The sequence below is a fragment of the Engystomops pustulosus genome, unplaced genomic scaffold (genome assembly GCF_040894005.1).
Source record: "Engystomops pustulosus unplaced genomic scaffold, aEngPut4.maternal MAT_SCAFFOLD_278, whole genome shotgun sequence".
NCBI classification, from domain to species: domain Eukaryota; kingdom Metazoa; phylum Chordata; class Amphibia; order Anura; family Leptodactylidae; genus Engystomops; species Engystomops pustulosus.
In genome coordinates this window covers 1-119,228 of record NW_027285157.1, presented here as the reverse complement: position 1 = coordinate 119,228, position 119,228 = coordinate 1, and the positions used below count along the sequence as shown (strand labels likewise).

The 119,228-nt window shown below is 50.9% G+C and overlaps 1 protein-coding gene across 1 annotated transcript; it reads left to right on the top strand.

Annotated features, from left to right (window-relative positions):
• The first annotated feature begins 9,857 nt into the window (after window positions 1–9,857).
• Window positions 9,858–68,719, top strand: LOC140110433 (major facilitator superfamily domain-containing protein 3-like). The gene is made up of 5 exons (XM_072132229.1): window positions 9,858–11,700; window positions 13,172–13,319; window positions 25,007–25,113; window positions 68,178–68,287; window positions 68,373–68,719. The coding sequence occupies exons 1-5, from the start codon at window positions 11,022–11,024 to the stop codon at window positions 68,544–68,546; spliced, it is 1,218 nt and encodes a 405-aa protein (XP_071988330.1). The 5' UTR covers window positions 9,858–11,021; the 3' UTR covers window positions 68,547–68,719.
• The last annotated feature ends 50,509 nt before the right edge of the window (window positions 68,720–119,228 follow it).

Genomic DNA, 119,228 nt, shown 5'->3' with positions numbered 1-119,228 from the left:
CTGTACATTATACACTAGTATATATATATATATTCCTGTACATTATACACTGTATATATATATAATATCCTGTACATTATACACTGTATATATATATAATATCCTGTACATTATACACTGTGTATATATATATAATATCCTGTACATTATACACTGTATATATATATAATATCCTGTACATTATACACTGTGTATATATATATAATATCCTGTAGATTATACACTGTGTTATATATATAATATCCTGTACATTATACACTGTATATATATATAATATCCTGTACATTATACACTGTATATATATATAATATCCTGTACATTATACACTGTGTATATATATATAATATCCTGTACATTATACACTGTATATATATATAATATCCTGTACATTATACACTGTATATATATATATAATATCCTGTACATTATACACTGTATATATATATATAATATCCTGTACATTATACACTGTATATATATATAATATCCTGTACATTATACACTGTATATATATATATAATATCCTGTACATTATACACTGTATATATATATATATAATATCCTGTACATTATACACTGTATATATATATATAATATCCTGTACATTATACACTGTGTATATATATAATATCCTGTAGATTATACACTGTGTATATATATATAATATCCTGTACATTATACACTGTATATATATATATAATATCCTGTACATTATACACTGTATATATATATTATAATATCCTGTACATTATACACTGTATATATATATAATATCCTGTACATTATACACTGTATATATATATATATCCTGTACATTATACACTGTGTATATATATATATAATATCCTGTAGATTATACACTGTATATATATATAATATCCTGTACATTATACACTGTATATATATATATAATATCCTGTACATTATACACTGTATATATATATATATATATATCCTGTACATTATACACTGTATATATATAATATCCTGTACATTATACACTGTGTATATATATATAATATCCTGTACATTATACACTGTATATATATATATAATATCCTGTACATTATACACTGTATATATATATATAATATCCTGTACATTATACACTGTATATATATATATAATATCCTGTACATTATACACTGTGTATATATATATAATATCCTGTACATTATACACTGTGTATATATATATAATATCCTGTACATTATACACTGTATATATATATATAATATCCTGTACATTATACACTGTATATATATATATAATATCCTGTACATTATACACTGTATATATATATATATATATTTAATATCCTGTACATTATACACTGTATATATAATATCCTGTACATTATACACTGTGTATATATATAATATCCTGTACATTATACACTGTATATATATATAATATCCTGTACATTATACACTGTATATATATATATATATAATATCCTGTACATTATACACTGTATATATATATATAATATCCTGTACATTATACACTGTATATATATATAATATCCTGTACATTATACACCTGTATATATATATAATATCCTGTACATTATACACTGTATATATATATATATCCTGTACATTATACACTGTATATATATATATATATATAATATCCTGTACATTATACACTGTATATATTTATAATATCCTGTACATTATACACTGTATATATATATATATATCCTGTACATTATACACTGTATATATATATATATATATATATAATATCCTGTACATTATACACTGTGTATATATATATAATATCCTGTACATTATACACTGTATATATATATATAATATCCTGTACATTATACACTGTATATATATATATAATATCCTGTACATTATACACTGTATATATATATATAATATCCTGTACATTATACACTGTATATATATATATATATATATATATATATATTATATATATATAATATCCTGTACATTATACACTGTGTATATATATATAATATCCTGTACATTATACACTGTATATATATATATATAATATAATATCCTGTACATTATACACTGTATATATATATATAATATCCTGTACATTATACACTGTGTATATATATAATATCCTGTACATTATACACTGTATATATAATAATATCCTGTACATTATACACTGTATATATATATATATATATATAATATCCTGTACATTATACACTGTATATATATAATATCCTGTACATTATACACTGTATATATATATATAATATCCTGTACATTATACACTGTATATATATATAATATCCTGTACATTATACACTGTATATATATATATATATATTATATATATATATATATATATATATATATAATATCCTGTACATTATACACTGTATATATAAATAATATCCTGTACATTATACACTGTATATATATATATATATATATATAATATCCTGTACATTATACACTGTATATATATATATAAATATCCTGTACATTATACACTGTATATATATATAATATCCTGTACATTATACACTGTATATATATATAATATCCTGTACATTATACACTGTATATATATATATATAATATCCTGTACATTATACACTGTATATATATATATAATATCCTGTACATTATACACTGTATATATATATAATATCCTGTACATTATACACTGTATATATATATATATAATATCCTGTACATTATACACTGTATATATATATAATATCATGTACATTATACACTGTATATATATATATAATATCCTGTACATATACACTGTATATATATATATATAATATCCTGTACATTATACACTGTATATATATATAATATCATGTACATTATACACTGTATATATATATATAATATCATGTACATTATACACTGTATATATATATATAATATCCTGTACATTATACACTGATATATATATATATATAACATGTACATTATACACTGTATATATATATAATATCCTGTACATTATACACTGTGTATATATATATATATATAATATCCTGTACATTATACACTGTATATATATATATATATATAATATCCTGTACATTATACACTGTATATATATATATATATATATATATATATATATATATATATAATATCCTGTACATTATACACTGTGTATATATATATAATATCCTGTACATTATACACTGTATATATATATATATATAAATATCCTGTACATTATACACTGTATATATATATATAATATCCTGTACATTATACACTGTGTATATATATAATATCCTGTACATTATACACTGTATATATATATAATATCCTGTACATTATACACTGTATATATATATATATATATAATATCCTGTACATTATACACTGTATATATATATAATATCCTGTACATTATACACTGTATATATATATATAATATCCTGTACATTATACACTGTATATATATATATATCCTGTACATTATACACTGTATATATATATATATATATATATATAATTTATATATATAATATCCTGTACATTATACACTGTATATATAAATAATATCCTGTACATTATACACTGTATATATATATATATATATATAATATCCTGTACATTATACACTGTATATATATATAATATCCTGTACATTATACACTGTATATATATATAATATCCTGTACATTATACACTGTATATATATATATATAATATCCTGTACATTATACACTGTATATATATATATAATATCCTGTACATTATACACTGTATATATATATAATATCCTGTACATTATACACTGTATATAATATATATAATATCCTGTACATTATACACTGTATATATATATATATATCCTGTACATTATACACTGTATATATATATATAATATCCTGTACATTATACACTGTATATATATATATAATATCCTGTACATTATACACTGTGTATATATATATATATAATATCCTGTACATTATACACTGTATATATATATAATATCCTGTACATTATACACTGTATATATATATATAATATCCTGTACATTATACACTGTATATATATATATAATATCCTGTACATTATACACTGTATATATATATATAATATCCTGTACATTATACACTGCATATATATATATAATATCCTGTACATTATACACTGTGTATATATATATATAATATCCTGTACATTATACACTGTATATATATATATAATATCCTGTACATTATACACTGTATATATATATATAATATCCTGTACATTATACACTGTATATATATATATATAATATCCTGTACATTATACACTGTATATATATATATAATATCCTGTACATTATACACTGTATATATATATATAATATCCTGTACATTATACACTGTATATATATATATAATATCCTGTACATTATACACTGTATATATATATATAATATCCTGTACATTATACACTGTATATATATATATAATATCCTGTACATTATGCACTGTATATATATATATATAATATCCTGTACATTATACACTGTATATATATAATATCCTGTACATTATACACTGTGTATATATATATAATATCCTGTACATTATACACTGTATATATATATATAATATCCTGTACATTATACACTGTGTATATATATATAATATCCTGTACATTATACACTGTATATATATATATATAATATCCTGTACATTATACACTGTATATATATAATATCCTGTACATTATACACTGTATATATATATATATAATATCCTGTACATTATACACTGTATATATATATATATATCCTGTACATTATACACTGTATATATATATATAATATCCGGTACATTATACACTGTATATATATATATAATATCCTGCACATTATACACTGTATATATATATAATATCCTGTACATTATACACTGTATATATATATAATATCCTGTACATTATACACTGTATATATATATATATAATATCCTGTACATTATACACTGTGTATATATATATAATATCCTGTACATTATACACTGTATATATATATATATAATATCCTGTACATTATACACTGTATATATATATATATAATATCCTGTACATTATACACTGTATATATATATAATATCCTGTACATTATACACTGTATATATATATATAATATCCTGCACATTATACACTGTATATATATATAATATCCTGTACATTATACACTGTATATATATATAATATCCTGTACATTATACACTGTATATATATATATATATATAATATCCTGTACATTATACACTGTGTATATATATATAATATCCTGTACATTATACACTGTATATATATATATAATATCCTGTACATTATACACTGTATATATTTATAATATCCTGTACATTATACACTGTATATATATATATATATATATACTATCCTGTACATTATACACTGTATATACATATATATATATCCTGTACATTATACACTGTATATATATATATAATATCCTGTACATTATACACTGTGTATATATATATAATGTCCTGTACATTATACACTGTGTATATATATATAATATCCTGTACATTATACACTGTATATATATATAATATCCTGTACATTATACACTGTATATATATATAATATCCTGTACATTATACACTGTATATATATATATATATATATATATATATATATATATATAATATCCTGTACATTATACACTGTATATATATAATATCCTGTACATTATACACTGTATATATATATATAATATCCTGTACATTATACACTGTATATATATATAATATCATGTACATTATACACTGTATATATATATATAATATCCTGTACATTATACACTGTATATATATATATAATATCCTGTACATTATACACTGTATATATATATATATAATATCCTGTACATTATACACTGTATATATATATATAATATCCTGTACATTATACACTGTATATATATAATATCCTGTACATTATACACTGTATATATATATATATATAATATCCTGTACATTATACACTGTATATATATATAATATCCTGTACATTATACACTGTATATATATATATAATATCCTGTACATTATACACTGTGTATATATATATATATAATATCCTGTACATTATACACTGTATATATATAATATCCTGTACATTATACACTGTGTATATATATATAATATCCTGTACATTATACACTGTATATATATATATATAATATCCTGTACATTATACACTGTGTATATATATATAATATCCTGTACATTATACACTGTATATATATATATATATATAATATCCTGTACATTATACACTGTATATATATATATATATATATATATAATATCCTGTACATTATACACTGTATATATATATATATAATATCCTGTACATTATACACTGTATATATATATATAATATCCTGTACATTATACACTGTATATATATATAATATCCTGTACATTATACACTGTATATATATATATATACTATCCTGTACATTATACACTGTATATATATATATATAATATCCTGTACATTATACACTGTATATATATATATATATAATATCCTGTACATTATACACTGTATATATATATATATATAATATCCTGTACATTATACACTGTATATATATATATATAATATCCTGTACATTATACACTGTATATATATAATATCCTGTACATTATACACTGTATATATATAATATCCTGTACATTATACACTGTATATATATAATATCCTGTACATTATACACTGTATATATATATAATATCCTGTACATTATACACTGTATATATATATAATATCCGGTACATTATACACTGTATATATATATATATATAATATCCTGTACATTATACACTGTATATATATAATATCCTGTACATTATACACTGTGTATATATATATAATATCCTGTACATTATACACTGTGTATATATATATATATAATATCCTGTACATTATACACTGTATATATATATATAATATCCTGTACATTATACACTGTATATATATATATATATATATAATATCCTGTACATTATACACTGTATATATATAATATCCTGTACATTATACACTGTGTATATATATATAATATCCTGTACATTATACACTGTATATATATATATAATATCCTGTACATTATACACTGTATATATATATAATATCCTGTACATTATACACTGTGTATATATATATAATATCCTGTACATTATACACTGTATATATATATATATATAATATCCTGTACATTATACACTGTATATATATATATAATATCCTGTACATTATACACTGTATATATATATAATATCCTGTACATTATACACTGTATATATATATATATATATATAATATCCTGTACATTATACACTGTATATATATATAATATCCTGTACATTATACACTGTATATATATATAATATCCTGTACATTATATACTGTATATATATATATATAATATCCTGTACATTATACACTGTATATATATATATAATATCCTGTACATTATACACTGTATATACATATATATAATATCCTGTACATTATACACTGTATATATATATAATATCCTGGACATTATACACTGTATATATATATATATATATATATATATATATATATATATATAATATCCTGTACATTATACACTGTATATATATATAATATCCTGTACATTATACACTGTATATATATAATATCCTGTACATTATACACTGTATATATATATAATATCCTGTACATTATACACTGTATATATATATAATATCCTGTACATTATACACTGTATATATATATATAATATCCTGTACATTATACACTGTATATATATATATATATAATATCCTGTACATTATACACTGTATATATATATAATATCCTGTACATTATACACTGTATATATATATATAATATCCTGCACATTATACACTGTATATATATATATATAATATCCTGTACATTATACACTGTATATATATATAATATCCTGTACATTATACACTGTATATATATATAATATCCTGTACATTATACACTGTATATATATATAATATCCTGTACATTATACACTGTATATATATATAATATCCTGTACATTATACACTGTATATATATATATATAATATCCTGCACATTATACACTGTATATATATATAATATCCTGTACATTATACACTGTATATATATATAATATCCTGTACATTATACACTGTGTATATATATATAATATCCTGTACATTATACACTGTATATATATATATATATATATAATATCCTGTACATTATACACTGTATATATATATATAATATCCTGTACATTATACACTGTATATATATATATATATATAATATCCTGTACATTATACACTGTATATATTTATAATATCCTGTACATTATACACTGTATATATATATATAATATCCTGTACATTATACACTGTATATATATATATAATATCCTGCACATTATACACTGTATATATATATATAATATCCTGTACATTATACACTGTATATATATATATATAATATCCTGTACATTATACACTGTGTATATATATATAATATCCTGTACATTATACACTGTATATATATATATAATATCCTGTACATTATACACTGTATATATATATATAATATCCTGTACATTATACACTGTATATATATATATAATATCCTGTACATTATACACTGTATATATATATATATATAATATCCTGTACATTATACACTGTATATATATATATAATATCCTGCACATTATACACTGTATATATATATATAATATCCTGTACATTATACACTGTATATATATATAATATCCTGTACATTATACACTGTATATATATATAATATCCTGTACATTATACACTGTATATATATATAATATCCTGTACATTATACACTGTATATATATATATATAATATCCTGTACATTATACACTGTATATATATATATATATAATATCCTGTACATTATACACTGTATATATATATATATAATATCCTGTACATTATACACTGTATATATATATATATATATAATATCCTGTACATTATACACTGTATATATATATATATAATATCCTGTACATTATACACTGTATATATATATATAATATCCTGTACATTATACACTGTATATATATATAATATCCTGTACATTATACACTGTATATATATATATATACTATCCTGTACATTATACACTGTATATACATATATATATATATATATATATATATATAATATCCTGTACATTATACACTGTATATATATATAATATCCTGTACATTATACACTGTATATATATATATAATATCCTGTACATTATACACTGTATATATATATATATATAATATCCTGTACATTATACACTGTATATATATATATAATATCCTGTACATTATACACTGTGTATATATATATAATGTCCTGTACATTATACACTGTGTATATATATATATATAATATCCTGTACATTATACACTGTATATATATATATAATATCCTGTACATTATACACTGTATATATATATAATATCCTGTACATTATACACTGTATATATATATATATATATATATATATATATATATAATATCCTGTACATTATACACTGTATATATATATATAATATCCTGTACATTATACACTGTATATATATATATATATATATATATATATATATATATATATAATATCCTGTACATTATACACTGTATATATATATATAATATCCTGTACATTATACACTGTATATATATATATAATATCCTGTACATTATACACTGTATATATATATATATAATATCCTGTATATTACACCTCTCATACAGGGGATATAATTGACGTCTCTTCTTTGTCTTCCAGATGTTTTGTTTTTCTCCTAATAATTGCCAGCACCCTTTTCTATCTCATGACCCTTGGTGACCTTTGACCCTTCTCTATCCCCTGAGGCTCGGTGACCTGTGACCCTTCTCTATCCCCTGAGGCTCGGTGACCTGTGTCCCTCCTCTATTTCTTGACGCTCGGCGACCTGTGACCCTCCTCTATCCCCTGAGGCTCGGTGACCTGTGACCCTCATCTATCCCCTGAGGCTCGGTGACCTGTGACCCTCATCTATCCCCTGACGCTCGGTAACCTGTGACCCTTCTCTATCCCCTGAAGTTCGGTGACCTGCGACTTTTCTCTGTCCCCTGACGCTCGGTGACCTGTGACTTTTCTCTATCCCCTGACACTTGGTGACCTGTGACCCTCCTCTTTCCCCTGAGGCTCAGGGACCTATGACCCTTGGTGACCTGTGACCTTCCCCTATCCCCTGAGGCTCGGTGACCTTTGACCCTCCCGTATCTCCTGATGCTCGGTGACCTGTGACCCTCCTGTATCTCCTGATGCTCGGTGACCTGTGACCCACCTCTTTCCCCTGAGGCTCAGTGACCTTTGACCCTTCTCTATTCCATGACCCTTGGTGACCTGTGACCTTCCCCTATCCCCTGAGGCTCGGTGACCTGTGACCCTCCTGTACCTCCTGATGCTCGGTGACCTGTGACCCTCCTGTACCTCCTGATGCTCGATGACCTGTGACCCTCCTGTACCTCCTGATGCTCGGTGACCTGTGACCCTCCTGTACCTCCTGATGCTCGGTGACCTGTGACCCTCCTGTACCTCCTCATGCTCGGTGACCTGTGACCCTCCTGTACCTCCTGATGCTCGGTGACCTGTGACCCTCCTGTACCTCCTCATGGTCGGTGACCTGTGACCCTCCTGTACCTCCTGATGCTCGGTGACCTGTGACCCTCCTGTACCTCCTGATGCTCGGTGACCTGTGACCCTCCTGTACCTCCTCATGCTCGGTGACCTGTGACCCTCCTGTACCTCCTCATGCTCGGTGACCTGTGACCCTCCTGTACCTCCTGATGCTCGGTGACCTGTGACCCTCCTGTACCTCCTGATGCTCGGTGACCTGTGACCCTCCTGTACCTCCTGATGCTCGGTGACCTGTGACCCTCCTGGGCCTGTGTACTATGTCCGGTCCATTCCTCTCCCTTGGTGTCCTGTATCTGGTGCAGGGCTTCCCCTATGGGCTCCAGTCCGGCCTCCTCCCGGTGCTGCTGCGTTCCCAGGGGCTGTCGCTGTCACACATCGGGCTGACCCGAGCGCTCTACCTGCCGTGGCTGCTCAAGTTCTTGTGGTCTCCATTGGTGGATGGAGTTTTCCTCCGTCAGACTTGGCTGGTGCTCAGCACTGGGGGCCTGTGCACCTGCTGTGCTCTGTGCTCTGTGCTGCCCCTGCAGGACACCTTCACCCCTCTGGCGTGGCTGCTCCTCCTCATGCACATCTTGTCGTCCATGCAGGACGTGGCATTGGATGCCGTGACGGTGGCGGTGCTGGACAAGGAGCAGCTGGGCCTGGGTAACTCGGTGCAGGTGGTGGCCTACAAGCTGGGCTCGGTGCTGGCCGGAGGGGGGGCCCTGGCCGTGCTCCATCTTCTGGGCTGGCGGGGGGTCTTCCTGCTGCTCTCCCTGGGTTACCTCTTGGCGACGCTTTGTGCTTTGTGGTCAACGACGCTTAGAGAAGAGTCAAGATGTCACGGAAACCGGCAGAGCTGTGGACCGGCGCTGAGACTGCCGGATGTGGTCCGAGGGGTGGTCACCGCTCCGGGGACAGTGTGGACCGCCGTCTATGTCCTGGTCTACAAGCTGGGTGAGTAGTGGGGACTTCTGGGACTAACGCAATATTTCCCCAAATTTGGCTTTGTTCCTTCCTAACCCTGCAGATCCCAAGTCAAGGGAATAGGAATGTCCCTACGTGGCGGGTGTGGCGCCCTGTCCCGTGGCTGCTGCAGTCATTGTTAGGTCGGCAGTAAAATGACTTATCCTCCCAGCTCCTCTCCGTGCCCCCGGACCGCTCCTCTCCGTGCCCCCGGCCGCTCCTCTCCGTGCCCCCCGGGCCGCTCCTCTCCGTGCCCCCCGGCCGCTCCTCTCCGTGCCCCCGGGCCGCTCCTCTCCGTGCCCCCGGGCCGCTCCTCTCCGTGCCCCCGGACCGCTCCTCTCCGTGCCCCCGGCCGCTACTCTCCGTGCCCCCGGCCGCTACTCTCCGTGCCCCCGGGCCGCTCCTCTCCGTGCCCCCGGGCCGCTCCTCTCCGTGCCCCCGGCCGCTCCTCTCCGTGCCCCCGGCCGCTCCTCTCCGTGCCCCCGGCCGCTCCTCTCCGTGCCCCCGGCCGCTCCTCTCCGTGCCCCCTGGCCGCTCCTCTCCGTGCCCCCTGGCCGCTCCTCTCCGTGCCCCCGGGCCGCTCCTCTTCGTGCTCCCGGCCCGCTCCTCTCCGGGCCGCTCCGGGCCGCTCCCTTCCGTGCCCCCGGGCTGCTCCTCTTCGCCCCCCCTGGGCCGCTCCTCTCCGTGCCCCCGGGCCGCTCCTCTCCGTGCCCCCGGACCGCTCCTCTCCGTGCCCCCGGACCGCTCCTCTCCGTGCCCCCGGCCGCTCCTCTCCGTGCCCCCGGCCGCTCCTCTCCGTGCCCCCGGGCCGCTCCTCTCCGTGCCCCCGGGCCGCTCCTCTCCGTGCCCCCGGCCGCTCCTCTCCGTGCCCCCGGCCGCTCCTCTCCGTGCCCCCGGCCGCTCCTCTCCGTGCCCCCGGGCCGCTCCTCTTCGTGCCCCCGGCCCGCTCCTCTCCGTGCCCCCCGGGCCGCTCCCTTCCGTGCCCCCGGGCCGCTCCTCTTCGCGCCCCCGGGCCGCTCCTCTCCGTGCCCCCCGGGCCGCTCCCTTCCGTGCCCCCGGGCCGCTCCTCTCCGTGCCCCCGGGCCGCTCCTCTCCGTGCCCCCGGGCCGCTCCTCTCCGTGCCCCCGGGCCGCTCCTCTCCGTGCCCCCGGGCCGCTCCTCTCCGTGCCCCCCGGCCGCTCCTCTCCGTGCCGCTCCGGGCCACTCCCTTCCGTGCCCCGGGCCGCTCCTCTCCGTGCCCCCGGGCCACTCCTCTCCGTGCCCCCGGGCCGCTCCTCTCCGTGCCCCCCCGGGCCGCTCCTCTCCGGGCCGCTCCTCTCCGTGCCCCCGGGCCGCTCCTCTCCGTGCCCCCCGGCCGCTCCTCTCCGTGCCCCCCGGCCGCCCCTTGCCACGCTCCCTGCTGCCCCCCGCCGCGCTCCCTGTCTAACATGTGACGTGCGCTGATGTGGTGTCACTTCCTCAGGTGAGCAGGGCTCCCTCAGTATGGTCCCCCTGCTCCTGCTGGATCACGGTGTCTCTCCGGCTGCGTTGGGATTCTGGAATGGGATCCTGTCATTGGGCTTCTCCATTGTTGGATCTGTTGCTGGAGGTTTTCTCCTGAGGAAAGGTAGGTAAGTGGTGAAATACTTACCCCCAGGGCATGTGATGTGCCAGACATACAGTGACATTACTGGGGTACAGCCAGGGTCTCTGTGTAGCGGAGGCTGGGGATGGAGGCCATACACTGACATTACTGGGGTAACAGCCAGGGTCTCTGTGTAGCGGAGGCTGGGGATGGAGGCCATACACTGACATTACTGGGGTAACAGCCAGGGTCTCTGTGTAGCGGAGGCTGGGGATGGAGGCCATACACTGACATTACTGGGATACAGCCAGGGTCTCTGTGTAGCGGAGGCTGGGGATGGAGGCCATACACTGACATTACTGGGGTACAGCCAGGGTCTCTGTGTAGCGGAGGCTGGGGATGGAGGCCATACAGTGACATTACTGGGGTACAGCCATGGTCTCTGTGTAGCGGAGGCTGGGGATGGAGGCCATACAGTGACATTACTGGGGTACAGCCTGGGTCTCTGTGTAGGTGAGGCTGGGGATGGAGGCCATACACTGACATTACTGGGGTACAGGCAGGGTCTCTGTGTAGGGGAGGCTGGGGATGGAGGCCATACACTGACATTACTGGGGTACAGGCAGGCTCTCTGTGTAGCGGAGGCTGGGGATGGAGACCATACACTGACATTACTGGGGTACAGCCAGGGTCTCTGTGTAGCGGAGGCTGGGGATGGAGGCCATACACTGACATTACTGGGGTACAGCCAGGGTCTCTGTGTAGCGGAGGCTGGGGATGGAGGCCATACACTGACATTACTGGGGTAACAGCCAGGGTCTCTGTGTAGCGGAGGCTGGGGATGGAGGCCATACACTGACATTACTGGGGTACAGCCAGGGTCTCTGTGTAGCGGAGGCTGGGGATGGAGGCCATACAGTGACATTACTGGGGTACAGCCATGGTCTCTGTGTAGCGGAGGCTGGGGATGGAGGCCATACAGTGACATTACTGGGGTACAGCCTGGGTCTCTGTGTAGGTGAGGCTGGGGATGGAGGCCATACACTGACATTACTGGGGTACAGGCAGGGTCTCTGTGTAGGGGAGGCTGGGGATGGAGACCATACATTGACATTACTGGGGTACAGGCAGGCTCTCTGTGTAGCGGAGGCTGGGGATGGAGGCCATACAGTGACATTACTGGGGTACAGCCAGGGTCTCTGTGTAGCGGAGGCTGGGGATGGAGGCCATACACTGACATTACTGGGGTATAGCCAGGGTCTCTGTGTAGCGGAGGCTGAGGATGGAGACCATACACTGACATTACTGGGGTACAGCCAGGGTCTCTGTGTAGCGGAGGCTGGGGATGGAGGCCATACAGTGACATTACTGGGGTACAGCCAGGGTCTCTGTGTAGCGGAGGCTGGGGATGGAGGCCATACACTGACATTACTGGGGTACAGCCAGGGTCTCTGTGTAGGGGAGGCTGGGGATGGAGACCACACATTGACATTACTGGGGTACAGGCAGGCTCTCTGTGTAGCGGAGGCTGGGGATGGAGGCCATACAGTGACATTACTGGGGTACAGCCAGGGTCTCTGTGTAGCGGAGGCTGGGGATGGAGGCCACACAGTGACATTACTGGGGTACAGCCAGGGTCTCTGTGTAGCGGAGGCTGGGGATGGAGACCATACACTGACATTACTGGGGTACAGGCAGGGTCTCTGTGTAGCGGAGGCTGGGGATGGAGGCCATACACTGACATTACTGGGGTACAGCCAGGGTCTCTGTGTAGGGGAGGCTGGGGATGGAGGCCATACAGTGACATTACTGGGGTACAGCCAGGGTCTCTGTGTAGCGAAGGCTGGGGATGGAGGCCACACAGTGACATTACTGTGGTACAGTCAGGGTCTCTGTGTAGGGGAGGCTGGGGATGGAGGCCATACACGGACATTACTGGGGTACAGCCAGGGTCTCTGTGTAGCGGAGGCTGGGGATGGAGACCATAAACTGACATTACTGGGGTACAGGCAGGGTCTCTGTGTAGCGGAGGCTGGGGATGGAGGCCATACACTGACATTACTGGGGTACAGCCAGGGTCTCTGTGTAGGGGAGGCTGGGGATGGAGGCCATACACTGACATTACTGGGGTACAGCCCGGGTCTCTGTGTAGCGGAGGCTGGGGATGGAGGCCACACAGTGAAATTACTGGGGTACAGCCAGGGTCTCTGTAGCGGAGGCTGGGGATGGAGGCCACACAGTGACATTACTGGGGTACAGCCAGGGTCTCTGTGTAGCGGAGGCTGGGGATGGAGAGCATACACTGACATTACTGGGGTACAGGCAGGGTCTCTGTGTAGCGGAGGCTGGGGATGGAGGCCATACACTGACATTACTGGGGTACAGCCAGGGTCTCTGTGTAGGGGAGGCTGGGGATGGAGACCATACATTGACATTACTGGGGTACAGGCAGGCTCTCTGTGTAGCGGAGGCTGGGGATGGAGGCCATACAGTGACATTACTGGGGTACAGCCAGGGTCTCTGTGTAGCGGAGGCTGGGGATGGAGGCCACACAGTGACATTACCGGAGTACAGTCAGGGTCTCTGTGTAGGTGAGGCTGGGGATGGAGGCCATACACTGACATTACTGGGGTACAGCCAGGGTCTCTGTGTAGCGGAGGCTGGGGATGGAGACCATACACTGACATTACTGGGGTACAGCCCGGGTCTCTGTGTAGGGGAGGCTGGGGATGGAGGCCATACACTGACATTACTGGGGTACAGGCATGGTCTCTGTGTAGCGGAGGCTGGGGATGGAAGCCATACACTGACATTACTGGGGTACAGCCAGGGTCTCTGTGTAGGGGAGGCTGGGGATGGAGACCATACACGGACATTACTGGGGTACAGTCAGGGCCTCTGTGTAGGGAAGGCTGGGGATGGAGGCCATACACTGACATTACTGGGGTACAGGCAGGGTCTCTGTGTAGCGGAGGCTGGGGATGGAGGCCATACAATGACATTACTGGGGTACAGCCCGGGTCTCTGTGTAGGGGAGGCTCGGGATGGAGGCCACACAGTGACTTTACTGGGGTACAGCCAGGGTCTCTGTGTAGCGGAGGCTGGGGATGGAGGCAATACACTGACATTACTGGGGTACAGTCAGGGTCTCTGTGTAGGGGAGGCTGGGGATGGAGGCCACACAGTGACATTACCGGAGTACAGTCAGGGTCTCTGTGTAGGTGAGGCTGGGGATGAAGGCCATACACTGACATTACTGGGGTACAGCCAGGGTCTCTGTGTAGGGGAGGCTGGGGATGGAGGCCATACACTGACATTACTGGGGTACAGCCCGGGTCCCTGTGTAGGATAGGCTGGGGATGGAGACCATGCACTGACATTACTGGGGTACAGCCCGGGTCTCTGTGTAGCGGAGGCTGGGGATGGAGGCCATACACTGACATTACTGGGGAACAGCCAGGGTCTCTGTGTAGCGGAGGCTGGGGATGGAGGCCATACACTGACATTACTGGGGAACAGCCAGGGTCTCTGTGTAGCGGAGGCTGGGGATGGAGGCCATACACTGACATTACTGGGCTACAACCAGGGTCTCTGTGTAGCGGAGGCTGGAGATGGAGGCCATACACTGACATTACTGGGGTACAGCCAGGGTCTCTGTGTAGCGGAGGCTGGGGATGGAGGCCATACACTGACATTACTGAGGTACAGCTAGGGTCTCTGTGTAGCGGAGGCTGAGGATGGAGACCATACACTGACATTACCACGGTACAGCCCGGGTCTCTGTGTAGGTGAGGCTGGGGATGGAGGCCATACACTGACATTACTGGGGTACAGGCATGGTCTCCGTGTTGGGGAGGCTGAGGATGGAGACCATACACTGACATTACCACGGTACAGCCCGGGTCTCTGTGTAGGTGAGGCTGGGGATGGAGGCCATACACTGACATTACTGGGGTACAGCCAGGGTCTCCGTGTTGGGGAGGCTGGGGATGGAGACCATACACTGATATTACTGGGGTACAGTCGGGGTCTCTGTGTAGCGGAGGCTGGGGATGGAGACCATACACTGACATTACTGGGCTACAACCAGGGTCTCTGTGTAGCGGAGGCTGGGGATGGAGGCCATACACTGACATTACTGGGGTACAGCCCGGGTCTCTGTGTAGCGGAGGATGGGGATGGAGACCATACACTGACATTACTGGGATACAGCCAGGGTCTCTGTGTAGCGGAGGCTGGGGATGGAGGCCATACACTGACATTACCGGGGTACAGCCCGGGTCTCTGTGTAGCGGAGGCTGGGGATGGAGGCCATACACTGACATAACTGGGGTACGGGCAGGGTCTCTGTGTAGCGGAGGCTGGGGATGGAGGCCATACACTGACATTACTGGGGTACAGCCAGGGTCTCTGTGTAGGGGAGGCTGGGGATGGAGACCATACACTGACATTACTGGGGTACAGTCAGGGTCTCTGTGTTGGGGAGGCTGGGGATGGAGGCCATACACTGACATTACTGGGGTACAGCCAGGGTCTCTGTGTAGCGGAGGCTGGGGATGGAGGCCATACACTGACATTACTGGGGCACAGCCAGGGTCTCTGTGTAGCGGAGGCTGGAGATGGAGGCCATACACTGACATTACTGGGGTACAGTCAGGGTCTCTGTGTAGGGAAGGCTGGGGATAAAGGCCATACACTGACATTACTGGGGTACAGTCAGGGTCTCTGTGTAGCGGAGGCTGGGGATGGAGGCCATACACTGACATTACTGGGGTACAGGCAGGGTCTCTGTGTAGTGGAGGCTGGGGATGGAGGCCATACACTGACATTACTGGGGTACAGGCAGGGTCTCTGTGTAGCGGAGGCTGGGGATGGAGACCATACACTGACATTACTGGGATACAGCCAGGGTCTCTGTGTAGCGGAGGCTGGGGATGGAGGCCACACAGTGACTTTACTGGGGTACAGCCAGGGTCTCTGTGTAGCGGAGGCTGGGGATGGAGGCCATACACTGACATTACTGGGGTACAGTCAGGGTCTCTGTGTAGGGGAGGCTGGGGATGGAGGCCACACAGTGACATTACTGGGGTACAGTCAGGGTCTCTGTGTAGGTGAGGCTGGGGATGGAGGCCATCCACTGACATTACTGGCGTACAGGCAGGGTCTCTGTGTAGCGGAGGCTGGGGATGGAGACCATACACTGACATTACTGGGGTACAGCCAGGGTCTCTGTGTAGCGGAGGCTGGGGATGGAGACCATACACTGACATTACTGGGGTACAGCCAGGGTCTCTGTGTAGGGGAGGCTGGGGATGGAGACCATACACTGACATTACTGGGGTACAGCCAGGGTCTCTGTGTAGCGGAGGCTGGGGATGGAGACCATACACTGACATTACTGGGGTACAGGCAGGGTCTCTGTGTAGCGGAGGCTGGAGATGGAGGCCATACACTGACATTACTGGGGCACAGTCAGGGTTTCTGTGTAGGGGAGGCTGGGGATGGAGGCCATACACTGACATTACTGGGGTACAGCCAGGGTCTCTGTGTAGGGGAGGCTGGGGATGGAGGCCATACACTGACATTACTGGGGTACAGCCAGGGTCTCTGTGTAGGGGAGGCTGGGGATGGAGGCCATACACTGACATTACTGGGGTACAGCCAGGGTCTCTGTGTAGCGGAGGCTGTGGATGGAGGCCATACAGTGACATTACTGGGGTACAGGCAGGGTCTCTGTGTAGCGGAGGCTGGGGATGGAGGCCATACACTGACAATACTGGGGTACAGCCAGGGTCTCTGTGTAGGGGAGGCTGGGGATGGAGACCATACACTGACATTACTGGGGTACAGCCAGGGTCTCTGTGTAGCGGAGGCTGGGGATGGAGGCTATACACTGACATTACTGGGGTACAGGCAGGGTCTTTGTGTAGCGGAGGCTGGAGATGGAGGCCATACACTGACATTACTGGGGTACAGCCAGGGTCTCTGTGTAGGGGAGGCTGGGGATGGAGGCCATACACTGACATTACTGGGGTACAGCCAGGGTCTCTGTGTAGCGGAGGCTGGGGATGGAGGCCATACACTGACATTACTGGGGTACAGTCAGGGTCTCTGTGTAGCGGAGGCTGGGGATGGAGGCCATACACTGACATTACTGGGGTACAGCCCGGGTCTCTGTGTAGCGGAGGCTGTGGATGGAGGCCATACAGTGACATTACTGGGGTACAGGCAGGGTCTCTGTGTAGCGGAGGCTGGGGATGGAGGCCATACACTGACATTACTGGGGTACAGCCCGGGTCTCTGTGTAGGGGAGGCTGGGGTTGGAGACCATACACGGACATTACTGGGGTACAGCCAGGGTCTCTGTGTAGCGGAGGCTGGGGATGGAGGCCATACACTGACATTACTACGGCACAGCCAGGGTCTCTGTGTAGGGGAGGCTGGGGATGGAGGCCATACACTGACATAACTGGGGTACAGCCAGGGTCTCTGTGTAGCGGAGGCTGTGTATGGAGGCCATACACTGACATTACTGGGGTACAGCCCTGGTCCCTGTGTAGGGGAGGCTGGGGATGGAGACCATACACTGACATTACTGGGATACAGCCAGGGTCTCTGTGTAGGGGAGGCTGGGGATGGAGGCCATACACTGACATTACTGGGGTAACAGCCAGGGTCTCTGTGTAGCGGAGGCTAGGAATGGAGGCCATTCACTGACATTACTGGGGTACAGCCAGGGTCTCTGTGTAGCGGAGGCTGGAGATGGAGGCCATACACTGACATTACTGGGGTACAGCCCGGGTCTCTGTGTAGGGGAGGCTGGGAATGGAGGCCATACAGTGACATTACTGGGGTACAGCCAGGGTCTCTGTGTAGGGGAGGATGGGGATGGAGGCCATACACTGACATTACTGGGGTACAGCCAGGGTCTCTGTGTAGGGGAGGCTGGGGATGGAGACCATACACTGACATTACTGGGGTACAGCTATGGTCTCTATGTAGCGGAGGCTGGGGATGGAGGCCATACACTGACATTACTGGGGTACAGCCAGGGTGTCTGTGTAGGGGAGGCTGGGGATGGAGACCATACACTGACATTACTGGGGTACAGCCCGGGTCTCTGTGTAGGGGAGGATGGGGATGGAGGCCATACACTGACATTACTGGGGTACAGCCAGGGTCTCTGTGTAGCGGAGGCTGGGGATGGAGGCAATACACTGACATTACTGGGGTACGGCCAGGGTCTCTGTGTAGCGGAGGCTGGGGATGGAGACCATACACTGACATTACTGGGGTACAGCCAGGGTCTCTGTGTAGCGGAGGCTGGGAATGGAGGCCACACACTGACATTACTGTGGTACAGCCCGCGTCTCTGTGTAGCGGAGGCTGGGGATGGAGGCCATACAGTGACATTACTGGGGTACAGCCAGGGTCTCTGTGTAGCGGAGGCTGGGGATGGAGGCCATACAGTGACATTACTGGGGTACAGCCAGGGTCTCTGTGTAGCGGAGGCTGGGGATGGAGGCCATACACTGACATTACTGGGGTACAGCCCGGGTCTCTGTGTAGGGGAGGCTGGGGATGGAGACCATACATTGACATTACTGGGGTACAGCCCGGGTCTCTGTGTAGGGGAGGCTGGGGATGGAGGCCATACAGTGACATTACTGGGGTACAGCCAGAGTCTCTGTGTAGCGGAGGCTGGGGATAGAGGCCATACAGTGACATTACTGGGGTACAGCCAGGGTCTCTGTGTAGGGGAGGCTGGGGATGGAGGCCATACACTGACATTACTGGGGTACAGGCAGGGTCTCTGTGTAGCGGAGGCTGGGGATGGAGACCATACACTGACATTACTGGGGTACAGCCAGGTTCTCTGTGTAGCGGAGGCTGGGGAAGGAGGCCATACACTGACATTACTGGGGTACAGCCCGGGTCTCTGTGTAGCGGAGGCTGGGGATGGAGGCCATACACTGACATTACTGGGGTACAGCCCGGGTCTCTGTGTAGCGGAGGCTGGGGATGGAGGCCATACACTGACATTACTGGGGTACAGCCCGGGTCTCTGTGTAGGAGAGGCTGGGGATGGAGACCATACACTGACATAACTGGGGTACGGGCAGGGTCTCTGTGTAGCGGAGGCTGGGGATGGAGGCCATACACTGACATTACTGGGGCACAGCCAGGGTCTCTGTGTAGCGGAGGCTGGGGATGGAGGCCATACACTTACATTACTGGGGTACAGCCAGGGTCTCTGTGTAGCGGAGGCTGGGGATGGAGGCCATACACTGACATTACTGGGGTACAGGCAGGGTCTCTGTGTAGCGGAGGCTGGGGATGGAGGCCATACACTGACATTACTGGGGTACAGCCAGGGTCTCTGTGTAGCGGAGGCTGGGGATGGAGGCCATACAGTGACAATACTGGGGTACAGGCAGGGTCTCTGTGTAGCGGAGGCTGGGGATGGAGGCCATACAGTGACAATACTGGGGTACAGCCAGGGTCTGTGTGTAGCGGAGGCTGGGGATGGAGGCCATACAGTGACATTACTGGGGTACAGGCAGGGTCTCTGTGTAGGGGAGACTGGGGATGGAGGCCATACACTGACATTACTGGGGTACAGCCAGGGTCTCTGTGTAGCGGAGGCTGGGGATGGAGGCCATACACTGACATTACTGGGGTACAGCCCGGGTCTCTGTGTAGGGGAGGCTGGGGATGGAGGCCATACACTGACATTACTGGGGTACAGCCCGGGTCTCTGTGTAGCGGAGGCTGGGGATGGAGGCCATACACTGACATTACTGGGGTACAGCCAGGGTCTCTGTGTAGCGGAGGCTGGGGATGGAGGCCATACACTGACATTACTGGGGTACAGCCCGGGTCTCTGTGTAGGGGAGGCTGGGGATGGAGACCATACACTGACATTACTGGGGTACAGCCCGGGTCTCTGTGTAGGGGAGGCTGGGGATGGAGGCCATACACTGACATTACTGGGGTACAGCCCGGGTCTCTGTGTAGGGGAGGCTGGGGATGGAGACCATACACTGACATTACTGGTTTACAGGCAGGGTCTCTGTGTAGGGGAGGCTGGGGATGGAGGCCATACACTAACATTACTGGGGTACAGCCCGGGTCTCTGTGTAGGGGAGGCTGGGGATGGAGACCATACACTAACATTACTGGGGTACAGCCAGGGTCTCTGTGTAGGGGAGGCTGGGGATGGAGGCCATACACTAACATTACTGGGATACAGCCAGGGTCTCTGTGTAGGTGAGGCTGGGGATGGAGGCCATACACTGACATTACTGGGGTACAGCCAGGGTCTCTGTGTAGGTGAGGCTGGGGATGGAGACCATACACTGACATTACTGGGGTACAGCCCGGGTCTCTGTGTAGGGGAGGCTGGGGATGGAGGCCATACAGTGACATTACTGAGGTACAGGCAAGGTCTCTGTGTAGGGGAGGCTGGGGATGGAGGCCATACACTGACATTACTGGGGTACAGGCAGGGTCTCTGTGTAGGGGAGGCTGGGGATGGAGGCCATACACTGACATTACTGGGGTACAGGCAGGGTCTCTGTGTAGCGGAGGCTGGGGATGGAGGCCATACACTGACATTACTGGGGTACAGCCAGGGTCTCTGTGTAGCGGAGGCTGGGGATGGAGGCCATACACTGACATTACTGGGGTACAGCCAGGGTCTCTGTGTAGGGGAGGCTGGGGATGGAGGCCATACACTGACATTACTGGGGCACAGCCAGGGTCTCTGTGTAGCGGAGGCTGGGGATAGAGGCCATACACTGACATTACTGGGGTACAGCCAGGGTCTGTGTGTAGCGGAGGCTGGGGATGGAGGCCATACACTGACATTACTGGGGTACAGGCAGGGTCTCTGTGTAGCGGAGGCTGGGGATAGAGGCCATACACTGACATTACTGGGGTACAGCCAGGGTCTGTGTGTAGCGGAGGCTGGGGATGGAGGCCATACACTGACATTACTGGGGCACAGCCAGGGTCTCTGTGTAGGGGAGGCTGGGGATGGAGGCCATACACTGACATTACTGGGGTAACAGCCAGGGTCTCTGTGTAGGTGAGGCTGGGGATGGAGGCCATACACTGACATTACTGGGGTACAGCCAGGGTCTCTGTGTAGGTGAGGCTGGGGATGGAGACCATACACTGACATTACTGGGGTACAGCCCGGGTCTCTGTGTAGGGGAGGCTGGGGATGGAGGCCATACAGTGACATTACTGAGGTACAGGCAAGGTCTCTGTGTAGGGGAGGCTGGGGATGGAGGCCATACACTGACATTACTGGGGTACAGGCAGGGTCTCTGTGTAGGGGAGGCTGGGGATGGAGGCCATACACTGACATTACTGGGGTACAGGCAGGGTCTCTGTGTAGCGGAGGCTGGGGATGGAGGCCATACACTGACATTACTGGGGTACAGCCAGGGTCTCTGTGTAGCGGAGGCTGGGGATGGAGGCCATACACTGACATTACTGGGGTACAGCCAGGGTCTCTGTGTAGGGGAGGCTGGGGATGGAGGCCATACACTGACATTACTGGGGCACAGCCAGGGTCTCTGTGTAGCGGAGGCTGGGGATAGAGGCCATACACTGACATTACTGGGGTACAGCCAGGGTCTGTGTGTAGCGGAGGCTGGGGATGGAGGCCATACACTGACATTACTGGGGCACAGCCAGGGTCTCTGTGTAGGGGAGGCTGGGGATGGAGGCCATACACTGACATTACTGGGGTACAGCCAGGGTCTCTGTGTAGGGGAGGCTGGGGATGGAGGCCATACAGTGACATTACTGGGGTACAGCCAGGCTCTCTGTGTAGCGGAGGCTGGGGATGGAGGCCATACACTGACATTACTGGGGTACAGGCAGGGTCTCTGTGTAGCGGAGGCTGGGGATAGAGGCCATACACTGACATTACTGGGGTACAGCCAGGGTCTGTGTGTAGCGGAGGCTGGGGATGGAGGCCATACACTGACATTACTGGGGCACAGCCAGGGTCTCTGTGTAGCGGAGGCTGGGGATAGAGGCCATACACTGACATTACTGGGGTACAGCCAGGGTCTGTGTGTAGCGGAGGCTGGGGATGGAGGCCATACACTGACATTACTGGGATACAGCCAGGGTCTGTGTGTAGCGGAGGCTGGGGATGGAGGCCATACACTGACATTACTGGGGTACAGGCAGGGTCTCTGTGTAGGGGAGGCTGGGGATGGAGACCATACACTGACATTACTGGGGTACAGTCAGGGTCTCTGTGTAGCAGAGGCTGGGGATGGAGGCCATACAGTGACATTACTGGGGTACAGGCAGGGTCTCTGTGTAGCGGAGGCTGGGGATGGAGACCATGCACTGACATTACTGGGGTACAGCCAGGGTCTCTGTGTAGCGGAGGCTGGGGATGGAGGCCATACACTGACATTACTGGGGTACAGCCCGGGTCTCTGTGTAGGGGAGGCTGGGGATGGAGGCCATACACTGACATTACTGGGGTACAGGCAGGGTCTCTGTGTAGGGGAGGCTGGGGATGGAGGCCATACACTGACATTACTGGGGTACAGTCAGGGTCTCTGTGTAGCAGAGGCTGGGGATGGAGGCCATACAATAACCATTTCTTCCACATGACCTTTGGACTTTCCTCCTCCTGATTTTTTGGTGGAGACTGCTGTGGGTCTCATGTATTTTCTTATTTAACCTTTCATTGTCCAGGCGCCTGCACCTGCTGCTGCGGAAGCTCCTTATTCTGCGGGTCTCCTGTCTTGTGCTACAGACTTTTCTTCTTTCTTCCTTGGGTAAAGACGGCGGCAGTGTGACAGGTAAGTGGTCCCACCCATGGTAAGTGATCCAAAACAGATCCAGACAAAGAAAGCCTGGGGTTACATAGACCGCGAGGAGAGCAAAACAATATTCCATCTATTAGATCAAATTCATAATTATTCACAGCGCAATCCCAGTAATAATAATCCCAGTAATAATAATCCCAGTAATAACTCCTTTAATATGACACCAAAGGTTTCTAGGTGCTCAAATGCAGAGTCCCGGTACATGGTGTAGATTATCTGCTGTGCTCGGGGGCAGGGTCCTGGTACATGGTGTAGATTATCTGCTGTGCTCGGGGGCACGGTCCCGGTACATGGTGTAGATTGGCTGCTGTGCTCGGGGGCAGTGTCCTGGTACATGGTGTAGATTGGCTGCTGTGCTCGGGGGCAGTGTCCTGGTACATGGTGTAGATTGGCTGCTGTGCTCGGGGGCAGTGTCCTGGTACATGGTGTAGATTATCTGCTGTGCTCGGGGGCAGTGTCCTGGTACATGGTGTAGATTGGCTGCTGTGCTCGGGAGCAGTGTCCTGGTACATGGTGTAGATTGGCTGCTGTGCTCGGGGGCAGGGTCCTGGTACATGGTGTAGATTATCTGCTGTGCTCGGGAGCAGTGTCCTGGTACATGGTGTAGATTGGCTGCTGTGCTCGTGGGCAGTGTCCCGGTACATGGTGTAGATTGGCTGCTGTGCTCGGGAGCAGTGTCCTGGTACATGGTGTAGATTGGCTGCTGTGCTCGGGGGCAGTGTCCCGGTACATGGTGTAGATTATCTGCTGTGCTCGGGGGCAGTGTCCTGGTACATGGTGTAGATTGGCTGCTGTGCTCGTGGGCAGGGTCATTGGCTGCTGTGCTCGGGGGCAGGGTCCTGGTACATGGTGTAGATTGGCTGCTGTGCTCGGGGGCAGTGTCCTGGTACATGGTGTAGATTATCTGCTGTGCTCGGGGGCAGTGTCCTGGTACATGGTGTAGATTATCTGCTGTGCTCGGGGGCAGGGTCCTGGTACATGGTGTAGATTGGCTGCTGTGCTCGGGGGCAGTGTCCTGGTACATGGTGTAGATTATCTGCTGTGCTCGGGGGCAGTGTCCTGGTACATGGTGTAGATTATCTGCTGTGCTCGGGGGCAGTGTCCTGGTACATGGTGTAGATTGGCTGCTGTGCTCGGGGGCAGTGTCCTGGTACATGGTGTAGATTGGCTGCTGTGCTCGGGGGCAGTGTCCTGGTACATGGTGTAGATTGGCTGCTGTGCTCGGGGGCAGTGTCCTGGTACATGGTGTAGATTGGCTGCTGTGCTCGGGGGCAGTGTCCTGGTACATGGTGTAGATTGGCTGCTGTGCTCAGGGACAGTGTCCTGGTACATGGTGTAGATTATCTGCTGTGCTCGGGGGCAGGGTCCTGGTACATGGTCTAGATTGGCTGCTGTGCTCGGGGGCAGTGTCCCGGTACATGGTGTAGATTATCTGCTGTGCTCGGGGGCAGGGTCCTGGTACATGGTCTAGATTGGCTGCTTTGCTCGGGGGCAGTGTCCCGGTACATGGTGTAGATTATCTGCTGTGCTCGGGGGCAGGGTCCTGGTACATGGTCTAGATTGGCTGCTGTGCTCGGGGGCAGTGTCCCGGTACATGGTGTAGATTATCTGCTGTGCTCGGGGGCAGGGTCCTGGTACATGGTCTAGATTGGCTGCTTTGCTCGGGGGCAGTGTCCTGGTACATGGTGTAGATTGGCTGCTGTGCTCAGGGACAGTGTCCTGGTACATGGTGTAGATTATCTGCTGTGCTCGGGGGCAGGGTCCTGGTACATGGTCTAGATTGGCTGCTTTGCTCGGGGGCAGTGTCCCGGTACATGGTGTAGATTGGCTGCTGTGCTCGGGGGCAGTGTCCCGGTACATGGTGTAGATTATCTGCTGTGCTCGGGAGCAGTGTCCTGGTACATGGTGTAGATTGGCTGCTGTGCTCGGGGGCAGGGTCCTGGTACATGGTGTAGATTGGCTGCTGTGCTCGGGGGCAGTGTCCCGGTACATGGTGTAGATTGGCTGCTGTGCTCGGGGGCAGGGTCCTGGTACATGGTGTAGATTGGCTGCTGTGCTCGGGAGCAGTGTCCCGGTACATGGTGTAGATTGGCTGCTATGCTCGGGGGCAGGGTCCTGGTACATGGTGTAGATTGGCTGCTGTGCTCGGGGGCAGGGTCCTGGCACATGGTGTAGATTATTTGCTGTGCTTGGGGGCAGTGTCCTGGTACATGGTGTAGATTGGCTGCTGTGCTCGGGGGCAGTGTCCTGGTACATGGTGTAGATTATCTGCTGTGCTCGGGGGCAGTGTCCTGGTACATGGTGTAGATTGGCTGCTGTGCTCGGGAGCAGTGTCCTGGTACATGGTGTAGATTGGCTGCTGTGCTCGGGGGCAGTGTCCTGGTACATGGTGTAGATTGGCTGCTGTGCTCGGGGGCAGTGTCCTGGTTCATGGTGTAGATTGGCTGCTGTGCTCGGGGGCAGTGTCCTGGTACATGGTGTAGATTATCTGCTGTGCTCGGGGGCAGTGTCCTGGTACATGGTGTAGATTGGCTGCTGTGCTCGGGGGCAGTGTCCTGGTACATGGTGTAGATTGGCTGCTGTGCTCGGGGGCAGTGTCCTGGTACATGGTGTAGATTGGCTGCTGTGCTCGGGGGCAGTGTCCTGGTACATGGTGTAGATTATCTGCTGTGCTCGGGGGCAGTGTCCTGGTACATGGTGTAGATTGGCTGCTGTGCTCGGGGGCAGTGTCCTGGTACATGGTGTAGATTGGCTGCTGTGCTCGGGGGCAGGGTCCTGGTACATGGTGTAGATTGGCTGCTGTGCTCGGGAGCAGTGTCCTGGTACATGGTGTAGATTATCTCCTGTGCTCGGGGGCAGTGTCCTGGTACATGGTGTAGATTATCTCCTGTGCTCGGGGGCAGTGTCCTGGTACATGGTGTAGATTATCTCCTGGGCTCGGGGGCAGTGTCCTGGTACATGGTGTAGATTGGCTGCTGTGCTCGGGGGCAGTGTCCTGGTACATGGTGTAGATTGGCTGCTGTGCTCGGGGGCAGTGTCCTGGTTCATGGTGTAGATTGGCTGCTGTGCTCGGAGGCAGTGTCCTGGTACATGGTGTGGATTGGCTGCTGTGCTCGGGAGCAGTGTCCTGGTACATGGTGTAGATTGGCTGCTGTGCTCGGGGGCAGTGTCCTGGTACATGGTGTAGATTGGCTGCTTTGCTCGGGGGCAGTGTCCTGGTACATGGTGTAGATTATCTCCTTGCTCGGGGGCAGTGTCCTGGTACATGGTGTAGATTATCTGCTGTGTTCAGGGGCAGTGTCCTGGTACATGGTGTAGATTGGCTGCTGTGCTCAGGGGTAGTGTCCTGGTACATGGTGTAGATTGGCTACTGTGCTCAGGGGCAGGGTCCTTGTACATGGTGTAGATTGGCTGCTGTGCTCGGGGGCAGTGTCCTGGCACATGGTGTAGATTGGTTGCTGTGCTCGGGGGCAGTGTCCTGGTACATGGTGTAGATTATCTGCTGTGCTCGGGGGGCAGTGTCCTGGTACATGGTGTAGATTGGCTGCTGTGCTCGGGGGCAGGGTCCTGGTACATGGTGTAGATTATCTCCTGTGCTCGGGGGCAGTGTCCTGGTACATGGTGTAGATTGGCTGCTGTGCTCGGGGGCAGTGTCCCGGTACATGGTGTAGATTGGCTGCTGTGCTCAGGGGCAGTGTCCCGGTACATGATGTAGATTATCTGCTGTGCTCGGGAGCAGTGTCCTGGTACATGGTGTAGATTATCTGCTGTGCTCGGGGGCAGGGTCCTGGTACATGGTGTAGATTGGCTGCTGTGCTCGGGGGCAGTGTCCTGGTACATGGTGTAGATTGGCTGCTGTGCTTGGGGGCAGTGTCCTGGTACATGGTGTAGATTATCTCCTGGGCTCGGGGGCAGTGTCCTGGTACATGGTGTAGATTGGCTGCTGTGCTCGGGGGCAGTGTCCTGGTACATGGTGTAGATTGGCTGCTGTGCTCGGGGGCAGTGTCCTGGTTCATGGTGTAGATTGGCTGCTGTGCTCGGAGGCAGTGTCCTGGTACATGGTGTGGATTGGCTGCTGTGCTCGGGAGCAGTGTCCTGGTACATGGTGTAGATTGGCTGCTGTGCTCGGGGGCAGTGTCCTGGTACATGGTGTAGATTGGCTGCTTTGCTCGGGGGCAGTGTCCTGGTACATGGTGTAGATTGGCTCCTGTGCTCGGGGGCAGTGTCCTGGTACATGGTGTAGATTGGCTGCTGTGCTCGGAGGCAGTGTCCTGGTACATGGTGTAGATTGGCTGCTGTGCTCGGGGGCAGTGTCCTGGTACATGGTGTAGATTATCTGCTGTGCTCGGGGGCAGTGTCCTGGTACATGGTGTAGATTGGCTGCTGTGCTCGGGGGCAGTGTCCTGGTACATGGTGTAGATTGGCTGCTGTGCTCGGGGGCAGTGTCCTGGTACATGGTGTAGATTGGCTGCTGTGCTCGGGGGCAGGGTCCTGGTACATGGTGTAGATTGGCTGCTGTGCTCGGGGGGCAGTGTCCTGGTACATGGTGTAGATTGGCTGCTGTGCTTGGGGGCAGTGTCCTGGTACATGGTGTAGATTGGCTGCTGTGCTCGGAGGCAGTGTCCTGGTACATGGTGTAGATTATCTGCTGTGCTCGGGGGCAGTGTCCTGGTACATGGTGTAGATTGGCTGCTGTGCTCGGGGGCAGTGTCCTGGTACATGGTGTAGATTATCTCCTTGCTCGGGGGCAGTGTCCTGGTACATGGTGTAGATTATCTGCTGTGTTCAGGGGCAGTGTCCTGGTACATGGTGTAGATTGGCTGCTGTGCTCAGGGGTAGTGTCCTGGTACATGGTGTAGATTGGCTACTGTGCTCAGGGGCAGGGTCCTTGTACATGGTGTAGATTATCTGCTGTGCTCGGGGGGCAGTGCCCTGGTACATGGTGTAGATTGGCTGCTGTGCTCGGGGGCAGGGTCCTGGTACATGGTGTAGATTATCTCCTGTGCTCGGGGGCAGTGTCCTGGTACATGGTGTAGATTGGCTGCTGTGCTCGGGGGCAGTGTCCCGGTACATGGTGTAGATTGGCTGCTGTGCTCAGGGGCAGTGTCCCGGTACATGATGTAGATTATCTGCTGTGCTCGGGAGCAGTGTCCTGGTACATGGTGTAGATTGGCTGCTGTGCTCGGGGGCAGAGTCCCGGTACATGGTGTAGATTATCTGCTGTGCTCGGGGGCAGTGTCCTGGTACATGGTGTAGATTGGCTGCTGTGCTCGGGGGCAGGGTCCTGGTACATGGTGTAGATTATCTGCTGTGCTCGGGGGCAGAGTCCCGGTACATGGTGTAGATTATCTGCTGTGCTCGGGGGCAGTGTCCTGGTACATGGTGTAGATTGGCTGCTGTGCTCGGGTGCAGTGTCCTGGTACATGGTGTAGATTGGCTGCTGTGCTCGGGGGCAGTGTCCTGGTACATGGTGTAGATTATCTGCTGTGCTCGGGGGCAGGGTCCTGGTACATGGTGTAGATTGGCTGCTGTGCTCGGGGGCAGTGTCCTGGTACATGGTGTAGATTATCTGCTGTGCTCGGGGGCAGTGTCCTCGTACATGGTGTAGATTATCTGCTGTGCTCGGGGGCAGGGTCCTGGTACATGGTGTAGATTGGCTGCTGTGCTCGGGGGCAGTGTCCTGGTACATGGTGTAGATTGGCTGCTGTGCTCGGGGGCAGGGTCCTGGTACATATTGTAGATTGGCTGCTGTGCTCGGGGGGCAGTGTCCTGGTACATGGTGTAGATTGGCTGCTGTGCTTGGGGGCAGTGTCCTGGTACATGGTGTAGATTATCTGCTGTGCTCGGGGGCAGTGTCCTGGTACATGGTGTAGATTGGCTGCTGTGCTCGGGGGCAGTGTCCTGGTACATGGTGTAGATTGGCTGCTGTGCTCGGGGGCAGGGTCCTGGTACATGGTGTAGATTGGCTGCGGTGCTCGGGGGCAGTGTCCTGGTACATGGTGTAGATTGGCTGCTGTGCTCGGGGGCAGTGTCCTCGTACATGGTGTAGATTGGCTGCTGTGCTCGGGGGCAGTGTCCTGGTACATGGTGTAGATTATCTGCTGTGCTCGGGGGCAGGGTCCTGGTACTTGGTGTAGATTGGCTGCTGTGCTCGGGGGGCAGTGTCCTGGTACATGGTGTAGATTATCTGCTGTGCTCGGGGGGCAGTGTCCTGGTACATGGTGTAGATTGGCTGCTGTGCTCGGGGCAGGGTCCTGGTACATGGTGTAGATTGGCTGCTGTGCTCGGGGGCAGGGTCCTGGTACATGGTGTAGATTGGCTGCTGTGCTCGGGGGCAGTGTCCTGGTACATGGTGTAGATTGGCTGCTGTGCTCGGGGGCAGTGTCCTGGTACATGGTGTAGATTGGCTGCTGTGCTCGGGGGCAGTGTCCTGGTACATGGTGTAGATTGGCTGCTGTGCTCGGGGGCAGGGTCCCGGTACATGGTGTAGATTATCTGCTGTGCTCGGGGGCAGTGTCCTGGTACATGGTGTAGATTGGCTGCTGTGCTCGGGGGCAGGGTCCTGGTACATGGTGTAGATTATCTCCTGTGCTCGGGGGCAGTGTCCCGGTACATGGTGTAGATTGGCTGCTGTGCTCGGGGGCAGGGTCCTGGTACATGGTGTAGATTGGCTGCTGTGCTCGGGGGCAGTGTCCTGGTACATGGTGTAGATTGGCTGCTATGCTCGGGGGCAGTGTCCTGGTACATGGTGTAGATTGGCTGCTGTGCTCGGGGGCAGTGTCCCGGTACATGGTGTAGATTGGCTGCTGTGCTCGGGGGCAGTGTCCCGGTACATGGTGTAGATTGGCTGCTGTGCTCGGGGGGCAGTGTCCTGGTACATGGTGTAGATTGGCTGCTGTGCTCGGGGCAGGGTCCTGGTACATGGTGTAGATTGGCTGCTGTGCTCGGGGGGCAGTGTCCTGGTACATGGTGTAGATTGGCTGCTGTGCTCGGGGGCAGTGTCCTGGTACATGGTATAGATTGGCTGCTGTGCTCGGGGGCAGTGTCCTGGTACATGGTGTAGATTGGCTGCTGTGCTCGGGGGCAGGGTCCTGGTACATGGTGTAGATTGGCTGCTGTGCTCGGGGGCAGTGTCCTGGTACATGGTGTAGATTGGCTGCTGTGCTCGGGGGCAGGGTCCCGGTACATGGTGTAGATTGGCTGCTGTGCTCGGGGGCAGGGTCCTGGTACATGGTGTAGATTGGCTGCTGTGCTCGGGGACAGTGTCCTGGTACATGGTGTAGATTGGCTCCTGTGCTCGGGGGCAGTGTCCCGGTACATGGTGTAGATTGGCTGCTGTGCTCGGGGGCAGGGTCCCGGTACATGGTGTAGATTGGCTGCTGTGCTCGGGGGCAGGGTCCTGGTACATGGTGTAGATTGGCTGCTGTGCTCGGGGGCAGGGTCCCGGTACATGGTGTAGATTATCTGCTGTGCTCGGGGGCAGTGTCCTGGTACATGGTGTAGATTGGCTGCTGTGCTCGGGGGCAGTGTCCTGGTACATGGTATAGATTGGCTCAGGGGCAGTGTCCTGGTACTTGGTGTAGATTGGCTGCTGTGCTCGGGGGCAGTGTCCTGGTACATGGTGTAGATTGGCTGCTGTGCTCGGGAGCAGTGTCCTGGTTCATGGTGTAGATTGGCTGCTGTGCTCGGGGGCAGGGTCCTGGTACATGGTGTAGATTGGCTGCTGTGCTCGGGAGCAGTGTCCTGGTACATGGTGTAGATTGGCTGCTGTGCTCGGGGCAGGGTCCTGGTACATGGTGTAGATTGGCTGCTGTGCTCGGGGGCAGGGTCCTGGTACATGGTGTAGATTGGCTGCTGTGCTCGGGGGCAGGGTCCTGGTACATGGTGTAGATTGGCTGCTGTGCTCGAGGGCAGTGTCCTGTTACATGGTGTAGATTGGCTGCTGTGCTCGGGGGCAGTGTCCTGGTACATGGTGTAGATTATCTGCTGTGCTCGGGGGCAGGGTCCTGGTACATGGTGTAGATTGGCTTCTGTGCTCAGGGGCAGTGTCCTGGTACATGGTGTAGATTGGCTCGGGGGCAGGGTCCTGGTACATGGTGTAGATTGGCTGCTGTGCTCGGGGGCAGTGTCCTGGTACATGGTGTAGATTGGCTCGGGGGCAGGGTCCTGGTACATGGTGTAGATTGGCTGCTGTGCTCGGGGGCAGTGTCCTGGTACATGGTGTAGATTATCTGCTGTGCTCGGGGGCAGGGTCCTGGTACATGGTGTAGATTGGCTGCTGTGCTCGGGGACAGTGTCCTGGTACATGGTGTAGATTATCTGCTGTGCTCGGGGGCAGTGTCCTGGTACATGGTGTAGATTGGCTGCTGTGCTCAGGGGCAGTGTCCTGGTACATGGTGTAGATTGGCTGCTGTGCTCGGGGGCAGTGTCCTGGTACATGGTGTAGATTGGCTGCTGTGCTCGGGGGCAGGGTCCTGGTACATGGTGTAGATTGGCTGCTATGCTCGGGGGCAGTGTCCTGGTACATGGTGTAGATTGGCTGCTGTGCTCGGGGGCAGTGTCCCGGTACATGGTGTAGATTGGCTGCTGTGCTCGGGGGCAGTGTCCCGGTACATGGTGTAGATTGGCTGCTGTGCTCGGGGGGCAGTGTCCTGGTACATGGTGTAGATTGGCTGCTGTGCTCGGGGCAGGGTCCTGGTACATGGTGTAGATTGGCTGCTATGCTCGGGGGCAGTGTCCTGGTACATGGTGTAGATTGGCTGCTGTGCTCGGGGGCAGTGTCCCGGTACATGGTGTAGATTGGCTGCTGTGCTCGGGGGCAGTGTCCCGGTACATGGTGTAGATTGGCTGCTGTGCTCGGGGGGCAGTGTCCTGGTACATGGTGTAGATTGGCTGCTGTGCTCGGGGCAGGGTCCTGGTACATGGTGTAGATTGGCTGCTGTGCTCGGGGGGCAGTGTCCTGGTACATGGTGTAGATTGGCTGCTGTGCTCGGGGGCAGTGTCCTGGTACATGGTATAGATTGGCTGCTGTGCTCGGGGGCAGTGTCCTGGTACATGGTGTAGATTGGCTGCTGTGCTCGGGGGCAGGGTCCTGGTACATGGTGTAGATTGGCTGCTGTGCTCGGGGGCAGTGTCCTGGTACATGGTGTAGATTGGCTGCTGTGCTCGGGGGCAGGGTCCCGGTACATGGTGTAGATTGGCTGCTGTGCTCGGGGGCAGGGTCCTGGTACATGGTGTAGATTGGCTGCTGTGCTCGGGGACAGTGTCCTGGTACATGGTGTAGATTGGCTCCTGTGCTCGGGGGCAGTGTCCCGGTACATGGTGTAGATTGGCTGCTGTGCTCGGGGGCAGGGTCCCGGTACATGGTGTAGATTGGCTGCTGTGCTCGGGGGCAGGGTCCTGGTACATGGTGTAGATTGGCTGCTGTGCTCGGGGGCAGGGTCCCGGTACATGGTGTAGATTATCTGCTGTGCTCGGGGGCAGTGTCCTGGTACATGGTGTAGATTGGCTGCTGTGCTCGGGGGCAGTGTCCTGGTACATGGTATAGATTGGCTCAGGGGCAGTGTCCTGGTACTTGGTGTAGATTGGCTGCTGTGCTCGGGGGCAGTGTCCTGGTACATGGTGTAGATTGGCTGCTGTGCTCGGGAGCAGTGTCCTGGTTCATGGTGTAGATTGGCTGCTGTGCTCGGGGGCAGGGTCCTGGTACATGGTGTAGATTGGCTGCTGTGCTCGGGAGCAGTGTCCTGGTACATGGTGTAGATTGGCTGCTGTGCTCGGGGCAGGGTCCTGGTACATGGTGTAGATTGGCTGCTGTGCTCGGGGGCAGGGTCCTGGTACATGGTGTAGATTGGCTGCTGTGCTCGGGGGCAGGGTCCTGGTACATGGTGTAGATTGGCTGCTGTGCTCGAGGGCAGTGTCCTGTTACATGGTGTAGATTGGCTGCTGTGCTCGGGGGCAGTGTCCTGGTACATGGTGTAGATTATCTGCTGTGCTCGGGGGCAGGGTCCTGGTACATGGTGTAGATTGGCTTCTGTGCTCAGGGGCAGTGTCCTGGTACATGGTGTAGATTGGCTCGGGGGCAGGGTCCTGGTACATGGTGTAGATTGGCTGCTGTGCTCGGGGGCAGTGTCCTGGTACATGGTGTAGATTGGCTCGGGGGCAGGGTCCTGGTACATGGTGTAGATTGGCTGCTGTGCTCGGGGGCAGTGTCCTGGTACATGGTGTAGATTATCTGCTGTGCTCGGGGGCAGGGTCCTGGTACATGGTGTAGATTGGCTGCTGTGCTCGGGGACAGTGTCCTGGTACATGGTGTAGATTATCTGCTGTGCTCGGGGGCAGTGTCCTGGTACATGGTGTAGATTGGCTGCTGTGCTCAGGGGCAGTGTCCTGGTACATGGTGTAGATTGGCTGCTGTGCTCGGGGGCAGTGTCCTGGTACATGGTGTAGATTGGCTGCTGTGCTCGGGGGCAGTGTCCTGGTACATGGTGTAGATTGGCTGCTTTGCTCGGGGGCAGTGTCCTGGTACATGGTGTAGATTGGCTGCTGTGCTCGGGGGCAGTGTCCTGGTACATGGTGTAGATTGGCTGCTGTGCTCGGGGGCAGTGTCCTGGTACATGGTGTAGATTGGCTGCTGTGCTCGGGGGCAGGGTCCTGGTACATGGTGTATATTGGCTGCTGTGCTCGGGGGCAGGGTCCTGGTACATGGTGTAGATTGGCTGCTGTGCTCGGGGGCAGGGTCCTGGTACATGGTGTAGATTGGCTGCTGTGCTCGGGGGCAGTGTCCTGGTACATGGTGTAGATTATCTCCTGTGCTCGGGGGCAGTGTCCTGGTACATGGTGTAGATTGGCTGCTGTGCTCGGGGGCAGTGTCCCGGTACATGGTGTAGATTGGCTGCTGTGCTCGGGGGCAGTGTCCCGGTACATGGTGTAGATTGGCTGCTGTGCTCGGGGGCAGTGTCCTGGTACATGGTGTAGATTGGCTGCTGTGCTCGGGGGCAGTGTCCTGGTACATGGTGTAGATTATCTGCTGTGCTCGGGGGCAGTGTCCTGGTACATGGTGTAGATTATCTGCTGTGCTCGGGGGCAGGGTCCTGGTACATGGTGTAGATTATCTGCTGTGCTCGGGGGCAGTGTCCTCGTACATGGTGTAGATTGGCTGCTGTGCTCGGGGGCAGTGTCCTGGTACATGGTGTAGATTGGCTGCTGTGCTCGGGGGCAGGGTCCTGGTACATGGTGTAGATTGGCTGCTGTGCTCGGGGGCAGTGTCCTGGTACATGGTGTAGATTGGCTCGGGGGCAGTGTCCTGGTACTTGGTGTAGATTGGCTGCTGTGCTCGGGGGCAGTGTCCTGGTACATGGTGTAGATTATCTCCTGTGCTCGGGGGCAGGGTCCTGGTACATGGTGTAGATTGGCTGCTGTGCTCGGGGGCAGGGTCCCGGTACATGGTGTAGATTATCTGCTGTGCTCGGGGGCAGGGTCCTGGTACATGGTGTAGATTATCTGCTGTGCTCGGGGGCAGGGTCCTGGTACATGGTGTAGATTGGCTGCTGTGCTCGGGGACAGTGTCCTGGTACATGGTGTAGATTGGCTGCTGTGCTCGGGGCAGGGTCCTGGTACATGGTGTAGATTGGCTGCTGTGCTCGGGGGCAGGGTCCTGGTACATGGTGTAGATTGGCTGCTGTGCTCGGGGGCAGTGTCCTGGTACATGGTGTAGATTGGCTGCTGTGCTCGGGGGGCAGTGTCCTGGTACATGGTGTAGATTGGCTGCTGTGCTCGGGGGCAGGGTCCTGGTACATGGTGTAGATTGGCTGCTGTGCTCGGGGGCAGGGTCCTGGTACATGGGGTAGATTATCTGCTGTGCTCGGGGGCAGGGTCCTGGTACATGGTGTAGATTGGCTGCTGTGCTCGGGGGCAGTGTCCTGGTACATGGTGTAGATTGGCTGCTGTGCTCGGGAGCAGTGTCCTGGTACATGGTGTAGATTATCTGCTGTGCTCGGGGGCAGTGTCCTGGTACTTGGTGTAGATTGGCTGCTGTGCTCGGGGGCAGGGTCCTGGTACTTGGTGTAGATTATCTGCTGTGCTCGGGGGCAGTGTCCTGGTACATGGTGTAGATTGGCTGCTGTGCTCGGGAGCAGTGTCCTGGTACATGGTGTAGATTATCTGCTGTGTTCAGGGGCAGTGTCCTCGTACATGGTGTAGATTGGCTGCTGTGCTCGGGGACAGTGTCCTGGTACATGGTGTAGATTATCTGCTGTGCTCGGGGGCAGTGTCCTGGTACATGGTGTAGATTGGCTGCTGTGCTCGGGGGCAGGGTCCTGGTACATGGTGTAGATTGGCTGCTGTGCTCGGGGGCAGTGTCCTGGTACATGGTGTAGATTGGCTGCTATGCTCGGGGGCAGTGTCCTGGTACATGGTGTAGATTGGCTGCTGTGCTCGGGGGCAGTGTCCTGGTACATGGTGTAGATTGGCTCGGGGGCAGGGTCCTGGTACATGGTGTAGATTGGCTGCTGTGCTCGGGGGCAGTGTCCTGGTACATGGTGTAGATTATCTGCTGTGCTCGGGGGCAGGGTCCTGGTACATGGTGTAGATTGGCTGCTGTGCTCGGGGACAGTGTCCTGGTACATGGTGTAGATTATCTGCTGTGCTCGGGGGCAGTGTCCTGGTACATGGTGTAGATTGGCTGCTGTGCTCGGGGGCAGGGTCCTGGTACATGGTGTAGATTGGCTGCTGTGCTCGGGGGCAGGGTCCTGGTACATGGTGTAGATTGGCTGCTGTGCTCGGGGGCAGTGTCCCGGTACATGGTGTAGATTGGCTGCTGTGCTCAGGGGCAGTGTCCTGGTACATGGTGTAGATTGGCTGCTGTGCTCGGGGGCAGTGTCCTGGTACATGGTGTAGATTGGCTGCTGTGCTCGGGGGCAGGGTCCTGGTACATGGTGTAGATTGGCTGCTGTGCTTGGGGGCAGTGTCCTGGTACATGGTGTAGATTGGCTGCTATGCTCGGGGGCAGTGTCCTGGTACATGGTGTAGATTGGCTGCTGTGCTCGGGGGCAGTGTCCTGGTACATGGTGTAGATTGGCTCGGGGGCAGGGTCCTGGTACATGGTGTAGATTGGCTGCTGTGCTCGGGGGCAGTGTCCTGGTACATGGTGTAGATTATCTGCTGTGCTCGGGGGCAGGGTCCTGGTACATGGTGTAGATTGGCTGCTGTGCTCGGGGACAGTGTCCTGGTACATGGTGTAGATTATCTGCTGTGCTCGGGGGCAGTGTCCTGGTACATGGTGTAGATTGGCTGCTGTGCTCAGGGGCAGTGTCCTGGTACATGGTGTAGATTGGCTGCTGTGCTCGGGGGCAGTGTCCTGGTACATGGTGTAGATTGGCTGCTGTGCTCGGGGGCAGTGTCCTGGTACATGGTGTAGATTGGCTCGGGGGCAGGGTCCTGGTACATGGTGTAGATTGGCTGCTGTGCTCGGGGGCAGTGTCCTGGTACATGGTGTAGATTGGCTGCTGTGCTCGGGGGCAGTGTCCTGGTTCATGGTGTAGATTGGCTGCTGTGCTCGGGAGCAGGGTCCTGTTACATGGTGTAGATTATCTCCTGTGCTCGGGGGCAGTGTCCTGGTACATGGTGTAGATTGGCTGCTGTGCTCGGGGGCAGGGTCCTGGTACATGGTGTAGATTGGCTGCTGTGCTCGGGGGCAGGGTCCTGGTACATGGTGTAGATTGGCTGCTGTGCTCGGGGGGCAGTGTCCTGGTACATGCTGTAGATTGGCTGCTGTGCTCGGGGGCAGTGTCCTGGTACATGGTGTAGATTGGCTGCTGTGCTCGGGGGCAGGGTCCTGGTACATGGTGTAGATTATTGGCTGCTGTGTTCGGGGGCACGGTCCCGGTACATGGTGTAGATTGGCTGCTGTGCTCGGGGGCAGGGTCCTGGTACTTGGTGTAGATTGGCTGCTGTGCTCGGGGGCAGGGTCCTGGTACATGGTGTAGATTGGCTGCTGTGCTCGGGGGCAGGGTCCTGGTACATGGTGTAGATTGGCTGCTGTGCTCGGGGGCAGGGTCCTGGTACATGGTGTAGATTATCTGCTGTGCTCGGGGGCAGGGTCCTGGTACATGGTGTAGATTGGCTGCTGTGCTCGGGGGGCAGGGTCCTGGTACATGGTGTAGATTATCTGCTGTGCTCGGGGGCAGTGTCCTGGTACGTGGTGTAGATTGGCTGCTGTGCTCGGGGGCAGTGTCCTGGTACATGGTGTAGATTGGCTGCTGTGCTCGGGAGCAGTGTCCTGGTACATGGTGTAGATTATCTGCTGTGTTCAGGGGCAGTGTCCTCGTACATGGTGTAGATTGGCTGCTGTGCTCAGGGGCAGGGTCCTGGTACATGGTGTAGATTATCTCCTGTGCTCGGGGCAGTGTCCTGGTACATGGTGTAGATTGGCTGCTGTGCTCGGGGGCAGGGTCCTGGTACATGGTGTAGATTATCTCCTGTGCTCGGGGGCAGTGTCCCGGTACATGGTGTAGATTATCTGCTGTGCTCGAGAGCAGGGTCCTGGTACATGGTGTAGATTGGCTGCTGTGCTCGGGGACAGTGTCCTGGTACATGGTGTAGATTATCTGCTGTGCTCAGGGACAGTGTCCTGGTACATGGTGTAGATTGGCTGCTGTGCTCGGGGGCAGTGTCCCGGTACATGGTGTAGATTGGCTGCTGTGCTCGGGAGCAGTGTCCCGGTACATGGTGTAGATTGGCTGCTGTGCTCGGGGGCAGTGTCCTGGTACATGGTGTAGATTGGCTGCTGGGCTCGGGGGCAGGGTCCTGGTACATGGTGTAGATTGGCTGCTGTGCTCGGGGGCAGGGTCCCGGTACGTGGTGTAGATTGGCTGCTGTGCTCGGTGGCAGTGTCCCGGTACATGGTGTAGATTATTGGCTGCTGTGCTCGGGGGCAGTGTCCTGGTACATGGTGTAGATTGGCTGCTGTGCTCGGGGGCAGTGTCCCGGTACATGGTGTAGATTGGCTGCTGTGCTCGGGGGCAGTGTCCCGGTACATGGTGTAGATTGGCTGCTGTGCTCGGGGGCAGTGTCCTGGTACATGGTGTAGATTGGCTGCTGTGCTCGGGGGCAGTGTCCCGGTACATGGTGTAGATTGGCTGCTGTGCTCGGGGGCAGTGTCCTGGTACATGGTGTAGATTATCTGCTGTGCTCGGGGGCAGGGTCCTGGTACATGGTCTAGATTGGCTGCTATGCTCGGGGGCAGGGTCCTGGTACATGGTGTAGATTGGCTGCTGTGCTCGGGGGCAGGGTCCTGGTACATGGTGTAGATTATTTGCTGTGCTTGGGGGCAGTGTCCTGGTACATGGTGTAGATTATCTGCTGTGCTCGGGGGCAGTGTCCTGGTACATGGTGTAGATTGGCTGCTGTGCTCGGGAGCAGTGTCCTGGTACATGGTGTAGATTGGCTGCTGTGCTCGGGGGCAGTGTCCTGGTACATGGTGTAGATTGGCTGCTGTGCTCGGGGGCAGTGTCCTGGTTCATGGTGTAGATTGGCTGCTGTGCTCGGGGGCAGTGTCCTGGTACATGGTGTAGATTATCTGCTGTGCTCGGGGGCAGTGTCCTGGTACATGGTGTAGATTGGCTGCTGTGCTCGGGGGCAGTGTCCTGGTACATGGTGTAGATTGGCTGCTGTGCTCGGGGGCAGTGTCCTGGTACATGGTGTAGATTGGCTGCTGTGCTCGGGGGCAGTGTCCTGGTACATGGTGTAGATTATCTGCTGTGCTCGGGGGCAGTGTCCTGGTACATGGTGTAGATTGGCTGCTGTGCTCGGGGGCAGTGTCCTGGTACATGGTGTAGATTGGCTGCTGTGCTCGGGGGCAGGGTCCTGGTACATGGTGTAGATTGGCTGCTGTGCTCGGGAGCAGTGTCCTGGTACATGGTGTAGATTATCTCCTGTGCTCGGGGGCAGTGTCCTGGTACATGGTGTAGATTATCTCCTGTGCTCGGGGGCAGTGTCCTGGTACATGGTGTAGATTATCTCCTGGGCTCGGGGGCAGTGTCCTGGTACATGGTGTAGATTGGCTGCTGTGCTCGGGGGCAGTGTCCTGGTACATGGTGTAGATTGGCTGCTGTGCTCGGGGGCAGTGTCCTGGTTCATGGTGTAGATTGGCTGCTGTGCTCGGAGGCAGTGTCCTGGTACATGGTGTGGATTGGCTGCTGTGCTCGGGAGCAGTGTCCTGGTACATGGTGTAGATTGGCTGCTGTGCTCGGGGGCAGTGTCCTGGTACATGGTGTAGATTGGCTGCTTTGCTCGGGGGCAGTGTCCTGGTACATGGTGTAGATTATCTCCTTGCTCGGGGGCAGTGTCCTGGTACATGGTGTAGATTATCTGCTGTGTTCAGGGGCAGTGTCCTGGTACATGGTGTAGATTGGCTGCTGTGCTCGGGGGCAGTGTCCTGGCACATGGTGTAGATTGGCTGCTGTGCTCGGGGGCAGTGTCCCGGTACATGGTGTAGATTGGCTGCTGTGCTCGGGGGCAGTGTCCCGGTACATGGTGTAGATTGGCTGCTGTGCTCGGGGGCAGGGTCCTGGTACATGGTGTAGATTGGCTGCTGTGCTCGGGGGCAGGGTCCTGGTACATGGTGTAGATTATCTGCTGTGCTCGGGGGCAGGGTCTTGGCACATGGTGTAGATTGGCTGCTGTGCTCGGGGGCAGTGTCCTGGCACATGGTGTAGATTGGCTGCTGTGCTCGGGGGCAGTGTCCTGGCACATGGTGTAGATTGGCTGCTGTGCTCGGGGGCAGGGTCCTGGTACATGGTGTAGATTATCTGCTGTGCTCGGGGGCAGGGTCCTGGTACATGGTGTAGATTATCTGCTGTGCTCGGGGGCAGTGTCCTGGTACATGGTGTAGATTGGCTGCTGTGCTCGGGGGCAGGGTCCTGGTACATTGTGTAGATTGGCTGCTGTGCTCGGGGGGCAGTGTCCTGGTACATGGTGTAGATTGGCTGCTGTGCTCGGGAGCAGTGTCCTGGTACATGGTGTAGATTGGCTGCTGTGCTCGGGGGCAGTGTCCTGGTACATGGTGTAGATTGGCTGCTGTGCTCGGGGGCAGTGTCCTGGTACATGGTGTAGATTGGCTGCTGTGCTCGGGGGCAGTGTCCCGGTACATGGTGTAGATTGGCTGCTGTGCTCGGGGGGCAGTGTCCTGGTACATGGTGTAGATTGGCTGCTGTGCTCGGGGCAGGGTCCTGGTACATGGTGTAGATTGGCTGCTGTGCTCGGGGGGCAGTGTCCTGGTACATGGTGTAGATTGGCTGCTGTGCTCGGGGGCAGTGTCCTGGTACATGGTATAGATTGGCTGCTGTGCTCGGGGGCAGTGTCCTGGTACATGGTGTAGATTGGCTGCTGTGCTCGGGGGCAGGGTCCTGGTACATGGTGTAGATTGGCTGCTGTGCTCGGGGGCAGTGTCCTGGTACATGGTGTAGATTGGCTGCTGTGCTCGGGGGCAGGGTCCCGGTACATGGTGTAGATTGGCTGCTGTGCTCGGGGGCAGGGTCCTGGTACATGGTGTAGATTGGCTGCTGTGCTCGGGGACAGTGTCCTGGTACATGGTGTAGATTGGCTCCTGTGCTCGGGGGCAGTGTCCCGGTACATGGTGTAGATTGGCTGCTGTGCTCGGGGGCAGGGTCCCGGTACATGGTGTAGATTGGCTGCTGTGCTCGGGGGCAGGGTCCTGGTACATGGTGTAGATTGGCTGCTGTGCTCGGGGGCAGGGTCCCGGTACATGGTGTAGATTATCTGCTGTGCTCGGGGGCAGTGTCCTGGTACATGGTGTAGATTGGCTGCTGTGCTCGGGGGCAGTGTCCTGGTACATGGTATAGATTGGCTCAGGGGCAGTGTCCTGGTACTTGGTGTAGATTGGCTGCTGTGCTCGGGGGCAGTGTCCTGGTACATGGTGTAGATTGGCTGCTGTGCTCGGGAGCAGTGTCCTGGTTCATGGTGTAGATTGGCTGCTGTGCTCGGGGGCAGGGTCCTGGTACATGGTGTAGATTGGCTGCTGTGCTCGGGAGCAGTGTCCTGGTACATGGTGTAGATTGGCTGCTGTGCTCGGGGCAGGGTCCTGGTACATGGTGTAGATTGGCTGCTGTGCTCGGGGGCAGGGTCCTGGTACATGGTGTAGATTGGCTGCTGTGCTCGGGGGCAGGGTCCTGGTACATGGTGTAGATTGGCTGCTGTGCTCGAGGGCAGTGTCCTGTTACATGGTGTAGATTGGCTGCTGTGCTCGGGGGCAGTGTCCTGGTACATGGTGTAGATTATCTGCTGTGCTCGGGGGCAGGGTCCTGGTACATGGTGTAGATTGGCTTCTGTGCTCAGGGGCAGTGTCCTGGTACATGGTGTAGATTGGCTCGGGGGCAGGGTCCTGGTACATGGTGTAGATTGGCTGCTGTGCTCGGGGGCAGTGTCCTGGTACATGGTGTAGATTGGCTCGGGGGCAGGGTCCTGGTACATGGTGTAGATTGGCTGCTGTGCTCGGGGGCAGTGTCCTGGTACATGGTGTAGATTATCTGCTGTGCTCGGGGGCAGGGTCCTGGTACATGGTGTAGATTGGCTGCTGTGCTCGGGGACAGTGTCCTGGTACATGGTGTAGATTATCTGCTGTGCTCGGGGGCAGTGTCCTGGTACATGGTGTAGATTGGCTGCTGTGCTCAGGGGCAGTGTCCTGGTACATGGTGTAGATTGGCTGCTGTGCTCGGGGGCAGTGTCCTGGTACATGGTGTAGATTGGCTGCTGTGCTCGGGGGCAGTGTCCTGGTACATGGTGTAGATTGGCTGCTTTGCTCGGGGGCAGTGTCCTGGTACATGGTGTAGATTGGCTGCTGTGCTCGGGGGCAGTGTCCTGGTACATGGTGTAGATTGGCTGCTGTGCTCGGGGGCAGTGTCCTGGTACATGGTGTAGATTGGCTGCTGTGCTCGGGGGCAGGGTCCTGGTACATGGTGTATATTGGCTGCTGTGCTCGGGGGCAGGGTCCTGGTACATGGTGTAGATTGGCTGCTGTGCTCGGGGGCAGGGTCCTGGTACATGGTGTAGATTGGCTGCTGTGCTCGGGGGCAGTGTCCTGGTACATGGTGTAGATTATCTCCTGTGCTCGGGGGCAGTGTCCTGGTACATGGTGTAGATTGGCTGCTGTGCTCGGGGGCAGTGTCCCGGTACATGGTGTAGATTGGCTGCTGTGCTCGGGGGCAGTGTCCTGGTACATGGTGTAGATTATCTGCTGTGCTCGGAGGCAGTGTCCCGGTACATGGTGTAGATTGGCTGCTGTGCTCGGGGGCAGTGTCCTGGTACATGGTGTAGATTATCTGCTGTGCTCGGGGGCAGTGTCCTGGTACATGGTGTAGATTGGCTGCTGTGCTCGGGGGCAGTGTCCTGGTACATGGTGTAGATTGGCTGCTGTGCTCGGGGGCAGTGTCCTGGTACATGGTGTAGATTATCTGCTGTGCTCAGGGGCAGTGTCCTGGTACATGGTGTAGATTGGCTGCTGTGCTCGGGGGCAGTGTCCCGGTACATGGTGTAGATTGGCTGCTGTGCTCGGGGGCAGTGTCCCGGTACATGGTGTAGATTGGCTGCTGTGCTCGGGGGCAGTGTCCTGGTACATGGTGTAGATTATCTGCTGTGCTCGGGGGCAGTGTCCTTGTACATGGTGTAGATTATCTGCTGTGCTCGGGGGCAGGGTCCTGGTACATGGTGTAGATTATCTCCTGTGCTCGGGGGCAGTGTCCTGGTACATGGTGTAGATTGGCTGCTGTGCTCGGGGGCAGGGTCCTGGTACATGGTGTAGATTGGCTGCTGTGTTCAGGGGCAGTGTCCTGGTACATGGTGTAGATTGGCTGCTGTGCTCGGGGGCAGGGTCCTGGTACATGGTGTAGATTGGCTGCTGTGTTCAGGGGCAGTGTCCTGGTACATGGTGTAGATTGGCTGCTGTGCTCGGGGGCAGTGTCCTGGTACATGGTGTAGATTGGCTGCTGTGCTCGGGGGCAGTGTCCCGGTACATGGTGTAGATTGGCTGCTGTGCTCGGGGGCAGTGTCCTGGTACATGGTGTAGATTGGCTGCTGTGCTCGGGGGCAGTGTCCTGGTACATGGTGTAGATTATCTGCTGTGCTCGGGGGCAGTGTCCTGGTACATGGTGTAGATTATCTGCTGTGCTCGGGGGCAGGGTCCTGGTACATGGTGTAGATTATCTGCTGTGCTCGGGGGCAGTGTCCTCGTACATGGTGTAGATTGGCTGCTGTGCTCGGGGGCAGTGTCCTGGTACATGGTGTAGATTGGCTGCTGTGCTCGGGGGCAGGGTCCTGGTACATGGTGTAGATTGGCTGCTGTGCTCGGGGGCAGTGTCCTGGTACATGGTGTAGATTGGCTCGGGGGCAGTGTCCTGGTACTTGGTGTAGATTGGCTGCTGTGCTCGGGGGCAGTGTCCTGGTACATGGTGTAGATTATCTCCTGTGCTCGGGGGCAGGGTCCTGGTACATGGTGTAGATTGGCTGCTGTGCTCGGGGGCAGGGTCCCGGTACATGGTGTAGATTATCTGCTGTGCTCGGGGGCAGGGTCCTGGTACATGGTGTAGATTATCTGCTGTGCTCGGGGGCAGGGTCCTGGTACATGGTGTAGATTGGCTGCTGTGCTCGGGGACAGTGTCCTGGTACATGGTGTAGATTGGCTGCTGTGCTCGGGGCAGGGTCCTGGTACATGGTGTAGATTGGCTGCTGTGCTCGGGGGCAGGGTCCTGGTACATGGTGTAGATTGGCTGCTGTGCTCGGGGGCAGTGTCCTGGTACATGGTGTAGATTGGCTGCTGTGCTCGGGGGGCAGTGTCCTGGTACATGGTGTAGATTGGCTGCTGTGCTCGGGGGCAGGGTCCTGGTACATGGTGTAGATTGGCTGCTGTGCTCGGGGGCAGGGTCCTGGTACATGGGGTAGATTATCTGCTGTGCTCGGGGGCAGGGTCCTGGTACATGGTGTAGATTGGCTGCTGTGCTCGGGGGCAGTGTCCTGGTACATGGTGTAGATTGGCTGCTGTGCTCGGGAGCAGTGTCCTGGTACATGGTGTAGATTATCTGCTGTGCTCGGGGGCAGTGTCCTGGTACTTGGTGTAGATTGGCTGCTGTGCTCGGGGGCAGGGTCCTGGTACTTGGTGTAGATTATCTGCTGTGCTCGGGGGCAGTGTCCTGGTACATGGTGTAGATTGGCTGCTGTGCTCGGGAGCAGTGTCCTGGTACATGGTGTAGATTATCTGCTGTGTTCAGGGGCAGTGTCCTCGTACATGGTGTAGATTGGCTGCTGTGCTCGGGGACAGTGTCCTGGTACATGGTGTAGATTATCTGCTGTGCTCGGGGGCAGTGTCCTGGTACATGGTGTAGATTGGCTGCTGTGCTCGGGGGCAGGGTCCTGGTACATGGTGTAGATTGGCTGCTGTGCTCGGGGGCAGTGTCCTGGTACATGGTGTAGATTGGCTGCTATGCTCGGGGGCAGTGTCCTGGTACATGGTGTAGATTGGCTGCTGTGCTCGGGGGCAGTGTCCTGGTACATGGTGTAGATTGGCTCGGGGGCAGGGTCCTGGTACATGGTGTAGATTGGCTGCTGTGCTCGGGGGCAGTGTCCTGGTACATGGTGTAGATTATCTGCTGTGCTCGGGGGCAGGGTCCTGGTACATGGTGTAGATTGGCTGCTGTGCTCGGGGACAGTGTCCTGGTACATGGTGTAGATTATCTGCTGTGCTCGGGGGCAGTGTCCTGGTACATGGTGTAGATTGGCTGCTGTGCTCGGGGGCAGGGTCCTGGTACATGGTGTAGATTGGCTGCTGTGCTCGGGGGCAGGGTCCTGGTACATGGTGTAGATTGGCTGCTGTGCTCGGGGGCAGTGTCCCGGTACATGGTGTAGATTGGCTGCTGTGCTCAGGGGCAGTGTCCTGGTACATGGTGTAGATTGGCTGCTGTGCTCGGGGGCAGTGTCCTGGTACATGGTGTAGATTGGCTGCTGTGCTCGGGGGCAGGGTCCTGGTACATGGTGTAGATTGGCTGCTGTGCTTGGGGGCAGTGTCCTGGTACATGGTGTAGATTGGCTGCTATGCTCGGGGGCAGTGTCCTGGTACATGGTGTAGATTGGCTGCTGTGCTCGGGGGCAGTGTCCTGGTACATGGTGTAGATTGGCTCGGGGGCAGGGTCCTGGTACATGGTGTAGATTGGCTGCTGTGCTCGGGGGCAGTGTCCTGGTACATGGTGTAGATTATCTGCTGTGCTCGGGGGCAGGGTCCTGGTACATGGTGTAGATTGGCTGCTGTGCTCGGGGACAGTGTCCTGGTACATGGTGTAGATTATCTGCTGTGCTCGGGGGCAGTGTCCTGGTACATGGTGTAGATTGGCTGCTGTGCTCAGGGGCAGTGTCCTGGTACATGGTGTAGATTGGCTGCTGTGCTCGGGGGCAGTGTCCTGGTACATGGTGTAGATTGGCTGCTGTGCTCGGGGGCAGTGTCCTGGTACATGGTGTAGATTGGCTCGGGGGCAGGGTCCTGGTACATGGTGTAGATTGGCTGCTGTGCTCGGGGGCAGTGTCCTGGTACATGGTGTAGATTGGCTGCTGTGCTCGGGGGCAGTGTCCTGGTTCATGGTGTAGATTGGCTGCTGTGCTCGGGAGCAGGGTCCTGTTACATGGTGTAGATTATCTCCTGTGCTCGGGGGCAGTGTCCTGGTACATGGTGTAGATTGGCTGCTGTGCTCGGGGGCAGGGTCCTGGTACATGGTGTAGATTGGCTGCTGTGCTCGGGGGCAGGGTCCTGGTACATGGTGTAGATTGGCTGCTGTGCTCGGGGGGCAGTGTCCTGGTACATGCTGTAGATTGGCTGCTGTGCTCGGGGGCAGTGTCCTGGTACATGGTGTAGATTGGCTGCTGTGCTCGGGGGCAGGGTCCTGGTACATGGTGTAGATTATTGGCTGCTGTGTTCGGGGGCACGGTCCCGGTACATGGTGTAGATTGGCTGCTGTGCTCGGGGGCAGGGTCCTGGTACTTGGTGTAGATTGGCTGCTGTGCTCGGGGGCAGGGTCCTGGTACATGGTGTAGATTGGCTGCTGTGCTCGGGGGCAGGGTCCTGGTACATGGTGTAGATTGGCTGCTGTGCTCGGGGGCAGGGTCCTGGTACATGGTGTAGATTATCTGCTGTGCTCGGGGGCAGGGTCCTGGTACATGGTGTAGATTGGCTGCTGTGCTCGGGGGGCAGGGTCCTGGTACATGGTGTAGATTATCTGCTGTGCTCGGGGGCAGTGTCCTGGTACGTGGTGTAGATTGGCTGCTGTGCTCGGGGGCAGTGTCCTGGTACATGGTGTAGATTGGCTGCTGTGCTCGGGAGCAGTGTCCTGGTACATGGTGTAGATTATCTGCTGTGTTCAGGGGCAGTGTCCTCGTACATGGTGTAGATTGGCTGCTGTGCTCAGGGGCAGGGTCCTGGTACATGGTGTAGATTATCTCCTGTGCTCGGGGCAGTGTCCTGGTACATGGTGTAGATTGGCTGCTGTGCTCGGGGGCAGGGTCCTGGTACATGGTGTAGATTATCTCCTGTGCTCGGGGGCAGTGTCCCGGTACATGGTGTAGATTATCTGCTGTGCTCGAGAGCAGGGTCCTGGTACATGGTGTAGATTGGCTGCTGTGCTCGGGGACAGTGTCCTGGTACATGGTGTAGATTATCTGCTGTGCTCAGGGACAGTGTCCTGGTACATGGTGTAGATTGGCTGCTGTGCTCGGGGGCAGTGTCCCGGTACATGGTGTAGATTGGCTGCTGTGCTCGGGAGCAGTGTCCCGGTACATGGTGTAGATTGGCTGCTGTGCTCGGGGGCAGTGTCCTGGTACATGGTGTAGATTGGCTGCTGGGCTCGGGGGCAGGGTCCTGGTACATGGTGTAGATTGGCTGCTGTGCTCGGGGGCAGGGTCCCGGTACGTGGTGTAGATTGGCTGCTGTGCTCGGTGGCAGTGTCCCGGTACATGGTGTAGATTATTGGCTGCTGTGCTCGGGGGCAGTGTCCTGGTACATGGTGTAGATTGGCTGCTGTGCTCGGGGGCAGTGTCCCGGTACATGGTGTAGATTGGCTGCTGTGCTCGGGGGCAGTGTCCCGGTACATGGTGTAGATTGGCTGCTGTGCTCGGGGGCAGTGTCCTGGTACATGGTGTAGATTGGCTGCTGTGCTCGGGGGCAGTGTCCCGGTACATGGTGTAGATTGGCTGCTGTGCTCGGGGGCAGTGTCCTGGTACATGGTGTAGATTATCTGCTGTGCTCGGGGGCAGGGTCCTGGTACATGGTCTAGATTGGCTGCTATGCTCGGGGGCAGGGTCCTGGTACATGGTGTAGATTGGCTGCTGTGCTCGGGGGCAGGGTCCTGGTACATGGTGTAGATTATTTGCTGTGCTTGGGGGCAGTGTCCTGGTACATGGTGTAGATTATCTGCTGTGCTCGGGGGCAGTGTCCTGGTACATGGTGTAGATTGGCTGCTGTGCTCGGGAGCAGTGTCCTGGTACATGGTGTAGATTGGCTGCTGTGCTCGGGGGCAGTGTCCTGGTACATGGTGTAGATTGGCTGCTGTGCTCGGGGGCAGTGTCCTGGTTCATGGTGTAGATTGGCTGCTGTGCTCGGGGGCAGTGTCCTGGTACATGGTGTAGATTATCTGCTGTGCTCGGGGGCAGTGTCCTGGTACATGGTGTAGATTGGCTGCTGTGCTCGGGGGCAGTGTCCTGGTACATGGTGTAGATTGGCTGCTGTGCTCGGGGGCAGTGTCCTGGTACATGGTGTAGATTGGCTGCTGTGCTCGGGGGCAGTGTCCTGGTACATGGTGTAGATTATCTGCTGTGCTCGGGGGCAGTGTCCTGGTACATGGTGTAGATTGGCTGCTGTGCTCGGGGGCAGTGTCCTGGTACATGGTGTAGATTGGCTGCTGTGCTCGGGGGCAGGGTCCTGGTACATGGTGTAGATTGGCTGCTGTGCTCGGGAGCAGTGTCCTGGTACATGGTGTAGATTATCTCCTGTGCTCGGGGGCAGTGTCCTGGTACATGGTGTAGATTATCTCCTGTGCTCGGGGGCAGTGTCCTGGTACATGGTGTAGATTATCTCCTGGGCTCGGGGGCAGTGTCCTGGTACATGGTGTAGATTGGCTGCTGTGCTCGGGGGCAGTGTCCTGGTACATGGTGTAGATTGGCTGCTGTGCTCGGGGGCAGTGTCCTGGTTCATGGTGTAGATTGGCTGCTGTGCTCGGAGGCAGTGTCCTGGTACATGGTGTGGATTGGCTGCTGTGCTCGGGAGCAGTGTCCTGGTACATGGTGTAGATTGGCTGCTGTGCTCGGGGGCAGTGTCCTGGTACATGGTGTAGATTGGCTGCTTTGCTCGGGGGCAGTGTCCTGGTACATGGTGTAGATTATCTCCTTGCTCGGGGGCAGTGTCCTGGTACATGGTGTAGATTATCTGCTGTGTTCAGGGGCAGTGTCCTGGTACATGGTGTAGATTGGCTGCTGTGCTCGGGGGCAGTGTCCTGGCACATGGTGTAGATTGGCTGCTGTGCTCGGGGGCAGTGTCCCGGTACATGGTGTAGATTGGCTGCTGTGCTCGGGGGCAGTGTCCCGGTACATGGTGTAGATTGGCTGCTGTGCTCGGGGGCAGGGTCCTGGTACATGGTGTAGATTGGCTGCTGTGCTCGGGGGCAGGGTCCTGGTACATGGTGTAGATTATCTGCTGTGCTCGGGGGCAGGGTCTTGGCACATGGTGTAGATTGGCTGCTGTGCTCGGGGGCAGTGTCCTGGCACATGGTGTAGATTGGCTGCTGTGCTCGGGGGCAGTGTCCTGGCACATGGTGTAGATTGGCTGCTGTGCTCGGGGGCAGGGTCCTGGTACATGGTGTAGATTATCTGCTGTGCTCGGGGGCAGGGTCCTGGTACATGGTGTAGATTATCTGCTGTGCTCGGGGGCAGTGTCCTGGTACATGGTGTAGATTGGCTGCTGTGCTCGGGGGCAGGGTCCTGGTACATTGTGTAGATTGGCTGCTGTGCTCGGGGGGCAGTGTCCTGGTACATGGTGTAGATTGGCTGCTGTGCTCGGGAGCAGTGTCCTGGTACATGGTGTAGATTGGCTGCTGTGCTCGGGGGCAGTGTCCTGGTACATGGTGTAGATTGGCTGCTGTGCTCGGGGGCAGTGTCCTGGTTCATGGTGTAGATTGGCTGCTGTGCTCGGAGGCAGTGTCCTGGTACATGGTGTGGATTGGCTGCTGTGCTCGGGAGCAGTGTCCTGGTACATGGTGTAGATTGGCTGCTTTGCTCGGGGGCAGTGTCCTGGTACATGGTGTAGATTATCTCCTTGCTCGGGGGCAGTGTCCTGGTACATGGTGTAGATTATCTGCTGTGTTCAGGGGCAGTGTCCTGGTACATGGTGTAGATTGGCTGCTGTGCTCAGGGGTAGTGTCCTGGTACATGGTGTAGATTGGCTACTGTGCTCAGGGGCAGGGTCCTTGTACATGGTGTAGATTGGCTGCTGTGCTCGGGGGCAGTGTCCTGGCACATGGTGTAGATTGGCTGCTGTGCTCGGGGGCAGTGTCCCGGTACATGGTGTAGATTGGCTGCTGTGCTCGGGGGCAGGGTCCTGGTACATGGTGTAGATTGGCTGCTGTGCTCGGGGGCAGGGTCCTGGTACATGGTGTAGATTATCTGCTGTGCTCGGGGGCAGGGTCTTGGCACATGGTGTAGATTGGCTGCTGTGCTCGGGGGCAGTGTCCTGGCACATGGTGTAGATTGGCTGCTGTGCTCGGGGGCAGTGTCCTGGCACATGGTGTAGATTGGCTGCTGTGCTCGGGGGCAGGGTCCTGGTACATGGTGTAGATTATCTGCTGTGCTCGGGGGCAGGGTCCTGGTACATGGTGTAGATTATCTGCTGTGCTCGGGGGCAGTGTCCTGGTACATGGTGTAGATTGGCTGCTGTGCTCGGGGGCAGTGTCCTGGTACATGGTGTAGATTATCTGCTGTGCTCGGGGGCAGTGTCCTGGTACATGGTGTAGATTATCTGCTGTGCTCGGGGGCAGTGTCCTGGTACATGGTGTAGATTGGCTGCTGTGCTCGGGGGCAGTGTCCTGGTACATGGTGTAGATTATCTGCTGTGCTCGGGGGCAGGGTCCTGGTACATTGTGTAGATTGGCTGCTGTGCTCGGGGGGCAGTGTCCTGGTACATGGTGTAGATTGGCTGCTGTGCTCGGGAGCAGTGTCCTGGTACATGGTGTAGATTGGCTGCTGTGCTCGGGGGGCAGTGTCCCGGTACATGGTGTAGATTGGTTCCTGTGCTCGGGGGCAGTGTCCTGGTACATGGTGTAGATTATCTGCTGTGCTCGGGGGCAGTGTCCTGGTACATGGTGTAGTTTGGCTGCTGTGCTCGGGGGGCAGTGTCCCGGTACATGGTGTAGATTGGTTCCTGTGCTCGGGGGCAGGGTCCTGGTACATGGTGTAGATTGGCTGCTGTGCTCGGGGGGCAGTGTCCTGGTACATGGTGTAGATTATCTGCTGTGCTCGGGGGCAGGGTCCTGGTACATGGTGTAGATTGGCTGCTGTGCTCGGGGGCAATGTCCTGGTACATGGTGTAGATTATCTGCTGTGCTCGGGGCAGTGTCCTGGTACATGGTGTAGATTGGCTCCTGTGCTCGGGGGCAGTGTCCTGGTACATGGTGTAGATTGGCTGCTGTGCTCGTGGGCAGTGTCCTGGTACATGGTGTAGATTGGCTCCTGTGCTCGGGGCAGGGTCCTGGTATATGGTGTAGATTGGCTGCTGTGCTCGGGGGCAGGGTCCTGGTACATGGTGTAGATTATCTCCTGTGCTCGGGGGCAGTGTCCTGGTACATGGTGTAGATTGGCTGCTGTGCTCGGGGGCAGTGTCCCGGTACATGGTGTTGATTGGCTGCTGTGCTCAGGGGCAGTGTCCCGGTACATGATGTAGATTATCTGCTGTGCTCGGGAGCAGTGTCCTGGTACATGGTGTAGATTATCTGCTGTGCTCGGGGGCAGGGTCCTGGTACATGGTGTAGATTGGCTGCTGTGCTCGGGGGCAGTGTCCTGGTACATGGTGTAGATTGGCTGCTGTGCTTGGGGGCAGTGTCCTGGTACATGGTGTAGATTATCTCCTGGGCTCGGGGGCAGTGTCCTGGTACATGGTGTAGATTGGCTGCTGTGCTCGGGGGCAGTGTCCTGGTACATGGTGTAGATTGGCTGCTGTGCTCGGGGGCAGTGTCCTGGTTCATGGTGTAGATTGGCTGCTGTGCTCGGAGGCAGTGTCCTGGTACATGGTGTGGATTGGCTGCTGTGCTCGGGAGCAGTGTCCTGGTACATGGTGTAGATTGGCTGCTGTGCTCGGGGGCAGTGTCCTGGTACATGGTGTAGATTGGCTGCTTTGCTCGGGGGCAGTGTCCTGGTACATGGTGTAGATTGGCTCCTGTGCTCGGGGGCAGTGTCCTGGTACATGGTGTAGATTGGCTGCTGTGCTCGGAGGCAGTGTCCTGGTACATGGTGTAGATTGGCTGCTGTGCTCGGGGGCAGTGTCCTGGTACATGGTGTAGATTATCTGCTGTGCTCGGGGGCAGTGTCCTGGTACATGGTGTAGATTGGCTGCTGTGCTCGGGGGCAGTGTCCTGGTACATGGTGTAGATTGGCTGCTGTGCTCGGGGGCAGTGTCCTGGTACATGGTGTAGATTGGCTGCTGTGCTCGGGGGCAGGGTCCTGGTACATGGTGTAGATTGGCTGCTGTGCTCGGGGGGCAGTGTCCTGGTACATGGTGTAGATTGGCTGCTGTGCTTGGGGGCAGTGTCCTGGTACATGGTGTAGATTGGCTGCTGTGCTCGGAGGCAGTGTCCTGGTACATGGTGTAGATTATCTGCTGTGCTCGGGGGCAGTGTCCTGGTACATGGTGTAGATTGGCTGCTGTGCTCGGGGGCAGTGTCCTGGTACATGGTGTAGATTATCTCCTTGCTCGGGGGCAGTGTCCTGGTACATGGTGTAGATTATCTGCTGTGTTCAGGGGCAGTGTCCTGGTACATGGTGTAGATTGGCTGCTGTGCTCAGGGGTAGTGTCCTGGTACATGGTGTAGATTGGCTACTGTGCTCAGGGGCAGGGTCCTTGTACATGGTGTAGATTATCTGCTGTGCTCGGGGGGCAGTGTCCTGGTACATGGTGTAGATTGGCTGCTGTGCTCGGGGGCAGGGTCCTGGTACATGGTGTAGATTGGCTGCTGTGCTCGGGGGCAGGGTCCTGGTACATGGTGTAGATTATCTGCTGTGCTCGGGGGCAGTGTCCTGGTACATGGTGTAGATTATCTGCTGTGCTCGGGGGGCAGTGTCCTGGTACATGGTGTAGATTGGCTGCTGTGCTCGGGGGCAGGGTCCTGGTACATGGTGTAGATTGGCTGCTGTGCTCGGGGGCAGGGTCCTGGTACATGGTGTAGATTATCTGCTGTGCTCGGGGGCAGGGTCCTGGTACATGGTGTAGATTATCTGCTGTGCTCGGGGGCAGGGTCCTGGTACATGGTGTAGATTGGCTGCTGTGCTCGGGGGCAGGCTCCTGGTACATGGTGTAGATTGGCTGCTGTGCTCGGGGGCAGTGTCCTGGTACATGGTGTAGATTGGCTGCTGTGCTCGGGGGCAGTGTCCTGGTTCATGGTGTAGATTGGCTGCTGTGCTCGGGGGCAGGGTCCTGGTACATGGTGTAGATTATCTCCTGTGCTCGGGGGCAGTGTCCTGGTACATGGTGTAGATTGGCTGCTGTGCTCGGGGGCAGTGTCCCGGTACATGGTGTAGATTGGCTGCTGTGCTCAGGGGCAGTGTCCCGGTACATGATGTAGATTATCTGCTGTGCTCGGGAGCAGTGTCCTGGTACATGGTGTAGATTGGCTGCTGTGCTCGGGGGCAGAGTCCCGGTACATGGTGTAGATTATCTGCTGTGCTCGGGGGCAGTGTCCTGGTACATGGTGTAGATTGGCTGCTGTGCTCGGGGGCAGGGTCCTGGTACATGGTGTAGATTATCTGCTGTGCTCGGGGGCAGAGTCCCGGTACATGGTGTAGATTATCTGCTGTGCTCGGGGGCAGTGTCCTGGTACATGGTGTAGATTGGCTGCTGTGCTCGGGGGCAGTGTCCTGGTACATGGTGTAGATTGGCTGCTGTGCTCGGGGGCAGTGTCCTGGTACATGGTGTAGATTATCTGCTGTGCTCGGGGGCAGGGTCCTGGTACATGGTGTAGATTGGCTGCTGTGCTCGGGGGCAGTGTCCTGGTACATGGTGTAGATTATCTGCTGTGCTCGGGGGCAGTGTCCTCGTACATGGTGTAGATTATCTGCTGTGCTCGGGGGCAGGGTCCTGGTACATGGTGTAGATTGGCTGCTGTGCTCGGGGGCAGTGTCCTGGTACATGGTGTAGATTGGCTGCTGTGCTCGGGGGCAGGGTCCTGGTACATGGTGTAGATTGGCTGCTGTGCTCGGGGGGCAGTGTCCTGGTACATGGTGTAGATTGGCTGCTGTGCTTGGGGGCAGTGTCCTGGTACATGGTGTAGATTATCTGCTGTGCTCGGGGGCAGTGTCCTCGTACATGGTGTAGATTGGCTGCTGTGCTCGGGGGCAGTGTCCTGGTACATGGTGTAGATTATCTGCTGTGCTCGGGGGCAGGGTCCTGGTACTTGGTGTAGATTGGCTGCTGTGCTCGGGGGGCAGTGTCCTGGTACATGGTGTAGATTATCTGCTGTGCTCGGGGGGCAGTGTCCTGGTACATGGTGTAGATTGGCTGCTGTGCTCGGGGCAGGGTCCTGGTACATGGTGTAGATTGGCTGCTGTGCTCGGGGGCAGGGTCCTGGTACATGGTGTAGATTGGCTGCTGTGCTCGGGGGCAGTGTCCTGGTACATGGTGTAGATTGGCTGCTGTGCTCGGGGGCAGTGTCCTGGTACATGGTGTAGATTGGCTGCTGTGCTCGGGGGCAGTGTCCTGGTACATGGTGTAGATTGGCTGCTGTGCTCGGGGGCAGGGTCCCGGTACATGGTGTAGATTATCTGCTGTGCTCGGGGGCAGTGTCCTGGTACATGGTGTAGATTGGCTGCTGTGCTCGGGGGCAGGGTCCTGGTACATGGTGTAGATTATCTCCTGTGCTCGGGGGCAGTGTCCCGGTACATGGTGTAGATTGGCTGCTGTGCTCGGGGGCAGGGTCCTGGTACATGGTGTAGATTGGCTGCTGTGCTCGGGGGCAGTGTCCTGGTACATGGTGTAGATTGGCTGCTGTGCTCGGGGGCAGGGTCCTGGTACGTGGTGTAGATTGGCTCCTGTGCTCGGGGGCAGTGTCCCGGTACATGGTGTAGATTGGCTGCTGTGCTCGGGGGCAGGGTCCCGGTACATGGTGTAGATTGGCTGCTGTGCTCGGGGGCAGGGTCCTGGTACATGGTGTAGATTGGCTGCTGTGCTCGGGGGCAGGGTCCCGGTACATGGTGTAGATTATCTGCTGTGCTCGGGGGCAGTGTCCTGGTACATGGTGTAGATTGGCTGCTGTGCTCGGGGGGCAGTGTCCTGGTACATGGTGTAGATTGGCTGCTGTGCTCGGGGGCAGTGTCCCGGTACATGGTGTAGATTGGCTGCTGTGCTCGGGGGGCAGTGTCCTGGTACTTGGTGTAGATTGGCTGCTGTGCTCGGGGGCAGTGTCCTGGTACATGGTGTAGATTGGCTGCTGTGCTCGGGAGCAGTGTCCTGGTTCATGGTGTAGATTGGCTGCTGTGCTCGGGGGCAGGGTCCTGGTACATGGTGTAGATTGGCTGCTGTGCTCGGGAGCAGTGTCCTGGTACATGGTGTAGATTGGCTGCTGTGCTCGGGGCAGGGTCCTGGTACATGGTGTAGATTGGCTGCTGTGCTCGGGGGGCAGTGTCCCGGTACATGGTGTAGATTGGCTGCTGTGCTCGGGGGCAGGGTCCTGGTACATGGTGTAGATTGGCTGCTGTGCTCGGGGGCAGGGTCCTGGTACATGGTGTAGATTGGCTGCTGTGCTCGAGGGCAGTGTCCTGTTACATGGTGTAGATTGGCTGCTGTGCTCGGGGGCAGTGTCCTGGTACATGGTGTAGATTATCTGCTGTGCTCGGGGGCAGGGTCCTGGTACATGGTGTAGATTGGCTTCTGTGCTCAGGGGCAGTGTCCTGGTACATGGTGTAGATTGGCTCGGGGGCAGGGTCCTGGTACATGGTGTAGATTGGCTGCTGTGCTCGGGGGCAGTGTCCTGGTACATGGTGTAGATTGGCTCGGGGGCAGGGTCCTGGTACATGGTGTAGATTGGCTGCTGTGCTCGGGGGCAGTGTCCTGGTACATGGTGTAGATTATCTGCTGTGCTCGGGGGCAGGGTCCTGGTACATGGTGTAGATTGGCTGCTGTGCTCGGGGACAGTGTCCTGGTACATGGTGTAGATTATCTGCTGTGCTCGGGGGCAGTGTCCTGGTACATGGTGTAGATTGGCTGCTGTGCTCAGGGGCAGTGTCCTGGTACATGGTGTAGATTGGCTGCTGTGCTCGGGGGCAGTGTCCTGGTACATGGTGTAGATTGGCTGCTGTGCTCGGGGGCAGTGTCCTGGTACATGGTGTAGATTGGCTGCTTTGCTCGGGGGCAGTGTCCTGGTACATGGTGTAGATTGGCTGCTGTGCTCGGGGGCAGTGTCCTGGTACATGGTGTAGATTGGCTGCTGTGCTCGGGGGCAGTGTCCTGGTACATGGTGTAGATTGGCTGCTGTGCTCGGGGGCAGGGTCCTGGTACATGGTGTAGATTGGCTGCTGTGCTCGGGAGCAGTGTCCTGGTACATGGTGTAGATTGGCTGCTGTGCTCGGGGCAGGGTCCTGGTACATGGTGTAGATTGGCTGCTGTGCTCGGGGGCAGGGTCCTGGTACATGGTGTAGATTGGCTGCTGTGCTCGAGGGCAGTGTCCTGTTACATGGTGTAGATTGGCTGCTGTGCTCGGGGGCAGTGTCCTGGTACATGGTGTAGATTATCTGCTGTGCTCGGGGGCAGGGTCCTGGTACATGGTGTAGATTGGCTTCTGTGCTCAGGGGCAGTGTCCTGGTACATGGTGTAGATTGGCTCGGGGGCAGGGTCCTGGTACATGGTGTAGATTGGCTGCTGTGCTCGGGGGCAGTGTCCTGGTACATGGTGTAGATTGGCTCGGGGGCAGGGTCCTGGTACATGGTGTAGATTGGCTGCTGTGCTCGGGGGCAGTGTCCTGGTACATGGTGTAGATTATCTGCTGTGCTCGGGGGCAGGGTCCTGGTACATGGTGTAGATTGGCTGCTGTGCTCGGGGACAGTGTCCTGGTACATGGTGTAGATTATCTGCTGTGCTCGGGGGCAGTGTCCTGGTACATGGTGTAGATTGGCTGCTGTGCTCAGGGGCAGTGTCCTGGTACATGGTGTAGATTGGCTGCTGTGCTCGGGGGCAGTGTCCTGGTACATGGTGTAGATTGGCTGCTGTGCTCGGGGGCAGTGTCCTGGTACATGGTGTAGATTGGCTGCTTTGCTCGGGGGCAGTGTCCTGGTACATGGTGTAGATTGGCTGCTGTGCTCGGGGGCAGTGTCCTGGTACATGGTGTAGATTGGCTGCTGTGCTCGGGGGCAGTGTCCTGGTACATGGTGTAGATTGGCTGCTGTGCTCGGGGGCAGGGTCCTGGTACATGGTGTATATTGGCTGCTGTGCTCGGGGGCAGGGTCCTGGTACATGGTGTAGATTGGCTGCTGTGCTCGGGGGCAGGGTCCTGGTACATGGTGTAGATTGGCTGCTGTGCTCGGGGGCAGTGTCCTGGTACATGGTGTAGATTATCTGCTGTGCTCGGGGGCAGTGTCCTGGTACATGGTGTAGATTATCTGCTGTGCTCGGGGGCAGGGTCCTGGTACATGGTGTAGATTATCTGCTGTGCTCGGGGGCAGTGTCCTCGTACATGGTGTAGATTGGCTGCTGTGCTCGGGGGCAGTGTCCTGGTACATGGTGTAGATTGGCTGCTGTGCTCGGGGGCAGGGTCCTGGTACATGGTGTAGATTGGCTGCTGTGCTCGGGGGCAGTGTCCTGGTACATGGTGTAGATTGGCTCGGGGGCAGTGTCCTGGTACTTGGTGTAGATTGGCTGCTGTGCTCGGGGGCAGTGTCCTGGTACATGGTGTAGATTATCTCCTGTGCTCGGGGGCAGGGTCCTGGTACATGGTGTAGATTGGCTGCTGTGCTCGGGGGCAGGGTCCCGGTACATGGTGTAGATTATCTGCTGTGCTCGGGGGCAGTGTCCTGGTACATGGTGTAGATTATCTGCTGTGCTCGGGGGCAGGGTCCTGGTACATGGTGTAGATTGGCTGCTGTGCTCGGGGACAGTGTCCTGGTACATGGTGTAGATTGGCTGCTGTGCTCGGGGCAGGGTCCTGGTACATGGTGTAGATTGGCTGCTGTGCTCGGGGGCAGGGTCCTGGTACATGGTGTAGATTGGCTGCTGTGCTCGGGGGCAGTGTCCTGGTACATGGTGTAGATTGGCTGCTGTGCTCGGGGGGCAGTGTCCTGGTACATGGTGTAGATTGGCTGCTGTGCTCGGGGGCAGGGTCCTGGTACATGGTGTAGATTGGCTGCTGTGCTCGGGGGCAGGGTCCTGGTACATGGGGTAGATTATCTGCTGTGCTCGGGGGCAGGGTCCTGGTACATGGTGTAGATTGGCTGCTGTGCTCGGGGGCAGTGTCCTGGTACATGGTGTAGATTGGCTGCTGTGCTCGGGAGCAGTGTCCTGGTACATGGTGTAGATTATCTGCTGTGCTCGGGGGCAGTGTCCTGGTACTTGGTGTAGATTGGCTGCTGTGCTCGGGGGCAGGGTCCTGGTACTTGGTGTAGATTATCTGCTGTGCTCGGGGGCAGTGTCCTGGTACATGGTGTAGATTGGCTGCTGTGCTCGGGAGCAGTGTCCTGGTACATGGTGTAGATTATCTGCTGTGTTCAGGGGCAGTGTCCTCGTACATGGTGTAGATTGGCTGCTGTGCTCGGGGACAGTGTCCTGGTACATGGTGTAGATTATCTGCTGTGCTCGGGGGCAGTGTCCTGGTACATGGTGTAGATTGGCTGCTGTGCTCAGGGGCAGTGTCCTGGTACATGGTGTAGATCGGCTGCTGTGCTCGGGGGCAGTGTCCTGGTACATGGTGTAGATTGGCTGCTGTGCTCGGGGGCAGGGTCCCGGTACATGGTGTAGATTGGCTGCTGTGCTCAGGGGCAGTGTCCTGGTACATGGTGTAGATTGGCTGCTGTGCTCGGGGGCAGTGTCCTGGTACATGGTGTAGATTGGCTGCTGTGCTCGGGGGCAGGGTCCTGGTACATGGTGTAGATTGGCTGCTGTGCTCGGGGGCAGTGTCCTGGTACATGGTGTAGATTGGCTGCTATGCTCGGGGGCAGTGTCCTGGTACATGGTGTAGATTGGCTGCTGTGCTCGGGGGCAGTGTCCTGGTACATGGTGTAGATTGGCTCGGGGGCAGGGTCCTGGTACATGGTGTAGATTGGCTGCTGTGCTCGGGGGCAGTGTCCTGGTACATGGTGTAGATTATCTGCTGTGCTCGGGGGCAGGGTCCTGGTACATGGTGTAGATTGGCTGCTGTGCTCGGGGACAGTGTCCTGGTACATGGTGTAGATTATCTGCTGTGCTCGGGGGCAGTGTCCTGGTACATGGTGTAGATTGGCTGCTGTGCTCAGGGGCAGTGTCCTGGTACATGGTGTAGATTGGCTGCTGTGCTCGGGGGCAGTGTCCTGGTACATGGTGTAGATTGGCTGCTGTGCTCGGGGGCAGTGTCCTGGTACATGGTGTAGATTGGCTCGGGGGCAGGGTCCTGGTACATGGTGTAGATTGGCTGCTGTGCTCGGGGGCAGTGTCCTGGTACATGGTGTAGATTGGCTGCTGTGCTCGGGGGCAGTGTCCTGGTTCATGGTGTAGATTGGCTGCTGTGCTCGGGAGCAGGGTCCTGTTACATGGTGTAGATTATCTCCTGTGCTCGGGGGCAGGGTCCTGGTACATGGTGTAGATTGGCTGCTGTGCTCGGGGGCAGGGTCCTGGTACATGGTGTAGATTGGCTGCTGTGCTCGGGGGCAGGGTCCTGGTACATGGTGTAGATTGGCTGCTGTGCTCGGGGGGCAGTGTCCTGGTACATGGTGTAGATTGGCTGCTGTGCTCGGGGGCAGTGTCCTGGTACATGGTGTAGATTGGCTGCTGTGCTCGGGGGCAGGGTCCTGGTACATGGTGTAGATTATTGGCTGCTGTGTTCGGGGGCACGGTCCCGGTACATGGTGTAGATTGGCTGCTGTGCTCGGGGGCAGGGTCCTGGTACTTGGTGTAGATTGGCTGCTGTGCTCGGGGGCAGGGTCCTGGTACATGGTGTAGATTGGCTGCTGTGCTCGGGGGCAGGGTCCTGGTACATGGTGTAGATTGGCTGCTGTGCTCGGGGGCAGGGTCCTGGTACATGGTGTAGATTATCTGCTGTGCTCGGGGGCAGGGTCCTGGTACATGGTGTAGATTGGCTGCTGTGCTCGGGGGGCAGGGTCCTGGTACATGGTGTAGATTATCTGCTGTGCTCGGGGGCAGTGTCCTGGTACGTGGTGTAGATTGGCTGCTGTGCTCGGGGGCAGTGTCCTGGTACATGGTGTAGATTGGCTGCTGTGCTCGGGAGCAGTGTCCTGGTACATGGTGTAGATTATCTGCTGTGTTCAGGGGCAGTGTCCTCGTACATGGTGTAGATTGGCTGCTGTGCTCAGGGGCAGGGTCCTGGTACATGGTGTAGATTATCTCCTGTGCTCGGGGCAGTGTCCTGGTACATGGTGTAGATTGGCTGCTGTGCTCGGGGGCAGGGTCCTGGTACATGGTGTAGATTATCTCCTGTGCTCGGGGGCAGTGTCCCGGTACATGGTGTAGATTATCTGCTGTGCTCGAGAGCAGGGTCCTGGTACATGGTGTAGATTGGCTGCTGTGCTCGGGGACAGTGTCCTGGTACATGGTGTAGATTATCTGCTGTGCTCAGGGACAGTGTCCTGGTACATGGTGTAGATTGGCTGCTGTGCTCGGGGGCAGTGTCCCGGTACATGGTGTAGATTGGCTGCTGTGCTCGGGAGCAGTGTCCCGGTACATGGTGTAGATTGGCTGCTGTGCTCGGGGGCAGTGTCCTGGTACATGGTGTAGATTGGCTGCTGGGCTCGGGGGCAGGGTCCTGGTACATGGTGTAGATTGGCTGCTGTGCTCGGGGGCAGGGTCCCGGTACGTGGTGTAGATTGGCTGCTGTGCTCGGGGGCAGTGTCCCGGTACATGGTGTAGATTATTGGCTGCTGTGCTCGGGGGCAGTGTCCTGGTACATGGTGTAGATTGGCTGCTGTGCTCGGGGGCAGTGTCCCGGTACATGGTGTAGATTGGCTGCTGTGCTCGGGGGCAGTGTCCTGGTACATGGTGTAGATTGGCTGCTGTGCTCGGGGGCAGTGTCCCGGTACATGGTGTAGATTGGCTGCTGTGCTCGGGGGCAGTGTCCTGGTACATGGTGTAGATTATCTGCTGTGCTCGGGGGCAGTGTCCTGGTACATGGTGTAGATTGGCTGCTGTGCTCGGGGGCAGTGTCCTGGTACATGGTGTAGATTGGCTGCTGTGCTCGGGGGCAGTGTCCTGGTACATGGTGTAGATTATCTGCTGTGCTCAGGGGCAGTGTCCTGGTACATGGTGTAGATTGGCTGCTGTGCTCGGGGGCAGTGTCCCGGTACATGGTGTAGATTGGCTGCTGTGCTCGGGGGCAGTGTCCCGGTACATGGTGTAGATTGGCTGCTGTGCTCGGGGGCAGTGTCCTGGTACATGGTGTAGATTATCTGCTGTGCTCGGGGGGCAGTGTCCTTGTACATGGTGTAGATTATCTGCTGTGCTCGGGGGCAGGGTCCTGGTACATGGTGTAGATTGGCTGCTGTGCTCGGGGGCAGTGTCCTGGTACATGGTGTAGATTGGCTGCTGTGCTCGGGGGCAGGGTCCTGGTACATGGTGTAGATTGGCTGCTGTGCTCGGGGGCAGTGTCCTGGTACATGGTGTAGATTGGCTCGGGGGCAGTGTCCTGGTACTTGGTGTAGATTGGCTGCTGTGCTCGGGGGCAGTGTCCTGGTACATGGTGTAGATTATCTCCTGTGCTCGGGGGCAGGGTCCTGGTACATGGTGTAGATTATCTGCTGTGCTCGGGGGCAGGGTCCTGGTACATGGTGTAGATTGGCTGCTGTGCTCGGGGACAGTGTCCTGGTACATGGTGTAGATTGGCTGCTGTGCTCGGGGCAGGGTCCTGGTACATGGTGTAGATTGGCTGCTGTGCTCGGGGGCAGGGTCCTGGTACATGGTGTAGATTGGCTGCTGTGCTCGGGGGGCAGTGTCCTGGTACATGGTGTAGATTGGCTGCTGTGCTCGGGGGCAGTGTCCTGGTACATGGTGTAGATTGGCTGCTGTGCTCGGGGGGCAGTGTCCTGGTACATGGTGTAGATTGGCTGCTGTGCTCGGGGGCAGGGTCCTGGTACATGGTGTAGATTATCTCCTGTGCTCGGGGGCAGTGTCCTGGTACATGGTGTAGATTGGCTGCTGTGCTCAGGGGTAGTGTCCTGGTACATGGTGTAGATTGGCTGCTGTGCTCGGGGGCAGGGTCCTGGTACTTGGTGTAGATTGGCTGCTGTGCTCGGGGGGCAGTGTCCTGGTACATGGTGTAGATTGGCTGCTGTGCTCGAGGGCAGTGTCCTGGTACATGGTGTAGATTGGCTGCTGTGCTCGGGGGCAGTGTCCTGGTACATGGTGTAGATTATCTGCTGTGCTCGGGGGCAGGGTCCTGGTACATGGTGTAGATTGGCTTCTGTGCTCAGGGGCAGTGTCCTGGTACATGGTGTAGATTGGCTCGGGGGCAGTGTCCTGGTACATGGTGTAGATTGGCTGCTGTGCTCGGGGGCAGTGTCCTGGTACATGGTGTAGATTGGCTCGGGGGCAGGGTCCTTGTACATGGTGTAGATTGGCTGCTGTGCTCGGGGGCAGTGTCCTGGTACATGGTGTAGATTGGCTGCTGTGCTCGGTGGCAGTGTCCTGGTACATGGTGTAGATTGGCTGCTGTGCTCGTGGGCAGTGTCCTGGTACATGGTGTAGATTGGCTGCTGTGCTCGGGGGCAGGGTCCTGGTACGTGGTGTAGATTGGCTGCTGTGCTCGGGGGCAGGGTCCTGGTACATGGTGTAGATTGGCTGCTGTGCTCGGGGGCAGTGTCCTGGTACATGGTGTAGATTATCTGCTGTGCTCGGGGGCAGGGTCCTGGTACATGGTGTAGATTGGCTGCTGTGCTCGGGGGCAGTGTCCTGGTACATGGTGTAGATTGGCTGCTGTGCTCAGGGGCAGTGTCCTGGTACATGGTGTAGATTGGCTGCTGTGCTCGGGGGCAGTGTCCTGGTACATGGTGTAGATTGGCTGCTGTGCTCGGGGGCAGTGTCCTGGTACATGGTGTAGATTGGCTGCTGTGCTCGGGGGCAGTGTCCTGGTACATGGTGTAGATTGGCTGCTGTGCTCGGGGGCAGTGTCCTGGTACATGGTGTAGATTGGCTGCTGTGCTCGGGGGCAGTGTCCTGGTACATGGTGTAGATTGGCTGCTGTGCTCGGGGGCAGTGTCCTGGTACATGGTGTAGATTGGCTGCTGTGCTCGGGGGCAGTGTCCTGGTACATGGTGTAGATTGGCTGCTGTGCTCGGGGGCAGTGTCCCGGTACATGGTGTAGATTGGCTGCTGTGCTCGGGGGCAGTGTCCCGGTACATGGTGTAGATTGGCTGCTGTGCTCAGGGGTAGTGTCCTGGTACATGGTGTAGATTGGCTCCTGTGCTCGGGGGCAGGGTCCTGGTACATGGTGTAGATTGGCTGCTGTGCTCGGGAGCAGGGTCCTGGTACATGGTGTAGATTATCTCCTGTGCTCGGGGGCAGTGTCCTGGTACATGGTGTAGATTGGCTGTTGTGCTCGGGGGCAGGGTCCTGGTACATGGTGTAGATTGGCTGCTGTGCTCGGGGGCAGGGTCCTGGTACATGGTGTAGATTATTGGCTGCTGTGCTCGGGGGCACGGTCCCGGTACATGGTGTAGATTGGCTGCTGTGCTCGGGGGCAGGGTCCTGGTACTTGGTGTAGATTATCTGCTGTGCTCGGGGGCAGTGTCCCGGTACATGGTGTAGATTGGCTGCTGTGCTCGGGGGCAGTGTCCTGGTACATGGTGTAGATTGGCTGCTGTGCTCGGGGGCAGGGTCCTGGTACATGGTGTAGATTGGCTGCTGTGCTCGGGGGCAGGGTCCTGGTACATGGTGTAGATTATCTCCTGTGCTCGGGGGCAGTGTCCTGGTACATGATGTAGATTGGCTCCTGTGCTCGGGGGCAGTGTCCCGGTACATGGTGTAGATTGGCTGCTGTGCTCGGGGGCAGTGTCCTGGTACATGGTGTAGATTGGCTGCTGTGCTCGGGGGCAGTGTCCTGGTACATGGTGTAGATTGGCTGCTGTGCTCGGGGGCAGTGTCCCGGTACATGGTGTAGATTGGCTGCTGTGCTCGGGGGCAGTGTCCTGGTACATGGTGTAGATTATCTGCTGTGCGCGGGGGCAGTGTCCCGGTACATGGTGTAGATTGGCTGCTGTGCTCGGGGGCAGTGTCCCGGTACATGGTGTAGATTATCTCCTGTGCTCGGGGGCAGTGTCTTGGAACATGGTGTAGATTGGCTGCTGTGCTCGGGGGCAGTGTCCTGGTACATGGTGTAGATTATCTGCTGTGCTCGGGGGCAGTGTCCTGGTACATGGTGTAGATTATCTGCTGTGCTCGGGGGCAGTGTCCTGGTACATGGTGTAGATTATCTGCTGTGCTCGGGGGCAGGGTCCTGGTACATGGTGTAGATTATCTGCTGTGCTCGGGGACAGTGTCCTGGTACATGGTGTAGAATGGCTGCTGTGCTCGGGGGCAGTGTCCTGGTACATGGTGTAGATTATCTGCTGTGCTCGGGGGCAGGGTCCTGGTACATGGTGTAGATTGGCTGCTGTGCTCGGGGGCAGTGTCCTGGTACATGGTGTAGATTGGCTGCTGTGCTCGGGGGCAGTGTCCTTGTTCATGGTGTAGATTATCTGCTGTGCTCGGGGGCAGTGTCCTGGTACATGATGTAGATTGACTGCTGTGCTCGGGGGCCGTGTCCTGGTACATGGTGTAGATTGGCTGCTGTGCTCAGGGGAAGTGTCCTGGTACATGGTGTAGATTGGCTGCTGTGCTCGGGGGCAGGGTCCTGGTACATGGTGTAGATTATCTGCTGTGCTCGGGGGCAGTGTCCTGGTACATGGTGTAGATTGGCTGCTGTGCTCGGGGGCAGTGTCCTGGTACATGGTGTAGATTGGCTGCTGTGCTCGGGGGCATTGTCCTGGTACATGGTGTAGATTGGCTTGGGGGCAGTGTCCTGGTACATGGTGTAGATTATCTGCTGTGTTCAGGGGCAGTGTCCTGGTACATGGTGTAGATTGGCTGCTGTGCTCGGGGGCAGGGTCCTGGTACATGGTGTAGATTGGCTGCTGTGCTCGGGGGCAGGGTCCTGGTACATGGTGTAGATTGGCTGCTGTGCTCGGGGGCAGGGTCCTGGTACATGGTTTAGATTAGCTGCTGTGCTCGGGGGCAGTGTCCTGGTACATGGTGTAGATTGGCTCGGGGGCAGGGTCCTGGTACATGGTGTAGATTGGCTGCTGTGCTCGGGGGCAGTGTCCTGGTACATGGTGTAGATTGGCTGCTGTGTTCAGGGGCAGTGTCCTGGTACATGGTGTAGATTATCTGCTGTGCTCGGGGGCAGTGTCCTGGTACATGGTGTAGATTGGCTGCTGTGCTCGGGGGCAGGGTCCTGGTACATGGTGTAGATTATCTCCTGTGCTCGGGGGCAGTGTCCTGGTACATGGTGTAGATTATCTGCTGTGTTCAGGGGCAGTGTCCTGGTACATGGTGTAGATTATCTGCTGTGCTCGGGGGCAGGGTCCTGGTACATGGTGTAGATTATCTCCTGTGCTCGGGGGCAGTGTCCTGGTACATGGTGTAGATTATCTGCTGTGTTCAGGGGCAGTGTCCTGGTACATGGTGTAGATTGGCTGCTGTGCTCGGGGGCAGGGTCCTGGTACATGGTGTAGATTATCTCCTGTGCTCGGGTGCAGTGTCCTGGTACATGGTGTAGATTGGCTGCTGTGCTCGGGGGCAGTGTCCTGGTACATGGTGTAGATTGGCTGCTGTGCTCGGGGGCAGTGTCCTGGTACATGGTGTAGATTGGCTGCTGGGCTCGGGGGCAGGGTCCTGGTACATGGTGTAGATTGGCTGCTGGGCTCGGGGGCAGGGTCCTGGTACGTGGTGTAGATTGGCTGCTGTGCTCGGGGGCAGGGTCCCGGTACGTGGTGTAGATTGGCTGCTGTGCTCGGGGGCAGGGTCCTGGTACATGGTGTAGATTGGCTGCTGTGCTCGGGGGCAGGGTCCTGGTACGTGGTGTAGATTGGCTGCTGTGCTCGGGGGCAGGGTCCTGGTACGTGGTGTAGATTGGCTGCTGTGCTCGGGGGCAGGGTCCTGGTACGTGGTGTAGATTGGCTGCTGTGCTCGGGGGCAGGGTCCTGGTACATGGTGTAGATTGGCTGCTGTGCTCAGGGGCAGTGTCCCGGTACATGGTGTAGATTGGCTGCTGTGCTCGGGGGCAGTGTCCTGGTACGTGGTGTAGATTGGCTGCAGTGCTCGGGGGCAGGGTCCTGGTACATGGTGTAGATTGGCTGCTGTGCTCGGGGGCAGTGTCCCGGTACATGGTGTAGATTGGCTGCTGTGCTCGGGGGCAGTGTCCTGGTACATGGTGTAGATTATCTGCTGTGCTCGGGGGCAGTGTCCTGGTACATGGTGTGGTGGCTCGGAGGTGATTATGGGGGAATAGTGCGAGTTGTTACCTACCTCCTGACTGTAAGTGTTCCTGCTGCAGATGATGTGATTTGTCTTTCAGTTTTCCTTCTCCTCACTCTGGTGCTGCAGCATTTCCTGGCCGGAGCCGTCAGTACAATCACCTTCACCCTGATGATGCTCTGCACCCAGCAGGCACACAAGGGGTTACAGGTATGACATCACACATAGTGTTACCCCATTATACAGGACACATGGTATACAGATATGACATCACACGGCGCTCTTCTCCCTGCAGGGCAGTCACTACAGTCTCCTGTCGTCTCTAGAGGTTTTGGGTAAAGTGGTTTTCGGCGCGGTGTCTGGGATCCTCGTGGACTCTCTCGGTGTTTCTTCCTCCTTCTGGCTGTTTATTGTCCTCTCCTGCCTCCCCCTCCTGCACCTGCAGCGACTTCCATCCTCCTTACACTAAGCAGATCTGGACTCTCCCTGCATAAGGCGCTTACTGATGACATCGGGCCCGGCCTCCGTGCGGTGACATCGGCCCCGGCCTCCGTGCGGTGACATCTGGCCCGGCCTCCGGTTTTATAAACATTGTTTAGTTTTTTTTTGTGTTTATTTTGTACTTTAATAAATATGAGATATCTGTAGATATTTATTTATGTGACAAGGGTCTTTATATAAGCGTCCAGTAGGGGGCCTCGGGTAATGATGCCACTCGACAACACCTGGATGTCCCGGTAGAGTATCAGGAGTAGTGTGTGCCTGGGTGTCCCGGTAGAGTATCAGGAGTAGTGTGTGCCTGGGTGTCCCGGTAGAGTATCAGGAGTAGTGTGTGCCTGGGTGTCCCGGTAGAGTATCAGGAGTAGTGTGTGCCTGGGTGTCCCGGTAGAGTATCAGGAGTAGTGTGTGCCTGGGTGTCCCGGTAGAGTATCAGGAGTAGTGTGTGCCTGGGTGTCCCGGTAGAGTATCAGGAGTAGTGTGTGCCTGGGTGTCCCGGTAGAGTATCAGGAGTAGTGTGTGCCTGGGTGTCCCGGTAGAGTATCAGGAGTAGTGTGTGCCTGGGTGTCCCGGTAGAGTATCAGGAGTAGTGTGTGCCTGGGTGTCCCGGTAGAGTATCAGGAGTAGTGTGTGCCTGGGTGTCCCGGTAGAGTATCAGGAGTAGTGTGTGCCTGGGTGTCCCGGTAGAGTATCAGGAGTAGTGTGTGCCTGGGTGTCCCGGTAGAGTATCAGGAGTAGTGTGTGCCTGGGTGTCCCGGTAGAGTATCAGGAGTAGTGTGTGCCTGGGTGTCCCGGTAGAGTATCAGGAGTAGTGTGTGCCTGGGTGTCTATTTTTATGTACGACAATGAATATTACCTTCAACTACAAGACTGTATTTTGGGCACAAAATTTCCCCCATACCTGGTGAATTTATATATGTCATGGTACCAAGAATTTCTAGTGTTTACTTTTCTACGTACATAAGGATTTACAATCGTTACATCGATGATTTCTTTTTTATAGGGACCGGTGCTGACGACTACCTTTCAGATTTTGTAATGTATTTCAATCTCAAATTCACTTACAACTTTTCAACTTTTTTTACAACTCTATGGAGGCTCTAGTGATATAACATCCCCCAGTGTAACCAGTAATACCATAGTCTAGTGGATGGGGGCGCTGTATCTCTATATACCAGTGCATGGAGCCTGTGTCACAGTGTAACTCTATGGAGGCTCTAGTGATATAACATCCCCCAGTGTAACCAGTAATACCATAGTCTAGTGGATGGGGGCGCTGTATCCCTATATACCAGTGCATGGAGCCTGTGTCACAGTGTAACTCTATGGAGGCTCTAGTGATATAACATCCCCCAGTGTAACCAGTAATACCATAGTCTAGTGGATGGGGGCGCTGTACCTCTATATACCAGTGCATGGAGTGTGTGTCACAGTGTAACTCTATGGAGGCTCTAGTGATATAACATCCCCCAGTGTAACCAGTAATACCATAGTCTAGTGGATGGGGGCGCTGTATCCCTATATACCAGTACATGGAGCAGGTGTCACAGTGTAACTGTATGGAGGCTCTAGTGATATAACATCCCCCAGTGTAACCAGTAATACCATAGTCTAGTGGATGGGGGCGCTGTACCTCTATATACCAGTGCATGGAGCCTGTGTCACAGTGTAACTCTATGGAGGCTCTAGTGATATAACATCCCCCAGTGTAACCAGTAATACCATAGTCTAGTGGATGGGGGTGCTGTATCTCTATATACCAGTGCATGGAGCAGGTGTCACAGTGTAACTCTATGGAGGCTCTAGTGATATAACATCCCCCAGTGTAACCAGTAATACCATAGTCTAGTGGATGGGGGTGCTGTATCTCTATATACCAGTGCATGGAGCAGGTGTCACAGTGTAACTCTATGGAGGCTCTAGTGATATAACATCCCCCAGTGTAACCAGTAATACCATAGTCTAGTGGATGGGGGCGCTGTATCTCTATATACCAGTGCATGGAGCGTGTGTCACAGTGTAACTCTATGGAGGCTCTAGTGATATAACATCCCCCAGTGTAACCAGTAATACCATAGTCTAGTGGATGGGGGTGCTGTATCTCTATATACCAGTGCATGGAGCCTGTGTCACAGTGTAACTCTATGGAGGCTCTAGTGATATAACATCCCCCAGTGTAACCAGTAATACCATAGTCTAGTGGATGGGGGCGCTGTATCTCTATATACCAGTGCATGGAGCAGGTGTCACAGTGTAACTCTATGGAGGCTCTAGTGATATAACATCCCCCAGTGTAACCAGTAATACCATAGTCTAGTGGATGGGGGCGCTGTATCTCTATATACCAGTGCATGGAGCAGGTGTCACAGTGTAACTCTATGGAGGCTCTAGTGATATAACATCCCCCCAGTGTAACCAGTAATACCATAGTCTAGTGGATGAGGGCGCTGTATCTCTATATACCAGTGCATGGAGCAGGTGTCACAGTGTAACTCTATGGAGGCTCTAGTGATATAACATCCCCCCCAGTGTAACCAGTAATACCATAGTCTAGTGGATGGGGGCGCTGTATCTCTATATACCAGTGCATGGAGCCTGTGTCACAGTGTAACTCTATGGAGGCTCTAGTGATATAACATCCCCCAGTGTAACCAGTAATACCATAGTCTAGTGGATGGGGGCGCTGTATCTCTATATACCAGTGCATGGAGCAGGTGTCACAGTGTAACTCTATGGAGGCTCTAGTGATATAACATCCCCCAGTGTAACCAGTAATACCATAGTCTAGAGGATGGGGGCGCTGTATCTCTATATACCAGTGCATGGAGCCTGTGTCACAGTGTAACTCTATGGAGGCTCTAGTGATATAACATCCCCCCAGTGTAACCAGTAATACCATAGTCTAGTGGATGTGGGGCGCTGTATCTCTATATACCAGTGCATGGAGCAGGTGTCACAGTGTAACTCTATGGAGGCTCTAGTGATATAACATCCCCCAGTGTAACCAGTAATACCATAGTCTAGTGGATGGGGGCGCTGTATCTCTATATACCAGTGCATGGAGCCTGTGTCACAGTGTAACTCTATGGAGGCTCTAGTGATATAACACCCCCCAGTGTAACCAGTAATACCATAGTCTAGTGGATGTGGGGCGCTGTATCTCTATATACCAGTGCATGGAGCAGGTGTCACAGTGTAACTCTATGGAGGCTCTAGTGATATAACATCCTCCCAGTGTAACCAGTAATACCATAGTCTAGTGGATGGGGGCACTGTATCTCTATATACCAGTGCATGGAGCAGGTGTCACAGTGTAACTCTATGGAGGCTCTAGTGATATAACATCCCCCCAGTGTAACCAGTAATACCATAGTCTAGTGGATGGGGGCGCTGTACCTCTATATACCAGTGCATGGAGCCTGTGTCACAGTGTAACTCTATGGAGGCTCTAGTGATATAACATCCCCCAGTGTAACCAGTAATACCATAGTCTAGTGGATGGGGGCGCTGTATCTCTATATACCAGTGCATGGAGCCTGTGTCACAGTGTAACTCTATGGAGGCTCTAGTGATATAACATCCTCCCAGTGTAACCAGTAATACCATAGTCTAGTGGATGGGGGCGCTGTATCTCTATATACCAGTGCATGGAGCCTGGGTCACAGTGTAACTCTATGGAGGCTCTAGTGATATAACATCCCCCCAGTGTAACCAGTAATACCATAGTCTAGTGGATGGGGGCGCTGTATCTCTATATACCAGTGCATGGAGCAGGTGTCACAGTGTAACTCTATGGAGGCTCTAGTGATATAACATCCCCCAGTGTAACCAGTAATACCATAGTCTAGTGGATGGGGGCGCTGTATCTCTATATACCAGTGCATGGAGCCTGGGTCACAGTGTAACTCTATGGAGGCTCTAGTGATATAACATCCCCCAGTGTAACCAGTAATACCATAGTCTAGTGGATGGGGGCGCTGTATCTCTATATACCAGTGCATGGAGCCTGTGTCACAGTGTAACTCTATGGAGGCTCTAGTGATATAACATCCCCCAGTGTAACCAGTAATACCATAGTTTAGTGGATGGGGGCGCTGTATCTCTATATACCAGTGCATGGAGCAGGTGTCACAGTGTAACTCTATGGAGGCTCTAGTGATATAACATCCCCCAGTGTAACCAGTAATACCATAGTCTAGTGGATGTGGGCGCTGTATCTCTATATACCAGTGCATGGAGCAGGTGTCACAGTGTAACTCTATGGAGGCTCTAGTGATATAACATCCCCCAGTGTAACCAGTAATACCATAGTCTAGTGGATGGGGGCGCTGTATCTCTATATACCAGTGCATGGAGCAGGTGTCACAGTGTAACTCTATGGAGTCTCTAGTGATATAACAACCCCCAGTGTAACCAGTAATACCATAGTCTAGTGGATGGGGGCGCTGTATCTCGATATACCAGTGCATGGAGCCTGTGTCACAGTGTAACTCTATGGAGGCTCTAGTGATATGACATCCCCCAGTGTAACCAGTAATACCATAGTCTAGTGGATGAGGGCGCTGTATCTCTATATACCAGTGCATGGGGCGTGTGTCACAGTGTAACTCTATGGAGGCTCTAGTGATATAACATCCCCCAGTGTAACCAGTAATACCATAGTCTAGTGGATGGGGGCGCTGTATCTCTATATACCAGTGCATGGAGCCTGTGTCACAGTGTAACTCTATGGAGGCTCTAGTGATATAACATCCCCCAGTGTAACCAGTAATACCATAGTCTAGTGGATGGGGGCGCTGTATCTCTATATACCAGTGCATGGAGCCTGTGTCACAGTGTAACTCTATGGAGGCTCTAGTGATATAACATCCCCCCCAGTGTAACCAGTAATACCATAGTCTAGTGGATGGGGGCGCTGTATCTCTATATACCAGTGCATGGAGTTGGTGTCACAGTGTAACTCTATGGAGGCTCTAGTGATATAACATCCCCCAGTGTAACCAGTAATACCATAGTCTAGTGGATGGGGGCGCTGTACCTCTATATACCAGTGCATGGGGCCTGTGTCACAGTGTAACTCTATGGAGGCTCTAGTGATATAACATCTCCCAGTGTAACCAGTAATACCATAGTCTAGTGGATGGGGGCGCTGTACCTCTATATACCAGTGCATGGAGCCTGTGTCACAGTGTAACTCTATGGAGGCTCTAGTGATATAACATCCCCCAGTGTAACCAGTAATACCATAGTCTAGTGGATGGGGGCGCTGTACCTCTATATACCAGTGCATGGGGCCTGTGTCACAGTGTAACTCTATGGAGGCTCTAGTGATATAACATCTCCCAGTGTAACCAGTAATACCATAGTCTAGTGGATGGGGGCGCTGTACCTCTATATACCAGTGCATGGAGCCTGTGTCACAGTGTAACTCTATGGAGGCTCTAGTGATATAACACCCCCCAGTGTAACCAGTAATACCATAGTCTAGTGGATGGGGGCGCTGTATCTCTATATACCAGTGCATGGAGCAGGTGTCACAGTGTAACTCTATGGAGGCTCTAGTGATATAACATCCCCCAGTGTAACCAGTAATACCATAGTCTAGTGGATGGGGGCGCTGTATCTCTATATACCAGTGCATGGAGCAGGTGTCACAGTGTAACTCTATGGAGACTCTAGTGATAACATCCCCCAGTGTAACCAGTAATACCATAGTCTAGTGGATGGGGGCGCTGTATCCCTATATATCAGTGCATGGAGCCTGTGTCACAGTGTAACTCTATGGAGGCTCTAGTGATATAACATCCCCCAGTGTAACCAGTAATACCATAGTCTAGTGGATGGGGGCGCTGTATCTCTATATACCAGTGCATGGAGCAGGTGTCACAGTGTAACTCTATGGAGGCTCTAGTGATATAACATCTACCCCAGTGTAACCAGTAATACCATAGTCTAGTGGATGGGGGCGCTGTACCTCTATATACCAGTGCATGGAGCAGGTGTCACAGTGTAACTCTATGGAGGCTCTAGTGATATAACATCTACCCCAGTGTAACCAGTAATACCATAGTCTAGTGGATGGGGGCGCTGTATCTCTATATACCAGTGCATGGAGCCTGTGTCACAGTGTAACTCTATGGAGGCTCTAGTGATATAACACCCCCCAGTGTAACCAGTAATACCATAGTCTAGTGGATGGGGGCGCTGTATCTCTATATACCAGTGCATGGAGCCTGTGTCACAGTGTAACTCTATGGAGGCTCTAGTGATATAACATCCCCCCCAGTGTAACCAGTAATACCATAGTCTAGTGGATGGGGGCGCTGTACCTCTATATACCAGTGCATGGAGCAGGTGTCACAGTGTAACTCTATGGAGGCTCTAGTGATATAACATCCCCCCAGTGTAACCAGTAATACCATAGTCTAGTGGATGGGGGCGCTGTATCTCTATATACCAGTGCATGGAGCCTGTGTCACAGTGTAACTCTATGGAGGCTCTAGTGATATAACATCCCCCAGTGTAACCAGTAATACCATAGTCTAGTGGATGGGGGCGCTGTATCTCTATATACCAGTGCATGGAGCCTGTGTCACAGTGTAACTCTATGGAGGCTCTAGTGATATAACATCCCCCCAGTGTAACCAGTAATACCATAGTCTAGTGGATGGGGGCGCTGTACCTCTATATACCAGTGCATGGAGCAGGTGTCACAGTGTAACTCTATGGAGGCTCTAGTGATATAACATCCCCTAGTGTAACCAGTAATACCATAGTCTAGTGGATGGGGGCGCTGTATCTCTATATACCAGTGCATGGAGCAGGTGTCACAGTGTAACTCTATGGAGGCTCTAGTGATATAACATCCCCCAGTGTAACCAGTAATACCATAGTCTAGTGGAGGGGGGCGCTGTATCTCTATATACCAGTGCATGGAGCAGGTGTCACAGTGTAACTCTATGGAGGCTCTAGTGATATAACATCCTCCCAGTGTAACCAGTAATACCATAGTCTAGTGGATGGGGGCGCTGTATCTCTATATACCAGTGCATGGAGCCTGTGTCACAGTGTAACTCTATGGAGGCTCTAGTGATATAACATCCCCCAGTGTAACCAGTAATACCATAGTCTAGTGGATGGGGGCGCTGTATCTCTATATAATAGTGCATGGAGCCTGTGTCACAGTGTAACTCTATGGAGGCTCTAGTGATATAACATCCCCCAGTGTAACCAGTAATACCATAGTCTAGTGGATGGGGGCGCTGTACCTCTATATACCAGTGCATGGAGCCTGTGTCACAGTGTAACTCTATGGAGGCTCTAGTGATATAACATCCTCCAGTGTAACCAGTAATACCATAGTCTAGTGGATGGGGGCGCTGTATCTCTATATACCAGTGCATGGAGCAGGTGTCACAGTGTAACTCTATGGAGGCTCTAGTGATATAACATCCCCCAGTGTAACCAGTAATACCATAGTCTAGTGGATGGGGGCGCTGTATCTCTATATACCAGTGCATGGAGCCTGTGTCACAGTGTAACTCTATGGAGGCTCTAGTGATATAACATCCCCCAGTGTAACCAGTAATACCATAGTCTAGTGGATGGGGGCGCTGTATCTCTATATACCAGTGCATGGAGCCTGTGTCACAGTGTAACTCTATGGAGGCTCTAGTGATATAACATCCCCCAGTGTAACCAGTAATACCATAGTCTAGTGGATGGGGGCGCTGTATCTCTATATACCAGTGCATGGAGCAGGTGTCACAGTGTAACTCTATGGAGGCTCTAGTGATATAACATCCTCCAGTGTAACCAGTAATACCATAGTCTAGTGGATGGGGGCGCTGTATCTCTATATACCAGTGCATGGAGCAGGTGTCACAGTGTAACTCTATGGAGGCTCTAGTGATATAACATCCCCCAGTGTAACCAGTAATACCATAGTCTAGTGGATGGGGGCGCTGTATCTCTATATACCAGTGCATGGAGCAGGTGTCACAGTGTAACTCTAGGGAGGCTCTAGTGATATAACATCCCCCAGTGTAACCAGTAATACCATAGTCTAGTGGATGGGGGCGCTGTACCACTATATACCAGTGCATGGAGCAGGTGTCACAGTGTAACTCTATGGAGGCTCTAGTGATATAACATCCCCCAGTGTAACCAGTAATACCATAGTCTAGTGGATGGGGGCGCTGTATCCCTATATACCAGTGCATGGAGCAGGTGTCACAGTGTAACTCTATGGAGGCTCTAGTGATATAACATCCCCCAGTGTAACCAGTAATACCATAGTCTAGTGGATGGGGGCGCTGTACCACTATATACCAGTGCATGGAGCAGGTGTCACAGTGTAACTCTATGGAGGCTCTAGTGATATAACATCCCCCAGTGTAACCAGTAATACCATAGTCTAGTGGATGGGGGCGCTGTATCCCTATATACCAGTGCATGGAGCAGGTGTCACAGTGTAACTCTATGGGGGCTCTAGTGATATAACATCCCCCAGTGTAACCAGTAATACCATAGTCTAGTGGATGGGGGCGCTGTATCTCTATATACCAGTGCATGGAGCAGGTGTCACAGTGTAACTCTTTGGAGGCTCTAGTGATATAACACCCCCCAGTGTAACCAGTAATACCATAGTCTAGTGGATGGGGGCGCTGTATCTCTATATACCAGTGCATGGAGCCTGTGTCACAGTGTAACTCTATGGAGGCTCTAGTGATATAACATCCCCCAGTGTAACCAGTAATACCATAGTCTAGTGGATGGGGGCGCTGTATCTCTATATACCAGTGCATGGAGCAGGTGTCACAGTGTAACTCTATGGAGGCTCTAGTGATATAACATCCCCCAGTGTAACCAGTAATACCATAGTCTAGTGGATGGGGGCGCTGTATCCCTATATACCAGTGCATGGAGCCTGTGTCACAGTGTAACTCTATGGAGGCTCTAGTGATATAACATCCCCCAGTGTAACCAGTAATACCATAGTCTAGTGGATGGGGGCGCTGTACCTCTATATACCAGTGCATGGAGCCTGTGTCACAGTGTAACTCTATGGAGGCTCTAGTGATATAACATCCCCCAGTGTAACCAGTAATACCATAGTCTAGTGGATGGGGGCGCTGTATCTCTATATACCAGTGCATGGAGCAGGTGTCACAGTGTAACTCTATGGAGGCTCTAGTGATATAACATCTCCCAGTGTGACCAGTAATACCATAGTCTAGTGGATGGGGGCGCTGTATCTCTATATACCAGTGCATGGAGCAGGTGTCACAGTGTAACTCTATGGAGGCTCTAGTGATATAACATCCCCCAGTGTAACCAGTAATACCATAGTCTAGTGGATGGGGGCGCTGTATCTCTATATACCAGTGCATGGAGCAGGTGTCACAGTGTAACTCTATGGAGGCTCTAGTGATATAACACCCCCCAGTGTAACCAGTAATACCATAGTCTAGTGGATGGGGGCGCTGTATCTCTATATACCAGTGCATGGAGCAGGTGTCACAGTGTAAATCTATGGAGGCTCTAGTGATATAACATCCCCCCAGTGTAACCAGTAATATCATAGTCTAGTGGATGGGGGCGCTGTACCTCTATATACCAGTGCATGGAGCAGGTGTCACAGTGTAACTCTATGGAGTCTCTAGTGATATAACATCGCCCAGTGTAACCAGTAATACCATAGTCTAGTGGATGGGGGCGCTGTAGCTCTATATACCAGTGCATGGAGCAGGTGTCACAGTGTAACTCTATGGAGGCTCTAGTGATATAACATCCCCCCAGTGTAACCAGTAATACCATAGTCTAGTGGATGGGGGCGCTGTATCTCTATATACCAGTGCATGGAGCAGGTGTCACAGTGTAACTCTATGGAGGCTCTAGTGATATGACATCCCCCAGTGTAACCAGTAATACCATAGTCTAGTGGATGGGGGCGCTGTAGCTCTATATACCAGTGCATGGAGCCGGTGTCACAGTGTAACTCTATGGAGGCTCTAGTGATATAACATCCCCCAGTGTAACCAGTAATACCATAGTCTAGTGGATGGGGGCGCTGTATCTCTATATACCAGTGCATGGAGCCTGTGTCACAGTGTAACTCTATGGAGGCTCTAGTGATATAACATCCCCCAGTGTAACCAGTAATACCATAGTCTAGTGGATGGGGGCGCTGTATCTCTATATACCAGTGCATGGAGCCTGTGTCACAGTGTAACTCTATGGAGGCTCTAGTGATATAACATCCTCCCAGTGTAACCAGTAATACCATAGTCTAGAGGATGGGGGCGCTGTATCTCTATATACCAGTGCATGGAGCAGGTGTCACAGTGTAACTCTATGGAGGCTCTAGTGATATAACATCCCCCAGTGTAACCAGTAATACCATAGTCTAGTGGATGGGGGCGCTGTATCTCTATATACCAGTGCATGGAGCAGGTGTCACAGTGTAACTCTATGGAGGCTCTAGTGATATAACACCCCCCCAGTGTAACCAGTAATACCATAGTCTAGTGGATGGGGGCGCTGTATCTCTATATACCAGTGCATGGAGCAGGTGTCACAGTGTAACTCTATGGAGGCTCTAGTGATATAACATCCCCCCAGTGTAACCAGTAATACCTTAGTCTAGTGGATGGGGGCGCTGTATCTCTATATACCAGTGCATGGAGCCTGTGTCACAGTGTAACTCTATGGAGGCTCTAGTGATATAACATCCCCCAGTGTAACCAGTAATACCATAGTCTAGTGGATGGGGGCGCTGTACCTCTATATACCAGTGCATGGAGCCGGTGTCACAGTGTAACTCTATGGAGGCTCTAATGATATAACATCCCCCCAGTGTAACCAGTAATACCATAGTCTAGTGGATGGGGGCGCTGTATCTCTATATACCAGTGCATGGAGCGTGTGTCACAGTGTAACTCTATGGAGGCTCTAGTGATATAACATCCCCCAGTGTAACCAGTAATACCATAGTCTAGTGGATGGGGGTGCTGTATCTCTATATACCAGTGCATGGAGCAGGTGTCACAGTGTAACTCTATGGAGGCTCTAGTGATATAACATCCCCCAGTGTAACCAGTAATACCATAGTCTAGTGGATGGGGGCGCTGTATCTCTATATACCAGTGCATGGAGCAGGTGTCACAGTGTAACTCTATGGAGGCTCTAGTGATATAACATCCCCCAGTGTAACCAGTAATACCATAGTCTAGTGGATGGGGGCGCTGTATCTCTATATACCAGTGCATGGAGCCTGTGTCACAGTGTAACTCTATGGAGGCTCTAGTGATATAACATCCCCCAGTGTAACCAGTAATACCATAGTCTAGTGGATGGGGGCGCTGTACCTCTATATACCAGTGCATGGAGCAGGTGTCACAGTGTAACTCTATGGAGGCTCTAGTGATATAACACCCCCCAGTGTAACCAGTAATACCATAGTCTAGTGGATGGGGGCGCTGTATCTCTATATACCAGTGCATGGAGCAGGTGTCACAGTGTAACTCTATGGAGGCTCTAGTGATATAACACCCCCCAGTGTAACCAGTAATACCATAGTCTAGTGGATGGGGGCGCTGTATCTCTATATACCAGTGCATGGAGAGGGTGTCACAGTGTAACTCTATGGAGGCTCTAGTGATATAACATCCCCCAGTGTAACCAGTAATACCATAGTCTAGTGGATGGGGGCGCTGTATCTCTATATACCAGTGCATGGAGCCTGTGTCACAGTGTAACTCTATGGAGGCTCTAGTGATATAACATCCCCCCCAGTGTAACCAGTAATACCATAGTCTAGTGGATGGGAGCGCTGTACCTCTATATACCAGTGCATGGAGCAGGTGTCACAGTGTAACTCTATGGAGGCTCTAGTGATATAACATCCCCCAGTGTAACCAGTAATACCATAGTCTAGTGGATGGGGGCGCTGTATCTCTATATACCAGTGCATGGAGCCTGTGTCACAGTGTAACTCTATGGAGGCTCTAGTGATATAACATCCCCCAGTGTAACCAGTAATACCATAGTCTAGTGGATGGGGGCGCTGTACCTCTATATACCAGTGCATGGAGCCTGTGTCACAGTATAACTCTATGGAGGCTCTAGTGATATAACATCCCCCAGTGTAACCAGTAATACCATAGTCTAGTGGATGGGGGCGCTGTATCTCTATATACCAGTGCATGGAGCGTGTGTCACAGTGTAACTCTATAGAGGCTCTAGTGATATAACATCCCCCCCAGTGTAACCAGTAATACCATAGTCTAGTGGATGGGGGCGCTGTATCTCTATATACCAGTGCATGGAGCCTGTGTCACAGTGTAACTCTATGGAGGCTCTAGTGATATAACATCCTCCCAGTGTAACCAGTAATACCATAGTCTAGTGGATGGGGGTGCTGTATCTCTATATACCAGTGCATGGAGCCTGTGTCACAGTGTAAATCTATGGAGGCTCCAGTGATATAACATCCCCCAGTGTAACCAGTAATACCATAGTCTAGTGGATGGGGGCGCTGTATCTCTATATACCAGTGCATGGAGCCTGTGTCACAGTGTAACTCTATGGAGGCTCTAGTGATATAACATCCCCCAGTGTAACCAGTAATACCATAGTCTAGTGGATGGGGGCGCTGTATCTCTATATACCAGTGCATGGAGCGTGTGTCACAGTGTAACTCTATGGAGGCTCTAGTGATATAACACCCCCCAGTGTAACCAGTTATACCATAGTCTAGTGGATGGGGGCGCTGTATCTCTATACACCAGTGCATGGAGCCTGTGTCACAGTGTAACTCTATGGAGGCTCTAGTGATATAACATCCCCCAGTGTAACCAGTAATACCATAGTCTAGTGGATGGGGGCGCTGTATCTCTATATACCAGTGCATGGAGCCTGTGTCACAGTGTAACTCTATGGAGGCTCTAGTGATATAACATCCTCCCAGTGTAACCAGTAATACCATAGTCTAGAGGATGGGGGCGCTGTATCTCTATATACCAGTGCATGGAGCCTGTGTCACAGTGTAACTGTATGGAGGCTCTAGTGATATAACATCCCCCAGTGTAACCAGTAATACCATAGTCTAGTGGATGGGGGCGCTGTATCTCTATATACCAGTGCATGGAGCAGGTGTCACAGTGTAACTCTATGGAGGCTCTAGTGATATAACACCCCCCAGTGTAACCAGTAATACCATAGTCTAGTGGATGGGGACGCTGTATCTCTATATACCAGTGCATGGAGCAGGTGTCACAGTGTAACTCTATGGAGGCTCTAGTGATATAACATCCCCCCAGTGTAACCAGTAATACCATAGTCTAGTGGATGGGGGCGCTGTACCTCTATATACCAGTGCATGGAGCGTGTGTCACAGTGTAACTCTATGGAGGCTCTAGTGATATAACATCCCCCCAGTGTAACCAGTAATACCATAGTCTAGTGGATGGGGGCGCTGTATCTCTATATACCAGTGCATGGAGCAGGTGTCACAGTGTAACTCTATGGAGGCTCTAGTGATGTAACATCCCCCAGTGTAACCAGTAATACCATAGTCTAGTGGATGGGGGCGCTGTATCTCTATATACCAGTGCATGGAGCAGGTGTCACAGTGTAACTCTATGGAGGCTCTAGTGATATAACACCCCCCAGTGTAACCAGTAATACCATAGTCTAGTGGATGGGGACGCTGTATCTCTATATACCAGTGCATGGAGCAGGTGTCACAGTGTAACTCTATGGAGGCTCTAGTGATATAACATCCCCCCAGTGTAACCAGTAATACCATAGTCTAGTGGATGGGGGCGCTGTACCTCTATATACCAGTGCATGGAGCGTGTGTCACAGTGTAACTCTATGGAGGCTCTAGTGATATAACATCCCCCCAGTGTAACCAGTAATACCATAGTCTAGTGGATGGGGGCGCTGTATCTCTATATACCAGTGCATGGAGCAGGTGTCACAGTGTAACTCTATGGAGGCTCTAGTGATGTAACATCCCCCAGTGTAACCAGTAATACCATAGTCTAGTGGATGGGGGCGCTGTATCTCTATATACCAGTGCATGGAGCAGGTGTCACAGTGTAACTCTATGGAGGCTCTAGTGATATAACATCCCCCAGTGTAACCAGTAATACCATAGTCTATAGGATGGGGGCGCTGTATCTCTATATACCAGTGCATGGAGCCTGTGTCACAGTGTAACTCTATGGAGGCTCTAGTGATATAACATCCCCCCAGTGTAACCAGTAATACCATAGTCTAGTGGATGGGGGCGCTGTATCCCTATATACCAGTGCATGGAGCCGGTGTCACAGTGTAACTCTATGGAGGCTCTAGTGATATAACACCCCCCAGTGTAACCAGTAATACCATAGTCTAGTGGATGGGGGCGCTGTATCTCTATATACCAGTGCATGGAGCAGGTGTCACAGTGTAACTCTATGGAGACTCTAGTGATATAACATCCCCCAGTGTAACCAGTAATACCATAGTCTAGAGGATGGGGGCGCTGTATCTCTATATACCAGTGCATGGAGCAGGTGTCACAGTGTAACTCTATGGAGGCTCTAGTGATATAACATCCCCCAGTGTAACCAGTAATACCATAGTCTAGAGGATGGGGGCGCTGTATCTCTATATACCAGTGCATGGAGCAGGTGTCACAGTGTAACTCTATGGAGGCTCTAGTGATATAACATCCCCCAGTGTAACCAGTAATACCATAGTCTAGAGGATGGGGGCGCTGTATCTCTATATACCAGTGCATGGAGCAGGTGTCACAGTGTAACTCTATGGAGGCTCTAGTGATATAACATCCCCCAGTGTAACCAGTAATACCATAGTCTAGAGGATGGGGGCGCTGTATCTCTATATACCAGTGCATGGAGCAGGTGTCACAGTGTAACTCTATGGAGGCTCTAGTGATATAACATCCCCCAGTGTAACCAGTAATACCATAGTCTAGTGGATGGGGGCGCTGTATCTCTATATACCAGTGCATGGAGCAGGTGTCACAGTGTAACTCTATGGAGGCTCTAGTGATATAACATCCCCCAGTGTAACCAGTAATACCATAGTCTAGTGGATGGGGGCGCTGTATCTCTATATACCAGTGCATGGAGCCTGTGTCACAGTGTAACTCTATGGAGGCTCTAGTGATATAACATCCCCCCAGTGTAACCAGTAATACCATAGTCTAGTGGATGGGGGCGCTGTATCTCTATATACCAGTGCATGGAGCAGGTGTCACAGTGTAACTCTATGGAGGCTCTAGTGATATAACATCCCCCAGTGTAACCAGTAATACCATAGTCTAGTGGATGGGGGCGCTGTACCTCTATATATCAGTGCATGGAGCAGGTGTCACAGTGTAACTCTATGGAGGCTCTAGTAATATAACATCCCCCAGTGTAACCAGTAATACCATAGTCTAGTGGATGGGGGCGCTGTATCTCTATATAGCAGTGCATGGAGCCTGTGTCACAGTGTAACTCTATGGAGGCTCTAGTGATATAACATCCCCCCAGTGTAACCAGTAATACCATAGTCTAGTGGATGGGGGCGCTGTATCTCTATATACCAGTGCATGGAGCGTGTGTCACAGTGTAACTCTATGGAGGCTCTAGTGATATAACATCCCCCCAGTGTAACCAGTAATACCATAGTCTAGTGGATGGGGGCGCTGTATCTCTATATACCAGTGCATGGAGCCTGTGTCACAGTGTAACTCTATGGAGGCTCTAGTGATATAACATCCCCCAGTGTAACCAGTAATACCATAGTCTAGTGGATGGGGGCACTGTATCTCTATATACCAGTGCATGGAGCAGGTGTCACAGTGTAACTCTATGGAGGCTCTAGTGATATAACATCCCCCAGTGTAACCAGTAATACCATAGTCTAGTGGATGGGGGCGCTGTATCTCTATATACCAGTGCATGGAGCAGGTGTCACAGTGTAACTCTATGGAGGCTCTAGTGATGTAACACCCCCCAGTGTAACCAGTAATACCATAGTCTAGTGGATGGGGGCGCTGTATCTCTATATACCAGTGCATGGAGCCTGTGTCACAGTGTAACTCTATGGAGGCTCTAGTGATATAACATCCCCCAGTGTAACCAGTAATACCATAGTCTAGTGGATGGGGGCGCTGTATCTCTATATACCAGTGCATGGAGCAGGTGTCACAGTGTAACTCTATGGAGGCTCTAGTGATATAACATCCCCCCAGTGTAACCAGTAATACCATAGTCTAGTGGATGGGGGCGCTGTATCCCTATATACCAGTGCATGGAGCAGGTGTCACAGTGTAACTCTATGGAGGCTCTAGTGATATAACATCCCCCAGTGTAACCAGTAATACCATAGTCTAGTGGATGGGGGCGCTGTATCTCTATATACCAGTGCATGGAGCCTGTGTCACAGTGTAACTGTATGGAGGCTCTAGTGATATAACATCCCCCAGTGTAACCAGTAATACCATAGTCTAGTGGATGGGGGCGCTGTATCTCTATATACCAGTGCATGGAGCGTGTGTCACAGTGTAACTCTATGGAGGCTCTAGTGATATAACATCCCCCAGTGTAACCAGTAATACCATAGTCTAGTGGATGGGGGCGCTGTTTCTCTATATACCAGTGCATGGAGCGTGTGTCACAGTGTAACTCTATGGAGGCTCTAGTGATATAACATCCCCCAGTGTAACCAGTAATACCATAGTCTAGTGGATGGGGGCGCTGTATCCCTATATACCAGTGCATGGAGCCTGTGTCACAGTGTAACTCTATGGAGGCTCTAGTGATATAACATCCCCCAGTGTAACCAGTAATACCATAGTCTAGTGGATGGGGGCGCTGTATCTCTATATACCAGTGCATGGAGCCTGTGTCACAGTGTAACTCTATGGAGGCTCTAGTGATATAACATCCCCCAGTGTAACCAGTAATACCATAGTCTAGAGGATGGGGGCGCTGTACCTCTATATACCAGTGCATGGAGCCGATGTCACAGTGTAACTCTATGGAGGCTCTAGTGATATAACATCCCCCAGTGTAACCAGTAATACCATAGTCTAGAGGATGGGGGCGCTGTATCTCTATATACCAGTGCATGGAGCCTGTGTCACAGTGTAACTCTATGGAGGCTCTAGTGATATAACATCCCCCCAGTGTAACCAGTAATACCATAGTCTAGTGGATGGGGGCGCTGTATCTCTATATACCAGTGCATGGAGCAGGTGTCACAGTGTAACTCTATGGAGGCTCTAGTGATATAACACCCCCCAGTGTAACCAGTAATACCATAGTCTAGTGGATGTGGGCGCTGTATCTCTATATACCAGTGCATGGAGCCTGTGTCACAGTGTAACTGTATGGAGGCTCTAGTGATATAACATCCTCCAGTGTAACCAGTAATACCATAGTCTAGTGGATGTGGGCGCTGTATCCCTATATACCAGTGCATGGAGCAGGTGTCACAGTGTAACTCTATGGAGGCTCTAGTGATATAACATCCCCCCAGTGTAACCAGTAATACCATAGTCTAGTGGATGGGGGCGCTGTACCTCTATATACCAGTGCATGGAGCCTGTGTCACAGTGTAACTCTATGGAGGCTCTAGTGATATAACATCTACCCCAGTGTAACCAGTAATACCATAGTCTATAGGAAGGGGGCGCTGTATCTCTATATACCAGTGCATGGAGCAGGTGTCACAGTGTAACTCTATAGAGGCTCTAGTGATATAACATCCCTCCAGTGTAACCAGTAATACCATAGTCTAGTGGATGGGAGCGCTGTACCTCTATATACCAGTGCATGGAGCCTGTGTCACAGTGTAACTCTATGGAGGCTCTAGTGATATAACATCCCCCCAGTGTAACCAGTAATACCATAGTCTATAGGAAGGGGGCGCTGTATCTCTATATACCAGTGCATGGAGCCTGTGTCACAGTGTAACTCTATGGAGGCTCTAGTGATATAACATCCCCCCAGTGTAACCAGTAATACCATAGTCTAGTGGATGGGGGCGCTGTACCTCTATATACCAGTGCATGGAGCAGGTGTTACAGTGTAACTCTATGGAGGCTCTAGTGATATAACATCCCCCAGTGTAACCAGTAATACCATAGTCTAGTGGATGGGGGCGCTGTATCTCTATATACCAGTGCATGGAGCAGGTGTCACAGTGTAACTCTATGGAGGCTCTAGTGATATAACATCCCCCCAGTGTAACCAGTAATACCATAGTCTAGAGGATGGGGGCGCTGTACCTCTATATACCAGTGCATGGAGCAGGTGTCACAGTGTAACTCTATGGAGGCTCTAGTGATATAACATCCCCCAGTGTAACCAGTAATACCATAGTCTAGTGGATGGGGGCGCTGTATCTCTATATACCAGTGCATGGAGCAGGTGTCACAGTGTAACTCTATGGAGGCTCTAGTGATATAACATCCCCCAGTGTAACCTGTAATACCATAGTCTAGTGGATGGGGGCGCTGTATCCCTATATACAAGTGCATGGAGAGGATATAACACCCCCCAGTGTAACCAGTAATACCATAGTCTAGTGGATGGGGGCGCTGTATCCCTATATACCAGTGCATGGAGCAGGTGTCACAGTGTAACTCTATGGAGGCTCTAGTGATATAACATCCCCCAGTGTAACCAGTAATACCATAGTCTAGTGGATGGGGGCGCTGTATCTCTATATACCAGTGCATGGAGCAGGTGTCACAGTGTAACTCTATGGAGGCTCTAGTGATATAACATCCCCCAGTGTAACCTGTAATACCATAGTCTAGTGGATGGGGGCGCTGTATCTCTATATACCAGTGCATGGAGCAGGTGTCACAGTGTAACTCTATGGAGGCTCTAGTGATATAACATCCCCCCCAGTGTAACCAGTAATACCATAGTCTAGTGGATGGGGGCGCTGTATCTCTATATACCAGTGCATGGAGCCTGTGTCACAGTGTAACTCTATGGAGGCTCTAGTGATATAACATCCCCCAGTGTAACCAGTAATACCATAGTCTAGTGGATGGGGGCGCTGTATCTCTATATACCAGTGCATGGAGCAGGTGTCACAGTGTAACTCTATGGAGGCTCTAGTGATATAACACCCCCCAGTGTAACCAGTAATACCATAGTCTAGTGGATGGGGGCGCTGTACCTCTATATACCAGTGCATGGAGCAGGTGTCACAGTGTAACTCTATGGAGGCTCTAGTGATATAACATCCCCCAGTGTAACCAGTAATACCATAGTCTAGTGGATGGGGGTGCTGTATCTCTATATACCAGTGCATGGAGCGTGTGTCACAGTGTAACTCTATGGGGGCTCTAGTGATATAACATCCCCCAGTGTAACCAGTAATACCATAGTCTAGTGGATGGGGGCGCTGTATCTCTATATACCAGTGCATGGAGCCTGTGTCACAGTGTAACTCTATGGAGGCTCTAGTGATATAACATCCCCCAGTGTAACCAGTAATACCATAGTCTAGTGGATGGGGGCGCTGTATCTCTATATACCAGTGCATGGAGCAGGTGTCACAGTGTAACTCTATGGAGGCTCTAGTGATATAACATCCCCCAGTGTAACCAGTAATACCATAGTCTAGTGGATGGGGGCGCTGTATCTCTATATACCAGTGCATGGAGCAGGTGTCACAGTGTAACTCTATGGAGGCTCTAGTGATATAACATCCCCCAGTGTAACCAGTAATACCATAGTCTAGTGGATGGGGGCGCTGTATCTCTATATACCAGTGCATGGAGCAGGTGTCACAGTGTAACTCTATGGAGGCTCTAGTGATATAACATCCCCCCAGTGTAACCAGTAATACCATAGTCTAGTGGATGGGGGCACTGTATCTCTATATACCAGTGCATGGAGCCGGTGTCACAGTGTAACTCTATGGAGGCTCTAGTGATATAACATCCCCCCAGTGTAACCAGTAATACCATAGTCTAGTGGAGGGGGGCGCTGTATCTCTATATACCAGTGCATGGAGCAGGTGTCACAGTGTAACTCTATGGAGGCTCTAGTGATATAACATCCCCCAGTGTAACCAGTAACACCATAGTCTAGTGGATGGGGGCGCTGTACCTCTATATACCAGTGCATGGAGCCTGTGTCACAGTGTAACTCTATGGAGGCTCTAGTGATATAACATCCCCCAGTGTAACCAGTAATACCATAGTCTAGTGGATGGGGGCGCTGTACCTCTATATACCAGTGCATGGAGCAGGTGTCACAGTGTAACTCTATGGAGACTCTAGTGATATAACATCCCCCAGTGTAACCAGTAATACCATAGTCTAGTGGATGGGGGTGCTGTATCTCTATATACCAGTGCATGGAGCAGGTGTCACAGTGTAACTCTATGGAGGCTCTAGTGATATAACATCCCCCCAGTGTAACCAGTAATACCATAGTCTAGTGGATGGGGGCGCTGTATCTCTATATACCAGTGCATGGAGCAGGTGTCACAGTGTAACTCTATGGAGGCTCTAGTGATATAACATCCCCCCAGTGTAACCAGTAATACCATAGTCTAGTGGATGGGGGTGCTGTATCTCTATATACCAGTGCATGGAGCAGGTGTCACAGTGTAACTCTATGGAGGCTCTAGTGATATAACATCCTCCAGTGTAACCAGTATAACAGTCTAGTGGATGGGGCCTGTACTCTATCCAGTGCTGGCTGTCCAGTGTTAACTTCCCAGTGTAACCAGTAATACCATAGTCTGTGGTGGGCGCTGTACCTCTATATACAGTGCATGGAGCTGTGTCACAGAGTAACTCTATGGAGGCTCTAGTGATATAACATCCCCCAGTGTAACCAGTAATACCATAGTCTAGTGGATGGGGGTAACATCCCCCAGTGTAACCAGTAATACCATAGTCTAGTGGATGGGGGCGCTGTATCCCTATATACCAGTGCATGGAGAGGATATAACACCCCCCAGTGTAACCAGTAATACCATAGTCTAGTGGATGGGGGCGCTGTATCCCTATATACCAGTGCATGGAGCAGGTGTCACAGTGTAACTCTATGGAGGCTCTAGTGATATAACATCCCCCAGTGTAACCAGTAATACCATAGTCTAGTGGATGGGGGCGCTGTATCTCTATATACCAGTGCATGGAGCAGGTGTCACAGTGTAACTCTATGGAGGCTCTAGTGATATAACATCCCCCAGTGTAACCTGTAATACCATAGTCTAGTGGATGGGGGCGCTGTATCTCTATATACCAGTGCATGGAGCAGGTGTCACAGTGTAACTCTATGGAGGCTCTAGTGATATAACATCCCCCCCAGTGTAACCAGTAATACCATAGTCTAGTGGATGGGGGCGCTGTATCTCTATATACCAGTGCATGGAGCGTGTGTCACAGTGTAACTCTATGGAGGCTCTAGTGATATAACATCCCCCAGTGTAACCAGTAATACCATAGTCTAGTGGATGGGGGCGCTGTATCTCTATATACCAGTGCATGGAGCATGTGTCACAGTGTAACTCTATGGAGGCTCTAGTGATATAACATCCCCCAGTGTAACCAGTAATACCATAGTCTAGTGGATGGGGGCGCTGTACCTCTATATACCAGTGCATGGAGCCTGTGTCACAGTGTAACTCTATGGAGGCTCTAGTGATATAACATCCCCCAGTGTAACCAGTAATACCATAGTCTAGTGGATGGGGGCGCTGTATCTCTATATACCAGTGCATGGAGCAGGTGTCACAGTGTAACTCTATGGAGGCTCTAGTGATATAACACCCCCCAGTGTAACCAGTAATACCATAGTCTAGTGGATGGGGGCGCTGTACCTCTATATACCAGTGCATGGAGCAGGTGTCACAGTGTAACTCTATGGAGGCTCTAGTGATATAACATCCCCCAGTGTAACCAGTAATACCATAGTCTAGTGGATGGGGGTGCTGTATCTCTATATACCAGTGCATGGAGCGTGTGTCACAGTGTAACTCTATGGGGGCTCTAGTGATATAACATCCCCCAGTGTAACCAGTAATACCATAGTCTAGTGGATGGGGGCGCTGTATCTCTATATACCAGTGCATGGAGCCTGTGTCACAGTGTAACTCTATGGAGGCTCTAGTGATATAACATCCCCCAGTGTAACCAGTAATACCATAGTCTAGTGGATGGGGGCGCTGTATCTCTATATACCAGTGCATGGAGCAGGTGTCACAGTGTAACTCTATGGAGGCTCTAGTGATATAACATCCCCCAGTGTAACCAGTAATACCATAGTCTAGTGGATGGGGGCGCTGTATCTCTATATACCAGTGCATGGAGCCTGTGTCACAGTGTAACTCTATGGAGGCTCTAGTGATATAACATCCCCCCAGTGTAACCAGTAATACCATAGTCTAGTGGATGGGGGCGCTGTATCTCTATATACCAGTGCATGGAGCAGGTGTCACAGTGTAACTCTATGGAGGCTCTAGTGATATAACATCCCCCAGTGTAACCAGTAACACCATAGTCTAGTGGATGGGGGCGCTGTACCTCTATATACCAGTGCATGGAGCCTGTGTCACAGTGTAACTCTATGGAGGCTCTAGTGATATAACATCCCCCAGTGTAACCAGTAATACCATAGTCTAGTGGATGGGGGCGCTGTACCTCTATATACCAGTGCATGGAGCCTGTGTCACAGTGTAACTCTATGGAGGCTCTAGTGATATAACATCCCCCCAGTGTAACCAGTAATACCATAGTCTAGTGGATGTGGGCGCTGTATCTCTATATACCAGTGCATGGAGCAGGTGTCACAGTGTAACTCTATGGAGACTCTAGTGATATAACATCCCCCCAGTGTAACCAGTAATACCATAGTCTAGTGGATGGGGGTGCTGTATCTCTATATACCAGTGCATGGAGCAGGTGTCACAGTGTAACTCTATGGAGGCTCTAGTGATATAACATCCCCCAGTGTAACCAGTAATACCATAGTCTAGTGGATGGGGGCGCTGTACCTCTATATACCAGTGCATGGAGCCTGTGTCACAGTGTAACTCTATGGAGGCTCTAGTGATATAACATCCTCCCAGTGTAACCAGTAATACCATAGTCTAGTGGATGGGGGCGCTGTATCTCTATATACCAATGCATGGAGCCTGTGTCACAGTGTAACTCTATGGAGGCTCTAGTGATATAACATCCCCCCAGTGTAACCAGTAATACCATAGTCTAGTGGATGGGGGCGCTGTATCTCTATATACCAGTGCATGGAGCAGGTGTCACAGTGTAACTCTATGGAGGCTCTAGTGATATAACATCCCCCAGTGTGACCAGTAATACCATAGTCTAGTGGATGGGGGCGCTGTATCTCTATATACCAGTGCATGGAGCCTGTGTCACAGTGTAACTCTATGGAGGCTCTAGTGATATAACATCCTCCAGTGTAACCAGTAATACCATAGTCTAGTGGATGGGGGCGCTGTATCTCTATATACCAGTGCATGGAGCCTGTGTCACAGTGTAACTCTATGGAGGCTCTAGTGATATAACATCCCCCAGTGTAACCAGTAATACCATAGTCTAGTGGATGGGGGCGCTGTACCTCTATATACCAGTGCATGGAGCCTGTGTCACAGTGTAACTCTATGGAGGCTCTAGTGATATAACATCCCCCAGTGTAACCAGTAATACCATAGTCTAGTGGATGGGGGCGCTGTATCTCTATATACCAGTGCATGGAGCAGGTGTCACAGTGTAACTCTATGGAGGCTCTAGTGATATAACATCCCCAGTGTAACCAGTAATACCATAGTCTAGTGGATGGGGGCGCTGTATCTCTATATACCAGTGCATGGAGCAGGTGTCACAGTGTAACTCTATGGAGGCTCTAGTGATATAACATCTACCCCAGTGTAACCAGTAATACCATAGTCTAGTAGATGGGGGCGCTGTATCCCTATATACCAGTGCATGGAGCCTGTGTCACAGTGTAACTCTATGGAGGCTCTAGTGATATAACATCGCCCAGTGTAACCAGTAATACCATAGTCTAGTGGATGGGGGCGCTGTATGTCTATATACCAGTGCATGGAGCCTGTGTCACAGTGTAACTCTATGGAGGCTCTAGTGATATAACATCCCCCCAGTGTAACCAGTAATACCATAGTCTAGTGGATGGGGGCGCTGTATCCCTATATACCAGTGCATGGAGCCTGTGTCACAGTGTAACTCTATGTAGGCTCTAGTGATATAACATCCCCCAGTGTAACCAGTAATACCATAGTCTAGTGGATGGGGGCGCTGTATCCCTATATACCAGTGCATGGAGCAGGTGTCACAGTGTAACTCTATGGAGGCTCTAGTGATATAACACCCCCCAGTGTAGCCAGTAATACCATAGTCTAGTGGATGGGGGCGCTGTACCTCTATATACCAGTGCATGGAGCAGGTGTCACAGTGTAACTCTATGGAGGCTCTAGTGATATAACACCCCCCAGTGTAACCAGTAATACCATAGTCTAGTGGATGTGGGCGCTGTATCTCTATATACCAGTGCATGGAGCAGGTGTCACAGTGTAACTCTATGGAGGCTCTAGTGATATAACATCCTCCCAGTGTAACCAGTAATACCATAGTCTAGTGGATGGGGGCGCTGTTTCCCTATATACCAGTGCATGGAGCCTGTGTCACAGTGTAACTCTATGGAGGCTCTAGTGATATAACACCCCCCAGTGTAACCAGTAATACCATAGTCTAGTGGATGGGGGCGCTGTATCTCTATATACCAGTGCATGGAGCCTGTGTCACAGTGTAACTCTATGGAGGCTCTAGTGATATGACATCCCCCAGTGTAACCAGTAATACCATAGTCTAGTGGATGGGGGCGCTGTATCTCTATATACCAGTGCATGGAGCCTGTGTCACAGTGTAACTCTATGGAGGCTCTAGTGATATAACATCCCCCAGTGTAACCAGTAATACCATAGTCTAGTGGATGGGGGCGCTGTATCCCTATATACCAGTGCATGGAGCGTGTGTCACAGTGTAACTCTATGGAGGCTCTAGTGATATAACATCCCCCAGTGTAACCAGTAATACCATAGTCTAGTGGATGGGGGCGCTGTATCCCTATATACCAGTGCATGGAGCAGGTGTCACAGTGTAACTCTATGGAGGCTCTAGTGATATAACATCCCCCAGTGTAACCAGTAATACCATAGTCTAGTGGATGGGGGCGCTGTATCCCTATATACCAGTGCATGGAGCAGGTGTCACAGTGTAACTCTATGGAGGCTCTAGTGATATAACATCCCCCAGTGTAACCAGTAATACCATAGTCTAGTGGATGGGGCGCTGTACCTCTATATACCAGTGCATGGAGCAGGTGTCACAGTGTAACTCTATGGAGGCTCTAGTGATATAACACCCCCCAGTGTAGCCAGTAATACCATAGTCTAGTGGATGGGGGCGCTGTACCTCTATATACCAGTGCATGGAGCAGTAACTCTATGGAGGCTCTAGTGATATAACACCCCCCAGTGTAACCAGTAATACCATAGTCTAGTGGATGGGGGCGCTGTATCTCTATATACCAGTGCATGGAGCAGGTGTCACAGTGTAACTCTATGGAGGCTCTAGTGATATAACATCCCCCAGTGTAACCAGTAATACCATAGTCTAGTGGATGGGGGCGCTGTACCTCTATATACCAGTGCATGGAGCCTGTGTCACAGTGTAACTCTATGGAGGCTCTAGTGATATAACATCCCCCAGTGTAACCAGTAATACCATAGTCTAGTGGATGGGGGCGCTGTATTTCTATATACCAGTGCATGGAGCCTGTGTCACAGTGTAACTCTATGGAGGCTCTAGTGATATAACATCCCCCAGTGTAACCAGTAATACCATAGTCTAGTGGATGGGGGTGCTGTATCTCTATATACCAGTGCATGGAGCAGGTGTCACAGTGTAACTCTATGGAGGCTCTAGTGATATAACATCGCCCAGTGTAACCAGTAATACCATAGTCTAGTGGATGGGGGCGCTGTATCTCTATATACCAGTGCATGGAGCAGGTGTCACAGTGTAACTCTATGGAGGCTCTAGTGATATAACATCCCCCAGTGTAACCAGTAATACCATAGTCTAGTGGATGGGGGCGCTGTACCTCTATATACCAGTGCATGGAGCAGGTGTCACAGTGTAACTCTATGGAGGCTCTAGTGATATAACATCCCCCAGTGTAACCAGTAATACCATAGTCTAGTGGATGGGGGCGCTGTATCTCTATATACCAGTGCATGGAGCGTGTGTCACAGTGTAACTCTATGGAGTCTCTAGTAATATAACACCCCCAGTGTAACCAGTAATACCATAGTCTAGTGGATGGGGGCGCTGTATCTCTATATACCAGTGCATGGAGCAGGTGTCACAGTGTAACTCTATGGAGGCTCTAGTGATATAACATCCTCCAGTGTAACCAGTAATACCATAGTCTAGTGGATGGGGGCGCTGTATCTCTATATACCAGTGCATGGAGCCTGTGTCACAGTGTAACTCTATGGAGGCTCTAGTGATATAACATCCCCCCCCAGTGTAACCAGTAATACCATAGTCTAGTGGATGGGGGCGCTGTATCTCTATATACCAGTGCATGGAGCCTGTGTCACAGTGTAACTCTATGGAGGCTCTAGTGATATAACATCCCCCAGTGTAACCAGTAATACCATAGTCTAGTGGATGGGGGCGCTGTACCTCTATATACCAGTGCCTGGAGCCTGTGTCACAGTGTAACTCTATGGAGGCTCTAGTGATATAACATCCCCCAGTGTAACCAGTAATACCGTAGTCTAGTGGATGGGGGCGCTGTATCTCTATATACCAGTGCATGGAGCCTGTGTCACAGTGTAACTCTATGGAGGCTCTAGTGATATAACACCCCCAGTGTAACCAGTAATACCATAGTCTAGTGGATGGGGGCGCTGTACCTCTATATACCAGTGCATGGAGCCTGTGTCACAGTGTAACTCTATGGAGGCTCTAGTGATATAACATCCCCCAGTGTAACCAGTAATACCATAGTCTAGTGGATGGGGGCGCTGTATCTCTATATACCAGTGCATGGAGCCTGTGTCACAGTGTAACTCTATGGAGGCTCTAGTGATATAACATCCTCCAGTGTAACCAGTAATACCATAGTCTAGTGGATGGGGGCGCTGTATCCCTATATACCAGTGCATGGAGCAGGTGTCACAGTGTAACTCTATGGAGGCTCTAGTGATATAACATCCCCCCAGTGTAACCAGTTATACCATAGTCTAGTGGATGGGGGCGCTGTATCTCTATATACCAGTGCATGGAGCAGGTGTCACAGTGTAACTCTATGGAGGCTCTAGTGATATAACATCCCCCCAGTGTAACCAGTAATACCATAGTCTAGTGGATGGGGGCGCTGTATCTCTATATACCAGTGCATGGAGCAGGTGTCATAGTGTAACTATATGGAGGCTCTAGTGATATAACATCCCCCAGTGTAACCAGTAATACCATAGTCTAGTGGATGGGAGCGCTGTATCTCTATATACCAGTGCATGGAGCCTGTGTCACAGTGTAACTCTATGGAGGCTCTAGTGATATAACATCCCCCCAGTGTAACCAGTAATACCATAGTCTAGTGGATGGGGGCGCTGTATCTCTATATACCAGTGCATGGAGCAGGTGTCACAGTGTAACTCTATGGAGGCTCTAGTGATATAACATCCCCCAGTGTAACCAGTAATACCATAGTCTAGTGGATGGGGGCGCTGTATCTCTATATACCAGTGCATGGAGCAGGTGTCACAGTGTAACTCTATGGAGGCTCTAGTGATATAACACCCCCCAGTGTAACCAGTAATACCATAGTCTAGTGGATGGGGGCGCTGTATCCCTATATACCAGTGCATGGAGCCTGTGTCACAGTGTAACTCTATGGAGGCTCTAGTGATATAACATCCCCCAGTGTAACCAGTAATACCATAGTCTAGTGGATGGGGGCGCTGTATCTCTATATAGCAGTGCATGGAGCAGGTGTCACAGTGTAACTCTATGGAGGCTCTAGTGATATAACATCCCCCAGTGTAACCAGTAATACCATAGTCTAGTGGATGGGGGCGCTGTATCTCTATATACCAGTGCATGGAGCCTGTGTCACAGTGTAACTCTATGGAGGCTCTAGTGATATAACATCCTCCCAGTGTGACCAGTAATACCATAGTCTAGTGGATGGGGGCGCTGTATCTCTATATACCAGTGCATGGAGCAGGTGTCACAGTGTAACTCTATGGAGGCTCTAGTGATATAACATCCCCCAGTGTAACCAGTAATACCATAGTCTAGTGGATGGGGGCGCTGTATCTCTATATACCAGTGCATGGAGCAGGTGTCACAGTGTAACTCTATGGAGGCTCTAGTGATATAACACCCCCCAGTGTAACCAGTAATACCATAGTCTAGTGGATGGGGGCGCTGTATCTCTATATACCAGTGCATGGAGCAGGTGTCACAGTGTAACTCTATGGAGGCTCTAGTGATATAACATCCCCCAGTGTAACCAGTAATACCATAGTCTAGTGGATGGGGGCGCTGTACCTCTATATACCAGTGCATGGAGCCTGTGTCACAGTGTAACTCTATGGAGGCTCTAGTGATATAACATCCCCCAGTGTAACCAGTAATACCATAGTCTAGTGGATGAGGGCGCTGTATCTCTATATACCAGTGCATGGAGCAGGTGTCACAGTGTAACTCTATGGAGGCTCTAGTGATATAACATCCCCCAGTGTAACCAGTAATACCATAGTCTAGTGGATGGGGGCGCTGTACCTCTATATACCAGTGCATGGAGCCTGTGTCACAGTGTAACTCTATGGAGGCTCTAGTGATATAACATCCCCCCAGTGTAACCAGTAATACCATAGTCTAGTGGATGGGGGCGCTGTATCTCTATATACCAGTGCATGGAGCCTGTGTCACAGTGTAACTCTATGGAGGCTCTAGTGATATAACATCCCCCAGTGTAACCAGTAATACCATAGTCTAGTGGATGGGGGCGCTGTATCTCTATATACCAGTGCATGGAGCCTGTGTCACAGTGTAACTCTATGGAGGCTCTAGTGATATAACATCCCCCAGTGTAACCAGTAATACCATAGTCTAGTGGATGGGGCGCTGTACCTCTATATACCAGTGCATGGAGACTGTGTCACAGTGTAACTCTATGGAGGCTCTAGTGATATAACATCCTCCAGTGTAACCAGTAATACCATAGTCTAGTGGATGGGGGCGCTGTATCTCTATATACCAGTGCATGGAGCCTGTGTCACAGTGTAACTCTATGGAGGCTCTAGTGATATAACATCCCCCAGTGTAACCAGTAATACCATAGTCTAGTGGATGGGGGGCGCTGTATCTCTATATACCAGTGCATGGAGCAGGTGTCACAGTGTAACTCTATGGAGGCTCTAGTGATATAACATCCCCCAGTGTAACCAGTAATACCATAGTCTAGTGGATGGGGGCGCTGTTTCCCTATATATCAGTGCATGGAGCCTGTGTCACAGTGTAACTCTATGGAGGCTCTAGTGATATAACATCCCCCAGTGTAACCAGTAATACCATAGTCTAGTGGATGGGGGCGCTGTATCTCTATATACCAGTGCATGGAGCCTGTGTCACAGTGTAACTCTATGGAGGCTCTAGTGATATAACATCCCCCAGTGTAACCAGTAATACCATAGTCTAGTGGATGGGGGCGCTGTACCTCTATATACCAGTGCATGGAGCAGGTGTCACAGTGTAACTCTATGGAGGCTCTAGTGATATAACATCCCCCCAGTGTAACCAGTAATACCATAGTCTAGTGGATGGGGGCGCTGTATCTCTATATACCAGTGCATGGAGCCTGTGTCACAGTGTAACTCTATGGGGGCTCTAGTGATATAACATCCCCCAGTGTAACCAGTAATACCATAGTCTAGTGGATGGGGGCGCTGTATCTCTATATACCAGTGCATGGAGGGTGTCACAGTGTAACTCTATGGAGGCTCTAGTGATATAACATCCTCCAGTGTAACCAGTAATACCATAGTCTAGTGGATGGGGGGGGGTGTACCTCTATATACCAGTGCATGGAGCAGGTGTCACAGTGTAACTCTATGGAGGCTCTAGTGATATAACACCCCCCAGTGTAACCAGTAATACCATAGTCTAGTGGATGGGGGCGCTGTATCTCTATATACCAGTGCATGGAGCAGGTGTCACAGTGTAACTCTATGGAGGCTCTAGTGATATAACATCCCCCAGTGTAACCAGTAATACCATAGTCTAGTGGATGGGGGCGCTGTATCTCTATATACCAGTGCATGGAGCCTGTGTCACAGTGTAACTCTATGGAGGCTCTAGTGATATAACATCCCCCAGTGTAACCAGTAATACCATAGTCTAGTGGATGTGGGCGCTGTATCTCTATATACCAGTGCATGGAGCAGCTGTCACAGTGTAACTCTATGGAGGCTCTAGTGATATAACATCCCCCAGTGTAACCAGTAATACCATAGTCTAGTGGATGGGGGCGCTGTACCTCTATATACCAGTGCATGGAGCCTGTGTCACAGTGTAACTCTATGGAGACTCTAGTGATATAACATCCCCCAGTGTAACCAGTAATACCATAGTCTAGTGGATGGGGGCGCTGTACCTCTATATACCAGTGCATGGAGCCTGTGTCACAGTGTAACTCTATGGAGGCTCTAGTGATATAACATCCCCCAGTGTAACCAGTAATACCATAGTATAGAAGATGGGGGCGCTGTATCTCTATATACCAGTGCATGGAGCAGGTGTCACAGTGTAACTCTATGGAGGCTCTAGTGATATAACATCGCCCAGTGTAACCAGTAATACCATAGTCTAGTGGATGGGGGCGCTGTATCTCTATATACCAGTGCATGGAGCAGGTGTCACAGTGTAACTCTATGGAGGCTCTAGTGATATAACACCCCCCAGTGTAACCAGTAATACCATAGTCTAGTGGATGGGGGCGCTGTATCTCTATATACCAGTGCATGGAGCAGGTGTCACAGTGTAACTCTATGGAGGCTCTAGTGATATAACATCCCCCAGTGTAACCAGTAATACCATAGTCTAGTGGATGTGGGCGCTGTACCTCTATATACCAGTGCATGGAGCCTTAGTCACAGTGTAACTCTATGGAGGCTCTAGTGATATAACATCCCCCAGTGTAACCAGTAATACCATAGTCTAGTGGATGGGGGCGCTGTATCTCTATATACCAGTGCATGGAGCCTGTGTCACAGTGTAACTCTATGGAGGCTCTAGTGATATAACATCCCCCAGTGTAACCAGTAATACCATAGTCTAGTGGATGGGGGCGCTGTATCTCTATATAATAGTGCATGGAGCCTGTGTCACAGTGTAACTCTATGGAGGCTCTAGTGATATAACACCCCCCAGTGTAACCAGTGATACCATAGTCTAGTGGATGGGGGCGCTGTATCTCTATATACCAGTGCATGGAGCAGGTGTCACAGTGTAACTCTATGGAGGCTCTAGTGATATAACACCCCCCAGTGTAACCAGTAATACCATAGTCTAGTGGATGGGGGCGCTGTACCTCTATATACCAGTGCATGGAGCGTGTGTCACAGTGTAACTCTATGGAGGCTCTAGTGATATAACATCCCCCAGTGTAACCAGTAATACCATAGTCTAGTGGATGGGGGCGCTGTATCTCTATATACCAGTGCATGGAGCCTGTGTCACAGTGTAACTCTATGGAGGCTCTAGTGATATAACATCCCCCAGTGTAACCAGTAATACCATAGTCTAGTGGATGGGGGCGCTGTATCTCTATATACCAGTGCATGGAGCAGGTGTCACAGTGTAACTCTATGGAGGCTCTAGTGATATAACATCCTCCCAGTGTAACCAGTAATACCATAGTCTAGTGGATGGGGGCGCTGTATCTCTATATACCAGTGCATGGAGCAGGTGTCACAGTGTAACTCTATGGAGGCTCTAGTGATATAACATCCCCCAGTGTAACCAGTAATACCATAGTCTAGTGGATGAGGGCGCTGTATCTCTATATACCAGTGCATGGAGCCTGTGTCACAGTGTAACTCTATGGAGGCTCTAGTGATATAACATCCCCCAGTGTAACCAGTAATACCATAGTCTAGTGGATGGGGGCGCTGTATCTCTATATACCAGTGCATGGAGCCTGTGTCACAGTGTAACTCTATGGAGGCTCTAGTGATATAACACCCCCAGTGTAACCAGTAATACCATAGTCTAGTGGATGGGGGCGCTGTATCTCTATATACCAGTGCATGGAGCAGGTGTCACAGTGTAACTCTATGGAGGCTCTAGTGATATAACATCCCCCAGTGTAACCAGTAATACCATAGTCTAGTGGATGGGGGCGCTGTACCTCTATATACCAGTGCATGGAGCCTGTGTCACAGTGTAACTCTATGGAGGCTCTAGTGATATAACATCCCCCCAGTGTAACCAGTTATACCATAGTCTAGTGGATGGGGGCGCTGTATCTCTATATACCAGTGCATGGAGCAGGTGTCACAGTGTAACTCTATGGAGGCTCTAGTGATATAACATCCCCCCAGTGTAACCAGTAATACCATAGTCTAGTGGATGAGGGCGCTGTATCCCTATATACCAGTGCATGGAGCCTGTGTCACAGTGTAACTCTATGGAGGCTCTAGTGATATAACATCCTCCAGTGTAACCAGTAATACCATAGTCTAGTGGATGGGGGCGCTGTATCTCTATATACCAGTGCATGGAGCAGGTGTCACAGTATAACTCTATGGAGGCTCTAGTGATATAACATCCCCTAGTGTAACCAGTAATACCATAGTCTAGTGGATGGGGGCGCTGTATCTCTATATACCAGTGCATGGAGCAGGTGTCACAGTGTAACTCTATGGAGGCTCTAGTGATATAACATCCCCCCAGTGTAACCAGTAATACCATAGTCTAGTGGATGGGGGCGCTGTATCTCTATATACCAGTGCATGGAGCCTGTGTCACAGTGTAACTCTATGGAGGCTCTAGTGATATAACATCCCCCAGTGTAACCAGTAATACCATAGTCTAGTGGATGGGGGCGCTGTATCTCTATATACCAGTGCATGGAGCAGGTGTCACAGTGTAACTCTATGGAGGCTCTAGTGATATAACATCCCCCAGTGTAACCAGTAATACCATAGTCTAGTGGATGGGGGCGCTGTATCTCTATATACCAGTGCATGGAGCAGGTGTCACAGTGTAACTCTATGGAGGCTCTAGTGATATAACACCCCCAGTGTAACCAGTAATACCATAGTCTAGTGGATGGGGGCGCTGTATCTCTATATACCAGTGCATGGAGCGTGTGTCACAGTGTAACTCTATGGAGGCTCTAGTGATATAACATCCCCCAGTGTAACCAGTAATACCATAGTCTAGTGGATGGGGGCGCTGTATCTCTATATACCAGTGCATGGAGCCTGTGTCACAGTGTAACTCTATGGAGGCTCTAGTGATATAACATCCCCCAGTGTAACCAGTAATACCATAGTCTAGTGGATGGGGGCGCTTTACCTCTATATACCAGTGCATGGAGCCTGTGTCACAGTGTAACTCTATGGAGGCTCTAGTGATATAACATCCTCCCAGTGTAACCAGTAATACCATAGTCTAGTGGATGGGGGCGCTGTACCTCTATATACCAGTGCATGGAGCAGGTGTCACAGTGTAACTCTATGGAGGCTCTAGTGATATAACATCCCCCAGTGTAACCAGTAATACCATAGTCTAGTGGATGGGGGCGCTGTATCTCTACATACCAGTGCATGGAGCAGGTGTCACAGTGTAACTCTATGGAGGCTCTAGTGATATAACACCCCCAGTGTAACCAGTAATACCATAGTCTAGTGGATGGGGGCGCTGTACCTCTATATACCAGTGCATGGAGCCTGTGTCACAGTGTAACTCTATGGAGGCTCTAGTGATATAACACCCCCCAGTGTAACCAGTAATACCATAGTCTAGTGGATGGGGGCGCTGTATCTCTATATACCAGTGCATGGAGCCTGTGTCACAGTGTAACTCTATGGAGGCTCTAGTGATATAACATCCCCCAGTGTAACCAGTAATACCATAGTCTAGTGGATGGTGGCGCTGTATCTCTATATACCAGTGCATGGAGCCTGTGTCACAGTGTAACTCTATGGAGGCTCTAGTGATATAACATCCCCCAGTGTAACCAGTAATACCATAGTCTAGTGGATGTGGGCGCTGTATCTCTATATACCAGTGCATGGAGCCTGTGTCACAGTGTAACTCTATGGAGGCTCTAGTGATATAACATCCCCCAGTGTAACCAGTAATACCATAGTCTAGTGGATGTGGGCGCTGTATCTCTATATACCAGTGCATGGAGCCTGTGTCACAGTGTAACTCTATGGAGGCTCTAGTGATATAACATCCCCCAGTGTAACCAGTAATACCATAGTCTAGTGGATGGGGGCGCTGTATCTCTATATACCAGTGCATGGAGCAGGTGTCACAGTGTAACTCTATGGAGGCTCTAGTGATATAACATCTCCCAGTGTAACCAGTAATACCATAGTCTAGTGGATGGGGGCGCTGTATCTCTATATACCAGTGCATGGAGCAGGTGTCACAGTGTAACTCTATGGAGGCTCTAGTGATATAACACCCCCCAGTGTAACCAGTAATACCATAGTCTAGTGGATGGGGGCGCTGTATCTCTATATACCAGTGCATGGAGCCTGTGTCACAGTGTAACTCTATGGAGGCTCTAGTGATATAACATCCCCCAGTGTAACCAGTAATACCATAGTCTAGTGGATGGTGGCGCTGTACCTCTATATACCAGTGCATGGAGCGTGTGTCACTGTGTAACTCTATGGAGGCTCTAGTGATATAACATCCCCCCAGTGTAACCAGTAATACCATAGTCTAGTGGATGGGGGCGCTGTATCTCTATATACCAGTGCATGGAGCAGGTGTCACAGTGTAACTCTATGGAGGCTCTAGTGATATAACATCCCCCAGTGTAACCAGTAATACCATAGTCTAGTGGATGGGGGCGCTGTATCTCTATATACCAGTGCATGGAGCAGGTGTCACAGTGTAACTCTATGGAGGCTCTAGTGATATAACACCCCCAGTGTAACCAGTAATACCATAGTCTAGTGGATGGGGGCGCTGTATCTCTATATACCAGTGCATGGAGCAGGTGTCACAGTGTAACTCTATGAAGGCTCTAGTGATATAACACCCCCCAGTGTAACCAGTAATACCATAGTCTAGTGGATGGGGGCGCTGTATCTCTATATACCAGTGCATGGAGCAGGTGTCACAGTGTAACTCTATGGAGGCTCTAGTGATATAACATCCTCCAGTGTAACCAGTAATACCATAGTCTAGTGGATGGGGGCGCTGTATCTCTATATACCAGTGCATGGAGCAGGTGTCACAGTGTAACTCTATGGAGGCTCTAGTGATATAACACCCCCAGTGTAACCAGTAATACCATAGTCTAGTGGATGGGGGCGCTGTATCTCTATATACCAGTGCATGGAGCCTGTGTCACAGTGTAACTCTATGGAGGCTCTAGTGATAACACCCCCCAGTGTAACCAGTAATACCATAGTCTAGTGGATGGGGGCGCTGTATCTCTATATACCAGTGCATGGAGCCTGTGTCACAGTGTATCTCTATGGAGGCTCTAGTGATATAACACCCCCAGTGTAACCAGTAATACCATAGTCTAGTGGATGGGGGCGCTGTATCTCTATATACCAGTGCATGGAGCAGGTGTCACAGTGTAACTCTATGGAGGCTCTAGTGATATAACATCCCCCAGTGTAACCAGTAATACCATAGTCTAGTGGATGGGGGCGCTGTATCTCTATATACCAGTGCATGGAGCCTGTGTCACAGTGTAACTCTATGGAGGCTCTAGTGATATAACATCCCCCAGTGTAACCAGTATTACCATAGTCTAGTGGATGGGGGCGCTGTATCTCTATATACCAGTGCATGGAGCAGGTGTCACAGTGTAACTCTATGGAGGCTCTAGTGATATAACACCCCCAGTGTAACCAGTAATACCATAGTCTAGTGGGTGGGGGCGCTGTATCTCTATATACCAGTGCATGGAGCAGGTGTCACAGTGTAACTCTATGGAGGCTCTAGTGATATAACATCCCCCAGTGTAACCAGTAATACCATAGTCTAGTGGATGGGGGCGCTGTATCTCTATATACCAGTGCATGGAGCCTGTGTCACAGTGTAACTCTATGGAGGCTCTAGTGATATAACATCCCCCAGTGTAACCAGTAATACCATAGTCTAGTGGATGGGGGCGCTGTATCCCTATATACCAGTGCATGGAGCCTGTGTCACAGTGTAACTCTATGGAGGCTCTAGTGATATAACATCCTCCAGTGTAACCAGTAATACCATAGTCTAGTGGGTGGGGGCGCTGTATCTCTATATACCAGTGCATGGAGCCTGTGTCACAGTGTAACTCTATGGAGGCTCTAGTGATATAACATCCCCCAGTGTAACCAGTAATACCATAGTCTAGTGGATGGGGGCGCTGTATCTCTATATACCAGTGCATGGAGCCTGTGTCACAGTGTAACTCTATGGAGGCTCTAGTGATATAACATCCCCCAGTGTAACCAGTATTACCATAGTCTAGTGGATGGGGGCGCTGTATCTCTATATACCAGTGCATGGAGCGTGTGTCACAGTGTAACTCTATGGAGGCTCTAGTGATATAACATCCCCCAGTGTAACCAGTAATACCATAGTCTAGTGGATGGGGGCGCTGTACCTCTATATACCAGTGCATGGAGCAGGTGTCACAGTGTAACTCTATGGAGGCTCTAGTGATATAACATCCCCCAGTGTAACCAGTAATACCATAGTCTAGTGGATGGGGGCGCTGTATCTCTATATACCAGTGCATGGAGCAGGTGTCACAGTGTAACTCTATGGAGGCTCTAGTGATATAACATCCCCCCAGTGTAACCAGTAATACCATAGTCTAGTGGATGGGGGCGCTGTATCTCTATATACCAGTGCATGGAGCCTGTGTCACAGTGTAACTCTATGGAGGCTCTAGTGATATAACATCCCCCAGTGTAACCAGTAATACCATAGTCTAGTGGATGGGGGCGCTGTATCTCTATATACCAGTGCATGGAGCAGGTGTCACAGTGTAACTCTATGGAGGCTCTAGTGATATAACATCCCCCAGTGTAACCAGTAATACCATAGTCTAGTGGATGGGGGCGCTGTATCTCTATATACCAGTGCATGGAGCAGGTGTCACAGTGTAACTCTATGGAGGCTCTAGTGATATAACACCCCCAGTGTAAACAGTAATACCATAGTCTAGTGGATGGGGGCGCTGTATCTCTATATACCAGTGCATGGGGCAGGTGTCACAGTGTAACTCTATGGGGGCTCTAGTGATATAACATCCCCCAGTGTAACCAGTAATACCATAGTCTAGTGGATGGGGGCGCTGTATCTCTATATACCAGTGCATGGAGCCTGTGTCACAGTGTAACTCTATGGAGGCTCTAGTGATATAACACCCCCAGTGTAACCAGTAATACCATAGTCTAGTGGATGGGGGCGCTGTATCTCTATATACCAGTGCATGGAGCCTGTGTCACAGTGTAACTCTATGGAGGCTCTAGTGATATAACATCCCCCAGTGTAACCAGTAATACCATAGTCTAGTGGATGGGGGCGCTGTATCTCTATATACCAGTGCATGGAGCAGGTGTCACAGTGTAACTCTATGGAGGCTCTAGTGATATAACATCCCCCAGTGTAACCAGTAATACCATAGTCTAGTGGATGGGGGCGCTGTATCTCTATATACCAGTGCATGGAGCAGGTGTCACAGTGTAAATCTATGGAGGCTCTAGTGATATAACACCCCCCAGTGTAACCAGTAATACCATAGTCTAGTGGATGGGGGCGCTGTATCTCTATACACCAGTGCATGGAGCAGGTGTCACAGTGTAACTCTATGGAGGCTCTAGTGATATAACATCCCCCAGTGTAACCAGTAATACCATAGTCTAGTGGATGGGGGCGCTGTATCTCTATATACCAGTGCATGGAGCAGGTGTCACAGTGTAAATCTATGGAGGCTCTAGTGATATAACACCCCCCAGTGTAACCAGTAATACCATAGTCTAGTGGATGGGGGCGCTGTATCTCTATATACCAGTGCATGGAGCCTGTGTCACAGTGTAACTCTATGGAGGCTCTAGTGATATGACATCCCCCAGTGTAACCAGTAATACCATAGTCTAGTGGATGGGGGCGCTGTATCTCTATATACCAGTGCATGGAGCAGGTGTCACAGTGTAACTCTATGGAGGCTCTAGTGATATAACATCCTCCAGTGTAACCAGTAATACCATAGTCTAGTGGATGGTGGCGCTGTACCTCTATATACCAGTGCATGGAGCAGGTGTCACAGTGTAACTCTATGGAGGCTCTAGTGATATAACACCCCCCAGTGTAACCAGTAATACCATAGTGATATGACATCCCCCTGCAGCCCCTGTACAGAGCCTAGAGCTGCGCTCCCCTGGGTTAGAGGGATCTTGGGGGGGCTCCAGGGTTAGTCATATGTAGCCCCATTCTATCACATGCATCAGACATGTAACATTACAATGCTGCGCTCCCCTGGGTTAGAGGGATCTTGGGGGGCTCCAGGGTTAGTCATATGTAGCCCCATTCTATCACATGCATCAGACATGTAACATTACAATGCTGCGCTCCCCTGGGTTACAGGGATCTTGGGGGGGCTCCAGGGTTAGTCATATGTAGCCCCATTCTATCACATGCATCAGACATGTAACATTACAATGCTGCGCTCCCCTGGGTTACAGGGATCTTGGGGGGCTCCAGGGTTAGACATATGTAGCCCCATTCTATCACATGCATCAGACATGTAACATTACAATGCTGCGCTCCCCTGGGTTAGAGGGATCTTGGGGGGCTCCAGGGTTAGTCATATGTAGCCCCATTCTATCACATGCATCAGACATGTAACATTACAATGCTGCGCTCCCCTGGGTTAGAGGGATCTTGGGGGGCTCCAGGGTTAGTCATATGTAGCCCCATTCTATCACATGCATCAGACATGTAACATTACAATGCTGCGCTCCCCTGGGTTAGAGGGATCTTGGGGGTCTCCAGGGTTAGTCATATGTAGCCCCATTCTATCACATGCATCAGACATGTAACATTACAATGCTGCGCTCCCCTGGGTTAGAGGGATCTTGGGGGTCTCCAGGGTTAGTTATATGTAGCCCCATTCTATCACATGCATCAGACATGTAACATTACAATGCTGCGCTCCCCTGGGTTACAGGGATCTTGGGGGGGCTCCAGGGTTAGTCATATGTAGCCCCATTCTATCACATGCATCAGACATGTAACATTACAATGCTGCGCTCCCCTGGGTTACAGGGATCTTGGGGGTCTCCAGGGTTAGTCATATGTAGCCCCATTCTATCACATGCATCAGACATGTAACATTACAATGCTGCGCTCCCCTGGGTTACAGGGATCTTGGGGGGCTCCAGGGTTAGACATATGTAGCCCCATTCTATCACATGCATCAGACATGTAACATTACAATGCTGCGCTCCCCTGGGTTAGAGGGATCTTGGGGGGGTCTCCAGGGTTAGTCATATGTAGCCCCATTCTATCACATGCATCAGACATGTAACATTACAATGCTGCGCTCCCCTGGGTTAGAGGGATCTTGGGGGTCTCCAGGGTTAGTCATATGTAGCCCCATTCTATCACATGCATCAGACATGTAACATTACAATGCTGCGCTCCCCTGGGTTACAGGGATCTTGGGGGTCTCCAGGGTTAGTCATATGTAGCGCCATTCTATCACATGCATCAGACATGTAACATTACAATGCTGCGCTCCCCTGGGTTACAGGGATCTTGGGGGTCTCCAGGGTTAGTCATATGTAGCGCCATTCTATCACATGCATCAGACATGTAACATTACAATGCTGCGCTCCCCTGGGTTAGAGGGATCTTGGGGGGCTCCAGGGTTAGTCATATGTAGCCCCATTCTATCACATACATCAGACATGTAACATTACAATGCTGCGCTCCCCTGGGTTAGAGGGATCTTGGGGGGCTCCAGGGTTAGTCATATGTAGCCCCATTCTATCACATGCATCAGACATGTAACATTACAATGCTGCGCTCCCCTGGGTTAGAGGGATCTTGGGGGGGCTCCAGGGTTAGTCATATGTAGCCCCATTCTATCACATACATCAGACATGTAACATTACAATGCTGCGCTCCCCTGGGTTACAGGGATCTTGGGGGGCTCCAGGGTTAGTCATATGTAGCCCCATTCTATCACATGCATCAGACATGTAACATTACAATGCTGCGCTCCCCTGGGTTAGAGGGATCTTGGGGGGCTCCAGGGTTAGTCATATGTAGCCCCATTCTATCACATGCATCAGACATGTAACATTACAATGCTGCGCTCCCCTGGGTTAGAGGGATCTTGGGGGGCTCCAGGGTTAGTCATATGTAGCCCCATTCTATCACATGCATCAGACATGTAACATTACAATGCTGCGCTCCCCTGGGTTACAGGGATCTTGGGGGGGCTCCAGGGTTAGACATATGTAGCCCCATTCTATCACATGCATCAGACATGTAACATTACAATGCTGCGCTCCCCTGGGTTACAGGGATCTTGGGGGGGCTCCAGGGTTAGTCATATGTAGCCCCATTCTATCACATGCATCAGACATGTAACATTACAATGCTGCGCTCCCCTGGGTTACAGGGATCTTGGGGGGCTCCAGGGTTAGTCATATGTAGCCCCATTCTATCACATGCATCAGACATGTAACATTACAATGCTGCGCTCCCCTGGGTTACAGGGATCTTGGGGGTCTCCAGGGTTAGTCATATGTAGCCCCATTCTATCACATGCATCAGACATGTAACATTACAATGCTGCGCTCCCCTGGGTTACAGGGATCTTGGGGGGCTCCAGGGTTAGTCATATGTAGCCCCATTCTATCACATGCATCAGACATGTAACATTACAATGCTGCGCTCCCCTGGGTTAGAGGGATCTTGGGGGGCTCCAGGGTTAGTCATATGTAGCCCCATTCTATCACATGCATCAGACATGTAACATTACAATGCTGCGCTCCCCTGGGTTACAGGGATCTTGGGGGGGCTCCAGGGTTAGTCATATGTAGCCCCATTCTATCACATGCATCAGACATGTAACATTACAATGCTGCGCTCCCCTGGGTTACAGGGATCTTGGGGGGCTCCAGGGTTAGTCATATGTAGCCCCATTCTATCACATGCATCAGACATGTAACATTACAATGCTGCGCTCCCCTGGGTTAGAGGGATCTTGGGGGGGCTCCAGGGTTAGTCATATGTAGCGCCATTCTATCACATGCATCAGACATGTAACATTACAATGCTGCGCTCCCCTGGGTTAGAGGGATCTTGGGGGTCTCCAGGGTTAGTCATATGTAGCCCCATTCTATCACATGCATCAGACATGTAACATTACAATGCTGCGCTCCCCTGGGTTACAGGGATCTTGGGGGGCTCCAGGGTTAGTCATATGTAACCCCATTCTATCACATGCATCAGACATGTAACATTACAATGCTGCGCTCCCCTGGGTTACAGGGATCTTGGGGGGCTCCAGGGTTAGTCATATGTAGCCCCATTCTATCACATGCATCAGACATGTAACATTACAATGCTGCGCTCCCCTGGGTTACAGGGATCTTGGGGGGCTCCAGGGTTAGTCATATGTAGCCCCATTCTATCACATGCATCAGACATGTAACATTACAATGCTGCGCTCCCCTGGGTTAGAGGGATCTTGGGGGGGCTCCAGGGTTAGTCATATGTAGCCCCATTCTATCACATGCATCAGACATGTAACATTACAATGCTGCGCTCCCCTGGGTTACAGGGATCTTGGGGGGCTCCAGGGTTAGTCATATGTAGCCCCATTCTATCACATGCATCAGACATGTAACATTACAATGCTGCGCTCCCCTGGGTTACAGGGATCTTGGGGGGCTCCAGGGTTAGTCATATGTAGCCCCATTCTATCACATGCATCAGACATGTAACATTACAATGCTGCGCTCCCCTGGGTTACAGGGATCTTGGGGGGCTCCAGGGTTAGTCATATGTAGCCCCATTCTATCACATGCATCAGACATGTAACATTACAATGCTGCGCTCCCCTGGGTTACAGGGATCTTGGGGGGGCTCCAGGGTTAGTCATATGTAGCCCCATTCTATCACATGCATCAGACATGTAACATTACAATGCTGCGCTCCCCTGGGTTAGAGGGATCTTGGGGGGCTCCAGGGTTAGTCATATGTAGCCCCATTCTATCACATGCATCAGACATGTAACATTACAATGCTGCGCTTCCCTGGGTTACAGGGATCTTGGGGGGCTCCAGGGTTAGTCATATGTAGCCCCATTCTATCACATGCATCAGACATGTAACATTACAATGCTGCGCTCCCCTGGGTTACAGGGATCTTGGGGGGCTCCAGGGTTAGTCATATGTAGCCCCATTCTATCACATGCATCAGACATGTAACATTACAATGCTGCGCTCCCCTGGGTTAGAGGGATCTTGGGGGGGCTCCAGGGTTAGTCATATGTAGCCCCATTCTATCACATGCATCAGACATGTAACATTACAATGCTGCGCTCCCCTGGGTTACAGGGATCTTGGGGGGCTCCAGGGTTAGTCATATGTAGCCCCATTCTATCACATACATCAGACATGTAACATTACAATGCTGCGCTCCCCTGGGTTAGAGGGATCTTGGGGGGGGCTCCAGGGTTAGTCATATGTAGCCCCATTCTATCACATGCATCAGACATGTAACATTACAATGCTGCGCTCCCCTGGGTTACAGGGATCTTGGGGGGTCTCCAGGGTTAGTCATATGTAGCCCCATTCTATCACATGCATCAGACATGTAACATTACAATGCTGCGCTCCCCTGGGTTACAGGGATCTTGGGGGGCTCCAGGGTTAGTCATATGTAGCCCCATTCTATCACATGCATCAGACATGTAACATTACAATGCTGCGCTCCCCTGGGTTAGAGGGATCTTGGGGGGGTCTCCAGGGTTAGTCATATGTAGCCCCATTCTATCACATGCATCAGACATGTAACATTACAATGCTGCGCTCCCCTGGGTTACAGGGATCTTGGGGGGCTCCAGGGTTAGTCATATGTAGCCCCATTCTATCACATGCATCAGACATGTAACATTACAATGCTGCGCTCCCCTGGGTTACAGGGATCTTGGGGGGCTCCAGGGTTAGTCATATGTAGCCCCATTCTATCACATGCATCAGACATGTAACATTACAATGCTGCGCTCCCCTGGGTTAGAGGGATCTTGGGGGGGCTCCAGGGTTAGTCATATGTAGCCCCATTCTATCACATGCATCAGACATGTAACATTACAATGCTGCGCTCCCCTGGGTTACAGGGATCTTGGGGGGCTCCAGGGTTAGTCATATGTAGCCCCATTCTATCACATGCATCAGACATGTAACATTACAATGCTGCGCTCCCCTGGGTTAGAGGGATCTTGGGGGGGCTCCAGGGTTAGTCATATGTAGCCCCATTCTATCACATGCATCAGACATGTAACATTACAATGCTGCGCTCCCCTGGGTTAGAGGGATCTTGGGGGTCTCCAGGGTTAGTCATATGTAGCCCCATTCTATCACATGCATCAGACATGTAACATTACAATGCTGCGCTCCCCTGGGTTACAGGGATCTTGGGGGTCTCCAGGGTTAGTCATATGTAGCCCCATTCTATCACATGCATCAGACATGTAACATTACAATGCTGCGCTCCCCTGGGTTACAGGGATCTTGGGGGGCTCCAGGGTTACTCATATGTAGCCCCATTCTATCACATGCATCAGACATGTAACATTACAATGCTGCGCTCCCCTGGGTTACAGGGATCTTGGGGGGCTCCAGGGTTACTCATATGTAGCCCCATTCTATCACATGCATCAGACATGTAACATTACAATGCTGCGCTCCCCTGGGTTACAGGGAATCTTGGGGGGGCTCCAGGGTTAGTCATATGTAGCCCCATTCTATCACATGCATCAGACATGTAACATTACAATGCTGCGCTCCCCTGGGTTAGAGGGATCTTGGGGGGGCTCCAGGGTTAGACATATGTAGCCCCATTCTATCACATGCATCAGACATGTAACATTACAATGCTGCGCTCCCCTGGGTTAGAGGGATCTTGGGGGGGCTCCAGGGTTAGTCATATGTAGCCCCATTCTATCACATGCATCAGACATGTAACATTACAATGCTGCGCTCCCCTGGGTTAGAGGGATCTTGGGGGGGCTCCAGGGTTAGTCATATGTAGCCCCATTCTATCACATGCATCAGACATGTAACATTACAATGCTGCGCTCCCCTGGGTTACAGGGATCTTGGGGGGGCTCCAGGGTTAGTCATATGTAGCCCCATTCTATCACATGCATCAGACATGTAACATTACAATGCTGCGCTCCCCTGGGTTAGAGGGATCTTGGGGGGGCTCCAGGGTTAGTCATATGTAGCCCCATTCTATCACATGCATCAGACATGTAACATTACAATGCTGCGCTCCCCTGGGTTACAGGGATCTTGGGGGGTCTCCAGGGTTAGTCATATGTAGCCCCATTCTATCACATGCATCAGACATGTAACATTACAATGCTGCGCTCCCCTGGGTTACAGGGATCTTGGGGGGTCTCCAGGGTTAGTCATATGTAGCCCCATTCTATCACATGCATCAGACATGTAACATTACAATGCTGCGCTCCCCTGGGTTACAGGGATCTTGGGGGGCTCCAGGGTTAGTCATATGTAGCCCCATTCTATCACATGCATCAGACATGTAACATTACAATGCTGCGCTCCCCTGGGTTACAGGGATCTCACACGTAGATGGGGGTTCTCCAGGGTTAGTCATATGTAGCCCCATTCTATCACATGCATCAGACATGTAACATTACAATGCTGCGCTCCCCTGGGTTAGAGGGATCTTGGGGGGGCTCCAGGGTTAGTCATATGTAGCCCCATTCTATCACATGCATCAGACATGTAACATTACAATGCTGCGCTCCCCTGGGTTACAGGGATCTTGGGGGGCTCCAGGGTTAGTCATATGTAGCCCCATTCTATCACATGCATCAGACATGTAACATTACAATGCTGCGCTCCCCTGGGTTAGAGGGATCTTGGGGGGGCTCCAGGGTTAGACATATGTAGCCCCATTCTATCACATGCATCAGACATGTAACATTACAATGCTGCGCTCCCCTGGGTTACAGGGATCTTGGGGGGGCTCCAGGGTTAGTCATATGTAGCCCCATTCTATCACATGCATCAGACATGTAACATTACAATGCTGCGCTCCCCTGGGTTAGAGGGATCTTGGGGGGGCTCCAGGGTTAGTCATATGTAGCCCCATTCTATCACATGCATCAGACATGTAACATTACAATGCTGCGCTCCCCTGGGTTACAGGGATCTTGGGGGGGCTCCAGGGTTAGTCATATGTAGCCCCATTCTATCACATGCATCAGACATGTAACATTACAATGCTGCGCTCCCCTGGGTTAGAGGGATCTTGGGGGGGGCTCCAGGGTTAGTCATATGTAGCCCCATTCTATCACATGCATCAGACATGTAACATTACAATGCTGCGCTCCCCTGGGTTACAGGGATCTTGGGGGTCTCCAGGGTTAGTCATATGTAGCCCCATTCTATCACATGCATCAGACATGTAACATTACAATGCTGCGCTCCCCTGGGTTAGAGGGATCTTGGGGGGCTCCAGGGTTAGTCATATGTAGCCCCATTCTATCACATGCATCAGACATGTAACATTACAATGCTGCGCTCCCCTGGGTTAGAGGGATCTTGGGGGGCTCCAGGGTTAGTCATATGTAGCCCCATTCTATCACATGCATCAGACATGTAACATTACAATGCTGCGCTCCCCTGGGTTAGAGGGATCTTGGGGGGCTCCAGGGTTAGTCATATGTAGCCCCATTCTATCACATGCATCAGACATGTAACATTACAATGCTGCGCTCCCCTGGGTTACAGGGATCTTGGGGGGTCTCCAGTGTTAGTCATATGTAGCCCCATTCTATCACATACATCAGACATGTAACATTACAATGCTGCGCTCCCCTGGGTTACAGGGATCTTGGGGGTCTCCAGGGTTAGTCATATGTAGCCCCATTCTATCACATGCATCAGACATGTAACATTACAATGCTGCGCTCCCCTGGGTTACAGGGATCTTGGGGGGGCTCCAGGGTTAGTCATATGTAGCCCCATTCTATCACATGCATCAGACATGTAACATTACAATGCTGCGCTCCCCTGGGTTACAGGGATCTTGGGGGGCTCCAGGGTTAGTCATATGTAGCCCCATTCTATCACATGCATCAGACATGTAACATTACAATGCTGCGCTCCCCTGGGTTAGAGGGATCTTGGGGGGCTCCAGGGTTAGTCATATGTAGCCCCATTCTATCACATGCATCAGACATGTAACATTACAATGCTGCGCTCCCCTGGGTTACAGGGATCTTGGGGGGCTCCAGGGTTAGTCATATGTAGCCCCATTCTATCACATGCATCAGACATGTAACATTACAATGCTGCGCTCCCCTGGGTTACAGGGATCTTGGGGGGGCTCCAGGGTTAGTCATATGTAGCCCCATTCTATCACATGCATCAGACATGTAACATTACAATGCTGCGCTCCCCTGGGTTAGAGGGATCTTGGGGGGGCTCCAGGGTTAGTCATATGTAGCCCCATTCTATCACATGCATCAGACATGTAACATTACAATGCTGCGCTCCCCTGGGTTAGAGGGATCTTGGGGGGGGCTCCAGGGTTAGTCATATGTAGCCCCATTCTATCACATGCATCAGACATGTAACATTACAATGCTGCGCTCCCCTGGGTTACAGGGATCTTGGGGGGCTCCAGGGTTAGTCATATGTAGCCCCATTCTATCACATGCATCAGACATGTAACATTACAATGCTGCGCTCCCCTGGGTTAGAGGGATCTTGGGGGGGCTCCAGGGTTAGTCATATGTAGCCCCATTCTATCACATGCATCAGACATGTAACATTACAATGCTGCGCTCCCCTGGGTTACAGGGATCTTGGAGGGCTCCAGGGTTAGTCATATGTAGCCCCATTCTATCACATGCATCAGACATGTAACATTACAATGCTGCGCTCCCCTGGGTTAGAGGGATCTTGGGGGTCTCCAGGGTTAGTCATATGTAGCCCCATTCTATCACATGCATCAGACATGTAACATTACAATGCTGCGCTCCCCTGGGTTAGAGGGATCTTGGGGGGCTCCAGGGTTAGTCATATGTAGCCCCATTCTATCACATGCATCAGACATGTAACATTACAATGCTGCGCTCCCCTGGGTTACAGGGATCTTGGGGGGTCTCCAGGGTTAGTCATATGTAGCCCCATTCTATCACATGCATCAGACATGTAACATTACAATGCTGCGCTCCCCTGGGTTACAGGGATCTTGGGGGGTCTCCAGGGTTAGTCATATGTAGCCCCATTCTATCACATGCATCAGACATGTAACATTACAATGCTGCGCTCCCCTGGGTTACAGGGATCTTGGGGGGGCTCCAGGGTTAGTCATATGTAGCCCCATTCTATCACATGCATCAGACATGTAACATTACAATGCTGCGCTCCCCTGGGTTACAGGGATCTTGGGGGGTCTCCAGGGTTAGTCATATGTAGCCCCATTCTATCACATGCATCAGACATGTAACATTACAATGCTGCGCTCCCCTGGGTTAGAGGGATCTTGGGGGGGGCTCCAGGGTTAGTCATATGTAGCCCCATTCTATCACATGCATCAGACATGTAACATTACAATGCTGCGCTCCCCTGGGTTACAGGGATCTTGGGGGGCTCCAGGGTTAGTCATATGTAGCCCCATTCTATCACATGCATCAGACATGTAACATTACAATGCTGCGCTCCCCTGGGTTACAGGGATCTTGGGGGGTCTCCAGGGTTAGTCATATGTAGCCCCATTCTATCACATGCATCAGACATGTAACATTACAATGCTGCGCTCCCCTGGGTTACAGGGATCTTGGGGGGGGCTCCAGGGTTAGTCATATGTAGCCCCATTCTATCACATGCATCAGACATGTAACATTACAATGCTGCGCTCCCCTGGGTTAGAGGGATCTTGGGGGGGGCTCCAGGGTTAGTCATATGTAGCCCCATTCTATCACATGCATCAGACATGTAACATTACAATGCTGCGCTCCCCTGGGTTACAGGGATCTTGGGGGGGCTCCAGGGTTAGTCATATGTAGCCCCATTCTATCACATGCATCAGACATGTAACATTACAATGCTGCGCTCCCTGGGTTAGAGGGATCTTGGGGGGGGCTCCAGGGTTAGTCATATGTAGCCCCATTCTATCACATGCATCAGACATGTAACATTACAATGCTGCGCTCCCCTGGGTTAGAGGGATCTTGGGGGGGCTCCAGGGTTAGTCATATGTAGCCCCATTCTATCACATGCATCAGACATGTAACATTACAATGCTGCGCTCCCCTGGGTTACAGGGATCTTGGGGGGCTCCAGGGTTAGTTATATGTAGCCCCATTCTATCACATGCATCAGACATGTAACATTACAATGCTGCGCTCCCCTGGGTTAGAGGGATCTTGGGGGGGCTCCAGGGTTAGTCATATGTAGCCCCATTCTATCACATGCATCAGACATGTAACATTACAATGCTGCGCTCCCCTGGGTTACAGGGATCTTGGGGGGGCTCCAGGGTTAGTCATATGTAGCCCCATTCTATCACATGCATCAGACATGTAACATTACAATGCTGCGCTCCCCTGGGTTACAGGGATCTTGGGGGGCTCCAGGGTTAGACATATGTAGCCCCATTCTATCACATGCATCAGACATGTAACATTACAATGCTGCGCTCCCCTGGGTTAGAGGGATCTTGGGGGGGCTCCAGGGTTAGTCATATGTAGCCGCCATTCTATCACATGCATCAGACATGTAACATTACAATGCTGCGCTCCCCTGGGTTAGAGGGATCTTGGGGGGGGCTCCAGGGTTAGTCATATGTAGCCCCATTCTATCACATGCATCAGACATGTAACATTACAATGCTGCGCTCCCCTGGGTTACAGGGATCTTGGGGGGTCTCCAGGGTCAGTCATATGTAGCCCCATTCTATCACATGCATCAGACATGTAACATTACAATGCTGCGCTCCCCTGGGTTAGAGGGATCTTGGGGGGGCTCCAGGGTTAGTCATATGTAGCCCCATTCTATCACATGCATCAGACATGTAACATTACATGCTGCGCTCCCCTGGGTTAGAGGGATCTTGGGGGGCTCCAGGGTTAGTTATATGTAGCCCCATTCTATCACATGCATCAGACATGTAACATTACAATGCTGCGCTCCCCTGGGTTACAGGGATCTTGGGGGGCTCCAGGGTTAGTCATATGTAGCCCCATTCTATCACATGCATCAGACATGTAACATTACAATGCTGCGCTCCCCTGGGTTACAGGGATCTTGGGGGGGCTCCAGGGTTAGTCATATGTAGCCCCATTCTATCACATGCATCAGACATGTAACATTACAAGGCTGCGCTCCCCTGGGTTACAGGGATCTTGGGGGGCTCCAGGGTTAGTCATATGTAGCCCCATTCTATCACATGCATCAGACATGTAACATTACAATGCTGCGCTCCCCTGGGTTACAGGGATCTTGGGGGGCTCCAGGGTTAGTCATATGTAGCCCCATTCTATCACATGCATCAGACATGTAACATTACAATGCTGCGCTCCCTGGGTTAGAGGGATCTTGGGGGGCTCCAGGGTTAGTCATATGTAGCGCCATTCTATCACATGCATCAGACATGTAACATTACAATGCTGCGCTCCCCTGGGTTAGAGGGATCTTGGGGGGCTCCAGGGTTAGTCATATGTAGCCCCATTCTATCACATGCATCAGACATGTAACATTACAATGCTGCGCTCCCCTGGGTTAGAGGGATCTTGGGGGGCTCCAGGGTTAGTCATATGTAGCCCCATTCTATCACATGCATCAGACATGTAACATTACAATGCTGCGCTCCCCTGGGTTACAGGGATCTTGGGGGGTCTCCAGGGTTAGTCATATGTAGCCCCATTCTATCACATGCATCAGACATGTAACATTACAATGCTGCGCTCCCTGGGTTAGAGGGATCTTGGGGGGTCTCCAGGGTTAGACATATGTAGCCCCATTCTATCACATGCATCAGACATGTAACATTACAATGCTGCGCTCCCCTGGG

Excerpts from the sequence above, each read along its gene's own strand:
- LOC140110433 (XM_072132229.1), top strand. The coding sequence starts at position 11,022 with ATGTCCGGTCCATTCCTCTCCCTTGGTGTCCTGTATCTGGTGCAGGGC. Across the intron at positions 13,320-25,006 it reads TTTCTCCTGAGGAAAGGTAG|GCGCCTGCACCTGCTGCTGC; the intron begins GTAAGTGGTGAA and ends TTCATTGTCCAG. Across the intron at positions 68,288-68,372 it reads AGGCACACAAGGGGTTACAG|GGCAGTCACTACAGTCTCCT; the intron begins GTATGACATCAC and ends TTCTCCCTGCAG.